We start from the raw sequence: 144,179 nt of genomic DNA on the forward strand, positions 1-144,179 counted from the left end.
AACTCTTAAGAAATGCTGTTGCGGTGTCTGTGCCTTTTGCGCAGACAGTGAAAAATCAAAATGATGAAAGCTCAGCTTCAATGATGTTTCTGGGTTACCCAAAAAGTGTGTGTGCACTAAAATGAGAGCTTAGCTGGAACTTTTTTTCTTTCTCCCATTGGTTGTAGTAATAGCTTAATACTAATACTGTCTTAGTAGTAGTTTTATTACAGTGGAGATGAGTGTCCCAGACTGCTAGATGTACATATATTTTCAGAGCATTTCTTACTAAAAGTTTAGCATTTCTTCAAGCTAGGGAACAATTTCATTCTTAAATTAGTATGTAATTATTTCTATTTTTCCAAAAGCTGCTTTTTTGTCAAAGTATTTTAATTTCTGGGCTGCCTGTTTCAATCAAGATAAAGCTTAATTCCACAAGCAAAGATTGCTTAAAACCTTTGTAACTCATCTATAAAACTAGCAATACCTCTTATCCTTGTTGTATTTGCAGCTCATAACCTTTACCCTGGGAGTCCTCTGTGTGTGTGGCGAGGGGAGTTGGTCTGCTGTTAGTCATGGCACATATTTTTCTTCTGCAAATGTAAGAGCAAGCAGAATGTAGAGACTGTGACCCAAGAAGAGGCAGAATATACAGACTGTTGCAATATACAAAGCAGTTCAGCAAATGACAGACTGATGGTGAATATGCAGAAATTTCCCCCTTGGGAGTGGAAGGTGTGACATATGTCATGATTAAAGAGACTTGACACGTGGAGAATAGATGGAATCTCTGGGAGGTTGCATCCATGAGTGGGTAGAATTTTATGCCTTGCCAATCTTAATTTAATTAGGTGCAGACTGTTAAAATGTTGGTGTTCAAGTCATGGAGTCATCAATGGCTATTAGCCTGGATGGGTAGGAACAGTGACCCTAGCCTCTGTTTGTCAAAAGGTGAGACTGGGTGATAAGGGAGGTATCATTTTCTGATTACTTGTTCTGTCCCTTCCTTTGGGACACTTGGTGTTGGCTACTGTTGGAAGACAGGATACTAGGATAGGTGGACCTTTTGTCTGTTGCTTCATCTGTACTCTCTGAACTTCTGAAAGCTGCAATACCAAGGTGGGAAATCTCATGAGAATCTGCTTTCTTGTGAGATTCCTGGTGTTTTGTCTCAGGGTAGAAAGTCCATGCCACCCTTCACAAAGCAAGATTATGTTTTGGCTACACATCCGTGAAGAAGAGGAAGAATGGGATCTTTACTCTGGCATGCAGGAATAAGTCCATGCTGCATGTCTACTTAATACCTCTCAGGAAAAGTGGGTAATAAGCAGAGCCTTATTTCCACCTTGTCTACTTGTTTGCCATTGCAGCTCAGTTGGCAGGGGGTGGGAGTGTTATAATTTGGTACCTGGCATCTACCAGGATTAAATTACTGACCCCCCCACCGCCTGATAATAAGGAGGTATCAGGGGAAGATTTATAATTCAGAGTTGTATCTGAGTGACAAAGTCTCTTGGGGCTGCTTCTAGAGTGGCAGTGTTCAAATGCCCCTTCTTGCTTAGAGCTGTGCCTAAAATTATAATCTAGCTCACAGTATTGAGAGAGTTCTGGTTCCACTCCCAACGAAACACAGCAGTGCCACTTCACATGAAACTGAAAGAAAACATGGGAAAAAGCTAAAGCAATACACTAAAATCTCGAGTTACACAGGGGTTGCATTCCTGCAACCCTCATGTAACTCTCATTTTCGTGTAGGATTCTTCATAAGGGAAGAGTTATTTAATTTAAGATAATAGTATAAAAATGGCTTTCCACTCAGTACTCATTACCCATAGGATAGGCATCCCCACTAAAGATAACCCTGTTGTAAATGTGAATACTTAGATCCTAAGGGACCAAGTAATATGTGACTTAAGAACATACTAATGGAAATATGGTTTCTGGCCTTTCCCTTTCTTACAAATTTGAACTTTAATTTGAACTTTCTCTGTACCTATTGTAGAGGACATGGAGCAGTATTTGTTTATAGATTAGATAGAGCCACCCTCCTTACCCTATAGAAAAATCCATGGCAGAGGCTCAAGAGAAAAAAAAACTGTGCTTCCCCTTCCCAAAGGATGGAATGCTGGGATTCCCAAAATCTTTTGGAAGTCAGAGCTTCCTCTTGACCATTGAAGTTCTCCATCTTCTTGTCCACTTAAAAGTTTAGCTGGACAAACTCAGAGAATAAACAATCATGAGGGTCCCTTATGACCCTAAAAGTCTAACCATCTGCACATTGCTCTGGCTGGGTAAAGTCTTCAAATTATGATTTAAAGATTTTCTTACTGAGAATCCACCATTCACCCTAGTAATTCTTTTCTACCACACAACCCTATCAATCAGTTCAGTTCTTTCTGCCCATCATCCTTCCTCAAGCATATGTAGGAACCTTACTTTCGGCAGAGAGGGGTAAGATACAATAGCCCTCTGAAAGACCAGCATCAATGCTATTCAAGCAGGGACAGGTGACAGAGCTTATATCTGGACATCTTTGAAAGAGTCAGAGATCAAGTGAGAGAAATCTGTTGGCTTGAAGCACTTAACAGGGTTTTTCTCTGTGCAGGCACATGGTAGTCACCAAGCAGTGAGGATGGCGTGACATTAAATATCTTCAAAATTTGAGATAATGTAAAACTGTTAACATTGTAGTTGATCCTATAGTAATTAATACAACACCTAAGGCTTTTTAGTTTTTTAAATCTGCTCTTTTTGGTTTTTTGACACCCATTGCTTAGCGCAACAACTATCCCTTATGCAGATGTGAGTGAGAGATTGATTCACTGATGGAGAAAATTAGTTTCTAGCTATAGGTTCCAGAGAGAAGCTCTGGAATGCAGAGAGAAAAGAGCAAAAACCAGCTAGAGGAAACTGGTGTACAAATTTAGTACGTAACTTCCTGAATCTGTGTTTTTAGTTGCTTCATGCATGAGTTGGAGTTTATGGTAGTCCCCATCAGTGCCCACTGTGTAATTCCAAAGAATCCTTTTGTAAGAAGATAGCATATAAAGGCTTGTATATATTCCTTGGGTAAGTAGTGTTGGCTAGAATGAGCCCTAAGTTTTGTGGGCTTTGTGTAAGAGATGCAGGACTTATCATGGCCTTCTGTAATTAGCACACTGGATATTGCAGTTGGGTGGAATCAGGGATGCTAATTATCATGGGATGCTGGGTAAGTTTTAAAAATTGAGGGAGGGACTCAACATACTTCAATGTGGAGTGATCAGAATGGTTTTGTAGGATAGAAAGGAGGCAGATGATTTGAAAACTGCCAAGGTGATTGGTACCACAGAAGTTTCCGTCATGTGGCTGAAGTGGTGTGAAGTAGGCTGAGTATATGGTATAAAAGGTTGCTGACAAAGTGATAGGAATAGTGTAACATAGGTAGATAGTAAGCAAGTGGGAGTGTCTGGCAACCTGTGCTTAGCACACATGTAGCTCTGACCTTAACTGAGATACAAGGTTGGAGAGCAATTTTTTTCCACTGCAAAGAATTATAAACAGCTTTTCTTTGATGGTATACCATCAAATATAGACTGTCAGAACACTCATTTTAAAGAAATAGCTATTCACTGTGAAAAGCTAAATATTTGTTTTAAAAGCGTTTATTCTGAATTTATGCTGCACAATATACTATATGTAGTATAACATGTCCAGTGTCTGAAAATTTTCAGCATATGATTAGTCTAAACATCAGAACACCAATATTTCTTTTGTGAAAAAAAAACATCAATGCTGTAACTTCACATGTTTTCTTAGGTGTAGTTGGGCAGCTACCCCACTCCAGCTGGAAGGGATTAAAGCAGGCTAGAGGGGGCCTGTGCAGAGCCCTGGCCAATCAGGAAAAGGCTTCTAGGGAGTGAATCAGAGGACATCTTGCTGTGGCAGCCCTGTTTACTAGGAGCTGCTCAGAAGAGCAGAGGGCAGCTGGGTCATGACTGGAGACGGTGCTGGACTCTTTCTCTGATAGGAAGCACCACTGGTGGAGCAGTGCTGGGAAGGCTCAGGGGAGCAGACAGAGAGAGCAGCTCTGGCCTGATTCCTGCCAGGATGTAGACCTTGGCACAAGGGCCAGGAAGGTGCAAGGTCACAGGGGAAGTGGCCCAGGGAATGAGAGAAAGTAGAGGGGAGTGAAGGATGGCAGGAAACGGCTGCCACCATACTGTCTCTGATCAGGACCCAGATTAGTGGGTGGGCCTGAATCCCCCACTTCCCTCTTGCACTGCATCTAGTCACCAGTGGAGCATAGCCCCTACAGACTGCAGCTTGCCTCTTGAGGTTCTTGGCTGCAGTTGATTACAATGTCAGGAGTGAGACTGAGGACTGTTGATACCCCCAGAAGGAGATGAGAGACTGGAGTAGTGGACACTGCCCTCTGGCATTGTCCCGAAGAGGATATCAGTCCTGGGAGCAATGCAAGTCCAGAGCTAACAGGTGGGGATGGGTGAAACAGTGACCAGATGAAGGCTCCCTGCAGAGTGTCAGAGGTAATTCCCCAACTCACCAGCAGGAAGAGCTGTGCTGGTGAGGCCAACCCCTTAGTGTTCATGAATTAGCTGAGGGTGCAAACCATCCCATTGTCCAGATCACTGTTTTAGGGGGAACTGTATAGTACTTCTCTTACTTCTGCTCTGTTGCTAATGCTGACCCTGCCTTCAGAGCTGGGCAGCTGGAGAAGAGAGACTGCTGGTAGAGACCTCAGCTCTGAAGACAAAAGTAAGAATGACATGGCATGGTACTGCCACCCTTCTTTGCTGCTGCTGGCACTATGTTGCCTTCAGAGGTGGGCATTTGGCCTGCATTCTTCAGCTGCTCAGCTCTGAAGTATGGGTGGCAGTACCTTGACCTTCACCCTTAAAATAATCTTATGATCCTTCAGCAACTTCCTTTGGGCTCAGGGCACCCAATTTGAGAAACACTAGTCTGTGGAAATCTGAGTAAGATGGGGTAAAAGCAGTGCTTTTTCTGATGGTATGTGTCGGTATGGCATACCACCACCTTGTTTCAGAGAAGGTCCTGGGAGCCAGCGCTCCTGCTGCCCCATGACAGCATGGGGCCAGGGGCTGGAGCAGGAGCTACCACTGCCCCTGCCTCCTGGCATCCCCAGCTGTGGGGACCCCATGGCTGCGGGGAAAGGTGAGGAGCTGTATTGGCATGTTGTTGTTTTTTTTTAACCAAGAAAAAGCACTGGGTAAAAACAAAACCAGATTTCCATGGGGGAGACCAGATTTTGCAATCTCCAATGCATTTTTCACAGTTCTGAATTTGGTAGGGCCCTAGTTATGGCATGTTGTTTAGTAATCAAAGCCTTATTTTGTTGCAATGAGATCCATGCAGGCATTCAGCTGCACAAAGCCCCTTTATGGGTACAGTTGGGTTGCCTTCCTTACCTTGATTTTAAAATATTAAATACTGATAGACAGATACTGCCTGTGGAGTGTCCATACAGTGCCTAGCACAGTGGTGTGCTGATCTGTGTTTGGAGTCCTACACACAGCTCCAATAGTAATAAATATTTAATAACCTGAAGCTCTTTGCAGAACTCGGGCTGTAATTTTCAAACTGCCTAAAATCACACACAGTTCTGTAAGTACAGACATAGTCAGTGCGGTTTTGTTTGGTTACTTTTGGCTAATGGTATTCTGAAGATTCGTGGACACAATATATTTAATGGGATATTTGAATCGATGTTCGCGAGAGAATGTGACTTAGAAATGGCATACATCCATGTAGTGGTGCAAGGTATTCAACAGAATTTCTAAGACATGTAAGTTCCAAGGAAGACAGCAATCATTGCAAATGCTTTGGAAATTGACACTTATTGCTGGGACTGAATAATGCTTTTTGCTCTCCATGTGGGCCTCTCATTGATTCAAAGGTGAGAAATGACTTCTCTAACAGAGTGCCACTTTCATTATGCCACAGAGATTTGATGGGTAAACCTGAAATTGAGATTTCAGCAAGTTCACTGTTAAAGCTGGCTGGTGATCACACTAGAAAAGGAGAAACATGGCTTTATCATGACAACAAACAAATAAAAAGCCACCAAACAAAAGTAGGTGTTTTTTTTCCTTTTTTAAAGGACATCAGAACATTGTATTAACCAATATTATGTTATTTGCCAGGGGAGTTTGTAAGAAAAAACAAACAAGCCCTGTTTGGGTCTGGGATAAATTACAAAAATAATAGATGTATAGGAAAAATATTAAAAAATAGTGTGTAGCGAGGTGCTGTGGCCTCCCCCAGACTCAGAGGTCGGGGAGGCTGCTCAGAGGCCCTGGTGGGCAGGCCCTGAGCCGGAACACCAGTGCCCCGCCCCTCAGAGGGTGGTGCCTAGGGCCAGAAGGGCCAGTGGCGGGGCTCAAGGCCCATTAAATGCTGGACCGCCATGCCGGGAGGAGGCCACTGACCAGGCTCCTGGGCAACAGGGGCGGGGGACCTGCCGCCGCCTAGCCTGTCGGCAAGAGATACCCCCCCAGCTGCCCAGACCAGCCTGGGCAGCCACAAGTAAGGATGCCACAGGGATACTACCCAGACTTCCTGGACCTACCAGGGTCCTCACGCTGGTGGAGGGCCCCCTTCCCCGAGGCACGGCCACGACCAGAAAGACTGCCCGGTGCTGGCTACCTGTGGGCCCCAGAGGCACAAGATCCCAGAGTTTGTCCGGACGCCCGCAGCACAGAGGCCTCCGACCGCCTAGAGCCCACAATCCTGCCACCGCCGGACTACCCCAATGACATCGAGATGTCTGACTGGCTGGAGCCACGGAGGGCAGATTACCTGGACAAGACCTGCCCGCTGGGACTGGCAGACCAGGCCAACTGGGACACCGCGCCTATGGAGTTAGAGGTAGGAAGCAGCCCGGGGGATGCTCCCCCTGAGCCAATGGTGGTGTGTTGCGGTGTGGATCCCCACTGCCAAGCTCAGGTGTGAGCGACCCACAGGGCCCCCGGACTGGGTTTCAGTGGAGTGGGGGGGTCTGCGACCCCCTGTCCCCTCCCTGGCAGGGTAATCCCTCGCCTCTCTAAAGCCAACCCCGGTTAGGGGAAGCATTGTGACTACTGCCCCGCCCTGAACTAAGGGCTGGGCATCCCAAACTGTGTTTAACTGCTGCCCTGGCCCAAACTGAGGGCTGGGCCGCCAAGCCGCTGCTTGACTGCTGCCCCGCCCTGAACTGAGGGCTGGGCTTTCAAACTGTGCGTTTGAGTTTGGCCTCACCCTGAACTGAGGGCTGGGCCCCCGAACTGTGCACTTACCTGCAGCCCCACTCTGAAGCAAGGGCTGGGCATCTAAACTGCTTGCGAAACCACTGCCCTGCCCCAAGCTGAGGGCCAGGGCCTGTAAGCCTCTGTTTGGCTGCTGCCCGGCCCTGGACTGAGGGCTGGGCTTCCTAAAACAGCTTGTGTGACTGCTGCCCTGCCCTGAGCGAAGGGTGGGCCTCTCACTGTTTGGCTGACAGCGGCCCCACCCTGGACTGCAGGCAGGGCTCTCCAGCTGCTGGCCGACCGCCAGCCAGCCCTTAAAGGGGACAAAGCCCTGGGCCAGCTAGACCCAGAGGGCAAGATGTGTTGGCCCGCGCCACCCAGAGGGAGCACTGCTATTCCCCAGGGCCTTACATAATGGCTCAGATTATTTAGGGAAAATATCCTTTTTTCAATTAAATGGCTTAAAATCAGTGCATAATGTTTAGGAAACAGCTCAAAACCATTAAAAAAACTCTTACTCCATGTCACTGGATAGAAACAGGCAAATTGTTAGAAAAATTCCTCTTTGTATACAAGATTAATGAGATCCGAGACAGTGATGGGAGTCTGGTTTTGTGCAAGTATAGCTTTGCACAGCTACTCTTAAACCAGCATAAACAGCTATAAGAGGGTCCTCCCAGGAAAGTCAGATACTCCAGTGGTTGTACTGTGGCAGCTCCATGTCCCAGGAGTTTCCACTTATGTATGAAAGATTACATCCAGGGAAATGGGGTGTGGTGCAGGTGTCATTCTGCCTTGATGATACTCTTAATTCCCTTGGGCTTCTCTAAGCCTGACACATGTTGGTCCATGATCAACAGAATAAAAGAAGCTCATCTTTGCATCTTTGTCATTTTTGCATTTAGTTTCTTTCTGAATTGTGGTAAATACTTCTTTGATACATGTGGCTTAATGTGCAAAAACCCATGGAAGAGCGAGTCCATCTTAGTAGTAGGTTAGCCAGGTGGCAAAGGCTATAGGTTTTTTTGTTTATTTGATTTTGTGTTTAAACCCCCAACACCATGATTTGCCATATGCACCTCAGCTGTGATAAATAGACAGCCTTATTCCTGGCCTATAGCATTAAATATTTTATTGGGGAAGCAGAAATGTATACTATATTTTTGTCAGAGCACTGGCCAGACCTACTGGTCTGAGTGTCACTTATCTGGTTAATTATTGCTGTAACTGTCATATTTTTAAGAGTTGCTTTTTTTCCTTGACTTGACTAGCTCTACAGATCATTCAATAATATTCAAATAATTCATTCAACAATAGTTTTCATCAATGGTTCAGTAGGTTGTTTGTGAGGAAACAGTTTCATTAACTGAATATATTTACAAGATGCCTAATCTGTCTGGGCAGCAAATTGAATCCTTTACCATACTAAACTGGGAAATGGAATAACCTGGCTCTCACTGACAGGTAAAATACCACCCAATCAAGGAGGCAGTGTTACACTATTAGAAAGCTCGATACAGTAGCACTCTAATCTACCCAACTACCAGTGGGTTTCCAGACTCCAATATGTACAGGTATAAAAAACTGGCTAATAAGGAAAAGTCTCTGAGCAATCCTATAATTATCACAGGGGTTGCATAGTTAGTCAGGTATGGAATTGTTTGTTATGAGCAAAATGTATGCCTCCCAATAAAGTAATAATGTTAGTAGGGGAGAAGAAAAATCTTGTTGCTTCCCCACTACTCTTGTTATCCACTTCACTTTTTATGTAATGTTTAAAAAACCTTTTGTATATAGAAACCCCAGGTGAAATAGGTATTTGCCTAGACTATCAAAAGTAGATGCACATGGACAATACCCACAGTACCAATTGGATGCCTCTGTTGTTCTAGCCACAGAGTGATACAGTGACTAATGATTGGCTCAAGATTACTATTAAGTCAGTGAGCATTATCTGTAAATAAGTGTACCCATTTTCAATGCAGGAGATATTACAGGCATACTGAAGGGCTTGCTTGTCAGTCATTTACTTTTTATTTATCAAGAGAAAATAGACATGAAGCAATTGTTTTGTGCCTTGGAGTTTTAGTTCTTTTTACTAGGAGGACAGTGGTTAGATTATCTTAATAGCTGTTTTAGCAATTTTTGCATTTACTCAAGTAAGGGACATATGAATTACAGTCCTAGAGTAATGATTCTTCATGGTTAAGTTCCAGTGTTCCTCAAATGCATCACCACACGTCCTTATTTTTTTAAATTTCAATTTTTCAGATTCATAGCATTGACTAACTGCAGTTAATAGAAAATGTGAGATGTCTTCCAGATGAAGACTGAAATCATGGTCCCATTGAAGTTAATGGTTGTTTTGCCATAAATTTCAGTGGGGCCAAGATTTTACCCAGATTAGAGGAAACTATAGCTGGTCACTGATTTAGGATCAATTAGAAAGCATCTAGTAGGAATCTTTGATACTGAAGCATGATGATAGGCTGTGGACTAAGTCATGGGTCTCAGATTGAACCTGTAGACCCCTGGGGGTCAGTCAGGATACTCCAAGAGATCTGAATCATGTCTAGGGCTCCTGGCGCTGCTGATCAACTTCTCCCCTGCTCTCCCAGTGCCTCCTGCATCCTGCAGGACTGCTGTTCAGTGACATACAGGAGATGCTGGCAGAGCAGGGATTGGGAGCACTGGGGACGGGGTCGGAAGAGGGGGTCAGAGGTAGAGTGGGGGCATGAAGAGGTGGGGCCTTTGGGCTGAGCAAGGGGGTTGGCATCTCCAGAGAAAATTAGAAGCCAGCTTGTGAGTCTGCAAAAAAGGTGAAATCAAAATGGAGGTCTTCAGACGAAGAAAGTTTGAGAACTTCTGGACTAAGTAATGATTCAACTTATCTATACCACAGTAAAGTTATACTTTGCAGTATGTAAATGTAGTTACACTGTGGGTATAGATGTATTATTATTTTATACTGTAATGATATTATATCTAGAATATTAACTACATGACAGAATTATTTACTTCCCTCTTAATTTAGTAATTAATACATTTTATACCTTAACCTGCCCAACACAGGATTTTATATTAGGTAAATTATGTGGGTTGGCATTACAGTTGTAACTGTTGTGTTATTTCTGTTATTGTATTAAATGGGTGACGAAAGACACTTATCTCTAACGTTTTCAGCATCATAATGTTTTCGTCATTATCTCTAATCTCTATCTCTAATGATTTCAGCATCATACTATCCTTATTATATATTACCTTTTTCATATTGGCTGCGTCTACACGTGCACGCTACTTCGAAGTAGCGGCAGTAACTTCGAAATAGCGCCCGTCACGTCTACACGTGTTGGGCGCTATTTCGAAGTTGAAATCGACGTTGGGCGGCGAGACGTCGAAGTCGCTAACCCCATGAGCGGATGGGAATAGCGCCCTACTTCGACGTTCAACATCGAAGTAGGGACGTGTAGACGATCCGCGTCCCGCAACATCGAAATAGCGGGGTCCTCCATGGCGGCCATCAGCTGGGGGGTTGAGAGATACTCTCTCTCCAGCCCTTGCGGGGCTCTGTGGTCACCGTGGGCAGCAGCCCTTAGCCCAGGGCTTCTGGCTGCTGCTGCTGCAGCTGGGGGTCCGTGCTGCATATACAGGGTCTGCAACTAGTTGTTGGCTCTGTGTATCTTGCACTGTTTAATGAAAGTGTGTCTGGGAGGGGCCCTTTAAGGGAGCGACTTGCTGTTGAGTCCGCCCTGTGACCCTGTCTGCAGCTGTGCCTGGCTCCCTTATTTCGATGTGTGCTACTTTGCCGTGTAGACGTTCCCTCGCTGTGCCTATTTCGATGTTGGGCTGAGCAACGTCGAAGTTGAACATCGACGTTGCCAGCCCTGGAGGACGTGTAGACGTTATTCATCGAAATAGACTATTTCGATGTCGCAACATCGAAATAAGCTATTTCGAAGTTGGGTGCACGTGTAGACGTAGCCATTGTGTCTAGCCAAATGATGCAACGTCCTTTTCTGCCTCCTCCTTTACCTGCCCCTAGTTTTCTCCAGTTTTGGTTTTTGAGGGGAGAGAGACTCTTCCTGCATTTGCATTCTTACGGTTATCCCAAAACACCTTTCTACTGGAGTCCATGTGATGTAGTGCATTGAGCACAGGGAATCAGCACCTTCTAACACATACTCTGGCTTTTGCTGTGTGGCCTTCTAAAAGCCATTTAACTGCTATGAACCTCAGTTTTCCTTTCTTGACTAAGCTCTGGATGGAATGATTTATGAGGTTTGTCTTGCTTTGAACAAGGGGTTGGATTAGGTGGCCTTGTGAGGTCTCTTCCAACCCTAATCTTTTGTAATCTGAAAAAGTGGAATAACTGACTACTTCACAGGTACTTTGTGCAAATTAATATTGTACACTGCTTCTAAGACATATTCTGCTTTAAAAGAACTAAGTATCATTATTGGGGAGCAGAAGGAGCTTGAGTATATCATAGTTCAGCATGTTTCATTATAGTTTTCTTTTGGCTCCATGAATTGGAGCAACAACTTGAATCCCAAATAAATATTTGTTGCTTGTGGATGCTTTAATCAAATGTGTGTGTGCGCTGTCTGGCTTATATAAATTGATGTATCTCTTGGAATGTAAAGAAAAATCTTCTGTCATCAAAGACTTCGATATTTGGGCCCAATCCTAAATCAGATTCATTTGATCTGATCATAACAGTACAATAGTCTACATGAAGAAACTTTCAGTTTTTATAGGGGATGGAAAAATACGTTCACATTACTTCTCCATTGAATGCATTTGTACATTATAAACTGCTGCTCAGATTATGTAATAGGCAGCAAAATTTCAATGGAACTTGTAGAATTCTTTCACTAATGGACCGTCTGCTTCAAAAGATATATTCATCAGTATAAGAATGCAAGAGAATAGATTACATCTTAACCTTCCACTGGGTTGTATATAATTGTGTGGCTTTTCCCCATGTGTTATAGCTCTATTTTTTCTGCAGCAGTGACCAGAAGCTGACATCATATAAAGTGTTATTGCTTGAATGCATCTGCTGTTGAGGCTCATACTTTTTAGCGTTGGAGATCCTAGTTTCAGTTCCTGTTTCTAGCCCAGGATGACAGTGCTTTCACAAGCCTCAGGTCATTTTTAAAATCTGAAAGGAGGGAACTCACATATCACCCTGCCATGTCTCCAGCCACCAATCATAATTTCAAATTACACTGGTTGAAGCCTGTGTTGCATTAATGTATTCAAAATAAATTTACTTACAATGTTTAAGCAGTTCCAAAAGGAAACAGAAGTTTTTATCAAGTCTGATTGCTTCCCATTGAGCCAGAGTGCAATAATATGTCAAGGACTTCTTTTTTTAACTTACCCCATATGGCCAAATTCTTTCATTACTGTCAAAAGGATGAACTGTTTGACTCACCAAAGGGACATGAGCTGAACTAACCTTTTATTTTTTCCTGTTTTGTTTTGGTTTTGGTTTTTTCCTATTTGAGAGGACGGTAATATATTATGAGTGATAGCTATAGATTACTCAGGTCATTGAGTGCTCCATACTAAAAAGAGACTTTTTGCAGACACACATTCTATAGCTAATTATCTGGTTATCAGCCATAATCAGGTGTTTAGAGATGCATAATTGAATGGCCATCTTCATTTAGGTGTGTGCAAGAAATTAAAATAACAAAATAAAAATCAAGTTGAACCCCTGTGCCCAGAATTTTTATGGCCAGATCTTCCACTCCAATGCCACTGATTTCAGTAGACTTACACCAGTTCACACCATCTGAGGATCTAGTTATAAGTACAAAAAATAAGGTTGCTATCTAAAGTTAGGCAGCATAAGAATTTTCTTGCTTTTCCATTATGGTTAAAAGTCATTTTGCCTTATAGCAGCCATGTAACCTGGCCTTCACATTTGGATATTTTTGTACAGAATTTTATTCTTTGTATCCTGAGATTTTTTTAATCAACTTCTAATGTCACTGACTGCTCCCTCCCACCTATTTGTTCTAGCAGATCTATCAATCCTCAAATGTCTTTTTCCTCTGAAGTCTTAGTTAATTGAAAATGTCAGATATTATATTTGATGGTACTTTCTCCCACATTCTAATGCTTATTCTTACAGCAGTAGTTCTAGAAAGGAACTTTATCACTGATCTAGGCATAAAGTGAGAGATGCTCAGCTGGTGTAAATCAGTGTTAAAATCAGTGGATCTCCCTCAGCTAACACCAGTTAGTGATCTGGCCCACTGTCTTTATATGTTTAGTATCATATAGGAGAAGACGACAGTGTTTTTGAATGGATATGGATAATGCATCCTCCTTTTTGAACAGATATTAATGCATCAATTTTTGTTTTGAGACTTTTTTAATTTTCATATATACATATATATATATTGCAACTTTATTAGTGAAATTCTTATGTACAAATAGTGAATGCCATGAAATTTCCATGAACTTAAAAAAAAAACAAAAAACTAAGGCACGAAAATTACCATTTCAGTGATGCTGGTGCTAATTTCAGAGAAGAGAGTAGCATTTTGCATCTCATTAAGAAATGAACATTTGGTATCTGTTTCACAACTGTATACAGTGATAGAACTGTAGCACCTCTATATTGACAGGCATTTTAACTAACATCACAACAAACATCAAGGAAACAAAAACATCATGGAAAAACTGTTAGTACTTTCTTAGCCATTTATTGAAGAAAGAGCCATAACACTTAGTGGAAAGATGGGTTCCAAAGTTCCATTTTCTCCTAAGCATTGAGAAGTTTGGAGGCCCATAGATACATGAGCTGAAAGCTAATGTAGTCAGTCTTGTGTTGTAGCTGAGTTGCGTACCTTTAATTTTTGATTAATTGCAAAATGTGTCATTAGGAAAAATTAATGAATTAAAGTATCATAAGTCTAAAATGTGTATTTTATTGATAGACTGTGGAGGAAAGTTGCAATTCTGGGTAGTACAGAGAAACAACAGTACACTCATCCCTTGCTCTACGAGCACAATTAGTTCCCAAATTTCTGCTCATAGGCAAAAACTCATAACAGCGACATTAAATTTCCATTAAAGTACATGTAAAATTCTTCAATTCATTCCAAGTGCTTGTAACTTGACATAAACTAGTCAAGTTTAGGTACTTTTCTGATGTATTTGAATAGTTTGGCACTAGAAATAGGATATAGTGTATGGATGTAGAGTAGGGATTCCCAATCTACGGGTCGGGACCCAAACATGGGTGCCATTAGATTTGTTAAAGGTTACCAGCTGTTAAAGAAGCCATATGCAGTTTCTTAACACTGCTGCCTCAGGCAGATATCTATCAACACAGGTGGCTGCTGGAGATGGCGGCTATCTCTATCATTAGGGATAGCAATTACCTTGTGCCTAGGTGCTGGAACTTTAACATTTTAGTTAATTGGCTTTTAATGACTGTTACCTGCTGAGAGCAGGAGGGCTGGGGGAGCTACCCAGCGTAGCAGCCCCGGCGAAGAGACTGCGGGAAGGAGGAGGTGGAGTAGCTAAGGAGTGTCTGGGTCCGTTTAGGTATACAGGGGGGTTCTAAGACTGGGGGAAATTTGGGGGCTGTTGGCAGCGGGGTGTAAGGCTGGGGGCTGTTTGGGGCTGCAGGGAGGGTCTAAGGCTGGGTGTGGTGTGGGGCTGCTGGGGGCGTGTTAAGCGGGGGGCAGTTTGGAGCTGCTCAGTGGTGTAAGCCTGGAGGCCGTGTGGGGCTGTAGGGGGAGTCTAAGCCTGAGGGCAGTTTGGGGCTGCTGAGGGGCTGTAAGGCTAGGGGCAGTTTGAGACCTTGAGGGGGGGTTAAAACCTGGCTCAGGGTGAAGTCTGCAGGACAGGCGGGGGGCACTAATACAGTAAACACTTGAGTTACCCAGGGGTTGTTCCTGCAACCCCTGTATAACCTGAATTTTCCTGTAAGGGGAGGGGAGCCAGGAGCCATCAGGGCTGGTCAGTTTCCTAGCTTCCAGAGTGGCAGGAGCTAGGAACCAGGGGCAGGCTGGTTCTAGTCTCCCTATGGCTTGTGGAACCAGGAAACTGATCAGCTCATGGCTGGTCAGTTTCACCTTCCCACCAGCACAGGGGAGGGAACCAGGCTAAGAGCCTTCTCCCTCTCTTCCCCCAGCTGCAGGGCTGTCAGACAGCTGCATGTCTGACGGAAGGGAGGGAGAAGGCTCCAGCCACAGGGCTGTAGGTCTCCCCAAGCCTTGGCCAGGGATCCCGTGCCTGGCTCATATAAGCGGAGGAAGTTCATTTATTTAGTGAACAAAGGTTGGTATGTGTGTCCCTCATTTTAGCAAGTATTCATCAGTACATGTTAAACGAGGGATGAGCATATATCAAACTTAATGTGCTAAAAGCTTTCAGGCCAATTTGTCCTATGTGTAATCCTTTTGAAGTCATATACTGTATAGTTGTATATTTGTATACTGACTGTATACTTGGTGTCTTTTCTGCAGTATTATTTAAACTGCAGCACAAACATGAATAAATTGTTTTAGGGTAATGATAAATCCTGAAGGCTTATGAGAGCGGATAGAATTTTTTCTCAGAGGCAATCGGAGGTGACAGTGCTACATCACTTTCTTTCATAGTCCCTCCTGGATTCCTCTCTGCAGGGTTTGGACACCTTAAGTGGGGATGGGGCAGAGTGGACATAGGTGTGGAAAGAGCGGCCACATTGTCTCTGATTCTTCTCTACACCAAATACATAAGATAATAAGTCAGCAATAATTTCTGGATGTTATTATTCTAATGGAGTGTTTTGTTCATCAGTTTATGGTTAAAATTGGTTTATATTATACAACAAAACATTTTTTTAGGAATTAGTTTGGAAAATTAAAGATAACAATTACAGACAATTGTATTTAAAAGTTGAAACGTTAAAATTACTGACAGGAGTCCAACCTGTGTCAGATGGTGGGCAACAAAATAGGTGAAGAAGTTCAATAATAGAATCATAGAACTTGAATGGACCTAGATAGTCCTATCATAGGCTACGTCTACACGTGAACGCTACGTCAAAGTAGCCTATTTCGATGTAGCGACACGTCTACACGTCCTCCAGGGCTGGTGCCGTCGACGTTCAGCGTCGACGTTGGGCAGCACCACATCGAAGTAGGCACTGCGAGGGAACGTCTACACGCCAAAGTAGCACACATCGAAATAAGGGTGACAGGAACAGCTGCAGACAGGGTCACAGGGTGGACTAGCGCTTCGGGGGCAACAGCTAGCCGCTCCCTTAAAGGGCCCCTCCCAGACACACGCAGCCTGCACAGCACGCGATCTGCAGAGCCATAGGCACGCACACCTCGAGTGACGCAGTCATGGACCCCCAGCAGCAGCAGCAGCAGCAGTAGACAGAGGTCCACCCAGCCGCCCCTGTAGGAGCAGTGCTCGCCCTGCTCAATGCCATGCAGGAGGCAGCTGATCACATCCTAGCCACAGAGGAGGAGCTGCCTGCAGGGGAGGAGGAAGCAACCCCCAACCCTGCAGCACCCCGCCCCTCCCTGCCTCACACGCCGCCGGCTGTGGAGCTACCCCACGAGCACCGACTGGTGGGAGCGGCTGGTGCTCGGAGAGTGGGACGACGACCGCTGGCTCCAGAACTTTCGCATGAGCTGGCAGACATTTCTGGAGCTATGCCAGTGGCTCACCCCCGCACTGAGGCACCAGGACACCTTCGTGCAGCATGCCCCCAGTGTGGAGAAATGGGTCGGCATCGCTCTCTGGAAGCTGGCCACTCCAGACAGCTACCGATCCGTGGGCCAGCAGTTTGGCATCAGCAAGGCCACCCTGGGCTGTCCTCATGGAGGTAAGAGGACCCACGGGGAGGGGGAGCCCTGGCAGGGGAGGGCCACACACACCCTGCACACCCCTCACTGGTGCTCTCCCATGTGCTTCCCCTGCAGGTCGTCTGCGCCATCAACGCCATGCTCCTCCACAGGCTCGTGAGACTTGGGGACCCGGATGCCGCCATCACAGGCTTTGCCACCCTGGGCTTCCCCAATTGCTTCGGGGCTCTGGATGGGACCCACATCCCCATCCACGCCCTGGAGCACAGTGGAGTACGCTAGCTAAACAGGAAGGGCTACCACTCAGTAGTCCTCCAGGCCTTGGTGGACAGCCGGGGCCGCTTCCTGGACATATATGTGGGCTGGCCTGGCAGCACCCACGACACCCGGGTATTCTGGAACTTGGGCCTGTGCCGCCGGCTGGAGGCAGGGACCTACATCCCCCAGCGGGAGATCCCTGTTGGGGACACCACCATGCCCCTCTGCGTCATCGCAGACGCGGCATACCCCCTCCGGCCCTGGCTCATGCACCGTTACACGGGCCACCTGTCAGCCAGCCAGGAGCGCTTCAACATGCACCTGAACCACGCGTGCCAGGTGGTGGAGCGCACATTTGGCCGCCTCAAGGGGTGCTGGAGGTGTCTCCTCACCCGCCTTGATGCGGGCCCCACCAACATCCCCCAGATTGTGGGCACGTGCAGCGCCCTCCACAACCTCATCGAGAGCAAGGGGAAGGCCTTCTTTCAGGGCTGGGCTGTGGAGGCCGGCAGGGCCGATGTGCAGCCACCCACTGCCCCCAGTCGCCAGGTGGACCCCGAAGGGACCCGGGTCCTGTAGGCCCTGTGGGCCCAGTTCGACAAGGCCGTGGAGTGAACACTGGCAGGCCCCCCACTGTACCCCCCCATGCTCCACAACACTCCCTGCCCCTACGCCCACACCACAGAGCACCCAACAGCGAACCCCCCCACTTTTCTTGTAAATAAAAACAGACATGTTTTTCGGGAAACCAGAATATATATGTTGAACTCTTATTATTATATCATAACTATGTACAGCCAAAATAAATAGTATATATATACGTATTATAAGATGAAAGGAAAAAAAAGGGGAAGACAAGGAAGATGAGAACTATTTACATGGGGGGGCAGGTATCATCATAACATAACAGAACAGGGGTCTAATACAAACTATTTACAAAAGATAGGTGAAGGGGATATATACAAAGGGGAGGGCCACGTCCTGGGCCCCACACCCCCTAATGTCTAGCGCTGGGGGTGGGCGGCCACGAGCCGCGCCTCGGCCGCAGCCCACACTGGGGCTGGCTGGGGGCCAGGTGGACCGGGAGATAAGGCCGGCGGGTGTCAGCTGGCCCTAGGTCCCCCTCAGTGGAAGGGCCCTTGGTGGCGGACGGCGGTGTGACAGTGGGTGGAGCAGTGGGTGGAGCGGTGGGTGGAGCAGGCAGGACGGGCAGAGTGGCAGCTGGCACGGCATGGGGGGCCAGGTAGTCTGCGATGCGCTCAAATGTGCGCATAAAGGCCCCCCATGCCTCCTGGCGCCAGGCCAGTGCCCGCTCCTGTAGTTGAAGGCGCTGCTCCTCCACCCGCAGGTGCTGCTAGGAGACCTCCAGCTGCCGACGAAGGATGGCCAGCAGCTGGGGGTCCGTCGCCATCCTCGGATTGTGCTGGCTCCGCCATTGTCCCTGCCTTGGGGCCGGTCAGTGCTCCGCCGAGGGGCTGGCCTGGAGTGTTGGCCCCAGTGGGCTCTCCAGGACCACTGACACCTCGCTGGCACTCTCCAGTCCTTCCAATGGTGCAGCTGCAGAACACGGAGGGGAGGAAGAGTGGAGACAGCCATTAGTGTGGGCCCCGAGCCGTGGCCCTTGTCCCCACACCCCTCTGCTGCTGGTTCCCCATCCCTGTCCCCGGGAGATGCTGCTGCTGCTGCTGCTGATGGGTGTCCCACCCCCTCCCCCCGGGGGACCCTAGGTTCCGCTCCCCCCATCCCCAGGGATGGGGCATGGCACTGTCGTGCTGGGGGGGCAGGGGCTGATGCACTCTTCTAAGGGACATGCCACTGCTGTCCTTGGGGCCATGGTCATCTGGGCATGTGGAGGGCCCTGGTCATATCTGTTACCCCCGCCTCTCAACCCCGGGGGTGTGTGCCGGCGGGGTACATACCTGATGGTCCACTCCCATGGTCGGGGGACACCCGGTGGGCAGACGCCCTGCTGGAGCTCCGGTACGGGATGTGGATCCGGAGCCCCGCGTTGCTGGAGGAGGACTCCCCCTCCTCTTCCTCCGGTGCCCCAGGGGTGGGCTCCTGGGGGGGCCCCTGGGGTGTGGGGCTTACCTCCGGGGTGGACTCCGCCTCCGGGGCCTGCTGGGGCTCGTCGGCCGAGGTATCAAGAGTGGCCAGAGGGGAGGAGGTGTGCCGGGGGCCCAGGATGTCCCTGAGCTCCCTGTAAAAGGGGCAAGTGATGGGGGTGGCCCCAGATCGGCTGGCTGCATCCCGGGCCTGGGCATAACCCTGCCGCAGCTCCTTCGCCTTATTCCTGACGTGGTCAGGAGTACAGGCAGGGTGACCCTGGGCGCCAGGCCCTCGACCAGCCAAGTGAACGCATCCACGTTCCGCCTTTTGCTCCCCATTACCTGGAACACCTCCTCCTCACTCCAGAGCCCCAGCAGGTCCCGAAGCTCGGCCTCCATCCAGGAGGGGCCCCGCTGCCGCTTCCCAGCCTGGCTGCCGGTCTGGGAGCCCTGGCTCCCCTTGGGGGGGGTGCCCTGGGGGTGCTTAGGGGGCTGGGAAGCAGCCATCGCAGCAGTGGGGGGGTTGGTGTGGCTGCTCAGAGACGTGCAGGCTGGCCGCGTGGCTGGGCTGCCTCCTGCACGCTCTCTCAGCTTCCTGCACAGGAAGGCAGGGGGCAGGGACCTTTAAGGGGCCGCTGCACACGGCGACCATCGAGCTCAGGGTCTGGAGAGAGCGTCTCTCAACCCCTCAGCTGATGGCCGCCATGGCGGACCCCGCTATTTCGATGTTGCGGGATGCGCAATGGCTACACGTTCCCTACTTTGACGTTGAATGTCGAAGTAGGGTGCTATTCCCATCTCCTGATGGGGATAGCGACTTCGACGTCTTGCCGCCTTACGTCGATGTCAACTTCGAAATAGCGCTCGCCACGTGTAGCTGTGACGGGCGCTATTTCGAAGTAGCCGGCACGTGTAGACGCGGCTATAGAGTGATAGAAGAAAAACATATCTATTATGTTTATTCTCCAGCTCTAAGCATAACTTACTCTGTATCTTGTCCAAAACCATGTCCCGATCATCAGTGAAAGGATTTGACAAGGCACAAGTTTATCCTTAAATAAAGGATTTTCTAGTTGTGTATTTATTTGATGGACTTTCACAACTTAGTGTAGCAAAACATGGGTACAGAAGAGGAGAGAAAATGCGGGGAGTAGCATTATAGTACCACGACAAAATCATTATTTCATTAATGGTGTGGAATGTGAATTCTTCCATACATAGTCATATTGTGATATTGCCTTGTGTGTATGTTTATTGCTTGTTTATTAGAGGCCTCTCTATTTGGTTAGCTAATCCCTTTTCGTACTCTCTAAGAGGGCAAAAACAACAAAGAAGTCCTGTGGCACTTTATAGACTGACAGATATTTTGGAGCATACGCTTTCGTGGGCAAAGACCTGCTTCATCAGATGCCCACATGAAAGCTTATGCTCCAAAATATCTGTTAGTCTGTAAGGTGCCACAGGACTTCTTGTTGTTTTTGCAGATTTAGACTCACACAACTATCTCTCTGATATGTATCTAGGATTAGAAAGTTCAAAATATATCTATGTGGTTCAATAGAACTCCCGTTGGTTTTTCATGAGGGCTTAAGCTTGCAAATACTGAGGTGCTTTTGAAAATCCCAGCTAAGTTTGGCACTTCAGGTTCAGATTTCAAAAGTTTTGCATCACGTAACACGCAAATAGAGAAACAATCATTCCAGCCTATGTTATATGCAGGCAACGATAGGTAAGGGCTAGGTCCTTATTCTCTATGTGCAGCATCAGAAGCAAGAAGTCGTGTGTCTTATCGTTTGTGGAAGCTATATTAATAAAATCAAGGCATGTTTGACTTAACAGGATATGAAATGCTATTTATGTAATGTAACCTAAAGTAACGATCATAATAATACATTTATTTATAAAAGTAGCTTTGATGAAAGCTATGATCTGATTGCTTGAAACAGTTCTAAGTCCCCATCATTATCTTCCAATTAATTTATTCTAAAAACTCTTGAGAAACCATATGCTGTCATTCCACACCCAAACTTCTGTGCCAGTAGAGTACTAGTGGGCTTTTTGAAGCACCCCCATCACCAACATCCAGTAGGAGAAGGAAGAAAAGAAGATTCTTGGAAAAGCAGTCAATTGTGGGATCCTGTTCACTTCATTTTAGTTTGTGGGAAGAGAGGATGACTTTGCACTCTTGGTAATTTTGCACAGATTGGGAGATAGTCTTGTAGGGAGCTCACACCGCAGGCAGATTCGTTTTATTTTATGATTAATTTTCTGCACACATACCACTTTTTATAATCAATAGGATATAATTTATTTAGTGTTATCAGTGAAAGTCCTTACCAGTTTATGCTGCATTTATCTAAGCAAACTGCATCTATAAACAGGTTATCCCTTCCTTCTTTACCCTTAAGGTGACTAGTTGAGTCATGATTAGCTCATTAACTTCTTGATCTGGCTATCCATACTTCAGGCAGTTATCTTGCAATAGTCAGATGCATTTTAACATGTTCTACAGAATGGAGTCTGAAACTTCTGCTTTTATTCTGGTTCTGCTGTTACTCTCAGTGACACTGGAAATACATTTTAAAATTACTGAAGTGGGCTCAAGTTACAGTGAGAGTGCACAAATGAGCTTCATTTTAAATGACTGTCAGTAGAAGTACTAGAAGTCAAGTTTGGAGAGAGGCATGTGTCATAATAGCTGTGTCTACACGTGCACGCTACTTCGAAGTAGCGGCACTAACTTCGAAATAGCGCCCGTCGCGGCTACACGCGTCGGGCGCTATTTCGAAGTTAACTTCGACATTAGGCGGCGAGACGTCGAAGTCGCTAACCTCATGAGGGGATCGGAATAGCGCCCTACTTCGACGTTGAACGTCGAAGTAGGGACCGTGTAGACGATCCGCGTCCCTCAACGTCGAAATTGCCGGGTCCTCCATGGCGGCCATCAGCTGGGGGGTTGAGAGATGCTCTCTCTCCAGCCCCTGCGGGGCTCTATGGTCACCGTGGGCAGCAGCCCTTAGCCCAGGGCTTCTGGCTGCTGCTGCGGCAGCTGGGGATCCATGCTGCAGGCACAGGGTCTGCAACCAGTTGTCGGCTCTGTGGATCTTGTGGTGTTTAGTGCAACTGTGTCTGGGAGGGGCCCTTTAAGGGAGCGGCTTGCTGTTGAATCCGCCCTGTGATCCTGTCTGCAGCTGTGCCTGGCACCCTTATTTCGATGTGTGCTACTTTGGCGTGTAGACGTTCCCTCGCAACGCCTATTTCGATGTGGTGCCGCGCAACGTCGAAGTTGAACATCGACGTTGCCAGCCCTGGAGGACGTGTAGACGTTATTCATCGAAATAGCCTATTTTGATGTTGCTACATCGAAATAAGCTATTTCGATGTTGGCTTCACGTGTAGACGTAGCCAATGAGAGCAAATCATACAATTTCCATTGTGTTTTGTCACAGCTGTGCCATATCAGTGCAACCAAAGCAGTTTTTTTGTACGTAATACAACAATTAATCACCTTGTGGTTTAGATGATCTAGCGTGTACATGATTTAAATGAGCTACTTGGAAAAGGAAGGCATTGTGTATTGTTCCAGGATATTTAGTTACACTTCTGCCATTATATAGCTGACATTGGAAATGAGGAATATTCAGTATTTGTGCTGTGAAAATCTTCTGTATTTAGTACATTCTTTCATTCCGTGAAGATGCTGCGTCTGTAAATGTGTATCTATAAATTCAGTAGCTCCAGGATGTAGTGAGTGTAATTGTACATGTTTATTTTCTTACATTCAGTTCTTGCAATATCAGCAGGAAGGGAAAATATGATAAAAACAAAGCACTTGCTTCTTTACAGGCTTAGTGCCTGATCCAAGCCTACTGAACACAATAAAAAATATTTTTATTGAGTTCAATGGGCTTTGGATTAGACTCTTTGTTTAGTATTGTCACCTGAGATATAAATGATATTAACATGCACACTCAAAATAACCCTGTTATGAGACCATACATATATCAAGGAAGCTCTCCTCTATGAATTGTAATGAGGAATATGTCTCTCATCCTTCATGCGAAACCTCTATAACCAGCATCAGACTGTGCTCTGTCTGTTCTGATTCTTATTTCTGTATGTTCTATATTTACCAGCCTAGTGTGTAAGGCTTTAAACTAGGTTCAAAAAGGGCAGCTGGAGGTAGGTGACAAAAGCTGAAAAAAATCTAAGACATAAAGAAATTCAGGACAGCTGACAGTTTCTCAAGGACACTATTAAAGGCCTTCTACTGCAATGCAAAGAAAATGTAGGAAGAGTAATAAGAGTCCAATATGGTTCAACTGAGCATTATAATGACCTGAAAACCAGATAAAGAATCCTATCAAAATTGGAGAAACAGACAAATTGCTAAGGAGGAGTACAGAAGAATTGCAGAAGCATATGGGTAAAAAAATCAGAAAAGTTAAGGTATAAATGAGTTAAATTTGCCAAGAGACACAGAAGGCAGTACGAAGAGGTTTTTTAAATACATTAGGCTCTAGAGAAAAATGAAGGAAAGTGAAGGTCTTCTACTTAGCAGGGAAGAAGAGCCAATAATTTATGACATCAAAGAGACTGAGTTGTCTGTTGCTTATTTTGTTCTGTCTTCACTAAAAAGGTTAATGATGACCAGGTAATTAACACAATTGATAGTTGTAAAAAGTGCTGTAATGAAAGCCCAAAAGAGAGAATTATCTTTGAGAAGTCATGGAGGACAATTTATACCCCGGAGGACTGGAGAAGGGGAAATATAGTGCCTATCTTTTAAAATGGAGAATAAAGAGGACCCAGGGAATTATAAACCAGTTAGCTTAAGATACTGGAAAAATATTAAAATCAATTTGTATCCATAGAAGACAACAGGGTTATAAGAAAAAACAGCATAGATTTGTCATGATTCAGCAGGTGGAAGTACTGCTGAAAAGGATCTGGGAGCTGCAGTGGATAATAAATAGTCATCAAAGTGATACAGTTTCAAAAGAGGTCAGCGTCATTCTCGGGTGTATTAACAGGAATGTTTATGTGTAAGACATAGGAGATAATTGTCCAGTTCTGTTTGGCAGTAGTGAGGCCTCAGGTGGAATACTGGGTCCAGTTCTGGGTAATACACAGAAGAAAAGATGTGGATATATTGTACAGTCCAGAAGAGAGCAACAATAATGACAATAAAGCTTAGAAAAGTTGGCCTGTGAGCAATGTTCCCTCTAATCTTTTCCATCTATGTATGGATTTCTCTATCCACAAGTGGAATAATTCTTATGTCTATTGAGGCATGTGCAAATGTGCACCACCCATCGAAACACAAAACCTAGCAGTGGCTGCTCAGCTAATCTGCGAGGTACATTTGAATTTCTCCTGAGCAGTTGCACAAGTGTACAGCTTACAGGGAACACAGGCAAGATTAAAGAAAACAGGCATCTTTAGACTTAAGTAAAGAAGATAAAAACCTTATTAAGTCTTGAAATATGTGAAGAGGTGATATAAAGAGTACAGTGATCAATTTTTCTTCTTCGAGTGATTGTTCATGTGCATTCTAATGTAGGTAAGCACACACGTGCATGCTCAGTTGCCAGAAAAATTTTCCTCTAGGTGGTAGCCGTCAGGTCAGAGTGGTGCCCCCTGGAGTGATGCTGATATAGCACCCAATATAGGCACTGCCCACCCTGCCCTCAGCTCCATTCTTTCTTGCTGCCACGTTGGCTGCTGGAACTCCCTGTGCTTGTGAAAACAATCTCTCTTAGTTAGTTGGTAGTGTGAAGTCATTATCTGTAAATAGCTCTAATTAGAGCAAAAAAGCAGTCCAGTAGCACTTTAAAGACTAACAGAATAATTTATTAGGTGATGAGCTCTCATGGGACAGACCCACTTCTTCAGATCTTAGCCATACCAGAACAGACTAATTAGGTGTTAATAGTTTCATTGTTGATCATTGGGCCCCAAGTAGGGGGGTTGGTCCCCCTCCTTGAGGTGCCAGGACATGCAGAGGTCACCAGGCTTCAACGTCTCTGTCAACTGTGGGAAGCGCGTGCTGCTGCCTTATCTGTAAGGCTGTAAAGCTGAGGGCCTTGAAGGATAGAGCTCAGTGCCTCATGGCACTGTTAATGGAGGGGGCTCTTCAACCTGTCTGTGGGGCTGAGCATGTCTTCTTCGATGCAGAGTGCACTGACACCGAGGTTGGCCATGGCGCCAACAGAGGGGAAGGGAACCCAGCACCATAGTCAAGGGACAGAAGCTCATCCTTCTTGGAGACATAAGTCTCAGTCCCCGGTGCCTCACAAAAAGCAAAGGCACAACTCGCCATTCTACTGTGGCTTTCAACCGCAGGGAGAATTCCCAGGCAGTGTCAGAGGAGGTACGCCAAAGGTAGGCCCTAGATGGTTGGGCTTCAGTGCCAGTCCAGAGGTCCAGCCCTCACTCTCTGCAGCTGCCTTCGACACCACAAGCATTCTGGGTGGCAAAGAGCCTCTTTCAGATCATGGCACCTTTCTCTCTGCCGAGAAGAAACACGTCCCAAAGGCAGGTGACTAGTTGTGCTCCTTTGCGGGTCAAGCCCTCCATGCTGGTTCCCACACCTACACCTACGGCTTGCTGGTGACCACGCACACCTATATTGTAATTGACATGAATAACACATCTCGAAGAACACCAGTTACGGAAGTAAGTAGCTGTCGTTTCTCCATGTCCACTGAAAGGTATGGTAAAGAAGTAAGTAAAGCTTAATCTGCAGTGAGAGAGATTAGCTATTAAGAAAAAACATTCTAACTAGAAAGCTAGTTAAACTCTAGAATAGTTTTCCAAGGAAAGTTGTGTAATCTGCATCAGGTGAGGTTTTTAAAAACGGTTGGGCAAACGCTGTCTGGGATGGCCTAGATTTACTTGGTCCTGCTTCAGCACAGATGGCTGGACTTAATGACTTCCGTTCTCAGGATCCTTTCCAGCCCTACATTTCTATAGCTATGTCTAGATTGCCAAGAATTATCGGTAATAGATATACAAATTGCACAAAGTATATGCGTCTCTTCTGCTGACAGTTCTGTCCAAAGAGGCTTTCTCAACATTTGGCCCATCCACAAGGGATCAAATGTCAGAAAACCCCCCACTGCTGACACATCCATTCTTGGCAGTAATATGGGTCACAGTGGCTGCGTCTACACGTGCACGCTACTTCGAAGTAGCGGCGCCAACTTCAAAATAGCGCCCGTCATGGCTACACGTGTTGGGCGCTATTTCGAAGTTGAAAGCGATGTTAGGCGGCGAGATGTCGAAGTCGCTAACCCCGTGAGGGGATGGGAATAGCGCCCTACTTTGAAGTTGAACATCGAAGCAGGGCACGTGTAGCCGATCCGCGTCCCGCAACATCGAAATAGCGGGGTCCGCCATGGCGGCCATCAGCTGAGGGGTTGAGAGACACTCTCTCTCCAGCCCCTGCGGGGCTCTATGGTCACCGTGTGCAGCAGCCCTTAGCCCAGGGCTTCTGGCTGCTGCTGCGGCAGCTGGGGATCCATGCTGCACACACAGGGTCTGCAACCAGTTGTCGGCTCTGTGGATCTTGTGTTGTTTAGTGCAACTGTGTCTGGGAGGGGCCCTTTAAGGGAGCGGCTTGCTGTTGAGTCCGCCCTGTGACCCTGTCTGCAGCTGTTCCTGGCACCCTTATTTTGATGTGTGCTACTTTGGCGTGTAGACGTTCCCTCGCAGCGCCTATTTTGATGTGGTGCTACCCAACGTCGAAGCTGACGTTGACGTTGCCAGCCCTGGAGGACGTGTAGATGTTATTCATCGAAATAGACTATTCTGATGTCGCTACATCGAAATAAGCTATTTCGATGTAGCGTGCACGTGTAGACGTAGCCAGTATCACTAATACTTTATGGCTGTGTCTACACTAGCAAGTTCTTTCGAAAAAATTTTTTGAAAGAAAGGGGCTCTTTCTAAAGAGCCTGTAGTGCATTTACACACAAAAAACATTATTTCAAAAGTAAATCAAAAGAATGCAGCGTTCCTTTCAAACTCGCTATTCCTTTCCCATATCAGGAAGAGTGCCCCGTTTTGAAATCTTCTTTCAAAAGAAAATGTATGTAGACACTCTGCAGGCCCTTTTGTTCAAAAGAGCAGTCCTCATAGGGCCTGATTATTCGGTCCATGGCCTGTTCTTTCGAAAGAGTGGGAACTGTGTGGACATTCTCTTTTAAAAGAGCAGACAGCTTCTTTTGATCTGCTTTTTTGTGCGTGGATGCACTTTTTCAAAAGAAGTTCTTTTGGAGGAGATCTTTTAGAAGGGCTTCTTTTGAAAGATCTCTGTAGTGTAGATGTACCCAATATGGCTGACTATGGAAATACTAACTTAAGGATTTATTGTACATTACCAGTTCTTGATAGTGAAAATATTTAATCCTGATTCTTCCTTGCTTTTTAAAATAAATTAATCATGGAAATTTATTGTCTTACAATTAGTATCATTTTCATGTGAAAACTCATCATTAGAATGTGCAGTTTTGACACTTATCCAATGTAATTATGGTGTGCAATAATGTATCTTATAATTTCTATATTAGAAGATACAAAATATAATAGGCATGCTTGGTTAAAACCTGGATATCTTACCCAGTTTGTAGTAGCAAGGCAGATAGATACACTAGGGATTATAAGTGGTTCTGAGAAGTAAATCTCGAGCTGTGGCCTGGAAAGTAGCTTTCCTTCCTTAATGCTGATTGTAAGTTTTGTTGTTAATAAGTAGACATAAAGGACTCTGAAGAAAGTCCTACCATTTGTTCTTAGCTAGAAGCAGATGCCCAGCTGTGCCAACTAACTCAGTTGGTACAGACCTCAGCTAGCCCTTTTCTATACTCAGGAACAAGTATTGGTGCAACTACACCTGTTAATGGTTACCAGTTGCTGAATTAGGGCTATTCATGATTGTAGACAAAGCCTAGGCACTGGTTCTCAAATTATTCTCTCTTGCACCCCACCCACTCTCAGATCTAATTACTGATACTGTCTGTGCAGCATCAAGAGATCTTGGTTACATGAAAAAATAATTTTCGTAACATATTAAAGGAAACTGAATGAAAGCAACCTTATGGCAACACGATGGAGAAGGCTGCGCATATTTTTTTCCTTCATTTTGTGTCTGTTTTGTTTATTTTCTCCCCCTGGGTATAAGTCTTTATGTTTATTAGCATTGAATCTACCATTGTTTGCTGCTGTCCTGACTGTTCTACAACTCTGGGGTTCTAGCTTGTATTTTTGGTGTTCTTCCAATTCTGGTGTGAATGTTATTGCGTTTACATCAAAGACACAGGTGGCAAAAAAAATGCCATGAAGCACAGTGTGTAGAAAGAGCTTGACTTCTTTGAGAATAGTGGTCAAAATGCCTGTTATAAAAATAAATCTGTATTATGCTATAGCTAGAAGGAGACATCACTTTAGTGATAAATGTTAATATAATGTGCCAGAGCAGATCTATCACCCCTTTACAAGTGCTTTCCTACGGCTCATAGTTTAAGAACCACTAATGTGGGCATCTATTCTGACCACACTTGTTTCATTTGAAAAAAAAAGTGTGTAAGAAAATGTAACTTATCTGAAAATTAGTGTTAAAAATGTACTATTCTGTGTGATTGTTTTGTTGCCCAGTTTAATTTTAAAGCAGTTTTACAGGCAATCTATATGGGTTATTATAGGAAAATGCCAGCAATTTTAGGGGCCTGAGGAATAATGGCATAATATAGTATTCTGTAATAAAAATGTTCTCAGTTGCACTGAAATTTAAAGGGTCTGTGTATAGAATTTGCAGTAGACCATGCACTGTACTTCTTGAAGACCATACAGTGTGAAATGCTATAATATATGCAAATCCTTATTCCTGAGCTACCTTTGAGGAGGCTCACCTTGAATACAAAATGTTAATGAATAGATAAACAGCATACTACTGTGCATGCTAGACTTACTGTTCAGGATTTTGTTGCTTTTCACAGCAAGGAGCAAGCCACAGTAACCTCTATAAATGATTAGCATAATCATAAAGATCTTGTTTAAAAATTCACTTTGAATAAATGTACTGGAGGCTTTTTCCCTCTGAAGACATTGCCTGAAAGCTTCCATCCTATATTCTTTCTGATCTAAATTTGTTTGAAAATGAACTTCATTCTTATGTACTAAGAGTGGGAGCAGTAAGAGTTTAATAATTGAATCGGGAAACATGTATGTGATTTAGCATGAATCACACTGGCTCATCTACACTAGCAAGTTCTTTCAAAAGATTTTTTGAAATAAGTGGGCGCTTTTAAAGGATCCCGCAGAGCGTCTACACACAAAAATGTTTTTTCAAAAGAAAATCGAAAGACTGTGGCACTCCGTTTTGAAAGCGCCCTTCCACTCCCTTTTCAGGAAGAGCACCTTCCTTTGAAAGAAAACATGCGTAGATGCTCCGCAGGCCATTTTTTTTTTTTTTTTGAAAGAGCAGGTCTCATGGCACCTGATATTTTTCGATCTGTGTCCTGTTCTTTCAAAAAAGCAGGGGCTTTGTGAATGCTCTCTTTCAAAAGAGCAGATCACTCTCTTGATCTGCTTTGTTGTGTGTGGATGCACTCTTTTGAAAAAGTTATTTCACAAGAGATCCTCCGGAAGGTTTTCATTCAAACGATCACTGTAATGTAGACATAGCGATTGTGTTTCTTCTTGGCACACCTTTCTAACTTAATGGTATTGAAGAGTCCCTGCTGTGGTGCAGATACAAATGATGCTTCTTAGAATAAAGTTCACTCGGTCTGTGAAGCATTTCAGTTATCATGGTCACTTTGTCCACAATTAAACCCACTTATGTTTTTGCATTGTGAGCCTTTCTTTTTGTTTTAATGTTTTCCTCTTGTGTCTTCTTGTACCTGTTAAAGAAGCTCAGATACTCTTACAGCACTGTAGGAGTGATGCAAATCTGCAGAATTGATTAAATATGTGGAAACAATTGAGCTGAAAACTGACTTCCTTCACTTCACATATATGGTAAATTAAGTGAGAAAATGTTGAAAGCTCTATTTCAAATAATAAAAGCTGAATCTCTCATCATGATGAGCTGCCTGTGATGGCAGTCTATAGACCAATGGTTATATTTTTGTTTCTTTGCCTTGATAACCATATGTGAAGGCACATATTGTCACAATTACAGAGAATTCCCTAGTGCCTTATTCTGCTGATAATCCATTCCTGGATGCCCAAGTGGAAAAGCCTAACAGATAAATTTTAATCTTGAATACACTAGTGATACAGGAAAATGTTCTGTGGGAGGGTGTATACCCCCTGGCGGCAGAGAAAAAGTTCATTGGAACTAGAGAGCAATTTAGTGCACTCTGTTGCATCTGGAGGACTGGGCAGGCCCTATTTGGGATGAACTGGAGCTGGGTGGCTAATAAAAGAAGGACTTCAGAGAGTAGAAGGGAGGCAGGAAGCCCAGAAAGCAAGAGTGAGTAGGCTTTGGAAGCCTCTCGTGTGATGGAAGTTCTGGTGAGTTGGGGGTGGAAAAGAAAGGACAGGAGCAGAGTGAGCTCCTGTGGTTACCCTTGACACGCTACAACAAACAGATATCACAGAAGAACATGAGGGGAAACAGATAAGGGGAAGAACTCTGGAAAGCTTTGCTCTGTGGAGGAGCAAGAAAGAACTCTGCAAAGGTTGGAAAGGCATGTGCAGCCTGAGGAGGAGTGAGCATGGAAAAGGGCTGGTGGAAAGGAACTAAAAACAGGGTAAGGAAGGAATAGGTCCAGGGAGGCAGCAAGGAGCCTGTGAGAGCAAACCATTGGTGCTTACTACAGGATCCTGGGTCTGGGACACAGAGAAGATAGAGAGCCTGATTTCCCTTATCATATACCAAGGAAGGTGGTGCGAAAGCCCATGGCCACAAGGGGTGTAACAGCCATTGAGCCAAGATCTAGGACAGAGACACGACATCATGAGGATTATTGTTCGTTGGGAGCATCTTGGAAGTAGGGCTGGGACTATAAGTGAGTCAGAAGAAGCAGACTACTGCAAGGTCAGAAAAGCTGTCAGCATAGGATGCCAGGGGAGGAGAGCCTGCTATGCCGTTCCCAACATCAGAGGGTGGACAAACCTGTGAGTCATTGTTTTACACTTTCCTGTTGAGGATAGTTCTTATGCATGAGTTAAGTCCCACTGAAGTCATTTACATGTAAGCACATACTTCAAGTTCAACATGGGCATAATATCATCCTGAATCAGGGCCTAAGTCCAAAGAAACACCATTGAGATCTGTGAAGTTGATATGAACTTTATACCCATAAAATTCAGATTAGATCCAGCCACAGCTCTACTTTTTTTAAATAAGGGGGATTCTGAGTCAAACATGAAAAAAATAGGCCCAGGAAGATAATGGTTGTGTATGTTATCTTGATAGAAGTAAAAGTTCAGAAATTAGTATTGGTTTCTTTTCTTTGATACATTATTTCTTTGCTAAATATTCTGTAAAACTGCATGTGTATACAGTTTCTAGATTTTGTCCTATACCTCTTTTAAATACCCATAACCATCCCTTCTCCAAATTGCAAGCATGTGTGTAGTGAAGTAGCACTAGTATAATCTAAGAAGCTACTTCTGCTTTATTGTTAACGATAATAGCCCTACGCTAAATGAAGCAATTCTGAGAGTGCTGGGTCACAAAAACCAGGAAGATTAATAAAGTAACCAAAGTCTTACCTCAATCTTTAGATTTTATTGCTGCTTTTAAGGTTCGACTTATATACAGGAATATTGTACTTGATTTTATTAGCCAAATAAAATGTATAACTTTGTCCCCTTCTCATTGTTTCATTTAACAGCTTTGTAAAAGGCAGAGTGGGGCCAAATCATCAATTGGTGTAAATCAGTGTACTCTTGTTAATTGATCTGTGGTGGTTTGTATCATCTGAGCTGAGAATATGCCCATATAGTATGTGATCTGAGATATAAATGTATGCAGTGCATTTCTAATATTTTGTGTATGAAAGGCACCTCTGTTTAGCATCATCATATTTTAGTAAAAGTAAGGATCAGTGGTCAGCCAAAAAGCATTGTCACATTCTAGGAGATTACTTACCATCTAAGAGCTGATTTGCTTCACTTTACACTATTGCAACTCCATTGACTTCTCTTGATTTTATACTGGAGTGCATGGGGAAGTGAATGAGGCCTATTGGGTGATACTGTAAGGCACAAAGCTAAATGTCAAATGATTTTAATCCCTCTTTTAGAGTCTCTTTCTAGTTGCTTACTTGCGTGAGCCTTTTGTTATGAAGATTGTTTTCATAAAGGTTGCAGTGTGCCTCATTGCTATGGTGTTTTCCTCCTGCCCTGGTTACAGCATGTGAAATTTCAAAATCTTCTGTCACTATTCTAGTCTCTTGTTTGTCCCTGTGGTTTATTCTCCCTTTACTCAGGAACATACACTATTGATCAGAAGCTGTATCTGTTGATTGAATATGGCAAGGCATGCTTAATGTGACCATATTACTTCATATTCTGAGCATATTATAATTCATATAGCAGAGTTAGGTGCATTCTTTACTCAGGCAACCGTCCACTACTCCACAAACTGCACTCAATAAGGTTTTCCTAGAAGAAGAATGAGATGAGTAGAGCAAGGTTCAGTTCTTGGATGGGAGACTTCCAAAGAAGAACAGGATGTTGTGAGAGGAGAGCTCCTGTGAAATGTGAGTGAGGAACTGCATGCTGCTTAGACGATAGGGGGAATGCAGATGCACAGTGGCCATGTGCGCCTGCACCTTCATCCTAATTCTAATGGATTTGCTCTGACTTGTCTCAATTCTGTGCTATGCAGGAGAGAGGAGCATATACCCCTTGTTGTTGGGAGTCAAGTGAGAAGCTGGTGAAAATTTTTCATTCAATATAGATTAGAACAATTGTCCCGTTAAACAACGTTCCCCTTTTTCTGAGGAGTTTAGAATTTGAGATCCATGGGAGACAGTAACATAGAAAAGACGGGACTTTTATGATACCTATATGTAGTAGTAACCTCTCAGTGAATGTTTTCTCAATGAACAATCCAACAGATTTCTTTAAATTAACTATGTAACAAAATAAGAAGTTGAAGAGAAGAGATTGAAATGGCAATGAAAAATATTCAGCTGACTTGGTACTACTCCTAGCATTGATGTCTTCTGTTCTGTATTTTGTGGGGTGTCAATTTCTTTCCTACTCCTAGGTACAGTATTGAAAACTAATCCATGTTCTCTTGCTCAGAGCCTTCATTTTCATTTACTTGACACTAAGAAGTTGGGATTCTTGCTCTACTTTCCACTCCATGACTGCATCTACCCTGCCCCTCCCTTTCGGAGGGGGCATGTAAATGCAGCGGAACCAAAATGCTAATGAGGCACTGATATGACTATTCAGTGCCTCATTTGCAGAATGGCAGCCACTCGCAACGTTGAATATGTTGCTTTTGAAATGCAAATTAGCTGTATATGGAGGGTTCCTTCAAAAAGAAGCTCCGCTTTCTAAAGCATACTTCTTCCTGAAAAAAAATTAGGAAGAAGGCTGCTTTCGAAAGCAGGACTTCCTTTTGAAGGAACCCCCTCTACACAGCTAGTTTGCATTTTGAAAGCAGCATTTTTGCCATGGTGAGTGGCTGCCATTATGCAAATGAGGCGCTAAACATTCATATCAGTGGCTTATTAGCATTTTTGATCCACTGTATTTACATGCCCCTTCTGCAAGGGAGGGGCAATGTAGACACAGCTTATATGTTAAATTAATGTAGATTGTAAGATGTTAGCAGATGTCAGTCACAAAGCTGGAGATGCATCACCCTACCCTCATATACAGTAAACCCTCGATTTTATGGACCCTGATTTAGCAGACTTCAGGAATAACAAATGTCCACCAGCCTGCTCCTCCCATTGTTCCCGAAGTCTGTTGGTGTCCATAAAACCCTAAATCCACCAGCACCCCTACCTCCCAAAAAAGTATGTAATGCAACTTATCAGACCTGCCAGAGCTACCATGTGCTCCTCCCACCAGGGGTGGGGCACGTATGGGGCATGTGTGTTAGTACTGTCTGCCCACGCTGTTGGTGGGAGGAGCATGTGGTGACTCCATCGATGGCGGTGGTGGCTCTTCCAGGTAACGACCATGTCTCCAGCTGCGGTAGGCCCTTCTGACATGGCTCGGTGGAGACTCCAGCCATGGCAGAGTCTCCAGCTGCAATGGGCTCGAAGCCATAGTGGTGCTCCAAGACACAGCAGAGACTGGAGTCTCCAGCTGTGGTGGAGTCTCCAGCTTTGGCTCTGGCAGGGCTCCGAGCATGGGTCCTTGTGTGGCAGCAGCTCTGCGGAGTCACCGGCATTTTTTGGGGCAGTGGAGACTGGGACTGGGGGAGCCTGGCGGGGGGCGGGGGGTGGGCGCGAGGGCAAATACAGAATAAACCCTTGGATCTAATGGACTTTCAGGTTAAATGAACACCCCTCCCCACCATTAGTCCATTAAATTGAGGGTTTACTGTATTATAATCAAATAGTATTCATGAAACCCAGAGAGAAGTATAGGGATGATACTGTAAGGCTGCATAACATGGCCACAGTGTAAGCCTCAAACATGTCCCAGTCCAGGGATCCTTTAGCAAATAGCAATGGTCTGACTGACTGATTCACTGAAGCAGGAGGCTTATCCTGCTTGGATATGAGGCAGGTGGCGGTTCCTATACTATTGGCTAAACTGGCACTGCTGTGATCAATGCAGCAATGTCGATTTAGCAAGTCTGGTGAAGACACACTACATTGATGGGAGAGTACTTTCCCATCAGTTTCTGTACTCCACCTCCCCATGAAGTGTAATGACACAATGGGGTGTCACCATGGAAAGTGGATATAGCTGTGCTGACTTTCAGTTATGTGAATAACATAACTGAAGTAGTGTAAATTACATCGAGCTATTCTGTGGTAGAACAGACCAGCCCTCAGATATAGGGTGTGGCTTGAACAATTCTTAGATGGGAAACCCTAAAGCAACCAAACCTGGGAAGAAGCCTGTTCCTTATTAACGCTACAGTAAGTGGGCTTTGTTTTAGAGCAGGTTTTGAGGTGTGACTGACTTGCACTTTTATCTCCAGTCATAAAGATCCCTACTAGATTGTCACTTCTCTAACTCTTGATAAACTTACAATATCAGAGTCTACACTCAATGTTTTCCAGCCACCAAAATTTTTAGTCTCAATTGTTTAATTGACTGTCCCCTCCTCCCATTCTGATTAGCAGTTTCTGCTAGCTAGATATGACCTTGCTTCTGAAAGCCTGTCTTCAAATTAGCCTTTAATAATGTGGTGTTCTATTTCATTACTTCAGGGGCACTGGATGCGCATAATATGGTTGCAATTAACTTGATCACATTCTGGGCAATATACATTCCTCAAATCCAGGGCGCCATACCTTGCACTGACGCTACTGGAAAGACACACATTGACTTTAAGGGGGATCAGACTTGGTAAATTCAGATTAAATAATAGATTTTGTGACTCAGCTGTGAGGATATTTTGCAAAATTGTCTATCTTGCTTCCATGTCTGCTGGCCCTCAGCTCTGTATGCGATAGCAGCATATCTCTTCACCTCTGTAAGGGAGTAAAGAGAAGCAGGTCCCTTCCTTACACCATTAAAGGGTGCCAGGAAAATGAGCAGAAGGTCTTCTCCTCTCACTTTGAGAAGGAAAAAAGAGGTGAGGGGCAGGAGTGCCAACCCCTGTTTTAGGGCTCCATCCTCCAAAGTACAGAGCAATTTGGTTTACAACTGTGAAACAGTTAAGCTTGTACTCAACTTTACGCATGTGAGTAGCCCCATTGAATTTAATACACAAAGTTCAATAAATACTCTCCTGGATCAGGCCAGAAAGCTCAGCACCTTGCAGAATGGAGACAAAGTGGGAGCAGAAGTTTTTTTTTTTTTCTTTCTTTCTTTCTTTGTATAATGGCTGCCATTGGGAGGAAGCTACGAGAGTTGGGGGAGAGGAATGGGAGCAAAACAAAAACCATTGGAAGCTACAGATCCTAGTCCTTTCCATGATAAAATAGCTCTATGTTTGTATTGTGGAAGTAGCTAGGAACCCAAGTCATGGGCAGTGACCCCAAACATATTGCATTAAAGGACAGTACTAAAAAAATCTAATGGCATTTATAACATGCCTGGAAGATGCTAATGAGGCGCATATGTAAATTTCTCATGCCTCATTTGCATATGGCCACATGATTTGGAGTCTGGACGAAGCTCCTCCGGAATCAAAATACACATGTAGACCCGTGGCCTGTGGGGATCTTCTGGAAGGAGACTCTCCTTCTGGAAACCCCATCTTCCTCAAAATTTTGAGGAAGAGGGCGCTTCTGGAAGGAAAGTTTCCTTCCAGGAGATCCCTGCAGGCCACACGTTTGCACGTGTATTCTGGAGTCTGGAAGAGCTTCTTCTGGACTCCAAATCATGTGGCCTGTAGCCAACCAGGCTCGGGTTCCCCAGAGACGAGGCTGCACCCAGAAGGCGAGTGCTATATTTGGTTTATTGAAAGTGCGTGACACCCGCGGCGGGAGCCCCGGAGACGCCGCAGTCACCCGTTGGGGAAAACCCAACGCGCCAGAGCTTCGCTCGGGGAGAGGCTCTGTAACAGGCCTCCTAACACTAAGTGATAAAGCTGAGCTCATTAACATAAGATTGCCTAAAATTGCCTATGCATTTCTTATCATATCTCTTGTGGCCTCCTGCCAGTGTAGCCTTGAAATCTTGGCAAGTGCGGCTTGTTCTGCAGCTGTTCCCATGGCAGTTAGTTTTGCAGCTTTCACCTTGCACAGACTGGTCTCCTGAGAATTCACAGAGGGGTCAATCTGCTCTCATGAGACCGTTACAAACTCTTCTCGCACCCTACACTCCTCCCTGTGACCCCTTTGTGAATGCTGAGGCTAGTAGGAATCAAGTGAGGTGGTTGATGCTCTTCTGGCAACACAGTGTGCACCTGTGGAACAGACTTGACAACAGCATATGAGAGCAGTGAAAGCAAAGTTAAAAGTAATGGTTCCTGGGAGAAGGGTGTGTGGAACAGTAAGTGTGGGGGCTCCCAAGCGCATGCACTGCTGTAAGTAGTGTTTCCACTTGAAGTGGGTAGCTGCTTGGGCCATGCCCATATGTGCATGCTCAGAGGTATCCGTGACCCACCCCATCCCTTGCTGACACTCAGACAGAGAACAATTAGACAGGAAGGCAGATGGGAATTATGGTCTAATCCAGAAAGTTTCAACCAGTTACCTCTACCCACACCAGCTTGGCTAGGAGGACGGGACAGAAGGGCCCAGCCTAACCTTGGAGCTTCCTCGCACGCGATGGCTTCCACTCCGAGGAATTACAAGCAAGACACTCAGTTCCACCCTCCCAGCACCCGGGACGACAAGGTTGTCAGGGACTCAAATCCCAGCAAGCCTCATCCCGTTACAGGGTGTGATGATAAAACCAGAACCAGAACTTCCAGATTCCTTATCCAAGTAGGAGTTCACCCTATCGCAGCATGAACCCCAGGGGCTGCGGCGAAGGTAGGAGTGGACGTCGCTGTCATCAAAACGGACTGGTCCCCATCGGAAGATGTTGCTCTTGTCCCACCAATCATTCAGGTTCAGAGGGACAAACTCAATTCCCAATCTGGTAGAGGAGTTCAGCAGGGTACACATCCAGCAATCCGTGGCACCAGCGGTGGAGACGATGGACTGGATGGCATTCCTGAGGGGATGCTTAGGTGTGGCAGAGGTCAGCGAGGTAGTCAGGAAGATGACAAGGAGTTGAGGTGCCATGCTGTCATCTGGGTTGAAGGTAGCTGTACCGGCATCATGCCTGCCACCTACTGCAACTCCGGACAGTCCGCTGGGGCCGCCCAACAGGCCACCATCCATGCTACCGGCCCTCATCGCTCCATTGAGGGCTATCCTGGTATGCGCTGCAGGGACAGCGCTGGCTTCCCTGCCTCCCCCGCTTTCGACCAAAAAGGCATTGTACCTGGAGAACCCTGCTCGCTGCGCCAATTGTAGCCAACCAGGCTCGGGTTCCCCAGAGACGAGGCTGCACCCATAAGGCGAGTGCTATATTTGGTTTATTGAAAGCGCGTGACACCCATGGCGGGAGCCCCGGAGACACCGCAGTCACCCGGGGGGGAAAACCCGACGCGCCAGAGCTTCGCTTGGGGAGAGGCTCTGTAACAGGCCTCCTAACACTAGCTGATAAAGCTGAGCTCATTAACATAAGATTGCCTAAAATTGCCTATGCATTTCTTATCACTATCTCTTGTGGCCTACTGCCAGCGTAGCCTTGAAATCATGGCAAGTGCGGCTTGTTCTGCAGCTGTTCCCATGGCAGTTAGTTTTGCAGCTTTCACCTTGCACAGACTGGTCTGTTTAGATTCTCCTGAGGATTCACAGAGGGGTCGATCTGCTCTCATGAGACCGTTACAAACTCTTCTCGCACCCTACATGGCCGTATGCTAATGAGCTGCCGAAAATTTACATGCGTGCCTCATTAGCATCTTCTGGGCTGCTCATTACCATTCCCCTTCTTCTGGAAGGGGCATGTGTAGAAATAGCCTATGTGAAAAGTTTGAGATAAAATGAGAACAAGTCCAAACCTTTGCCTAGGGCTGAACTGCTATAGTTTAGCTCTGGCAATTCCACAGTCTGTGCCACTACACTATTCCCTATCATGTCTCCCCAAATCTATTTTTATGATTCACAAAAGCAAGATGAAGGTCATTGTTTTCCTGTTCCAATATATCTTTGAGGTGAGGCAACCACATCTGTACATATTATTTATGATTTGAGCATACTGTAGATTTATATAGAGGCAATATGATATTTTCTGTCTTATCCATCCCTTTCTTAATGATTTTCAAGAATCTGTTCATTTTTTCAATGTTGCTGCACACTGAGGCTACATCTGCACTACGGAGATCTTTCGAAAGAAGCCCTTCTGGAAGATCTGTTCCGAAAGAACCTCTTTCAAAAGAGTGAGTCCACACACAAAAAAGTGGATCAAGAGAGTGATCTGCTCTTTCCGAAGAGACCATTCACACAGCCCCCACTCTTTTGAAAGAATGGGTCAGGATCGAAAAATCATGTGCCATGATTCCTCTTTTGAAAGAAGGACACTGCGGGGTGTCTACACGTATTTTCCTTCTAAAGAAGCTTTCAAAAGAAGGTGCTCTTCCTGAAATGGGAGTGGAAGAGTGCTTTCATAAGGAGTGCCACAGTCTTTCGATTTACTTATGAAAGAACATTTTTGCGTGTAGATACTCTGTGGGATCTTTCGAAAGAGCCTCCTTCTTTCTAAAAATATTTTGAAAGAACTTTCTAGTGTAGACATAGCCTGCGTGATTGTTTTCAGACTTATCACAATAACTCCAAGATCATTTTCTTGAGTGGTAATAGTTAATATAGACCCAATCATTTTATGTATATAGATGGGTTTATGTTTTCCTATGTGCTTTTCTTTGCATTTATCAATATTGAATTTCATTTGCCATTTTGTTGCCCATTCACCCAGATCCTTCTGAAGTTCTTTGCAGTCTCTTTGGGACTTATTATGTTGAGTAGTTTTGAATCATCTGCATATTTTGCCACCTCACTGTTTACTCTTTTTTCCTGATCACTCATGAATATCTTGGATAGGTCCAAGTACAGATCATTATTTATGTCTCTCCATTCTGAAAACTGACCTCTATCTTTTTAACTAGTTACTAATCCAGGAGAGGATCTTCCCTCTTATCCCAAGACAGTTTGCTTTGGTCAGGGACCTTGCCAAAGGCTTTCCAAAAATTAAGTACAGTATATCCACTGTCTAGAAAACAATATAGAAGACTATCTACATGGGTGAGATGTCTTCAATCCTTTCCTTTCCTTCTAACTTTGCTAACAAGAATGCCCATTAATGACAACAGTGGTGGTGCTTTTTGTGATGTGAATTCTTCTCTACTAGAAATTGTACTGAGACCTGCTTTGTCATATGCCAATATATGTCATATCTGACATCAAATAGGTCCTGGCTTTTTAACAACTATCATCCTTGGCCTCATCAGAGCCACTGACCTAGGAGTGAATGTCTGCATTTTCCACTTTAGTCTTCTGAAATATGCAGTCCTGTTAACCCTAATATGTCAATTTAAAAATCACTATTCAGAGATACATTTTAAGCAGAGCTTGAGAAAAATGTAATATGACAAACAAAATAGATTAATACAAGAGCTTTAGAAGAAAATTCAAAGCAATGTGTCATGGCTATTTCTGTATATTATGAACATCACTCTTAATGGTTTTTGCTTCTTTGTGTATTTCTAAAATGTTCAATTTTCACACAAAATACTTTGCTTGTACTATTAGTTCTTCAAACATAGGTTCTGATTCAGCATAGTCACATGAGTTATGGGTTGGTGTCACTCCATTAGAAACTGGTGCAATGAATGAATTGTGTTCAATGAAATATGTACATATTTAGCTTTCTAATTAAAAAATAACTTCAAAAGTTGCATGGCTTTAAATCTTTCACTGCCCAAATGTGCCAAAGAAGTGTACTTAAATTGACAAATGTTTGTATTTTACATATGGGTTAACCGGTGAAAAATACATTTGAACACACTTTTCAAAGGCAAACTATAATTCTATCTCCTAATTTGTTTAAATTATGCTATATTTAGAGAGTTATCCTAAATCTTGTTTTCCTTAAAGCAAATATGTGGGGCTTGAATTTACTGTTTAAATCAGCAGTGGCTTTGTAGTGGAATTACAACTCATGTGAAATCATCAGACTTTTGTATTTACTTGCTAATCTAACAGTGATTCAGAATTGAGGATTTCTGATTGTTGATATTCATCTTTTCAAACATTATACACAGACAGAAGTACCAATACAAGTGCAGTGCTATTGATTTAACAAAAGCTTGATGTTTTCAACATTCTTTGTACTAGCTTGTCAGGATACAATATCTCAAATTAACCATGTGCTATTTCATTACAGACTGAAAAAGAATGTGGTTTTTATTGCAAATATCGCTCTTTGACACAACATAATGCAGCAACTGTTTATGACATGGCAAAGTTTTAGAAATGTATTAGGCTACAGTAATTATTCTTTTATTTGCTTCTTGCAATAAATACAGCAATACAATAAGGTAGGTGTTCTCAAACTTCATTGCACTGGGATCCCCTTATGACAACAAAAACTACTACATGATCTCAGGAAGTGGGACAGAAGCATGAACTCACATAAGCCCCTGCTCCCCTCCTCCCTGTATGGGAGCCAGAGCCTAAAGGCTTCAGCCTCAGGACTGTAACCTGAACTCTGCTTCCCAGGTCTGAAGGCTTCAGGTTTAGGCTTCTTCATTGTTCTTAGGAGGTAAGTATTATTGCCGATCTTCCAGTATTGGCCTAGAGTCTCCAGGAATTAAAGATTAATTTTTAATTAAAGAATATGTCATGTGATGAAATCTTCCAGGAACATATGCAACCAAAACTGGCAACCTAAGCAGCTGGGTTCAGACTTCAGCCTTGGGTCTCAGCAAGCCTAAATCACTTCAGGTAACTCATGGTTTGAGAACTTCTGCAATAAGGCAATGTAATGTACTTAGCGTAAGTAAAATAACAGGAACTACCAAGAGATGTTCTGACAACATCTGAACTTCCATGCCTAGTTTTGTTATGCTGAAAGAATGATCTTTCAGGTCCCTTGGTACTGTATTTAACATCAGATAGATTCAGATGCAGGTTAGCTTGACACTAAGGCTACATCTACACTAGACCCTTCTTTTCAAAAGGGGCATGGTAATGAGCAAGGTTGGAAGATGCTAATAAGGTGCTGCCATGAATATGCAGTGCCTCATTAGCATAATAGTGCCCACGGTGATTTGAAAGTGCTGCTTTCGAATCGTGCGCCTCCCATGTAGATGGGCCTTTTGAAAGGACCTCACCCCATCTTTGAAAGCCCCTTATTGCTAAAACTAAATAGGAATAAGGGGCTTTCAAAGATTGGGGGGGGTCCTCTTCAAAGGACCCCGTCTACATGGCTGGTGTACAATTCAAAAACAGCACTTTTGAATTGCTGTGGCCACAATTATGCTAATGAGGTGCTGTATATTCATGGCAGTGCCTCATTAGCATCTTTTGACCTCGTTCATTATCATACCCCTTTCAAAAGGAACGAGGTAGTGTGGACACAGCTTAAGTGAACAGTCTAGCTGGATACCCCATAAGTATACATTTTCCCACCCTGCCATGTTTAACCATGACATTCTAAATTCAAGGAAAATCAATTTTGTCAATCTCTAGGGTTATCTACTTGAATCCTATTTTACCTGTATACTGTACTTTACTATACAAACAATGTCCAACAATAAACCCACGTTCCATTTTTATTACTCTTGGTGTCAATGGGTTTCTTCTCTGCACTGTATTTTATTAAAAGCCATAACTTTCGTAGGTCTCCGTGCTCCATACATTTGTAAAGCAGAGTCCAAGTTGCAGTGCTAGGAAAACCATGGCTGGAGTCTGAACAAAAATAAAGAAATTTACTGTAAGCATTTAAAAATGTACCATTTCACTCTATGAGGAACCACTGGCAGCCCAGGTGAACTTGTCTCCACTTTCCTTCCTTAGAGACTTGTTTCTGCCATTGTTAAAAAAAAATACAACCCAAATTTTGGAGGGGAAAATACAGCTCCATAGCCACGATCTTCTGCAGTTTAACAGTGGCAAATCTTGTTACCTACCAAGGTATCTACCCTGTGAAAATCTTAAATTTGACAGCTGTCAGGGTACCAATTGAGAAAATGGAGGTGAAGGAGAGGCCCAAAAATTCCACATACCCAGCTCTCCCCTGCAGGAGGTGCATTGGTGGCGGCAGCCTCCTGCCAGGGCTAAGTCAACTTGAGAAGCCCCAGGGTAAAGTTGTGTTACAAGGCTATCTGCTAGCGGTTGTCCCGATGCAGAGGGGTTTATAGCCTCTCTAGGGAGGCTGGAAGGAGGCAGGAGGAAAGGTGTGGGATTGGAGGAATGGGGGAGAGCATTAAGGGCCCCTAGAGAGGATGTAAGATGGAAGGCAGAAATGAATGGACGATAACCAGGTGCACATAAGAGGAGGAAGGAACTAGCAGTGCTGTGAGCTGGAGGCCTGCAGGGACACAGCAGCAGCTGGGGAGTGAGAAAAACAAGCAGCAGTAAAGGTTGACGGAGGGTAGGAGCCATGGAGGGAGGGCTGATGGAAGAGGAGAGGAAGCAATCAGTGGCCACCTGTGAGGCCCACAAGAGGCACCAGCGTGGAGGAGTGAGGCAAGGAAGTATGCGTGAGGAGGCGCTAGAGCGCGGAAGCTGTAGTGCCTGCTGGGGAGAGCAGCATATGTAGAGCACGGGAGAGGACAGCGGTGAGAGTGGCTGTGGGAGGATGGAAGAGGGCAGGAGCAGTGGCTGGGGTGCAGGATGCTGGCAGGGCAGCCCGCCGCCCACCAGCGCTGCCCGGATGCGGCGGAATGGCCACGCGGTAGAGGTCGCCCTGCTGGAGGAGGGCTTGTAGCCTCTCTCGGGCGTGCTGCGGGCGGGGGCCGCACAGAGTCTCTCCTGCCAGCTCAGCCGCGGGCTGAAGGCGCGCGAAGAGGCGGACGCAGCCTCCCGGTCTCTGACGCGGCTGGTGCGGGGGCGGGAGGGGCCGGCGGCGGCGGCGGCGGCTGCTGAGCGCTGGGGTTTCTCCCGTTGACTCAGCCCTGGCGGGAGACGGCTGCCGCCCGTGCACCTCCTGCACCGGAGAGCCGGCTCCGGGCACTGCTCCCTCCAGCCGGCGCCTGCTGCTCCGCTCGTTCCCGTCGGGCTTCTCGCCGACTGCCGCCTTTGTGCTGCTCCCCGCCCGCCCACGTCCAGGCGCGGGGGACCGGCGGCCGTGTGAGCGGTGGGGACAGGTTGGCGGGAGCCGCCCCGCGCATCTCCTCGCCTGCCATGACTGCACCTGTGCGCGAATGAAGCCGCTGCGTTGAGGCGGACCGGCAGCGACTCGCCCCGGGGACCTGGGCAGCTTCTTGCGAAGAGGAGCGCCCCGCCTGCCCCGGTGGAGGTCGGCTGGTGCACCCCCCACTGACAGGTACTGCGGGGAGGGACGGCCCGGCCTGCGCGTCAGCTCCCGCCTGCGCTGCCCAGGGATTTATCGCATGAAGATTTCTGCTCCTTTTCCCGGCTCGGGGTTGCTGCTCGGTCTGCGGGGCGGGGACGGAGACAGGCTCCAGCAGCCAGAGCCGCCCTCGCGCCACTCTTCCCGGCCTCGTGTGGAGATACCCAGCGGCTCCAGCGAAGGGCATTCACATCATGGTCTAGCGGGGACTCGCCACCAAACCTCCCCCTCCCCTCCCCTTGCCTCCGCCCCCGCAACTGCGGACCCCGCACCTCAGGAATAACCATTCCGGCGGCTTATCGCCGGGCAGCGGAGGCGGATGGACCTGTGAGTATGAGCTGCGGTGAGGAGCGGGCAGCGGCTGGGCCCCCCTTGCAGAGGCCGAGGGGCGCGGGCACCACCGACATGCAGCAGCGGCGCGCACCGCTCCTGTCTCCCGCCTGGGCAGCGGGGAAAGTGGAGGGAGCAGCTCCCTGTGGCTGCGCTGCTGGCCGGGTGGGCGGCCGGCGGCCAGGGCGGTGGGGGGGACGGGAAGCGGTTTCCTGGGGGGGCGATGGGAGCAGATGCAGTTACGGCAAAGAAGACTGGCTGTGGGCCTCTTCCGCGCGCCCCAGGAGCGCTTCCCTGCTCTGCCCCAAAGGCATGTGCCGCGGGAGCCAACGGAGGAGACCATGCTGCGCCCAGCGGGGCTGCCTCGCGTGGGCTAGATACGGAAAGGGAATGCTGGGCAGTCCCTTGCGGCGGGGGGCGGGAGTCAATGGAAGCTCGTCCCTGGCCGCAGTCACCGCTGACACTTGTGGAGAGGGAAATTTGCTGCTGCTCTCTATGCCGCTGTTCTTCCGACCCTGCGTGATCGTGACTGTGTGGGAAATAGGGAGAGGGGGAGAGAGAGAGAGAGAGAGAGTGTGTGTGTGTGTGAAAAAATAAATATTTCAGGCATACAAGGTCCATTTTCAGTGATTTCAAATTGCATGTATCCCAACTGCCTTTTTGTTCCTTGTGTAAAAGCGGATGATCTCTCCCTAGGATTTCGCTGCTGCTCTCTCTTCTGTTCCCATCTTTAGCCAGAGGACAGGGCATTTATTTTAGCACTATACCAGAATAGGGTGGGAGGAGAAAAAAAGGAAAAAAAATGACAGCACAATAAGGTTATTTTTTTAATAAGGAAATTGTCATACAGTGATGATTGCATATGCAATGTCAGAAACCTCAAGGGGTCAGAAGTGCTATTTCAAAGAGAGCCTTTTTTTGTAGTTACTGTGTTGTGAAAACGTAGAGGGGTTAAATATAAAATTGCCTCTGACATTACTTCATTGCAAACAAGTCAAAATATTGGAAATATTTGTCACTCACCAGTATCTCACCTCATTCTGTCAATTAAATCATTTTCTGAAACCAGAGCAACATGATTCTTGCTTCAGGTACATCTTCTATAGGAACATCAGTAAAGAGGTTGATCTATAATCCCACATCACTTCACAATTTCTTCTTAATGAGCACTCTGACTTAATGCCCAAAATGTGGTTAGGTCTGTGCAAGATTTAAGTAAATATACTGGAAGAAGGAAGGTGACCTAGGGCTAACATATCAGTGTAAGTTCACTAGGCCAGTTATATTTCTGGTGTAACTGGGGGAAATACATTTTGATTCAGAGAACACTGGAAGACTATGGATGAATTTGTCCCATGATTTAGTTCAACATACACCTGTGTAAGATCAGAATAATCCCTGAAAGGCTTATAACATTTCCATAGGTCATTACCATAAACCTTAATAATTGTTTCATTTTTCTCAGTGTTCGTATTAAGGAAGTGAGGGTAAAGGGCTATCAAAGCCAACTTTCTGGACCTCATACATTACTAAGTATATTAAAATGAAAGTAAAACACTTGGTACCTCAAGAAGCAAAGGCATTAGGAGTTACTTTCTTTCTGACCAAGGCTATGAATAGTCATTGTACATGTCTTTTCCTCCCCTATTGTACGTTTAAAAAGGGTGAGTGTATAGGGAAAAGTGTTTTTTTGTTTTTTTTTTTGTGGAGATAGTGTTTTCATTGCCACTACCTCTGGACCTTCTGAAATAAGATATTAAGCGTAGCAATCCTGGAAAGGTTTGTACCCTGTCCAATTTTTATACAGTATCTTAACTCCTGCTGAACTATGTCTACACTTGCATTCCTCTTTCAAAAGAGGAATGCAGATGAGGGAAATCAAAAATGCAAATGAGGCACTGATTTACATTTCTTGTGTTCATTTTGCATAATCTTTTTGGAAGTGATTTTTTTGAAAGAAAAAAAAGTGTAGATGGGGCTTTTTTGAAAATAAACCCCATCTTCGAAAGAGCCCTTCTTTCTATTTTGTTTCAGGAAGAAGGGTTCTTTCGTAGATGGGGTTTATTTTCAAAAGAGCCCTGTCTACAGTGCTTTTTTCTTTTGAAGGAATCTCTTCCGAAGGAGGTTATGCAAATGAAGCACAAGATATGTAAATCAGTGCATCATTTGCATGTTTGATTCCCTCATTTGCATTCCTTTTTGAAAGAAGAATGCAAGTGTGGACACAGCCCTAATGATTAGAAACAAATTGTGAAACAGTCATTTTGAAATACAAAGACTGCCATCTTTCTAGAAAGATGGGCTTCATGTATTCCCCATGTGCCTTGACTCCCCACCTCTCTGTTCTAAAGCAATGGTAATTTTTGAACGATAATCAGTTTGGGGAAGTGTGGTGTGTTAGGGATATATGTTCACTGAAACACGTGGTTTTCTTTTAATTCCAGGAGGTTGAGAACAAGTATGCACCATATCTTGTTGCTATTAAAACCAGTATCAAAACTCCACTGATTTCAGTGGAAGCAGATTAGAGGGCCTACATGTTGGTTCAATGGGTCTGGCTATCCTCCTCCTAATACTAGCATAAAATCATTGGCTTCAATGGTGGGGGGACTCCTATTTTTACCCTAGGGTAAGTGAAAGCAGAATCAGACTTTTATTATATTTTAAGGAATAATCAGGTTGAGGGTTTTTTTTGTTTGGTTTTGTTGTTTTTTTTTCTGTGAGACAGGACTATTGAAAAGCTACAGTAACAGTGAAAGTGTTGTTTTAAAGTTTCCTGAGGTGAGGGAGATAGGTGGTTTTTCTTGGGAATTTTAACATGCCTGTTCCCACGGCAAAATGCTTAATTTTTTATCTTATGACTTTCAGTTAAAAAAAGCTTTACTCAGTTTTGTTCCTGTTTTTAATCTGAGTTGTTCTGGGTAGTTTTATTATGCAGAAGGTTGAAATTAGAAGTATAAATTGCATTTTCATGTTAACATTACATGATCAGACAAGGAAAACAACTTGCTAGCTACCTGAGTGTTGGCTTTATGCATCTATTCATCTGGAATTCAGCAAGAGATGTATACTCACCATGGCAACCCCTACATCAAATGTTTAAACATGTACTGCATCAGAAATAACAGCACCTTCTTAAAGAAATACAAACTCTAACCTATCAAATTTTAATATGTGTATCAATGACTTTAAAGGAATAAAAAGTCTTAAAAACTGATCTGTTTTCTCAAATTTTAAGCTTAATTTTCTTATAAATGAATTTTGATTTCATTCTAGTTTTTTAATTTTCTTTTGGTGAAAAGGAAAGGGGAAAGTAGGGAAATAGGTTTTTTTTTTTTTATGTGATTCCAACAAAAGGAAGCTACTTTGTTTTCAACACCTCTTGTATGTTAAGATCTGAATGAATTTGAATTGATGACCATGTAATCAAGAATTTTGATATGCACAAAGAGGGTTCTTTTTCAAATTGTAAAAAGCATGGAAATGTCCTTTTAGATCTATATATAAGCTTTTATTCTTTGCAGATACTTGTATGCAAAACTTGAAGGGAGTGGGGCATATTTTATTTTTTAAACTATGCAAACATCCATTGTTAAGTGTGCAACATCTTAGATGGTTTGTGCAAGGGTGTCTTTTTTAAACCAGGCGAAGTCTTAAATTAAATTTAGTGTGCGTGAATTTTCATTCAGGTCTCCTTACTGGAATAATTTATTTAATCCATTGATGTTTATGGTAACTTCTTAGAAAAGATAGGCACACAATTTGTGAATCATTATATAACAAATAATGAGTAATAGAGCTCATTATTTTCAAACCGAATGTTTTGCTTGTAGAGGACATAACTATTTTAAGTATGTTAAAATAATTAATATGTGTTATATATGGTTCTTATTCCATCAGAAGATATTGCTGATGTTTGAGCAAAAGTAATAAGTAACCTAGTGACTCGTTGGCCCCTGTGAACATATAACAACTAACTATTTAAGAACACCTATTAATATACTAATCTTCATATCAATGGGACCTTTATAAGAAGTGTGACATTTCTGTGTATGTTCGCTTGAAAGTCTCCATTTCTGTTAAACCACAATCTCAGTTTAGCTGGAAATTAACAGACCTTCAAGTGCCTTATCTGCCCGGGTGGTGGGGAGGGAGAGGGAAGGAAGAGAGAAACAGCACACATAGATGCTAAAGAGAGGGAAAATACTTGGCTGAAAGAAGGTACTGCAATAAATTGATTATAATAATCAGGGCTCAACCTATATGCCTGAGTGGCTGTATGAATGCACAGGTAAAGTGATCATCTCTATTTCCATCAAGCTGGCAGAAGTAGCCTATTTTACTGTGCAGCAAGGGCTCATAGGGTGTTGATGACCACAGGTCTTCTGTCATACACCCTGTCTTGATCTTCCCCTTTTCCCTTTGCTGCACCAGTGTAAACTCCACACCACACAGAAGACAAACATACTTTGCATGGCTTCTCCGTGTCTCATACCAGCACGACACGGAGGCATTTAATGTACCAGTAGTTCTCCCCAGGGGCACATGTACCCTGGGGGTACTCAGAGCTCTTCCAGAGGGCATATTAGCTCCAGGTTTCTCAGTCTTTTTCATGAATAAAAAATTGGACTTATTTCAGGTTCATCTGTTTTTATTTAGCCTTTTTGCACAATCGTAAGTATGATGGCAAGTTTATTGTCTGTAGGGAATTTCTTCCAACCAATCAGTTGTGATTAAGTTGTTTAAACAAATGTGTTGCAATGGTAGAGAGAAATTCTGTGTGTCTGAAAATTATAAATACTGGGTGCACTTATAATTTTTTTAAAAGGGGTACTTTGTTAAAAAAAAGTTTGAGAAACATTGTAGTATGTGATAGATCAGTGATGGGCAACTGTGCAAAGTGAGTGGGCAGCATGGGTGGCTCTCCTTCATCTCAGTGGGCCATAGCAGCCTGTAGCCCACTGGAGTTCCACTTGCAGCACCAAGGCTCCCCCACAATGCTCCTCTCATGCACCAGGGCAATGGAGCCCTGCACTTACCTGCTCCTTCCCATACCTCCTAGCACTTTTGAAGTGTGTGAATTGCCTGATTCATGGTCCGTCCCCACTCCTCCCCTCTCTCCCAGAGCTGGAACCCCATGAACAACTGATTTGCAGCATTCCAGCTCTGGGAGGGAAGAAGGAGGAGTGTGGATGGAGCATGACTCAGGAAATTTGCACACTCTCTGAAAGTATTGGGAGGGAGGGAGGGACAGGAGCAAGGAAGTGTGGGGCTCTGGCACCCCAATGTGTGAGAGGCGCATGGGGGAGCACATAGGGGGTCTGCAGGCTGCAGGTGGAGCCCCAGTGGGACGCAGGGTGCCCACCACTGCTATTGATAAAACTTATACATGAATTCAAATTAAAACTAAATTTAAGACTTTTCACAATTTAAAAAAGACACATGTACACAAACCATCCACGATGTTGCGTACTTAAGAACAGATGTTTCATTTTTTAAAATAAACTAAATAAATAAAATCCAAGTTTTACATGCCAAGTGTTGGGAGAGGGTGAAAATTCTCTGGGTCACTGGAGTCTGCCATGTTAATAATAATTATAATTTTACTTTTAAGTAAAACAATTTATTAAGCCAGTAGACCATCAAAGCTACAAACCATGATGATCTGTTTTCTAAATATATAGGAGGCTTTTAATATGCACATTTGTAGCCTTGTACATTGTAACAGACTTTGAGGTATAGAAGCATTGTAAATGACACTTTAAAAGTAGGATTAATTTTAGTTTATTTGGCTCTTTTAAGTCCAAACTTAGGCATTTAGGTATTGTATTAAGGTCTGCTTAAAGATTTTTGTAAGGGTGTTTTATACCATTAGTTTTTGTCCACTAGACCACCATTGATTTCAGTTGGAGGGGAGTGCACGTATAGATTTAAGGTACTTAGTAGCTCTTCATTTACAATATATTGGAATGATACACCAGATCAGCTCCTTTAAAAAAATCCTTCAGAACAGTCAGTGTGTAAAAATTGCATTTTCTGCTTATGCAGTAGCTTCTGATATCTGAAAATCCATAGTGTTTTTAGTGTGGATGTTGGACACACATGTATTTGAGTATCATCAAACTGTGTGAGCAAAGTTTAAAAATAGAAGTAAAGTGATCAGAAAGAATAAGGTAGAGGAGGAATGAATAGAAAGCTGTGAATTAGACAGACTGCAATTATGTATATGAGGACTCTTGATATTGAGGAGGAGCCACCATAACTGCATGAGCAACTTTTATAAATAAGAACAAAATTATGACTGAAAAAACCAATAGATTTTTACATGGCTGTTGAAGTAAACTTCTAGGGTAAGGCATTTTAATACTGGAGGGATCAAGCCATGAAGAAGGGAGTATCATAAGCAAAAGATTTTGTTTTTTTACTACACCCAAGAAGCACATTTTCTGTGTTCCAATTATTGCAATACCTTGACTGAACTGAGCTAAGGATGTTATTGTGTGAATGCATGGAGACTGGGGAAGAAGGCTACTTCAGCATTTTGATGCAAAGGAGAAGGTTAGAGATAGGATAGCACATATAAAATATGTCAGGGAGAAAGCATTTTCTTTCAAGGGAGAGAAGAGCAACGAGTGAATGCCGAGAAATAACTGACTCTTGTTTTGAAGATTTACTAAAGAAATATGATTGATGTAAAGTGCTAATTATTTCACTAAGGTACTTAAATTGTAAAGGGTGCTCATAAAATCTAAGTTTCATATCAGAAGGTATGTTATGGAATGCAAATAGATAATTCTGGCCTCGACCACTGCAAATGTATACATTGGTGTTTTGAAAGTGCATTTTAAATGCAAGTTCACAACTTGGAAACACAAAGACAAATCTGACATAATACATTCCACACAGTTACATTGATGTAAATTCTGAGTAACTCCATTGACTTTGTAGCAGTTACTCTGCCTTGTAACTTCAGCTCATGGAGTTGAGGTTTTTCCCACAGAGGCACAAGTCAAAAGCTGAAGATACAATTTAACTTAGAACTTGTGTTAACTTTGATCTATCTGTATTTCAGCTTCAGCCGATCTGTTAAAATTTTACTTAAGTACATGTCTTTTTCCTATGACTGTACTTAATTTTATTTGAATTTTGCTGAATTCAGATAGCATATTTGAAATTTTGAAGTGTGGTATCCCACAAAATATTATTAAAGAATATTATTTAACCAAGTATTATGTAAAAATACCAAAACTCTAGTACGTCAGTTTAATTAAACTGTATTGTGGGATAAATTACTGTGGTATGTTAGCAAATAGAAGCTCCGGTGATAAGTATAGGCTACTGTTTTTCAAAGTGCCAAATGGGACTGCTTATAAGAGAGCAACTGCTTAAAGAATTTATGTTCTAAATCATGGGTGTCCAACCTTTTGGCTTGCCTGGACCGCATTGAGTGAAGAGGAATTGTCTTGGGCCGCATATAAAATATATGATATAGTTAATGTATATAAATCACATAATAATGTTAAAAGTTTATGATCTTGTGGGGCCACATTACTAGCTGTCCAGGGCCGCATGTGGCCCACGGGCTGCGGGTTGGACACGCGTGTTCTAAATAGATGAAACAGAGAGAGGTAGAAGGGATGTGGTTATCCCCCTTAGGAAGATGAATTGAACCATAGTTTAAAGATCTGATCTGAATGCTGTTGAAATTGTTGGGATTCTGTTGACTTCAGTGTACTTTGGTTGAGTCCCTTACATGACTTGCTTGAAGTGATGTAGGAAATGTCTGACAGAGACAGGAACTGTACCCAGATCTCCAGTTCAGTGCTTTAGCCCCATGATCAATTTCTGTTTGAACAAAATTGCTCTTTCTCTCTCTGCCTGTAGTCTTTGATTCAAATTAAAGCCCTGCAAATCTGCATATATCTGCTTTGTGCCCATGGGTATTTGCATGCACACATGTGGATGCAGATATCCACAGCTCATTTTCCAGTATATGGATGCAGATATGAATTTCACAAATTTGCAGATACCTGCTTTATAGCTGCAGGTATCCTCATCCTTGGATGTGGGTGCAGATAACTGTGGTTCATTTTTGCCAATACAGATGCAGATGTGGTTATGAATTTTGTGTCCGTACAGAGCTCTAGTTCAAACATAGTTCTTTAGGACGCTCACTGTAGTTGACCTCCAGAATTCTTTCTTCTACTTACCTCATCTTAGTTTCAATTTTAAAAAAGTCAGGCTCCAAGTATTATGAATTCTAGATCTTGCCTGACCCCATCTTTTCTGTTTTTGTTTTCTGTGTATGTTTGTTTACTTTAAAATGCAATTCTTCAGGAAGGGACTGTTTTCATTTATGTGAAACATGTTACAAACATTTATTGATCTACTTAATAATTAAATAACAATAAAAGAAGGGTTTGACAGGTACAGAATTATGATATAGGGAGACAGCTATAGGTACCTGCCCAATTACAAAGACAGTCTTGGAGGCTGGAGTTTTAGAAAGTACTAATTGCTTAAATTAAGAATAATGGAGAGGAAGAAAGTTGCCTTTTTACTACATGGTGAGCCCTTTCCGTATTGTAGTTGGCATGAAATCTGCTGATGTATTGTGGTAGGTGACAGAATTTTGTTTGTCACTTTGTATTTAATTTTGACTCTGTGCCTGATCATCTTCATTGTTCCTGTGATGTGCATTTCCACTCATTGGGCATAATCAAACGGTAACTTTCATTACAATAAAAATGATTAAATTTGAAAAGAAGCTGAGGACCAAATTGGTGGTTTTCAACAGTTTTCTAATCTGTGAGGTGTTTTTTGCTTAATGAATGGTTTTTATTCATGCCAGCATTTCAGCCTAATGTTCTAAGGCTTGTGGGTGTTAGGGAACAGAACATATTTCTATGTCTGTGAATATGATCCCACACATTTTAAAAAAATTGGAAACATATTCACAGTTCTCATACGGTAAGAGATTCTTTTTCTCGTAACTATGAATGTTGTCTACTGCAGCTATTTTGCAGTTTAATCTTCCTGTTGTGTTGTGTGCACTATGTTTGTTTCGAATCAGATGTGAAATGCTATTTTTATTTTTATTTTTTGCTGTGGAAAATAGCTTACAATATGACCTACTTAATCATATATATTGTAGGGGCTACTATCACTGGGAGTCATGAGGCTCAGATACCAATAGGCATAGCCACCTAAATTGACACCACTAAGGGAGTCTTATAACTACCAATTCGTCTTGAATTGTGACTCTTCTCTACTATTTTCCTTCTAGCTTGGAGGTAGGTACCCCTCCTGGTGTTCAGCCTCTTTGACATTTCAAAACTGTTGTCTCTTGACCATACAGCCAATTGAGCACTCTAAGACAAGCTTAGATTTTAGTACATCTTGATACAGTGAACATATTGCAAAACATGTTGCCTTGTGTAATACCAGAAGCTTTGTTGTCATGTCAGACAGTATGTCTGGTGAAGTAAATGACTGATATGTGAGAGAGACAAGGTGGGTGAGGTTGTATCTTTTATTGGACCGACCAGTGTTTTGCGATGATATGTAGTAAGCACTAGCTCAAGGGAGACATATTTGACTACAAGAATATGAAGAATATGTGACCAAAGATGAAGTGTTCTTATGGGTCAGCCTGGGGAAATAATCAAGAGTAAAGAGTTGAGATTAAGAAAAGAAAAAATTAGGTTGTGTATCAGGAAAAGGATCCTGATGTTGAGATATGCTGAAATAGTCTTCAGAAATATGGCTGAGTCTCTATTTCTGAGACATTATAACTAGAACATAGACAAAACATCTGAACTGCAGCTGATGCACTAAATGATCTGATACTACAGTGATTTTTACTTCTTAGTTCTGTGGCTTTATAACCTCTAATATGTCATGTGAAAACACATTTTAATTATAAAGATAGACTTCAGTCTTGACCTCCCATCCTTGAGGGAGAATCCCAGTGATTAACTCTGATTTCAACTCTAAAAACACTTCCATCTTGTACAAGGAGGAATGTACTCTATTGCATTCCAAATGTGTAGCTGATACCTCGTCTAGTCTATGACACTTGCAGGTGATGCCTGGATGATGATATTGAAAACTGATGGAAGTTTACTGTGTTGTCAGAACTCTTGAGAGGGAGGTTGCACTGCTGGGGAATGGCAAGGAGACCATTGCTCTCAATAGCATCCTTCCCTGGGGTTTAGTTGTGTATGTAAGTGAAAGTTAATGATGTCTTCTGTTACACATCAGCATCTTTTGAGAGGAGAGTTAGCACAGATGTAATTGGAAATGTTGATATTGTGTTCTACTGAGGGACTGAACAGTACTTACAAGGGGCAATAAGCAAGGCTGAATCTAAAATTCCTTCTGGATCCACTTGATTTACTTGGTTTGAAAGCCAAAACCTATGTCTCCCAAGTGGTCTCCAAACTACTTTCCTTCCTCCTCCACACCCCCATCTCTCTTTTTCTGCCCTACATATAGGAAAGCATTTTGTTCCCCCCAAGTTCACCCAGTAAAATTTCTTGGACCTCTGTGGGCCTCAAGTATTCCTGACAGAATTCTCATGATCATTATGCTATCATCACAGAATCCAGTCTGATTTACATAACGAACACAGTTATAGAACCATAAAAATGCACGGTAGTGGTTCATACCTCTCCCCACAGCATGCTGAGGCAAAACCAAGTAACTCTAGACCATCCCTTACAAGTATTAGTCTCGTGTTGAGTAGGTGGGGACAGTTACTTCCAGTGTTTTATATATAAGACACTTCTGTTATTATGCCCTAGCATATTAGCCTTTTTCACTGCTGGATTACATTATTGGTTCATGTTCAGTTTGATATCCACTATAATTCCCAGATCCTTTCCTGTAGTATGGCTATCTAGCCAGCTATTCCCCATTTTGCATTCATGTATTTGCATTTTTTTCTTCCAAAATATAATACTTTGCATTTTATTGAATTTTGCCCTGTAGATTTCAGAGCAATTTTCTAATTTATCAAGAGCCTTTTGAATTCTAATTCTGTCTTCCAAAGTGCTTGCAACCCCTGCAGGTTTGATGTCACTTGAAAAAATTCTTATACTCTGCTCCATTATTAAAATAATTAATGAAAATGTTGAATAATTCTAGAAATGGAACAGACCCCCGCAGATCCCTGTTATATGCATTCTCCCTGTTTGTGAACCTTTCTTACATCTGACAGATAACACACAAGGACAAATTCTGTTTCTCTCTGCCTTGGGCACAGCTCTTTCTCACTTACATGACAGCATATTGCTTCTTGGAATGAGACTGAGTATAAACAAAGAGATATTATATGTATATAAAGGTATGGATTTGCTGTTTTCTGAATTTTCTAAATCTGTATGTATACCATGGAAAGGAGTTACTTTCGGAACTCTACTAGTTTATCTTCAGTTTGTGATTAGTATTAATGTTTTTCCGAGCTTTGTTCCTTTTTTAAAATAATTACCATCTAGTTTAATTAGATTTTAATTTGCGTAATAAAGCAATATTCTTTAGATTATTGTTTAAGTATAAAGGAGACTAACCAGGCCAGAGAAAGAAATATCCCCAGAAGACTTCTCGCTTGTAATATTTTTCACTTGTTGTATTAATATACTCCCAATTAGGAAGTAGTGATCTAATGCAGCAGTAGCCATATCCATCTCCACTATTTCTCAAAGGAACAAGCCAAGAAAGTTTCAGTACTGAATTTTAAATGCCGACATGTCTAATGATAGTATGTATTGTATGCTGAAGAGCTATGCATTTCATTTATGCATGACATGCTAGAGTGTAGTTTTGTTGTGTATATATAGCCATATATATGCTGTATATAACAAACTAGTTCATAAATGTCATGCACTGAGCAATGTGTGTGATTCAGAATCACAGCCAGGATGAAGGTAGACTTCATAAGAATTTCATGGACTTCTGACAAAGTAGACACTTCATTACTGTGCCATTTTAATGTTAGCACTATTTGTCACTTTTAAATAAGGAAGTAGTATGTACTCAGTAAGGAGGATTTTTTGTTTTGTGTCAAGAAATGCATGTGGTTTTGTTCTTTTTCTGGGATTACACTTAACATTACAGTAAGTTTTATAACTACTGAAAGATTTTCCTGGCAAAGCCATGTTTAATTTTCCTGTGGGAAAGAAATAAGTCATGCTGATAAATATATGTATATATTTGATACAAAAAATATAAAAATGTCAAAAGGCTTGCCTTGCTAGGTCATGGAGCTTCAAAATCTGTGATCAAGAAGCCTGTTTGGAATAAACGTTTCCATGCATGTTCCTAAGCAAATTAGAATGACACGTACCTCTTTTAAAAATAGATATTTATACATTGCTGTTAAATGATTATTTATAATAGTGATAATGTTTAAACTTTTACAAGTTTAAAAATTAGTCATGGGACTGTCTCTCAGAAGTGGAGGACTGTGACCATGCTGCAATCATGTGTGCTACTGTTATGAGGACTGGTTTAAACTTAAGTAGGTGCAATACAAACTGTTGTCCTATATTCAGGCTTTGTCCACTATGGATCTTAATATTTAGAAACACTCTGTCTCTCTCTTCTGCATCCCTCTGAATTTCTTGATTTTAATTTTACATAGCTACAATTTTGGTGGAGAAAATAAACAAAAACAATTCACTGTACAACTCACGTCTCCCCATTTTTTATTTGCAGTTTAACTTCATTTACATCAGATGTCACTGAAAATAGCTATATGCCTAGGAAAACATTTAATTAGTGCTATTCTTCCTGTTCATGTCTCTGTTAACAGTTTAAAGGGCTGATCAGTTCATAGTGTTAGGGTCTGCTTAAAACAAAAATAGTCCATTGACACAAATGAAAATCCTTCCACTAATTTCACTGAGCATTGGAGCAGGTCCTGGATGGCATTAAATGTCATATTTAAGATCCCTAATCAGATAACACTTTGACGTGTATTTAGACTACATTCATTAATACAGTTGTTCTCGGACTTTTTTATATCGTGGATTGTTTTTTCAATGAGAGGTTCTTTTGTGACCAAGTCCCCTCCCAACTCCAGTCCCACATCTGTGCCATGTCAACTGTATTAATTTGATAATTGAGAAAATAATTTTAGGATAATATGGAGGCGTGATGAAAATAGACATCTTTTGCAGTGATGAGTCTAGCAGTTTGCTTACATACTAACATTTCGTATCATGGGGTTGAGAATTTGATGTTTATTAGGATTCTCACTTCCCGCAGTTTGCACTATTCTCTTCTCTCTAGCTGATTTTGTAATTTTATTCTAGCCTCCCATGTGATACTGCTGTTCCAATTTAAGTATCATCAGCAAGTCTATTCAAAGCAGTGTGTGTGTGTGTGTGTGTATATATATATATTTTGTTATGAAGGACATAAAGCAAATGCAAAGGGCACAGATGATTTTGTTCTTTAGAGTGTGGAGATCAGAAATTACTCTGGAAATACCAATGGAATCCCAGACTGAGGTATAGGTATCAGGAAGCTACACTTTATTCATAGGTGCTGCAGTATTCTGCCATGGATCCCTGGGAAGTGCTTCACAGAACACCAGTAGCCTATGTAGCACAGTAGGAGAAGACTTGACTAGTATGTAGTTATTGAGGGTACAATCCTGGACATGGAGTAGACCAGGTAAAAGTGGGTTCTTCTATTGGGGTCAGAGTATTTATTCCCAACCTGTTTTGGGGCCTATGGAACTGGTCCAGGTTTTTCTTGTAAGTCACAGAGTGGGTGAAAGACATATGAAATGGTCTGTTTCTTGTCCTACGCGCCATTTTGAACCAGTGGCAAAAATAAAATATTAATTCTGTTTGAAAAGTATTCCTGCTCCATACAGGGAATTCTGGGATTTACAAGTACAGACATGCACATTTTGAGCCTGCTTCTATTCCCACTGACATTAATGGCAATTTGGTCAGTGACTCCATCGGGTGCAAGATTATACATTCAAAAATAAAACCACTACCAACACACACAGTTTCTAACTCCCTTTAACCCTGTTTTTAAATAAACATTTTTTAAAAAAATGTATATTAACCTTTTGGTAAAGGGACAAGGATAGATCTCACCACAGCTGCTGAACACATTTTGCTTAGATACAATAGCAAATAAAATTGCAGGAAATGCCAACAGGACTTGAAACTGATGCAACTCACATCTTAATAATTAAAACATACACACAAACCCTGGTTAAATCCACTGGTGTGATAGGGAGACAAAAGAACAACAGGAAAACCAATTAGGAGTGAAAATAATGATTGCTAGATCTGGTTGCCAATATTTGAGTGTCCCGTTTTACTCTTTGATAGAAAAGTGTCAGAAGACTAGAGAAGCCTCTGCAGTCTCTGTAAGTCTATGTCTAGATTTCATGGATTTGTCCACAGAAGTTTTTGTGGGAAAATATCTTCCAACAAAACTTCTGTCGACAGATGGCAGCCAAACTAGCAAGTGGATCACAAGAGTGATCTGATCTGTTGACAGAGAGCGACCAGACTGTCTGGCCACACTATTGGCAAAACAACCAGTAGGAAGCAGAACAGACAGAAGGCCCCCTGGAACATCCAGACTGGCTTTCTGTCAACAGATCTCTACTGACAGAGGCATTATTCCTCATGTGGAGTGGGGTACAGTTGTCAACAAGTGTTGCATTCTGTTGACTTACTGTTGACAGAACGCACTTGGGAATCTGGATGCTCCGTGGGTTTTGGCAGCAAAATGGCCATTTTGACAACAAATCCTGCTAGTGTAGACATAGTCAAAGAGGGAGAGTCGGAGTCTTAGGCCCTAACATGGGCAGCTTCTATTGACAAAATTGGGCTTTTGTTGACAAAACTTGCCAAGTGTCTACACAGTTTAAGTGCTCTGTTGAGAGTCTGTCAGCAAAACTCAGGTATTCAGTGGGCAGCATTATCCCTGTTCCCAATCAGGTATAGGGCCTCCGTCAACAGTGTTTTGTCAACGGAGTGCCTGTGTAAACACTACTGTCAAAAGAGAGGGCTTTTGGTTCCCTGGGCAGCCTTGTTTGCAGAGCTTCCGGTCAGCCGTTCTGTTGAGAGAGGGTAAGGCAGTCTGGCTGCTCTCTGTCAACAGAATGGATTGCTCTGTTGATCTGCTTTTGTGTGAAGATGCTATCTGTTGACAGAAGTTTTGCCAGGGTTTCTCTGTTGACAGTGACCTCTGTCAACAAAGCTGCCTGTGTAGATGTTGCATTAGAGGGAAAGGTAAGTTCATGTGGACTTAGCTCAGTAACAGAGGTAGCCGTGTTAGTCTGTATTCTAACAAAACAAACCAGCAGTCATGTTGCACTTTAAAGACTAACAGAATAATTTATTAGGTGATGAGCTTTCATGGGACAGACCCACTTCTTCAGATATAGAGACACAGCATTTCTCTGTACTGGAAATGCCATATCTCCAGATCTAAAGAAGTGGGTCAGCCCCACAAAAGCTCATCACCTAATAAATTATTTTGTTAGTCTTCAAAGCAACACGACTGCTGGTTTGTTTTGTTGGAATGAGCTCAGTGTTCTTTCTGACTCTGGAAGCCGAGCCATTCTGGGTTATCTGTGCACTCTTCTTTACCTCCAGGTTTTCATATGCAGGTAGCAATAGCTTATTCTCTCTTCCACCCACCAAGATGGCCCACTTTTCATCTTTATATGTCTAACAATTATTTTGCTGTAAGATTTTTTTTTTTTGGGTAAGAAGTCAGACTGAGAAGCAACTGAGAATTTTTTCTGCACTCCCTGTCATGCCAGCCTTGACTATTTTGAGTACAGCTGTTTGAAAATCAGTTTTTCAAATAAAATTTGATTTAAAAATACAATTTTCTATCTATTATCCTAAGGATTGGTCAGGTCAGTGATTTTCCCCTGCATGTCCCTCAGAATTTTGCCAAAAGAGATTTTATTTGGCTTTTTATATTTTGATATTTCTTCTCCAAGTGGAACTGGCATCTGCCCTGTATTTTCCTTCCAAAGTCATTGATCCAACTCTTCCGCAAAAATTCAAAATGTAACCCAAGTCAAAAATTCCTCTCTCATCTGTGGTGAAGAATTTTCTTTCATATTTCTTCCCCTGCAAGTAGAAGGATTGACCCCACTTTTCTATCAGGGTCCTAACTTCCCTCCCAAGCTACAGAAGCACTTCCTTTCAGCTTTTGGTCAAATTTGATCTGTCATGAGAATTCCTAAAATGTAGAAAATCTGCATCAAAATTCTACTGTAATGGCAAGGCAGTTTTTGATAACTGATGTTCAAAACATTCTATCAGGCCATGGGAGGCTCCATTTACTGAAGTCTCCAGTTCACTACAAAAAAAGGATTAGACACATTCATGTTCAGTAAGCAAGAAGGACAAATCAGAAAAAGGTAATCAAGATGAGCAAATCAGAGAGTCAGCTCTCGTCCCCTATTACCACTCCTCTACTTAAGATACATTGATGACATCTTTATGATTTGGACCCATGGTACAGAGGCTCTAGCGCATTTGCTCTGATCCAACTGACAGAGACCAAAAACTACAAGAACTTTACCAAATATTCATAAACCTGAATTACCCACCAGGAGAAGTAAAAAAACAAATCGACAGGGCCAGACGCATACCCAGAAACCAGCTACTCCAAGATCAGCCCAAAAAAGCCAAGAACAGAACACCACTGGTCATCACTTACAGCCCCCAACTCAGACCACTGCAACGAATTATTAAAGACCTACAACCTATTCTTAATCAGGATGCTACACTCCAGAAGGCCCTGGGTGACATGCCTGTTCTCTCCTACAGATAACCTCCCAACCTCATGACTTTGCTAGCCTTTAAAGTGCTACTTGACTGTGTTTTGCACAGAATCATCTGTTCTGGTAGGATACTTACTAACAGACCCCAGGAACACCAGTCCTGGCACCTTTCCCTGCAACAAAGCCAGCTTTGTCCACATATCTTCTCTGGAAATACCATCACTGGACCTAACCAGGTTACTCACAGAATCACGGACACTTTCTCATGCTCCTCTACTAACATCATATATGCCATCATGTGCCAACAATGCCCAGATTGGACAGACTTCTAACTCCCTTAGACAAAGGGTCAACGGGCACAAAACAAACATCAAAACACTCCAGATCCACAAACCAGTTAGTCAGCATTTTAATGGAATGGGGCATTCTGTCAGTGACCTCAAGGTATGTGTGTTACTGAAAAGAAAATATTGCTCCTTTGTGGAAAGGGAAGTGGACGAACTGACATTTATATTCAAATTCGGAACATTCTCCATACCTAACTCAATCTAATTCTTATCTTCCCCCCCCCCACCCTTCCACTCTCTGATTTGCTCACCTTGATTATCTTTTTCTGATTTGTCCTCCTTGCTTACTGTTTTTGGTTCTCTGTGTCTTAAATATTGAGTCTGTTCTGGTCTGGATATGGTCTGAGGAAGTGGGTCTGTCCCATGAAAGCTCACCTAATAAACTACTTTGCTAGTCGTTAAAGTGCTACTTGACTGCTTTTTGTTTTGATAGTATGTAGACTAGCACGGCTTACTCTCTGTTACTATTCATGTTCACATGGTCAGTCTGAGCTAAATGCTACAGTCAAATTATTTGGCATTGTCTTGATGTGCTTAGTTTTTTACAGCAACAAGGATTTATTTGCAAATAGAAATTTAGAGTTCTCTTATGGAAGCAGAATTTGGATACTCAGCGAAGCACATTTGCTCTGTTGTAACTTCTATTTCATTCACTTAGCAGTAAAGACAGCTTTCCTAAATGTGCTACGTTCATAGGGAATTCCAAGCCTGTTTGACTCAGTATGTAACAAGTATATTTAATCAGTTTAGTTGAGAAGGCAAAGACTCTTCAGTCATCTTCCTGTCCCTTTATAATGTAATTTCTAGTGTGTTGTCTGTCTAATTTTAAATTATACAAATATGGGGCTTCTACCCTCTGCTTGGGGAACCTGTTCAACAGGATGCCAGTTGTTTCCCTCTATGCATACTGCTCTCAATATTCATCCTTCCAGTGAATAAATGTTTTTGTGCCACCTTAAATTCTTTCTCCTTGATGATGTTTTACATGTTTCATATATTTGTTGAATGCATCCTCCCTTTTAGTTTTTCTCTTAGGTGTGTTATGTATGTTAAATTCTTCAAATTTCTCTTATGTCAGTTATTTTAAAGACAAAGTTGTTACATCTACTAACCACAAAATACTTGAAAAAGTAAAAAAGGGAGTTTCACAGAGATCAAGAAATAATTTTGTATTGATTTTTATCCAACTTTTTCAGTCACAGAAAGAAAGAGCACTTTTAATTCTTCTGATTCCAAGAAAGCACAGAACATTTATTTTAATAATTCGGCAGAATTTCTTAGGTTATGTGTTCTAATTAATTATGGCAACCTCAATATAAATATGGTTCAGAGCTACAGATTTTGGATCCCAACTTTTTTTTTTCAGTATGTTAAGTTTCGATATAGGAGGGGTTCAGGATAATTTCTATTTATTGAATTGATTCAGGATCATATCTATTTTATAGGGATCGTTACAGCACATAGTTCCAGTAGGAAATAGGAATCATGGAAGAGAACAAGAGCAACAGTAGGAATAGTCAAGGTTGAAGTTTACACGGGCATAGGACTGTCAGTATGTCCGTCAGTATGTTGTCAAGTCTGTCAGTGTGTTATCAAGAGCCAGATCTGCCTGCATAGATGTTTGATCTTTAGCAAATACCTCATTTAGGAGATCCACACTTCATTTCATAGTTTGATAATTTCACTTAGCTCTCTGTCTCTGTGGGTGTTCGGTGTACTTTCAACATGGCTTTGAGAAATGCTTCTGGAAATGTGGTGTGAGTGGCTTTTTTTTCCCCCTCCTGAATTTCTGCTAATTCCCTTGTCTCAGTCCACTAGCTGTGGTAGAATTAGTTCAATGGCTTTTACATCAGAGTTAATAAATTGGGAAAAACCCTCAAAGCCACTAATGTTAAGAAAACACATTCTAATTAAGAATTTTGTTAGTAATAAATACTTATACTACAATATAACATCTCTTTTTAAGAAACTTTTTAATGCACAGGAAAGATAAAGCATAGCCTAACTAAAGACTAGATAAATCTCAATCTATAGTAACTGAGGTGAGTGATAGCTCAGTGGTATGATCCTTAGTTTGCTAAACCTAGGCTTGTGAGCTCAATCCTTGAGGGGAGCCATTTAGGGATGTAGGCAAAATGGTGGGGGGGGGGAGAAAAGGCTGGTGCCTGGCCCTGCTAAGAGGGCAGGAGATTGATCTCAGTGACTTCCCAAGGTCTCTTCCAGCTCTATGAGATGCATATGTTAGCCCAAATTTTGCCTTTTAAAAAATCTTCCTCTATTCATATGACTTGTTTTTATGTCTTTTGAGACCAGACATTTTCTAGGTACTGGTGAAATCCACATTAGTATTCAGAGTAGCAATCTATGTAGTCATTCTCAATTGTAAAACAACACACACTCACTCGTAAAATTGAATTCACATTAATGGAGATTGACAATTAGTCTTGTATGGCAGCTCTCAGTTTCTAGCAGCAAGCAATATAATCAGTATAAGAGTTAAACATCTTTTTAAAAACTTTCAGTACATTGTGATCTGGGGGATCTAAGCCCCCTCCACGCCCCCTGGGTTCTCCAGTTCTATCTGAGAGATAAGGATGCCACGCAGTAGACTAGTGTGTGTAAGTTTGGAACATGGTGTTGAGGGTGGTAAGTGCTTGCACAAAGTGTGGAAGCTAATGAACACATTGGAGAAATCATAGAACCTAATTGTCTTGTGCAGACTGTCAACATAAAAGTTCCCTGTTCCAATTTTGTATCTTGTGTCCCCATGATCTTTACTGGCAAAACAATTGCTCATTCTTCTTCAAATAGTGTCCTATGGGTGCTCCGTTATGTATGCTCTTGTGTCCTTATGCTAGTGACCAGAGAACTTTTGCAGTGCTGTCAGTTCTTCCCACACTTATGGTGTCTCCCCTCACCTTCATGCACGGCCATGAGGCTAACCAGCATTATGCAAACAAAGCCCCTTGGTTCCGTCTCAGCCATGTAGGCCAGAGATGAAGGTATTAACAGCCTGTTCATTGGATTGTTAACTCTACTAGAATTCAAACAGCTAGTTAGTCCCTTTCTTAATCTTAGAGTTCCTTTATTTCTTCTGCAAAAAGAAAAATCTTTCGCCCTTGCATGGAGATTGCCCCAGTGTGGAGTGTGCTCTATTCATCAGGGCGTAAGGGGTGCCTCACATGCAAAGAGGCCCTATCAGTGGTAGACAGACATTCCCACTGCATCTGTTGTTTTGGGCAATGTTACATTTCCCCAAAGTGTGGTTTCTCACAGCAATTAAAGTCCAGCTCTCAGAAAGAGAGAATTGAGACTACACCTCTTCCTTATGGAGATAGCTCTCTATTTGTCTCCGGACACGCACCAAGTACCATACAAGTAGTGTGAACATTCCGCATAGCTCTTAACATCTAAGAACTGTGAGCCGAAGAAGGCAACTGTGAACCCCTCATGTAAGATTTATAAAAGAGAGCTGTAAGTCTCCAGAGTGAGCCCCAGACTAGCCAAAATACATCTCTGGTATGTTTAGTATTGTCAATACAGATGGCACCAAAGCCATCCAGACTGGTATCCAGAGCTCATGAGGCTCTGGTGTGGTATGTATCATTTATGTGCCTAAAGACCTGGTGGACACTGGCTCTGAAGGAGGGTACCAACAGGCAAAGACAAGGACAGGATCCTGAAGGGATTGTTGATTCGAAGCACTATTCTGGAGGGAGAGGAGGAATGTAGCAGTCTATGGTGGGTGCTGCACCACCTCCAGCAAGATGTTGCCAGTAAGGGATTTGCATTGGCAGTGCCCAAGGCATGCCATCTTGCCTCCAAGCACTTGATATGGCCAAGATTACTGACCCCTGTGTGACATCAACCAACCCTCATGACTGTCATAGGTGCAAAATGATGAGTTCAGATATGCAAAGGACCTTGCAATATCTGAAATGCCAGAGTATACCTCGAACACTGGAATCTCCACTGGTACCATGTCACACATCTCCATTTTCTAGCAGAGAATCAGATAGTAAAATTATCTCCCAGTATTTCTCCTGTACTCCGTGTAGAGCTCATTATCAACTCAGACCCCCTCAGTCATACCCTTCATCTGTTCCTTTACCATTGTGGTATGAGCAACCATGGTCGTGGTCTCAACCACTGGGATCCTTTCTGCTGTCCTATTAGGATCCCTAGTGCCATACAGACTCCACCCCCACTCCAAATATCCAGCATGGCCCATCATGAGCCTTTGAGGCATGCTCCTTCAGTGACAGTATCTAGAGTCTCTGAATCTCCCAAAGAGATTATGGAGAAACAAGAGATTGTATTTGAGGAGGCAGTCTCAACAAAGACCGACCTCTCTTCTTCCTTTCCAGATGGGACAGTGATGCTCATTCCACCATCTCTAGCCGATGACTTTAGGCTATTTCAGCATTTGGTTAAATGGGTGGCAGACGCATTGCAGATACAACTTGAGGAGGTAGAAGACACCCACCATGAACTCTTACATTCCCCCTCTCCCTCCAGAATTGCGCTTCTCATCCACAAGGCCCTTCAGGATTCAACCAAGCTTGTATGGCAAACTCTGGCATCTGTCAAGCATACTTATAAACGGGCCAATAAAAATACTACATCCTGGTTAAAAATACAATTTTTCTCTTTTTCTTTCCCATCCATAATTTCACTGTAGTGGATGAAGTGAACTCCCATGGGTGTCAACACTGGGGCTACATCTACACTAGGGGAAAACTTTGAAATGGCCATGCTAATGGCCCAATTGGAGAATACTAATGAGGTGCTGAAATGAATAGAGTATATGAATATAAATGCACAGATATTGATAATATAATTTATTCCCATGTAAACCAGTCACTTAAAAACATATGCTTCCCTAAAGTTCAATTTTCTAGTGGTAGCTGTTTGCTTTTCCCACTATGGTTCTTGCATGTGACTAGATTATAATTACCAGTGCTCTTATAACACATATGATACTAATATTGAATGAAAAATAATTTATTGACATAAATACTGCAGCCATTTAAAGTTGCAAATACTTTGTTTAGTGAAGTACATTGAGATGAATACAATAGGAATAGTGCTACAGATCTGCATGAAATTTGACGCATCTCTTTTACAAAATGCTAGATCTTACAAACAAATCTGAAAAAATACAAGGAATGATTGTGCTATGGCACTGGGGTCAGTCTACTTCTGTGTAATGTGATGTCTTCATACGTGTTAACTATTGGATCTCCTAAATCTTGAGCCAATCTGAAAATATAACATGCAGAATCAATGGACTCTGTAATAAAATGTAGGCAGACTTTTATCGCCACAGATATGCTAATCTAAAGGCCTTCTTTAAAATGAACAAAGAACAATAGCTTGACAGTGATAAAGCAAGTGATATTCCTAGGTAAAGTCCTACAAAATCTATAACTGAATTATTTTCTAAGATTTTCATACTTGTGTTTAAAATGAATAATGGTGAAAGCAAGAGAAAACTCTTTGCTTGTCATGCAGCATTCAAATTTAAAGTTGTTGAATATGCAGAAGCAAGCAATAATTGCACTGCTGTTTGTGAATTCGGTGTCAATGAGAAGCAGGTCAGAGAATGGTGAAAAAAAAACCAACATAACAGACATGCCAAGAAGCAGGAAAAAAATGTCTAACAAGGTCTGCTTTGTTTGCTGGGCTAGAAAAAGATCTCAGTGATTGGGTTGTTGAATGGTTATCTTGTCCCTGGAACTGGAATTCATCTGCCTGCTCTGCAAATGCCGAAATATGACAAATACAAGGCAGTAAAGCTATCAGTGTTTGTTGCATTAACAGGTTGGTGTACTGCCACGGTCTCTGTCTTCATCAGCGAACAAAGATAGCACAAAAGCTACCAAGAGATATGGAAGAAAAATTTAATTTTTCCAAAGGTGTTTTTTTAAATAAAACGTTAAAAGAAATATGCATGTGGGCTAACTACTATGGCCCCTTTTCATCTCAAGAGATGGTGGTTAGCAGTGGCAGTGAGGATCTATGGGCAGTGTTTGAGTTGGCAGGTTCTCTCATGGCTTCTTCATCCAATATTGGATTTGCAAGGTATATTGCAATGACCCCATGTCAGTCTCTTGAGTCTGAGAGTTTTTCCTTCTAAGACAAAGTTCTTTTGCATGGCTTGCACATATAAGCTGTATCTACACGTGCACGCTACTTCGAAGTAGCGGCACTAACTTCGAAATAGCGCCCGTCACGGCTACAGGCGTCGGGCGCTATTTCGAAGTTAACTTCGACGTTAGGCGGCGAGACGTCGAAGTCGCTAACCCCATGAGGGGATAGGAATAGCGCCCTACTTCGACGTTCAACGTCGAAGTAGGGACCGTGTAGTCGTTGCGCGTCCTGCAACGTCGAAATTGCAGGGTCCTCCATGGCAGCCATCAGCTGAGGGGTCGAGAGACGCTCTCTCCAGCCCCTCAGCTCAATGGTGGCCGCATGGAGCGGCCCCTTAAAGGTCCCCTCCCCCTCCCTTCCTGTGCAGGAAGCTGAGGGAACGTGCAGGCGGCAGCCCAGACACGCGGCCAGCCTGCACGTCCCTCAGCCATCCAAACCAGCCACCCCACCTGCGATGGCTGCCCGGCAGCCCCCCCAGCGCCCCCAGGGGACCCCCCCCCAAGGGGAGCCAGGGCAGTCAGCCCAGCCAGGCGGGCAGCCAGGCTGGCAAGTGGCAGCGGGGCCCCTCCTGGATGGAGGCCGAGCTGCGGGACCTGCTGGGGCTCTGGAGCGAGGAGGAGGTGCTCCAGGTCATGGGGAGCAAGAGGCGGAACGCGAATGCATTCACTCGGCTGGCCGATGGCCTGGCTGCCCACGGTCACCCTGCCCGCACTCCTGATCACGTCAGGAGTAAGGTGAAGGAGCTGCGGCAGGGTTACTCCTGGGCCTGGGATGAGGCCGGCCGATCTGGGGCCACCCCCGTCACTTGCCCCTTTTACGGGGAGCTCAGGGACATCCTGGGCCCCCCGGCACACCTCTTCCCCTCCGGCCACCCTTGATACTTCGGCCGACGAGCCCCAGCAGGCCCTGCAGACGGAGTCCGCCCCGGAGGTAAGCCCCGCACCCCGGGGGCCCCCCCCCGGAGCCCACCCCCGGGACATCGCGGCAGGAGGAGGAGGAGGAGGGGGGCTCCTCCTCCGCAGAATCCGGGCTGCAGATCCTCCTCCTGCCATCCCGGAGCAGCAGCCGGGCCTCCGCCCCCCGGGGATCTCCGGACCGTGGGAGTGGACCGACAGGTATGTACCCCCCTCTGGTGTACACCCCTGGGCTTGAGGGTTGCGGGGTAATAGATATGTGTCCAGGGCCCCCCACATGCTCACATGGCCATGGCCCCAAGGACAGCAGGGCCATGTCCCTCACAGCAGTGCATCAGCCCCTGCCCCCGCCACCCCGCACGACAGTGCCATGCCCCATCCCCGGGGCAGGGGAGAGCGGAACCTCGAGGGGCCCCCAGGAGGAGGGGGTGGGACACCCCGCAGCAGCAGCAGCAGCAGCAGCAGCATGTGATGGAGTGGGGGGAGTGCAAAAGGGAGACTCAGGCTAGATATGAGCAACAAGAGCCGAATAGCTCCCAGGGGCAAAGGGTGATCGTGGGGCTACAGCTGGCAGGTGACACCTCTGCCCTGAACAAAGAGGAGGGAGGAGCCAAGCTGGCTTGGAATTGGGGGGGGGAGGGCGGGGGCCACAGGTAGAGGCTAGGGGAAGGGAGAGCTGGAAGGCAGCCAGCCTGAGGAGGGGGAAAGCTGCATCCCAGAGGGGCACCCCTTGGGGTCTTCTCCCCAGGACGGGTTGGAAGGACTGTCTCTTCCGACAGCTGGTGCTGTCACTCCTGGGAGAAACTGGGCATCTGTGGCCTAAGAAAACTCTCCTGCTGTCAGACCCTGCCGAGTGAAGTGAGAGTCGCTCCCACCAGGGGACGGGGTGCAGTGCAGGGGACCCCTGAACCCCATCCATCACAGCAGCATCTCCCGGGGACGGGGATGGGGAACCTGAAGCACAGGGCTGGGGGGACAAAGGCCACGGCTCGGGGCCCACACTAACGCCTGTCTCCATTCTTCTTCCCTGCCTCCTCTCCTGTGTCCCGCACCTGCACCATCAGAAGGACCGGAAGAGAGCGCCGGCGAGGCATCAGTGGTCCCGGAGAGCCCTCCGGGACCATCGCTCCAGGCAAGCCCCTCGGCCGAGGACCAACCGGCCCCACGGCGGGCTAGACGGCGGACCCCGCACCACCACCAGCCGACGGCGACGGACCCCCAGCTGCTGGCCATCCACCGTCGGCAGCTGGAGGTCATGGAGCAGCACCTGCAGCTGCAGGAGCGGGCGCTGGCCTGGCGCCAAGAGGCATGGGGGGCCTACATGGAGACTTTCAACCGCCTGGTGGACTACCTGGCCTCCCATGCCGCGCCGGCCGCTGCAGCGCCCGACGTGCCTGCTCCACCCGCCGTACCACCAGCTGCTCCGCCCGTTGCCGTCCCGTCCGCCGTCGCCCCGCCACCTACCGCCGAGGGCCGGAGCGCTGAGGGACCCCTGGAGCCAGCTGAGACTCGCTGGGCATATCTTCCGGTCCGGCCCGCCCCCAGCCAGCCCCGGACAGGGCTGCGGCCGCGGTGGGGCTCCTGGCCGCCCACGCCCAGTGCCGGACTTTAGGGGCGAGGGGCCCAGGACGTGGCCCCCCCTTGTATATAGTTTGAACTTATTATTTTGTGCCCCCCGTTTGCCCCGTCCCCCCCATGTAAATAGTTCTCCCCTTTATCCTCCCTGGTTTCCTTTTTATTACTGAGCACACTTTTTTCTTACTATTGTTTTATTTGTACATATTACTTTGGTTCCACACGTTGTATATAGTTTGTTCTTGTTTTATATATTTATAGTTAAAAAAAAAAATTCTCAAAGAAAAAGCAGTTTAAGTTCAGCCACAAGTGCGTGCTGTCATTTGTCCAGGAAAAGTGGGAGGGGGGTGCGGTTGGGTGCTCCATGGTGTGGGCGTTGGGGCAGGAGTGTGGTGGAGGAAGGGGCAGGCAGTGCGGGGCCTGGCAGAGTTCACCTCGCGGCCTCATCATAGAAGTGGGCCTGCAGGGCCTCCCGGACCCGGGTCCCTTCGGGGTCCACCTGCCGACTGGGGGCAGCGGGTGGCTGCACGTCGGCCCTGCCGGCCTCCACAGCCCAGCCCTGGAAAAAGGCTTCCCCCTTGCTCTCCACCAAATTGTGCAGGGCGCAGCAGGCACCCACAATCAGGGGGATGTTGTTGGGGCCCGCATCCAGGCGGGTCAGGAGACATCTTCAGTGTCCTTTCAGGCGGCCAAATGAGCGCTCCACCACCTGGCGCGCATGGTTCAGGCGCTCGTTGAAGCGCTCCTGGCTAGCGGAGAGATGGCCCGTGTACGGGTGCATGAGCCAGGGCCAGAGGGGGTATGCCGCATCTGCGATGACGCAGAGGGGCATGGTGGTGTCCCCCAGAGGGATCTCCCGCTGGGGGATGTAGGTCCCCGCCTCCAGCCGGCGGCACAGGCCCGAGTTCTGGAAAACCCGGGCGTCGTGGGTGCTGCCAGGCCAGCCCACATAAATGTCCTGGAAACGTCCCCGGCTGTCCACCAATGCCTGGAGGACGACAGAATGGTAGCCCTTGCAATTCATGTATCGTCCTCCACTGTGATGCGGGGCGCAGATGGGGATGTGAGTCCCATCCAGAGCCCCGAAGCAGTTGGAGAAGCCCAGGGTGGCAAAGGCCGCGATGGTGGCATCTGGGTCCCCCAGCCTCACGAGCCTGTGCAGGAGCATGGCGTTGATGGCACGCACAACCTGCAGGGAAAGCACATGGGACAGCACCAATGAGGGGCGAACAGGGTGTGCGTGGCCCTGCCCTGCCCTCCTCTGCCCTGCCCTCCCTTCCCTCCCCCCGTGGGTTCTCTTACCTCCATGAGGACAGCCCCGACGATGGCCTTGCCGACACCAAACTGCTGCCCCACGGATCGGTAGCTGTCTGGAGTGGCCAGCTTCCAGACAGCGATGCCGACCCGTTTCTCCACTGTGAGGGCACGCCGCATGGCGGTGTCCTGGTGCCTGAGTGCAGGGGTGAGCCACTGGCACAGCTCCATAAATGTCTGCGAGCTCATCCTGAAGTTCCTGAGCCAGCGGTCGTCGTCCCACTCCCCAAGCACCAGCCGCTCCCACCAGTCGGTGCTGGTGGGGTAGCTCCACAGCCGCCGGCGGGGGTGGGGGCGGGGTGCTGCAGGGTTGGGGGTTGAGCTCTGCTGCCCTGGGGGCAGCTCCTCCTCCGGTGTAGCAAGGAGGTGCTCAGCTGCCTCCCACATGGCATGGAGCACAGGAGGGCTGGGTGGACCTCTGGCGGCGGCGGCGGCTGCTGCTGCTGCTGGGGGTCCATGCCTGCGTCGCCCGGGGTCTGTGTGCCTATGGCTCCTCAGACCGCGTGCTGTGCAGGCTGTGTGTGTCTGGGAGGGGCCCTTTAAGGGAGCGGCTAGCTGTTGCCCTGGAAGCGCTAGTCCGCCCTGTGACCCTGTCTGCAGCTGTGCCTGGCATCCCTATTTCGATGTGTGCTACTTTGGCGTGTAGACGTTCCCTCGCTGCGCCTATTTCGATGTTGGGCTGCGCAACGTCGAAGTTGAACAACGACGATGCCAGCCCTGGAGGACTTTGTAGACGTTATTCATCGAAATAGCCTATTTCGATGTCACTACATCTAAATAAGCTATTTCGATGTAGGCTTCACGTGTAGACGTAGCCATTCTGTCAAAGGATGATGTGCCCTGTCATAGCAATCGTCGCCAGGTATTTCAGTCTGATGAGGTAGATTCCCAGGATGTTGGATCAATGTTGAATTTTTTCATTGTCTTTTTGCATGCATCCTTGAATCTTAGCATTGGTCTTCCTCTTGTTCTCAACCCACATGACAGTTCACCAAAGAGGATTTTTATGGGAAGACATTTTTGCCCATTTTTCTCATGTGACCAAGCCATTGTAGTCTTCTGCTGTTGAGGATTGCTATGAGGCTGGGTGTGCCAGATCTTGACAGGACATCTGCATTTGAAACTTTATCTTGCCATTTGCTAGTCATAACTCTGCAGAAGCAGTGAAGATGGAAGCTGTTCAGTTTTTTCTGGTTCGAGTAGGTGGCCCATGCCTCAGAACCATATAGCAGGATACTCAATACACATGCCTGGTAGATTAGTGTCTTTGTTTTTACTGTCAGTTTAGGATTGTTCCATGCTTATTTCATAAGTCTGCCAAATCGTAGCTGCCCTCCTGATTCTGATGTTCAGTTCTTCATCCATGGATAGGCTTGAGGACACAGTAGATTCAAGGTAACAGAATTGTTGAACCACTTCAAATGGGCTGTTATCCAGAATGACATTGGATCACTAAGGTATACCTTGAGTGAATACAACAGTTTTCTTCATGCTTATGTCAAGGGAAAACAACTTGCAGGCCATGCATATAGAATCCATGAGTGATTGTAGCATGTCTTCATTATGAGCGACAAGAGCTGCATCATCTGTGGAGAGGAGTTCCCTGATGAGGACTTTCTTGACCTTAGTTTTGGCCTTGCGTCTTGCCAGATTGTAGAGCGACCCATCTAATCTTGTGTGGAGAAATACATCACTACGAGAATTCTGAAATGTGCAATTTAGTAGAACTGAGAAAAATATGCCAAATAGAGTAGGGGCAAGAACACACCCTTGTTTGACTCCACTCTTCATTGCAAATGGGTCTGATGTAGATCCATCATATTGCACTGTTGCTTTCATATTTTTGTGAAAGGGTGTTACGAGCTTGAGTAGAGTTGGTGGGCAGTCAATCTTGGTTAATACTCTGTATAGTCCTAATATACTAACTGTGTCAAATGCCTTTGTTAAGTGTAGAAATGCTGTGAATAATGGTTTTCCTTATTATCTGCATTTTTCTTATAGTTGGCAAAGTGAGAAAATTATGTCCATTGTTGACCTGCCAGCACTGAAGCCACATGTTTCTGGATAGACACAATCTGCAAGTTTTTGCAGGAGTTTGAGAATGGCATGAGCAAATGCTTCACCTGTGATGCTCAGTAACAAGATGCCGCTGTAGTTGTTGCAGGCACCCTTGTTGCCTTTGTTTTTATAGAGAGTGATGGTATTTGCATCCTTCGTGTCATGTGGGACATCTCCCGCTCTCAAACATTTTAGGCATAAATAATAGAGGAGGGGCAAGAGCACAGTCTTGTTTGCCTTCAGGACTTCAGCTGGGATTCTGTCATTTCCTGCTGCTTTTCCATTGGAGAGAGCATCAAGAGCTTGTGAAGTTCCTCCTCCATAGGCTCTGCATCTAGCTCAGACATATCTGGAAGAGTTGAGATGAGGTTATCAAGTTCAGGTTGTATTGTATGCGTGTGGGAATAAAGACTTGAATATTGTTCTATCCATCTGGACATCTGCAGCTTTTTTGTCTGCGATCACCTGTCCATTTAAATGTTTCAGTGGGGCATCTTTGGTACTGTTTGGTCCGAGTGCTTTCTTCAATCCATCATACATGGTTTTCAGGTCACCCAAACCAGATGCCTTTTGAATATTAAAACATAGATCAGCCCAATACTAGTTTGCACACCGCCTGGATTCTCTCTGAAGAACATACCTTGTGTGTTGAAACTGATCTCTTGTGTTTTGAGATGGGTTCTTGATGTTGTTCTGATGTGCCTTGTGTTTTTCTTCAAGAAGAAGCCTAAGAATGTCAGCATTTTCATTGATCCTGTCTTGGTTAGAGAATTTATGTGTTCCAAAGGTAGATTTGACACATTTGTATGTTGCATTTCTCAGAATGGACCATGTTTCGTCAATGGTTTGTTGGTCAGGTTTGCGTTTCATTTTGTGAGTGAGATCATCAGCAAAGACAGAGCATTTCAGTGCATCTCTGGTATTGAAGGTATTGATTTTTGGCTTATTGCATTCCTTTGTCATATAGAGTTCCTTTGGGACAATTTTCGCTCTGCTGATGATCAAAGAGTGATCAGTGTCACAATCAGCTCTGTGATACAGGCCTGTAAATTTGCCAGCATTGAGATGTTTCCTGCATACCAGTACAAGGTCAAGTTGATGTCAGTGACCAGATCTGGGGTGGTGCCATGAAACCTTGTGACACTCTTTCAAGTTAAAGAAAGTATTAGTGATGCAGAGCTGTTTCTGAGAGCTGAATTCGAGAAGGCTTTGACCATTTTCACTCATTTTCCCAATACTGTGGTAACTGAGGCAGATGGGCCAGGACTGATGGTTGCGTCTAACTCTTGCATTGAAGTTGCCAAGGATATACAGTTGTTAGCCAGTTGGAAAGGAGTCAATAACTTTCTGAAGATTATAATAAAAGCAATCATTGTCTTTGGTGCACGACACCAACGTGGGTGCATAAGCACTGATGATGTTGACGTATTCTGACTTGGTGCAAAGCTTCAAGGATATAATGCATTCTGATTCAGCCGTGGGCATATTGATAGATTTCAGCAGATTGTTCCGAACAGCATTCCTCTGAACTCAAGCCCTTCCAGAAGAAAGGCTTTCTTTCACTGACCCAGGATATGCCAGAGAGCAGTGATGTCGAAGTTTTGTTTGTGTAGCTGTTGATCTGTGACTGCTGTTTTGCTCATTGAGCCAGTGTTTGTAAGGTCATGGGCAGATTCAAGTCCTGGACACATGGTCTGCACATTCCAGCTACCAAGCCGGAGGCAAGTTGATTAATATTATTATTTCATTTTTTGGCTGGTACATCATTTACATCTACTTTTTGATTTTTGGTCTATCCCCATGCACCCACAATGAGGAAGGCAGATGTGGTAGGTCAGCACCTTATTGACCAGTGGAGCATGATGACTCCTCCCGCTGACAAAAGTGACGCGTGGCTTCCTCCTCTTCGCCAGTTGGGGAGGGCGTATGATCTGTAACTGCCATTTCCTGTGTTGTTTCCATGCTCTCAGCAAGGATGGAGTGTCCTCTCCATTTGGCACCCTCATACATGCTGCATTGCCTGGGCTAGTGTATGGAGCAAATGTGTTGCCCAAGTGGCACTATCCCTCTCTTGATCACCCCAGTTGAATCCAAAGTAAAGACGGAAGTCAGTACGCTTGGAACTGAGGTGACTGCAAGGAGATGCCGGAAGGCAGGTTTGGTGAATCCTCCCTGCTAACTGCTTTAGGGTCTCCACTCCGGATTTTCTGTTTGGGTTTACTCCCATAGCCTTTGGATCTCCCAAACCTACCCACAAGGCAGTGAGGAATTTTCTGACAGGGTTGCCTTCCCTGGTGTGAAGTAAGGAGCCATGCTCCCTTGGATGCCAGTGACCAAATCATGGTTCATACACCATTTGGATTAACCAAAATAATCCAGGGACCCAAGTATCCCAGACCCTCATCTCATGCAGAATGAGGGGGCAGAGGACACTCAGTCTGCCCACCTGCAGTCCTGGTTGGGGGTCTGCACTGCCCGCCCAGCGCCCATGGGCTGCTTGCAGTGCTGCTGCTGCTGTCCCTGATCAGGGGTCATGGAGGACCATGTGAGCAAGAAGAATTAGCACATGGCAAATGGCATGCAGGATCAAGCTGGCTCGATCCTCCCCGCCACAGCCTGGTCCCCTGTCGCTGAGCTTCCTGCCCCCTGCCCAACCCCCCATCCATCCTCTGGCCTGGCCAGCTCCCAACATCCACCAGCCTGAAGCTCCACCCGCATCCCCCAGCCTGGGCTGCTAAATGGGAAATACGAATGAAACCCAATGACCTTTGAATTGCCCAAAACCAGAATGGTAACTGGCATGGTGAAAAAAAAAAGTTTTAATTAAAGCCACTGGCCATAAAAAAATTTCATTTTATGATGGTTTTGTCATGTTTGGCCAATAGATCAAAGCTCCCTCCTGCTGTTATTTTTAACCTGTATAAAAACATGAAATTTCTTGAGAGGGTGATTGTATGTGCATTTGAAAAAGGATGGATGGATGAAAGTGGGAGTATTGAATGGCTGGCAAACATGTAGAATAAGAGACCAGGAGCACTTCTCAAGAAACCTGCTATGTTTGTCTGGGACAAATTCAGGGCGCACTAGAGAAATGTAGCCAAAAAATGAAAACTACTTTGGCTGTAATACCTGGAGCCTTAACTTCTGTTCTAAGCCACTTGATGACTGCCTGAACAAACTCTTTGAAGACAAGCTACACAAAATATGATCTTACTGGATGTGGTCATGTATGGCAGGGTGACAAAAGGTGGGAATCTTACAAAGCCCGAAATCAGTCTGGTCATCCAGTGGGTGAAGAATGTATGGGAGTTCATTCCGGTGGAAATGACAGAAAAATCATTTTGGAAATGCTGTATCAGCAGTGTGCTTGATAGGTCAGAAAACACCACCATATTTGTTGATTGCACTATGAAGGGTGATGCTAAGGAATCTGTCTGAAGATGACATTGCTGACATCTACAATGACAATGCAGGAGCAGCTATAACTGAAGCCAAGTTTAATGAGCTGTTTGGTGAATTGGAGACCTGAGTCAGACTGAAGTATTTTAAGACTTTTTAAATAAGTATATTGGAATATGAGAATTTAAAATCGGTAAACGGATATTTAAAACATTGTAATTTTGAAGGTATGTCAGTACAGATTTGTTCAGTTATTATAAACAGTTTTTCATTAGATTACATTAAAATAAATCTACTAAAACTTTTATGTGTTTCTTTTGACTCCAGATTTTAAAATACAGCAGGGTCAGTAAATGTTGTCTCCCAGCCTGTCAGGGTAAGCCACTGCTGTGCCTGGATGCTTTGTGTGCTTGGAGCCCTAGCAGGCATGGAGCTCGTCAGCTCCCAGTGGCTGCAGTTTGCTAGTCCTAGCCATTGGGAGCTGTGGAAAGCTGCATGGGCTGAGGAGAGTGCTGGGTGCCATGGCCAACCGCTCCCATTGGCTGGGATCGGCAAACTGCATCCACTGGGAGCTGGAGTCCATGCTGCCTATGCTCCAGGTACACACAACATCTGAGCATGCCAGCAACTTACCCTGACAGAGTGGGAGCCAAAATTTACTGACTCATTCATAAGCTGACCCTCACTCACTGTTTGATTCACCTTTTTCTAAACAAAAATTTTGGCTTATGAAACAGTATATATGTCAATTCTTTTGCCTTCTGTAGTAACAATATTCTGAAAATTAAGTTCTTATGCAGTCCTTTGTGTTTTTAAAGTTCTGGACACATTAATTATAGTCAGATGCAAAGCCCATTAAATCTTATTCAAAGACAAGATTGACTTGAATGGATCAGGCCCATAATGCTTAATTATACTAGTCTGTGTTCTGCTACTAAGGAGTAAACTGCACAGAAGTGAAATGAAAAACCTTTAAAATGCAGTCTACATTCTTATCTGAAATATCTAGAAATAATTCAGTGAGACAACAATTATAAAAAGATATTATAGAAGGCATGTTTGTAAGCACCTTCCCCTGTTTACAATAGCTATTCTGCAGAGTGTCATGCTCGGTTTGTTGAATCAGTATTTCAGCTATTTCCCCCTATGTTTGTTGAGGCCTCTGGTTGGATCAAATTAATTAAGTGACAGCATTAAATGATTTATTTATAGTAGTTAATTTATCTAAAGTAAATAAAGTTATACACGTATGACTACTGCTGTACAGGAAGAAGAGTAATTGTAACTTTGCACCAATAAACTGCACCCACACTAGCGCTTATGTAAGTGTAACACTCTGCCTAATAGGGAAGTATGTCTTTAAGAGATGTATTGGGAGTGGGGTAGGGGGAAGGACTGAGTTGTGTCTTTTTCATTGTTGCTAGGCAGATGCACAGTTAGCTCTGGCTGAGAAGTTTCTGTATTTGGGTGTGCTTGATGGGTTCTCTGTTGTGGGAGTTGGACTTCATGAGGCCAAGTAGTCATGGCAGCTATTTTGCAAAAAGGTATGCACAGTGTTTCCCCTAACTTGGAAGCATTTTGCAGCAGGTTAGTGGTATAGATAATCCTCCAACAAGGTAATGGATTTTTTTTTTAATAGAAAGAGGAATTTTACGGGGAGGGGAGTAATTTCTTTTATTTTAATTGTATACTTTAAATGTTTTCCTTTAGCAAAACTCTTTTGAATTGTCTCAACTAACATTCACCAACTTTTATTTAATGTGATAATGGGGAATGTCATTGATATTTCACTAGTCTCAGTTTTGTATTTTTATATCACAGTTTTTTTTAATTGAAATACTTAACTGAGTGGTTGGTTAATCTAGTTTGTTTACTCGCTATCAGGGACAGCCTCAGGGCAAGGAGCCAGGTCCGGGATCCCTGCTAGGGATGCAGGGATTAGCCTCAGTTAGGAGCCCTGCAGCAGGGAGACTGACTGTAGCATTGAGCCCCACCAGCAGCCCCACAGTCGCGGGGAGCCCAACAGTCCTGTGGCAGGGAGCCCTGCTAGCCATCCCCCAGATCCTATCCAGGGCTGGGGAAGCTGGCTAGGGCATGGAACCCTACTGGTACCTTTCTGCAGCCACAGGGATCCCATTTGGGGTGACAGAGCCCCACAGCTGAGGCTTGGGGTATCACCAGCAGACCTACAGCTGTGGAGCCTTGGCTGAGGCTGCGGGTGCCCTGCTGCAGACGCACAGGAGGGCACTGTGGGCAGCTGGCAGTTGCAGGGAGGCTGAGCAGGTTGGTGGCTGCCATGGGAGCAGGGAGACTCGCTTGGCCCGGGGCAGGGACCTTGAGCTGGCTGGTAACCACTGAGAGAAGCCCAAGCCAGCAGCCATGGTGGGTAGGCACCCTGCAGACCACCCCTCCGCCCGCTCTCCACTAGCAGTCCTAACCATGGCATGTGTGCTGGGAGTTACCAACTCCTGCATTACTCTATTTTGTGTTAAAACCATGTCTCTAAAGCTGTGTCTACATATGCCCAAAACGTCAAAATATGTGGCCCTCTTTTGAAAGAATGGGAGGGGCATCTACATGTGCAACACCTCCTTTTGAAAGAAAATCGCAAGCATGGGGTGCAGATGTCAAAATCTGAACCATGATCCCATATCAGGACGATTGTCCCCTTTCAAAAAACTAAATCGAAAGAGAGCACATGTAGAAGCTCCGCATCCTGTTATTTCAAAAGAGGGGTCCACCGTGGCATCGGTCAGCTGGAGCGAGCGGCCGCTACAGCTAGCAGCAGCAGGGCTCTATGATCCCTGCATATGGCCACCTTAAAGCAGCATGCATCCAGGAACCCCGTAGCAGGAAGCTGAGAGTGTGCTAGGAGCAACCCCAGCATAAGCTCCAGCAGCAGGCAACCATGACCAGCAGCCAGCCCCTGTGGGAGCCCCAGGGCTCCCCCTCCAAGCCCTTGCAGCGCACCTAGGGTTCTGGGGGGAGAAAAAATGGGTCCCCTCATGGACTGAGAGGGAGCTGAGGGTCATGGAAGGAGGAGGAGGTCCTCCATTAAATGAGTGTTAAGTGGCATTCGCCTACCTAGCCCAGGGCCTCCTCATAAGGGGCCACCCGGAGTGTGCAGCAGAGCAAGTATGCTCCAAAGTAAAGGATCTCCACCAGGGCTACGCCCAGGACCGGGACCAGGCTGGCTGCTCTGGTGCAGCCCCAGCTACCTGCCCCTACCACCGGGAGCTCCAGGGCATCCTGGGGCCTCGGACAGCTCCCCACCCCTGGTCCATAAGGCACCCGAAGGCCTGTGGACCCTGAAGGCCCACTCCAGAATGTTGCCGGCATGGTTGAGGTGCTGGTTGAATGCCTTCTGGGTGGGGTTGAGGTGTCCTGTGTATGGCTGGCCACAGGAGTCACGGCTGGAGTGGGTAGGCTGCATCTGCCACCATGCAGAACGGCATGGTGATGTCTCCCCACCGGGATCTGCTGCTGGGGGATGAATGTGCAAGCCCCCATGCACTGCCAGATCCTAGTGTTGCAGAAGACCCAGGCGTTGTGGGTGTGGCTGGCCCGGCCTATCTAGGTGTCCATGAACCAGCCCCTAGCGTCCACCAGGGCCTGGAGGATCAGTGAATGGTAATCCTTTCTGTTGACATACTGGCCAGCACTGTGTGCCAGGGCACAGACGAGAATGTGCATGCCATCCAATGCACTGAAGCAGTCTGGGAAGCCCAGATCCTCGAAGCCTGTGACAGTGGCATCTGGACCCCCCAGGCAGATGACCCTTTACAGCAGCATTGCGTTGATGGCTCTGATGACCTGCATGGGGGGGAAGGGGGACATGTACTCCCATGAGGGTGTGGTGCGCCATCTCCCTTTGGCCCTGGCCTGACCCCTCCTGGCCTGCCTCCTGTCTGCCTGGCCCCTGAAGCAAGGGGTTCCCCTCGCCTTGGCCCCCTCACCTGCCCGGGTGGGGCAGGTGACCAAGGCCTGCCTTACCTCCATAAGTATGGCCCCAGTGGTGGCCTTGCCCTCTCCAACTGTTGTCCCACAGCGGTAGGAGTTCGGGGTGGCCAGTTTCCAGATGGCGATCGCGACCCACTTCTCCAGGGTGAGAGCAGGCCTCATTTAGGTGTTCTGGTGGCAGAGCGTGGGGGCGAACTAATGGCAGATGTCGTCGAAGGTCTGCCTTGACTTGCGGAAGTTCCGCAGCCACCTCTCGTCATTCCACTCCTCCAGTGCCAGGCGCTCCCACCAGTTGGTCCTCCTGGGGTGGGTCCGGAGGTGCCGGGGCACCCTGAGGGGAACCCAGCAGTGTCCTGGGAAGGGGCACCCTGCGGCTCTGGGGGCACAGCACAGCCACTGGAGTAGACGCGGGGGTGGCTGTGGCGACAGGGCAGAGCACTGTGAGATCGGTCTCCATAATGACAGTGTCCTTAGCAAGGAGCAGCTGCTGGGACTCCATTTTGGGGCTCAGGTGAGCTCTGCTAGTCTGGGGTCAGCTGGGCAGCATTCAGCTCATGCGAGGTGGGGGTGGAGGGAGGGGCCCTTTAAGGGAGTGGCTACCTGCAGCCCCGGAAGGGCTTGTCAGCCCTGAGACCCCATGTGCGGCTTTTTGTGCCTCCTGTTTTTCAAAGGAGAGCTTGGAGCGGTGTGGATGCTCCCTTTCAAAAGACCGCAGCGGCCCTTTGAAAGGGCGGATTGACCTGTCAATCCGTTATTAGCATGCAGTCACTCCCTTTCAATGGCTGCTATTTCGACCCTCACATGTCGGTTTTCACCTGTTTGATGGAGTGCTCATGTGTAGACCCAGTTTAAGAGAATGTTTTGAAAAAGCCACACCCCTATCTAAAATAATTCTTCTGGTAAAACTTCGAGGTATAGACCAGGCTTTACAAACCTATATTTATGGCTCTACCAAATTCATGGTTCTTTTTGGTCAGTGTCTCAATCGTGGGATTTTAAAAATAGTAACTTCATGATTTCATATATTTAAATCTTAAATTTCATGTTGTGGTAATTGTAGGGGCTCTGACCTAAAAATGAGTTGTAGTGGTGGACTCTCACAGTTACTGTTTGGGTGGTGGTGGAGGCAGTGGGGAGGTGGGGAAGTGTTTGGGGTACTGCCTTCCTTACTTTTCAACTGCTGCAGGCAGTGGTGCTGCCTTTAGCGCTGAGTGGCTAGAAAGCGGGATCTGCTGACCAGGAGCCCAGCTGTAAGGGGAGAGACCCCGCCAGACCTACACTTTGATCTGTATTGTCCCAGAGTAGTGCATTTGTCACATGAGTTCATAAATCAGTATTTCTTTGATGTAGCTGGGACTTAATCTATGAATGGTTTAGAATATGAAGACCCAGGTTTATCTGGCGTTAGATGCTGACTGGGAGCCAGTGGTGGGACCAGAGCATGGGGGTGGTAGATTAATGGAAACCTGAAGCATGAAAAAGACTACCAGCTTGAGGCTGTTCACCAATATTGAACTCACGAGATTAACAATGGTGATTCTCCTATAGCACTTTACAGTGGCTTCTATTCAGGAAGATGATTAATCTGTACAAACATTTCAGATTATTCATGCTGTGTTCTGGACAGTTATTTCCCATTCTTTTTGTCAGTTCTGCTATTTCCTCTCTCCTTGCAGGTACACTTTTAAAGAAGTTTCTCTGCTCAGCTATAGTAAAGGTTGATAGTGAGTTTGTATAATGGCAGTACTTCTTTTATATACACAACTATTCATGTTTTAGTGCTGCATATTATCCTTCTTTGTACAGCAGCACAGTAGTAGCCATTTTGTGCTGGTTGCTGTTGATTGGCAAATTGTAAAAGATCTTGCATTATAAAACCTTGTTTTCATGCACTCGTAACCTGAAATATTCATGTAATTTTCCATGCTCTGTCTGATGCTAAATGTTTAACAGTAAAATCCCTTCAGCCGCTTTTCTTATTGTTGGGAGGAATATTATACCATATCTTTATGAGAACAGTTACAGAAAAAAGTAATTTATGGATGAGATTCACAGTTGGTATAAATTAGCTCTTTTTAATGACAGTGAAGTTTGAGGATCTGACCTTGTAACTTCAAACCTGGCATGGGTTTTGTGTGTTTGGAAGAAAAAAGGTAAAATCAATTTATAAGCAATTTAAAAAAAAACAACAATTTCAGACCCAAGTCAGTGGGCAACTGCTAAGACTTTTAGCACCATCTAAAGAAGCTTTCCTCGTGTATTCAGCATTGTGTAGTGCAACCAGCACTGGGTTGCCTGAGTGAGGTTTTTAAGATTCTTCTAACTTCAGTGCATATGCTTCTTGCCTGATCTGACGTAAAAAAAAAAAGGGGGGGGTCTGTTTCTGCTGTCAAAATCTGCATGAGGCAGAGAGACCTGAGGGACCAAAGTTCTGCCTTAAAATCAGACAGTGGAACTGACAGCCTCTGTGGGCCCCTAAGCAGTAGGCAAGGGGCAGTTCTGTGCTCCTGAAAGGCAGCTGGCCCTTGGTGCAATCTGGACCATGGCATACCTCCAGCCTTAGGGCTGCTCAGAGCATGTGGCCCAGTGCTCTGGTATAGTGCGCTGGTGGTGATTCAAATGGGCCCAGGGCTCTGGCCATTGCTACCTGGGCAGCGGCCATAGCTCTGAGTCTCTTTGAATCAGTGGGCCCTATGACAATTGCTACCATTTGTCCCCCAACGCACATCGGTGGGCCTTCAGACAGGCAAAACTTGTGTGTGTTTAAGTAATCTTGGGTCCTATAATCCTGCTCACATGCCCTAGGAGGAGAGGCTGAAGAATTTGAGTTTATGTAGTTTCCAGAAGAGAAGTGAGGGGCTATTTGATAGCAGCTTTCAACTTCCTGAAGCGGGGCTCTAAAGATGATGGAGAGGGACTGTTCTCAGTAGTAACAGATGGCAGAACAAGGAGTAATGGTCTCTAGTTACAGTGGGGGAGGTCTAGGTTGGATATTAGGAAAAACTGTTTCACTAGGAGGGTGGTGAAGCACTGAAATGCATTGCCTACAGAGGTGGTGCAATCTGCATCCGTAGAGGTTTTTAAGTACTGGCTCGACAAAGTCCTGGCTGAGCTGATTTAGTTAGGGTTGATCCTGCTTTAGGCAAGGGGCTGGACTTGATGATCTCCTGAGGTCCCTTCCAGCCCTAGGATTCTATGATTCTGTGCATTATATATAATATTATTTTTGTTGAGTGTGTCCATCTGTCCTGGCAAGGTTCTACCATGTTCCCCGAGCCCACCCCCTGCACTTTGCTGCCCTCAATCCCTTTATCCCAGCCAATGCGGGGCCCAGCCCCCTGACAGAACACCCTCCCCCCGCATTGTGCCATCCCCTCCCTCACCCAGTGTGGGACTTGGCCCAGCTCCCCGCCCTCAATTGGAGCCCAACCCCTTGCAGCGTGCCCGCCCAGCCCCTCCCCTGGCCAGCGTGGTGTTAGCCCGAGACAGATTAAATGATTTATGGTTATCAGAAGATGGGCTGCCTGCAAGTTCTATCTCCCATCTGCATCTGTTGAAAGGTAAGTATTTAGATTTTATGACACCTTAAGATAGAACAAAGATAACATTGAACTATAATACAGATATAATACAGAACTAGGACTCCCAAACTATATACACAAGCTTATATGGCTCGGATGTTAGCCAAAACAACGAAAATAAAAGAAATCCCCTTAAATTAATGGAATAGATAGTACCATCTCCTGGTGAGGGAACAGTCCAGGATACCGAAACACGGATGTTTCAGCCGCAACAGGAACAGTGGATGCGGGTAGGTCTCCTCCTCTTCTGGTCTTGCCTTCTATATTTGACGTGATGTTTTGCGTGTAGTGAGCCTGGAAAGAATGATCTGTTCTGCCCCTGACCAGCGTGGGACCTGACACAGTGCCCCCAGTGGCAGTAGAGCCCAACCCCTTGCACTGTGCCAGCCCAGCCCCTCCCCTGGCCCATGTGGGGCCCAGCCCACTCCCCAACCAAGCCCCTCCCCGGCCAGCAGGGAGGTTGGCCCAGCCCCCCCAACGGAATCCCCCACCCCACGCTATGCCAGTCCCAGCTCCTCCCCTGGCCAGCCTGGGGCCTGGCCCAGCCCTGCTGACAGAGGCTCCTCCCACCGTGGGGTCCTGGCCCAGCTCCCCAATGGAGCCCCCCCACACCAGTCCAGCCCCCACCCCTTCCCCATCCAGCGCAGGGTCTGACCCAGACCTCCCCCAGTGGAGCCTCCCACACAGCACTGTGCCAGCCCCACCCCTCCCTGGGCCATCGTAGGGCCAAGCCCCCAATGGAGTTACTCCCCCAGCCAGTGTGGAGCCCAGGCCATACACTTCAGATGTGTATTACAAGAAGTTTTTGTCTAGAACTTTATTCCAGCCCAACTTCTACTTGCAAGCAGTCTCCAATACTTTGCACCTTCTAAGGCTTCATTTAAAATAGAACGTATGGACCTGATCATCTTCCATCTGTAGGGGGGAAACTTGGGGATAAAATCTCATAAAATCTCAGGGGTCTTTTTTGGCATCTTTAGTCACATCTGCAACTCTATGAATAAATCATTGGAACTTCCTTAAAAATAAGAGATTACTCAATCCCAGCTCTGTCTTTGGAGCAGTGTGTCCAAAGAGTTGCTCCTTCTCCCTGTGAGTGAGATTTATGCATCTGAAGTATGAGAAAGATGAATGATGCTTGTGGCTTGGTGGCTGACAGAATGTCACCTTAATTTTTCATGTATACTAAATGTGGGCCAAATTCTTCACTGAGGGTTTAAATCAGCCTTGTCCTGAGACCTAATAATAGCACAGAATCATACTGTAGTTTGTGCTGCTCTAATTTGTAGCCTCATTTCATCTGGGATGGTGCCTAGATAAACTTGTAGCTGGCTCCCAGAGAAGTTGTGATTTATGAGCAAGATAATAAATAAATGAAGAAAATGATTAAATGAAGAAGATGGCATCCAGGAGCCAAGATAGTGGCCATCATGATGGTCAATTATGATTTGTTAATTCCTTTTTTACCCAAGATGTGACAAATTATTTTAATGGTTTCAGAGAGACTTACTAGGCACAGATGACATTCTACGATGGCCAGGAACAAGCATGGTCTATCAACAGATAGAATTATGTTTGCAAGCAGATACTAGGGTACTTAGTAAGTGCATACTGCTTTTAAACTTGTATGATTTTTTTTTCAAAAGAGCATTCTTAGAAAGCACAGCTTATGTGTGAATGCTTTTTTATTTTTGAATATCGCTTTTTACATTATAAGTGAAGCTTTATGGTTGGATGGGGCAGTGGCTCTTAACCATTTCAGACAACTTTACCCCTTTCAGAAGTCTGATTTGCTTTGCATACCTCCAGGTTTCATATCTGTTGAAAATGACTTGCTTACAAAATCAGACATAAAAATACAGAAGTATCAGAGCAACTATTACTGAAAAATTGCTTGCCTTCTCATTTTACAATATAAAATCATTTGGAATATAAATGTCTTTACATTTCAGTGTTTACATAGAGCAAGATAAACAAAGATGAAGCTTGCATTTGTACTGACTTTGCTAGTGCCTGTTGGAAAACTGGTCAAGTATCTAGATGTATTGATGAACCCCCTGAAAGACCTGTATACCTCCAGGATTTACACATAAGCCCTAACTGAAAACCAGATGTAAGGCAGTAGAGCAGGGACAATTTTGTAAACAGGCCTGGCTCAACACCCCAGCTGCAGTTGTTGTCACACACAGCATGCAGATTTGAATTTCCTCCAACTTTACATCTGATCCTTATGAAGAAAATGAACACTGCCAATCCAGTTCTGATGTACAACTTTGTACAAGAGGACTGTTTATTCCCCATTTTTGGAAACTGGGGAATACAGCACCTCAGCATACTGTTCTGAGTATAGAAATAAGTCAACTGTATACAACCTGGAAAGGTCCTTGAGTCACTCTTATTTTGGGTGGATTCCATCTGAATGGTTCCCAGAGGAATCAGAATTTCAAGTCTCCTCCCAACAGTCGGGCCTAGGCCAACATGAACTTCCCCAATCAGTTCTTCTGCCCCATGACCCAGATAGATTCTTGTATTGCTTCACACAGGAATCTTTGATCTCTTTCTTCTGGTGAAGCCCACAGCAGGAAGCCATTTACTATTAGTGCCGAGTCTGCCTCTTCATTTCTGCCCTGTAGTAACCCCTTCTATCCCCTTTTAAGGATTGTTCCTGCCTTCAGACCTGATCATGCTGCTTTGATTTTAAAAGTAAAATTGACACTGATTTCAGATGGATTATGAGGAACTTCTCACTTTCCTCATGTTTCCAAGGTTCTTATATCAACAATAAGAAGCAATTTTTCTATGATGTGCCACCACCTCTCCCATCAGAAGATGTACATCTCAGTATTTTGTATGTGGCTTGTCTTAACTTTCCGAGCTTGTCACAAGAAGTTACTTGGCACGCGAGTCCACATGGAAGGTTCCATGCTTAGTTTGACAGACAGCTTGGACACTGTAAAATCTGATGAATACCATGTTGCAATTTGTCTCCTATCGGCCTCTTGTTATTCAGCAGCATGTGATCAAATCTGTAATGAGGCTGCTTTGGGGGGATTGCATTATTTTTATTAAAGGGAAAAAGTAGATTTTTTTTGTTTGTGTCCTCAAGATCATTTGGGTAATTATTTTTCCAGTCTAGTTTTCATGGGGATCCAAACAGTTGAAAATCCTATGTGTTCCACAAAGAATACCGATTGCTGTGTCAATAATGTTATTTCCCAATAGTTGATCATTAGCATGACTGTAAGGGGGATGATAAAAGAGCAGTGTCCTGTTTGGTCTGCATGTGCGACACCACCTTTTACTGCACCAAAAACCAATACTTGCTTGTGTTTCCATCACTCTCCTTCATAGAAACTAGTATGGTTGTTTTCGATAGAGACCACAGCTTTGGGGCCAGAGATCCTGAATTTTATACCCAGTATCAACCAAGAGTTCTGTGTTAACACTTAAATTATTTTTTGTAATCATTACAATCCTTAACACTTAGACGCTGTAGCTCACTCCTTCTCCAAATCCTATTGTGACCCCTTTGATCTCTGTAGCCTCAGAACCTTACCCAACAGCTGTTTGCACAAATTTCAGTAGTGTCTACATAGGTGTGGTCATGCAATTTTTTTGTAAGCTTATTGCATAAATCTATAATGTATGATGTGCAGTGTCATGTAAATTCGTTTAGTCTTTGCCTATATATTTATTCTCCATTGTATATAATAACCCTTGAAATTTATAGATTAGTTACCATCTGTAAGAATCTTGTCCTTCTCCATTTCAGGAGAGCAAATACAACATTGTACCTTTTGCATAAACAATGATAATTTTAAAAACATTTAATTTAGAAAATTATGGCATTGAGGTGGAAAAGAAGTAACCAACTACGGTACAGGTTGAACCTCTCTAATCCGGAACTCTGATCTGACAACATCCATAATCTGGCATGATTTTAGTTAGCTGGATGACCTCTTATCATGGGTGGGGCCAAGTTTCACATGTTCCCATAAAGTTTGTTTCCAGCCACCAGTCCTGCCTCTCAGTCTTCTTTGCTATTATTTAGCTGTCATTTGTCCCTAACTGTCTTCTAAGAGACAAGTAAGCAAATGAGGTGTTGGCAATGCTGCTAAACGATGTTGACCTCTCGTGGTATGGCAAATTCTTTCATTTGACACTATTCAGGTCATGAGGGTGCCAGATTAGAGAGGTTCAACCTGTAGATCATAGTAATGTTAAAGTACAAGCAACTCAAAGCTCAAATTAAAGCTACTTGCCACAATATATTTGAAAACTGCTTTTTATTGTCAGCAGTTGGAAAATGATGCACATTTTTAAATATTAGAGCTTTTTGTTGTTTGTGATCCTGCTGTGAAAATATTTTAGCCTACTTAAGGATTTCCTTGTAAATACAGTGCCAAGGCTAGATTCAGTCTCAGTCCAGGGGCTGTGCCATCAGAGTGGAAAACAATCCAGAGAGGTAAAGAAGAGGGGCTGTGACTTGTCTCCTCTCTCCCAGTCCCCCACACAAAGGCTAGCAAGCCAGACAGGATGAAACATTCTGTGCCATCCCAGGGCATTGCTCAGTGAGGGTGCTCCTCTTGCAGGCTAGGGCCGTTGTAGTAGGTGCATGGTCTTTCCCCTTTCTGGAGCCTGGACCCCAATCCCCTGCCACAGATCACAACCCACTCCTTCATCCCAGCTCCCTCTCAAGCCCCTCATGCATCCGAGTCCCTTACTCCAAGTACTTTTCTGCACGCAACCTCAATCCCAAACCCCACATCTCCTCCAGAGAAAAGCATGGCTCTTGACCATTTACAAAAACCTTGAAGGGGCCCCCGTTAAAAATTATTGCCCACTCCAAAACTGTCATAGCCTGATTCCTCACTGGGAAATTAGAAGGTCAGGAAAAAGTAGTATATCTCATTTGCTTTTGTGATGCATAATCAAGGTGTTCCAACTACATTAAACCCTTGCTTTAACGGACTAATGGAGGTAAGGGGTATCTGTTAAACCCGAAAGGCTGTTTAAATATGAGGGTTTACATATGGCCACATGCTCCCCCAGCCCCCTGGCCCACCCCAAATAAATGCCAGTGACTCACCAGAGCTGCTGGACACACTGGAGCTGCCACCACCTTGAGAGCCGCCACACACTCCTCCCACCAGGGATGGGGTGCGTATGTGTGTGGCATATGAGTAGCACATGGTGGCTCCGGTGACTCTGGTGAGTCACCTTACGCACCTTCTTTGTGGGAGGAACTGGTGGATTTAGCAGACTTTGGGAACAGTTGGGGGGTAGAGGGGGGAGAGGCTGGCGGATGTCCATTGTTCCTGGGGTCTATAAACTCGAGGGTTTACTGTAATTCACCCAGGCTGTATTGCTTGTCAGTTTTTCGTATCCATTTTACGTGCCCTTTGTGCGTGCCTTTGAAAAGAGTACAAGCTCTTTGGGGCAGTGATGGCCTTCCTACAGGTTTGGAAATTATCTGATGCTTTTTGGGCACTATATCCATATAAACAAGTGACTAATTAGAAGTTACACATGTTCATTTCAATGTTTGCATTCATTTCACTGTTAGCGATTTAAAGCCAAATGTGCCATCCTTGTTCTTGGTATATCTTATACAGGGCTACATCTACACTTTGAGATAAATTCAAATTTAGGGCACTTAGCTCGATTTGTACCAAGTCACTGTCTTCACTCTAAATACCATTAGCTCGATTTAAGGAGCACTAATATCGACATAATGTTGAATCAAGTGGGTGTAGCATCAAGTTTGAATTTGACAGTATGTGGAAGTGCCATGTATTTCAATTGAATTCATTAGCCTCCAAAGGCTGACTGGTGTATGTGCATCTGGCTCCTGGCTCCCTGCCACTCACGGGAGCTGGGGAACTGACAAGCGCAGCAGCCTTGTCAGGTTCCCAGGTCCTGCAAGTGGTGGGGGGCTGGGAAGCTCACAGCACTTCTGCACCTGGCTCCCTGCCACTCCCAGGAGCTGGGAAACTGACCAGCACAGCACCTGGCTCCCTGCTGCACCTGGCTCCCAGCTCCTGCTATCCAGGTGCAGCAGCACTGGTCAGTTTCTCAGCTCCCCCAAGCTGCAGGGACCTGGAAACCAGGCAGCAAGGTGAGCGCTGCAAGTGGTGGGGGTGCAGGAGGGCCTGGGGGGAGGGCACAGAATGTGAGGCTCAGGGAACTGTGGGATAGGTTCCCACAGTGCACTGTTGCAGCAGTCGATGTTTGGTCACTCTAGTGTGGCAGCACTAACTCGACTTTGTGTGGGCTTTGTGGGAAGTGAGCATACTCAAAATTGAATTTATAAAATCCAGAGTTAGGAAATTGAATTTAATAAAATCAAGTGTATCTGGTAGTGTAGATGTAGCCCAGGTGTTTACATCCTGAATGCCTGAATAGTGTCTTATTCCATGAGTGTTCCCTGTGCAATACCACTGAAGTCAGATGGTATTGCACTGTACTGTTGTGGGTTCTTGTCTTCTTTTTGGAGCATGGTGAAATAGGCTTCACATCACAACATTACTGCCCCTCCAACAGAGTTCCAATGAGAAAGAAAACAGTTTGTTTTAAATGTTTTACTAGCGTGAATTGATTTAGAATGATCCATCATCTAAGACTATAGATTGGTTTATTTTGTTCTTTGGGATTAATTGCAATTTAGAGGAGATGTATTAGCAAATGTAATTGCTGCGGATTAGTAATGCATTTTGTAATGATGCCATGTTCCACAGAAGAAAAACTGAGCTATTATGTAATGCCCCATTAAATACTGTGATATCTCATAACTGCATAGTTAACATTGCAGTTTATCAGTAGGAACCATGCATTGGTTATCTGGTTGGTTGGTGGGATGTATGGGTCTTTCTCTCTCTTTTCAAAGACATTGGACTGTATTGCTTGGAGACTCCAATCAGTCAAGAGTACAAATACAAAAATATTCTCCTGACTATTTGATCCAGTATTTAAATGAATTCATTTGCTCTCTCTTACACCCCTGTTGCTTTCATTTTTTGGGATTGTGCATTGGCATTTTGCCGGCAAAGAATTTTTGCTGAAAAGTACACACATTTACAGAAACTTCGTATGTTAGTAGATACAATCAATTAGCATGTGAACTACTTTCACAGGAGGAATAACAGGCTAGTTAGAAGTGCCCACAGTGTACAACTCTTCTGAAAAAATGGAAAGCATTCAAATGAATGGTGTGGTGGTCTGCTTTGAGCCATCTGGAGCTGCAGATCTTTTTGTCAGCCCTGCTCCACTTATTGTAATGTGTGCTAAAGTGGCCTCCTAAAGCCTCCATTAAAACTAGCATTGTAGTGTGATGGATGCTGCACAGGCTCACAGACTCTGTCCTAAGGAGTTCATAGTCTAAATTGTCAAGACAGGCAAAAGATAGGAAAAAGGAAGTATTTTCTTCCCCATGCTACAGAGCGAGACTTGAGACACAGAGATTAAATTATTTACACAGCCTCATGGAAAGTTATAGAAGAACTGGGAATTGGTCCTAGATAACTTGAGTTTCAGTTTGGTGCTCTTGCTGCAAGATCATTATTTCTTCTTCTCTTTAGATGACTTGTGCCTTGCTCTCCTTATACCTGGATCCTTTCAATAAGGCTAGAATTATGCCTTTAATAGTCTGAATAATAAAATCTATTATATTTTACTTAGTATTTCTCTTTCAACATATTGCATCTAGTTAAAATCAAATTAGATTTTAATGAAGAACTATAGTGTCAAGTTCTGGGTTAGGCTATACTGGTATAATGCCAGAAATTTAGATGCAGTTATTCCAGATTCCAACAACATCCCTGAGATCAGAATCTGGCCCATATATTTTACTTTTTATATTTAAATAAGATGTATTTTTCACTAGGTGATTCTTACATATAAAGCTTTTACTCTACCTAATGTTAATTCACTGGACAGGGAAGGATGGAAGAAAATAGTGAGAGAGGCATTAGATACCAACGTGCGCTGAGCCCACGGTTATTGATGATGGTGAATATTAATTCACATACAGAAAATAAATAAAAACACTTTGAATAGACATAGGCACATGTGTTTTAGAATTTTTATTGTGATTTATTGTGGAGCCATTGGGCTAAATTAATTCTGGCTTCAATGGGTGCAGTTGGTGATGCAGTTAAGTGGAGTGGTGTGCTCTCTCAGTAGGGTAGGGCAGAAAATGGTCGTTAAAAGTACTTGTGTTTACTGTTTCTTTTTACATTGTTTTAAAGGCCGTGGCTACACTAGCACCCGCTTTAAAAAGGGGGATGCTAATGAGCCACTTCATCAGATGCTCATGAGGCTCTTCCATGCATATTCAGCACCTCTTTAGCAAAATGGCGGCTGTGCATGTTTTGAAAGTGCCACTTTCAAAACGCATGCCACCGGTGTAGACGGGGCCTTTCGAAAGGACCCCCTGGATTTCAAAATCCCCTTCTTCCCAAAACCAAATGGGAAGAAGGGGCTTTCGAAGTCCAGGGGTCCTTTTGAAAGGCCCCGTCTACACCAGCGGCGTGCGTTTCAAAAGCGGCACTTTCAAAATGAGTGCAGCTGCCATTATGCTAAAGAGGCGCTGAATATGCATGGCAGCACCTCATTAGCAGCTGCTCAAGTGACTCATTAGCATCCCCCTTTTAAAAGTGGGGGGTGGTAGTGTAGCCACAGCAAAATGTATTTAGAGAAAACAGATTGAGATGAATGGGAGCCAGGTCTGTTGTAGGTTGTGAAGACCTCCAGTTTAGCCAGCCTGTTAGACCACAGCAGAAAGCATGAATCTCCATACGAGTACTTGATTAAACAGCCATTACTAGCAGCCAGAGTATGTAAAAGACCCATATCTTCCATGGACTGAGCAGAGCAGGATGCATATTACACAGTGAGCATATTATACATGCATGTAAAGATACGTTTTTGAAAAGTGCCATTATGCAACAAAGGAAAAATGTGTGCAGCTGCCTCTGTTGGGTGAATTGTGTCCAAGATTCATCTCAGATGCTCCCCTATTCTTTTATTCAGTCTAGATTTGATTGTCATTTTAAAAAAGACCCAAAACCCTGGAAAGATGAGTTCTCTCAAATGATAGAAATGGGGTGAGGTTACTATCCTAGTTATATTGTGCCAAATGTGAAGATCCACCTCGTATAAGTGACAGGAGAGCAGACCCTGATTTTGTTGTAAATTGAATGTATGCTGTATGTTGTGGGTACCTGACACTTGAATAATAAAATATGACTAGCCTTTTAAATAGATAATGTTGTAAATATGGTATTTATCCTGTGGATACTTGTATGTATACTAGGCTTTACCATGAACTGATGACTGCTGTATTCTCTGCTGCAGGGTTCCTATAATCCCTGCCTAGGTGGTTTCTCATGGGGAATGTTGGAGGGAACTGCATAAAGTTGGAATATTTTACTGCAGCTCTAAATGAAACAAATATGTAACCTCTAATCAATTTGCTAATTGACGCATGTACAGTGAAGAAGTGGGTACAGCATATTCATGATGGATTTAATGGTCATTTTGTAAATGTCTGATAGTGGAATATTGTAACAAATTTGGAATGAATCATTTAGAATAGAGCAGCTGAATTTTGGTAAAGGCTTTTAATGGACCATAATTATTCATTATGAAGCATCTAGTTTTGTTTTTGTTTGTTTGTGTTTTTTAAAGAAGTTACCTCTGAAACTCCTCATAAATTTTGTTGATTTTTGCCATCATGTTTCCGTATTTTTTAAAAAAACAGCAACTTTCCTCATCTCTCTCACTTAAAAATATAAGAGAAAACTGACTAATTGAAAACATAGTGGAAACAAAATAACTATACGCAGTGTTGTCAAATACACGTAATAAAGAGGGAAACACTTCTTTTCTCTGCTATAATCAGAGGTGTCACTTCTAAAAATACTAGATAGAAAACTTCTGTAAGATTTGATTTTTAGTCATTGAATTTCTTTAAGAATCTCTTTTAAACGAATCCAAAATTTTTGCCTGCTGCTGTGCAACCATATTACACAGAGCTAAGAAGAAACGCTCCCAGGAAAGACATCCGGACAACAAGCATATTGGAGGGGAAACTCTTCTCCAGAGAAATGACACAGATAATAAGCCTTGGAATGGTATTTACATTTGTTGATTCGCTATCCTCTCAAATTAAGTAACTGTACTGCATCTATTCTAGTGTTACATTTAATGAAAAACCTGGAGTCCTCCGTAAACCACATGTCATGTTTTTGTTGCTTACAATCTGGCATTCAATGTGACCTTACTCAGTTTCCACTATTTTGAGGGTGAGGGAGGTTTTTTATGTTTTGTTTTGGTTTGTTTTACTTTTGAAATTTAATCTTCCAAAGTTACATTCAGCTGAAATTAGACTCTTTTTGTATGCTGATCAATGGAAATTATAAATACTGCCTGGGCTTGGTACTCTCTGCATCCTGTCCTCATTTAGAATGTTGCTAGAGCTAGCATCACTGGCATACACATCTCCTCTGAGACACCTGATTAACAGCTGGGAATTATAGTATTTGGAGTCACCGAGTTTAGGAAGAAATTATTTGAATACAGAGAGCTGCAGCAGTTATAAGTTTTCCATTTATTCCATCACACCAAACAACATAGAACCAACCAAAACCAGCTGGGCTAACCGCCTAATGATCTAATTCAGTTACTATGACAACAACAAGATCTATTGCTACAACAATCCAATATGTAATATATTCCTTCTTCCTTAATAAGAGCATCCCCTTAATAGAACAAACACTAAACTAGGGAATGAGGTAGGCTTTGTCAGTTCCTGGAAAAACCTGGGGATTATTTTCCCCATAACCATGTGTTAGCCTTAACTAAAGATCCAGCCATTGAGGAGGTTTTCGTTCTCTGGGTGGATTATGGCAGATGCATAGTGTTCTTGCACCAAAAGATGTTATGGGCTTAGGCCTGATCATAGACTCAGGACTCGAAGGATGAACAAGCGAGGCTGTCAGATCAGCCCACTCAGGGAGGGTTTTTGTGTTTGCTGCAGGTGATAATGGAAGAGAATCAGGAACTGGTGACTTCTGACTCAGTATCTCACCAGTAGTGGTGAGGTCAGGTAGCTCAACTTGATATGTGTCCTGAGGACAGGCATAACCTGTCAATAGCTGATCTCCATGCCACCACCAGATGAGAACCTCCGCAGTCCAGTCAGTCTAGGGAACAGGTACGGTTTGACTGATGATGGTGTCAGGGACCCATTTAGCTTAAGAAGCATAATTCCGAGCCAAAACTGGCTGTCCAGGACTAAAGGGGTTTGGTCTTTTGCCATGGGTGTACCCCAGATGACAACCTTGCAATTTATTTTGCACAATTTGTTGTGGTTCAGAAGGTTTCGGCGGATTAAAGCAAGGGTGCACCTGATGTCCTGTCATTAGGAAGGCTGGGGACACTGGTTGTCGTATGAGGTGTTTTTCTGTAGGATGGTAAGAAGGGGTCCAAGTACTTTTGAATGAGTAAATGCCCCTGGGCAATTTCAAAACTTGTTTCATGGCACAAAATTTTCAGTTAATCCATTGGTAGATAGATTATATGGTGCTAAATTGATGTGATAAATCCCATTTGCTTTCATAAAAATCCTAAACTCTTGAGGGAAAAAATGTGGACAGTTAGTGCTCGCAAGTTCTTTTGACAGACCAAAATGACTAACAATTCCATTCAGTTTTTGGATTGTACTCTCAGCAGTAGTGTACAGCATTATACAGACTTCTTGCCATTTAGTATGGGCATCTATCACCACCAAGGACATGCTTCCTTCAGATGGGCCAGCAAAATCAATATGAATATGCTGCCACAGTTTTTCAGGTGAGTACCATGGGTGTAGAGGTCCCAGCTAGGCTGAATGTCTCACAACCTGACATAATGTACAAATTCTTGCCTTCCCTTCAATGGTACAGTCCAACCCAGGCCACCAAAAATAGCTTTGTGCTGTGTACCATTCCACAGTGACTTGAAAGTAGCTGTTCTAGCATCTGTGATCTCAGTAATGTTGGGTTAATGATACATATTCCCCACAAGTACCCACAATGAGTTGACAACTCTGTCCTCCTAGACACGTAGGGAATAAGGTTGGGTGAGACCTGAGAGACCCGGAGATGTTCTGTGCATCACTAAATCCGTAACTTAGGATAGTACTGGGTCAACGTGAGTTCCTCTCTCAACTTAAGTAGCAGTGATGGGCAATGTTCTCTACCTGTTCAAAGTAGAACATTTCTTTCTGGCCAATATTTTGTTGTTTGACTGGCAAAGGCAGCCTTGAGAGACCATCTTCATTGGAATGCAGAGAGGATTGACAATATCTGATTTCATGCGTGTGTCCAGAAATCAACAGTGCCCGTGTTTGCATATGACTAGCAGCCAGTGATGGAATGCAGTGCACATTTAGCTTTGTTAAATGCAGCATCACAACCTTCCATGCACTTCCAGGCCTTGTTCTGATGAAATGTGAGATAAACTTTCCATAATATTTTAATAGTCCTAGAAATGAATAAAGTTGACTAACATTTTGAGAAGGTGGAGCCCCCGACAATGGTCTTAACATTTTCAGGCTCCTTGCAAAAGCCGGTAGCATCAATGAAGTGCCCCAAATATTCAACAGAGGGCTGAAAGAATGCACATTTGTGTCTGCAGACTTGCAGTCCATACTCTTCTGGTCTTTGTAGAGTAACCTGTAAGTTCTTAAGGTGATCCTCCTCATTCATACCAGTGAACAGGATGTCATCAAGATAGCACTGGATTCCTGGCAAACTACACAAGATCTGGTCCATAGCTCTCTGGAACAAAGCGAGGGCAGTTGTTATTCCAAAGGGTAAATGACAATAACTATAAAGCCCTTTATGAATCACAATAGTCAGCACCTCTTGGGACTTCTTACCGACGTGCACCTGTAAATATACTTGACTAAGATCAATCTTGCTGAAATTTTGTTACCCACCCAGGCCTGCAAAGAGGTGATTGATACAGGGAAGAGGGTATTTCTCTGCACCCACCATCAGATTAATAGTGACCTTAAAATCTTGGCAAATCTGAATGGAGCCTTCTTTCTTCAATATTGGAGCAATTAGAGTTACCCATGGGCTATGGGTAACTGGTATTAGGACTCAATTTTCAACTAGGTAGTCCAGGTCTGCTTCAACTTTTGGCCTGATTGCACATGGCACAGTTCTGGCTTTCAGATATTTTGGCTGACTGTCAGGTTTAATGTTCAGTTTCACAGTGATTTCCCTCATATTTCCCAGATCCTCTCCAAAAACACCAGGATCTTTCTTTAATATATCAGGTATCAATATATACCTGTTTCTTCTTTAGTCATCTGGTGCACTTCTGCCCAGTTTAGCTGGATCTTCCTAAGCCATGATGTACTCAATAAGGCTGAGCAATGACATTTCATCACAGACAGTGGTAATTCGGGAGTCCGTCCATTGAGCTCCAACTTAACATCTGTAGTGCCCAACAGGAGTACAGCTTCTTGTGTATAAGTCTTCAGAATTACCTTCATTTGCCATTTGTGGTAGGTGCTTTAGCTTTTTCTTATACACGGTGTGTGAGACTAGCAAAACTGCTGGACTGGTGTCCAGTTCCATGACTACAGGGTTGTGGTCCAGCAGCAGGGTTGCCCAGTATTTGTGTCAGTCCACTGCCAATGACAAAATGTGGTGTACTTCTTTGGATGGGGAGTCACCTTTGCTCTGTTTGTGGTATGCAGATTTTCCTTGTCCTCCAGACCACAGGCCTCTTTGTTTGCAGGCACACTCAATGTGTCCCTTTTTGTTCCACTGTTGACAAAGAAGGTACTTTCACCAGCATTCTGATGCATGCTGATGGACTTTACCACAGTGGTAGCATTCCTGGATCCCCACTATTTTCAGGGTAGGTTCTTAGGACACCTTATGCACCCTATGAAATGCACTTAGGTATTGTGCTTCCTGTGTGGCCAGTTCCATGGAGACTGCAATATCAACTGCCTTCTATAGGGTGAGCTTGGCCTCTGTTAATAGGTGCTCCCATATAGCTTCACTGTGTAGACCACAGACTAACTTGATATGTATGGCTTCATTTAATATCTCCTTAAATTCACAGTGTTCCACAAGCCTTCCCAAAGTTGCTAAAAATTGCACAGCTATTTCACTTTCTTTTTGGTGTCTTTTTAGAACCTTTACCTTTCTGCATAACAAATGATTTTGGAGCATAATGTGACCCCAGGATTTCCACAGTGTTGCTGGGATTTAGTCTCTGGATTAACAGGGGTCAGTAACATGTATTATCAGGAAGCAGGCCTTAGCCTTTACAACACTTGAGAATGCTGGCACATTTTTCTCTTAATGTTATCTGCAATAACAAAAAGCTCAAAACGCTCAGTATATACGTGCCATTGCACTATAGTCTCTTCAGAAGTTCCCAGCAGCCCCATAAGTGTGTCCATTGCTGCTGCACGTCCCTTCTTTCTCTCAGCCTCAGGGCTTCACTTCAGTCAGAACAAAGCAGACACTGGTTTTACTTTGCACTATCGGTGTAACAGTCAGATCTCACTACTCCCTTCCCCCTTTTCAGAACAGTGGAAAAGTTTGTTTTCTTACATGGATTCCTACTTCCGCTGCTGGAGGGAGCACAGGAGATCCTATCCTCATTACTGCTTTATTATATCATTAGAAGTCACTGAGTTGAGGAAGAAATCGCTTGAACACAGAGAGCTGTAGCAGTTGCAAGTTTTCAATTTATTCCATCATGTAGCACAACCTAGAACCAACCAAAACTGGCAAGGCTAATCCCATAAAGACCTAATTCAGTTACAGTGACAACCCAAAACACAACCCGAATGGCACAGAGAGCTGGGCTGAATGTATGCTGTGTTACTCTGATTTTCTATTCTCATTTTTCAGAGTGGTGTAACATCCCCAGCATAGCTGCTCCAGACAACAAGCCCAAACTCACCTTGCAAGTCAATGACTGAGCCAGGAACAGGACCTCTTGTTTGAACTCTGACCCATGCTTCTTCCCAGTGTAATGATTCATTTATAGCACAGAAGGAAAACAACTCAACCTGGAGCACATGTGGGTAAATTAGTTTTTTTAATTTAACAAAATAGAGCAAGAGTGATTTTTTTTTGGCTTTCCTCTTAAGAGACCTCCTAGGTTCAGCAGATCTCTTGGACCTAGTTCCATGTCTAAATGGCTACCCAAAGTCCTTGAGATTGTTATGAAACGATGAAGTATTACACTATTTCTTTTTGTGGAGATATGTAGAAAACTTTCTTTATAGAGTCTAATGCAAGCAGTGACCATTGTGATCTTTTCACCTGAGAAGAGAGAGAGGGAACTTGCCCAAAATAATTCTTAAAGCATGTCTATTTTTAGAAAAACTTCCAGTCTTGATTTTAAAACAGTCAATAATGGAGAGTCCATCCTGGCCCGTGATAAATTGTTCCTATGTTTAATTTCTGTACTGTTCACATTTGAAATAAGGTATAAATTTTTAATTTGTCTATCTTCAACATTCAGCCAGTAGATCATGTTATACCTTTTTCTGCTAGACTGCAGAATCTCTTATTAAATATTTGTTCCACCTGTAGATACATAGACTGTAATCAAGTCTCTTAAACCTCTCTTTGTTAAATTGAATAGATTGAGCTCTTTGAGTCTAGTGCTGTGAGACAGTAGTTCCCAGGCTTTTTAGCCTGATCTCCCTTAACTCCCTAGAGCTGGGGCTGGGAGCTGGGCTGTGGCTCAGCGAGGGGGATAAAGAGGCTGGCCCAGGCTCAAGATATATCTCTTCAGATGTTCCTTGGTGGACTGTTGGGGGCAAGTGCCACAAATTGAGGGTGTCTGTTACAAGAAACATTTTCAATTCCTTTACTTATTCTCCTGGCTCTTCTTTGAATCCTCTCTTGTTTATCAACATCTTTTTTTATATTGTGGACACCAGAACTGGACAAAGTACTCCAGCAGTGGCCTTGCCAGTACCAAATATAGAGGTAAAATAACATCTTTACTTCAGTCAAGGTTCCCCTGTTCATGTATCCCAGGATCATTTAGCTGTTTTGACCACAGCATCATGCTGAGGCTGTTGCTTTGCTGACTATTAACCGTGAACTCTAAATCTTGTTCAGAGTCACTGCTTCATGAGATAGAGCCCTCCATCCTGCTTGAATGGCCTACATTCCTTGGTCAGAGATGTGTGTATATTTAACTTTAGCCATATTAAAATGAATCTCTGCACCCAATTTACCAGGAGATCTAGATAGCTTACGTTCAGTCACGCATCTTCATTGTTTACCTTTCTTCCTGGTCACTGATAAAAATATTGACTCGTGTAGGGCCATTAACCGGCCTCTGCAATGCAAAGCCCTAGTGGAAATGCACCCTTTTGATGGTGATTCCCCAGGTACAATAACAGGCCTGTCATTTTTCCTTTTTTTCCATTTAATGTGTGTCTTACCATTTCCTAACTGGCAGTTAATATTAACTAGTTTTATGTACAATATTTGTTATATTGCATCTCTTTTTAAACTTTTATTCTTGCTGAATACCTTATTCCATCTTTTAATGTTTTCTAATTTCCAGTTCCTACACAGCTTTTTTTATTATCTTGCTTAAGCCAATTTACCTTAGTTGCATTGTTATTTAAAGTTGTCTTTTTACATGAACTTTACCATTTCAGTTTCATATATTATGCTTTTAATTTTTCCAGCTCATTCCTTGCATTCCTAGCTAGCTGATTACACCTTCCCTAAAAAGTTTTGGGTGAGCTCCTTCTAAATGAGTTACTAGGTTTTTCATTAAGTGTTCATAAGAATAAGTTTGTTGTTTTTCGTGATTGTAGCACCAGAAGAAACCAGGGTGGTAGTCTGACGTCCTGAATGTTACAGACCTTAGGACTTACTTGATTTAATTTCTCTTTGAATTAGAGCATATCTTTTAGAAAAACATCCGTTTGACTTTAGAATTTCCAGTGATGAAGAATCCACCAGAATTCTTGTAATAACGTTTGATAAGCTAAGTAAATTTCACCTTAAATCATTCTCATCACTCTTCTCTTTACCCTCTGCATTTATTAACATTCTTTTTTTGAAACGTATTCCAGACCTGGACAGTCTTCCAGCAGTGGTCACACTTCCATAAAATACAGAAGTAACCTTTCTAATCGTGCTAGAAATTCCCCTAATTATACATTCAAGAATAGTATTAGAATTTTTAGGTCACAGCATCTCACTGAAAGATCTTGTTGAGGTAATCAGTCACCATAAACCCCTAAGTTCTCTTCAGAATTACTGATTCTCAGACTAGAGTGCCTCCATATAGGTATGGCCTACCTTCTTTGGCTGTAGATGGAGACCTCACATTTTTGTTTTATTAACCTATGTATTGTTTGCTTGCATCCAGTTTGCAGATTGGGGGTGGAGGGATAGCTCAGTGGTTTGAGCATTGGCTTGCTAAACGCAGGATTGTGAGCCTAGTCCTTGAGGGGGCTATGTAGGGATCTGGAGTAAGTAGATTTTAAAGAAGAAGAAAAAACATCAGAGATGGTGATAGGTCCTGCTGTAAGGGTTGGGGACTGGACTTGATGACCTCTGAAGGTCCCTTCCAGTTCCATGAGATATGTATGTCTCCATATGTATATGTATATAAAATAATCTACATTCCTTTGTACCAGTGGCCCCTTCCCATCATTTTCATCTCCTCCCCTCTGTATGTCCTCTGCAAACTTTCTGAATAATGGTTTTGTGTTTTCCTCTAGGCAGCTGATAACAATATTAAACACCATAAGGCCAAAATCCTGTTTCTGTGGGACTCCACTGGAAATGCACTTGATAATTCCTTGTTTAGAGTTGCATTTTGAGACATGTCATTTAGCCAGATTTTAAGCCGTTTAATTTTTGCCACGTGGAACTTTTTTGCTTCTAGTTTCTTAATTAGAATACATAAACTTAGTCAAATCCCTTACAAGAGATCTACTGTATCAGCACTGTATCAGCGTTACAGTCATGGCGTACAGCCTCCTGTCCTGCTGGACGGCATCTGTAATAAAACTTGTGGTTCCTGGATAAGCTTTATCACCCACCTAAGGATCCACAACTCCTGTGGAAGAAGATGGCAATTAGTCATCATAATCATCATCATCAACTTCCATGGAAGAGGGTGGCAATGAGTCGTCGTCGTCGTCATCATCATCGTCATCATCATCATCTGTCAGTGAAACTTGAACTCTTAGTAAAAAGTTGTCACAGTTGATCTAGCTTCCATAAACCCAGGATTATTGTCATAGGATATATTATTTTGCTTTAATTCTTTAATAGTCACTTCCTTTATTAGCAGTTCGGTTATTGTGGGGAGAGTTCAGTGTCAGACCCATCCTGAATCATCCTATTTATTCTTTTAAAATATTGGTACAACTCTGATTATTTGTTCCAGTCTGGTTTGTAGGTGTCAGGAATACAGTATATCACAAAAGCTACCATCATACTTGCTAATTACCAGATGGTTGGCAAACTCAATAATGAGTCCAGACTCTGCAGGTTATGGCACTAAACATCTAGTGACAGCGCCTTCAGGAGAGGAATAAGGGACATTGGTAGAACAAAGGTAGGGAAGGATGATTGCACTGTCCTGCCTTGATAGTACCTGTTCAAGTAGACTCCAGGAGACATTTGCTCAGCTGTTGTAAATTGTCATTGACTCAATGGAGCTGTGACAACTTCCACCAGGATCCACTCATAGAACTGTTAGTGAGTCACTGTCTTAATCAATAGTCCATTAATTTCACTTTTAAAAGGTAAACTTCTCCTTAACAATTTGGTGAACAAAGTGGTGAATAACTTGTTTTGGTACACTCTTTCTTCATTGGAAGAGCTCTTTAGCTAACTTTCTAAACATCATTCAAATATGATGAAGCTAATCTTTGTAAATGGGAAGAGTGTGCATACCTATCATGCAATCAAATCAAAATTCCTTTTATCAGAAGTACAGGAAACCACTTAAAACGTATACTCCCTGGTACGCAGTTGTCTTCTATTTTTAGAACTTCAGATTCACTGCGAAAGGTTGCTTTTCTTACATTGATTTAGGGTGTTAGAGATCACTTTCAATACACCTACCAGCAATTAAAAAGATAGTATCTCAAGGGAGCATATAACATGTAATTTATTTACAAATTTAAAGTGTCAGTCATGCAGTGTGTCTATTTAAGAAAGCAGTGTGTAAAATCTGAGCAGTAAAGGAGTCAGTAATGATGATTGAGCTAGAATTTAGCTATTAATATATTTTGTCATAAACCTATTACATTCCAAATTATAAATGATCCAATTATGAATTGCAATGTAATGAACGGGCTTTTCTTTCCCTGTGTGTACAGCAGTCCTCAGCTGAATGAAAATTTATGCTTTCTCAAGTATTAATGGGTCTTCTTTTTTCTTGCTGAAGCTCTGGAACCATTCCCAGAATTACAAAATAACAAGATCTAAAAATGGAAAAGACAAACATTATTTAGTAATCACAAAACCATCTTACCTGATAATGCTGGACTGACCTAACATTCTTTTGCATCACCCAGTAAAAACCCAGACTTAGGTTTTCCAGTCTTGCTGCCTGACTCCCCATAGGTGGGAGATGGTGCAAAGTCAGAGGTCTGGGCTGGCGTCCTGGCATAATATAGTTTAAAGCTCCTCTATTTATGCTAACTATTCATTGTCCCAAGGGGTAATTCTAACATTTTGGGGTTACCAAGGCATACAGATGCCCTAGCCATGGTCCCTTTCCATGGGATGTTCCTCCTCTGCATGTGTCTGAGGGAGAGGAGATGGATGTGTTGATAGGGGCAGGCTCTCTGAGGTCCAGAGAAGCCCAGGTCACTTCCAGCTTTTGAGGTCCCTAGTCATAACAAAAAACTGTCTTTTACCAAATCACGTATTTTATTTGCTTAAATTCACAGCTCTAAGCTGAGAGAATGGCTACGTCTACACATGCCCCAAACTTTGAAATGGCCATGCAAATGGCCATTTCGAAGTTTACTAATGAAGCGCTGAAATGCATATTCAGCGCTTCATTAGCATGCGGGCTGCTGCGGCGCTTCAAAATTGACGCGCCTTGCCCCTGCACGGCGCGTCCAGATGGGGCTCCTTTTCGATAGGACCCCGCCTACTTCAAAGTCCCCTTATTCCCATGAGCTGATGGGAATAAGGGGACTTCGAAGTAGGCGGCGTCCTTTCGAAAAGGAGCCCCGTCCAGATGCGCCGCGCAGCGGCAAGGCGTGTCAATTTCGAAGTGCCGCGGCAGCCCGCATGCTAATGAAGCGCTGAATATGCATTTCAGCGCTTCATTAGTAAACTTCGAAATGGCCATTTGCATGGCCATTTCGAAGTTTGGGGCACGTGTAGACACGGCCAATGTGTCACATTTTGGTTCAATAGGAATGTTCATAAAAACAAGTTGCAAAACTTATCAAATGCCAAAAATTAACAAGTGTCTAAATTTGAGCCCCCCTTTGTGCTTGATGTCAAGGTCAAATGGCCCTCCTAGCCTCCCTTCTGGTCTTGGACAGAGCAGCAGTGCTCTGTCATGGGTCTGGCAGCTTGTGTTTGGCAAGGCAGGGGTTAACCTTTGCTTAGGCGAGTGGAAGGATCTGTTGCTGGATTTTCAGGGTCGCAGAGATGGAAATTAATTAATTCCTCTCAGTACACCATAAACCCAACCCTCTTACCATCGAAGCTAATAGGAGCTTCGTTGTTGATTTTTAGATAGTGGTAGCATTGGGCCCTATATGGGAGGGAGTGCTGTGGAGAACTGGGAGCAGTCTGACAGCAAGATCTCACTATGAGGAGGGCAGGTGATTTGAGGAGAAGTGGGGAGAGAGATGGGGGGTGGTGGGGAGTCTTCTTCCTCTTCTGAGCTTGGCTGCAGTGAGCCATTCTTTCCTTATTCCTTTAGTTTGGTCTCTGAAATAATGATGTCTGACACACAGCAGATGATCCTCCTAACCATGTGATCTTTCTGGGAGATAATCACTCCTGCGAATTCCCAGCCGCTCAGAGGAATTCTTACTCTTAAATGGGCCAAGGCTGTTACAGGTATGCTGTGTTATGTTTGTTGGCCCCAAGCATCCATGCACTCTGTAGTCAGTTGAGGTGCATGTTACAGAGGATGAGCTGCTGCTCTGTAGCAAGTCGCTGGGATCACGACTAGGTGGGACTACGTTGTGTGACTAGCACCCCAGTCTTTGATCGGAGGGATTTGAAGTATTGTTTCTTTTGCTGCTCAGTGCAGTCTCTTGGCTTATTGAATTTGTGCTAAGCAGCAGGCAGATCAATGGATTTTGCTTCTCCAAGGCTTTCCAAGAGGAGGAAAAAAAGCACGGGACACACTGAAGAGCTGAGGCCGTCTATCAAACACAAAGAAGCGATCTTTCTGACAGTGCTTCCAATCCAAGCAAATGGCATTGCTCCTCACGCAGCACTCTCTGCAAGCGGTGGCATTGTGAGTGATAGGCCACACCAGGATGCTGCTCGGCAGCAGCAGGGAAGTCATGGAGCAGGTCAGGATCAGAAACAGTCCTGCATTCAATGCTTGTGCTGGCTCTGTAAGGAGGCTGCTAAGGCTATGCAGGGTTTGTACCAGGGATTAAAGAGGGAAACCAGATAATCTCTGCCATAAAGAGCTTGTCTTTTGTGTTTGTACAGCACCTACCACAATGGGGACCAAGTCCATAAGTGGGGCTGTTAGGAGGTAATACACTGTGCCTGAAGCAGATGGTTCCTCAGGAGAGCAATATGTCCTCAGGGCACTACCAGCAGTCAAGGTACAGGAGGTGGTAATAAGAAAACACAGAGGAAGTAGTGTTGGCTATCTTAGCACCAATTAGTCCAACATTTCCTGACCACACAAGGCTGCTTATACTTTTCCAGAGGCTGATACAGGGTAAACTAGTGCCAAGGGAGCAGCAGGTACCACTCCCTCTAAAACTGAGGAGTAGAAGGGCAAAAGCGCGCTTGATCTTGATTTTCAGTATGAAGACAGACCATGAAAGCGGGGCCTCAGAATCCTTCTGACTTTTTAGGTTTTAAGCACAAAAAGAAAAGTTACCACAGGGATAATTGGCTTGTGGCGGCCAAGAATTCATAGCGATGTTGCTTTTTGATCCTTTGATGTCAGCTCTTCCTATCATTGTGAGGCAGAATTCGCCAAGCGTTAGATTGTTCACCGACGAATTCAAGGGACAGTGTCAGGTGGAGAGTTTGACTGGGTCAGTACACCTGTCAAACCATAACACAGCTGTCCTAAGGCAAGCTCAGGGAGAACAGAAACCTCTTTGGGTTTTAAGCAGGAAGTGTCATAAAAGTTACCTCTAAAATTTGTCTGCTCCTTCAGTTCTGGGGAAGGATGTTGTAGTCACAATTCTTGGATGGGATGAGTGCCCAGTGTGTTTGCTGGGGGAGAGGCAATGGCTTCCAATTCTATGATTCTAATCAATTCATTAATGTATTAGTTTACAGGCAAAATAATCCAACAGCAGGCAATATGCAGGATGAAAAATAGAGTAAAGCCTAAACATCGGTTCTATTATTTTTTGTCTTCTCTCTAAAATATCAGTTAATGTCCTGTTCAGCATTACCCACAAGGGCGCCAATCCTACAAATTCTTGAGCATGGGCATAAATTAGTGCATGTTAAGGGCATCATATACTTCTTTATATTGTTTTCAGTGAGATTACTCATGGTAAGAATTTTCAGGATCAGAGCGTAAAACATAGTCACTTCAGACAGAAGCAAGAGGATATTACTTGTAGGATTGTCAAACCCAGCACATGTACTCAGGACAAGGTGTATAGATGTTAAAAATTGAAAGAAAATTCCTGGATCCAGGGAAGGGATAATTATGTTCAACTTCATCATGGATTTGTTGAGTCCCCACAAATCTTGACTGGATCAAAGACACATGCCCCTTAATCTTAGGGATCAGGAAATAGTGAGAGTAGAACCCTTTGCCACTTGGTTCCTAAGGAACCTCCTCCATTGTGCCTGTGGTGAGGAGCACCTAAACCACCTAGACAGAGGGCTGGTTTATTGGTGGGGTGAGACAATCTGGACACAATGGTGTCAGTTCCTGCAAAAATATTCATGTTTTGGTAATGGTGGCTCGACCCTTGGATGGTGTGCCAAGAAGTCCCCTTCACCAACACCGTTGTCCTAGTTGATGGACACATCAGCTCTGTGTTGGGGCACACATTTGAGAGGCCTTCAGGCACAAGGGCCATGCTTGGAGAACAAGCTCTCTCCTCATTCAACATCAAGGAGCTCAGAGTGATATATTTAGCATCACAAACTTTTTGGGTATGGCTACAAGTTTAGCAAATGGCAGTGTGGTTGGACAACAAGTACATCAGTCATCATCCACCCCTTGGCTGTGACCTCTTCACATTAGTCTCAGTAATTTTCAGCTCTTGCAGGCTGGACAGAAACACTGCCTCATCTCATGTGATTTCAGCTTCCAGTGCTTTTTAGCTCTTAGCAGGCAGGGTAGAACCTTGTTCCTTCTGCTACAATTACGAACGAAGAGTCTCCTAATGAAGTCTATTTCACTCTATTCTTTGAACAATGGAGAGAACAGATCAAAGCAATCTAGGATGTGAAGCCTCCTGACCAGAATACCTGCCCCCACTCTTCTGACTATTGCCAGGCTCTGACAGTCAAGTCCCTGCTTAGCATCGTCCTTTCCACTAAGCGAGTACCTCTTCCTTTGGAGCAGGCACAGTCCTTCTTTTCTGTATTGCCACGATAATCACACATTGGTAACTGTGTTTTATGAACTACACATGCACTCATTACTAATGTAATGTGTGACCCAACATCAGCTAAGTTGATTACAATGAGTAAAACGCTGTTTCATCTGCTTAATACATAAAAAAGCTAAGCAAAGCAGGAGCCAACTTTGTTAGAAAACCCAGGGTCTCTTCCCCCTTTCAGCTAGCTGTCAGGGAAGTATTCATTCAGACTCTGCTTACAGATGTGTGTGCACAATGCCATATTAGTTGGGGGAAGCCATTTTTTTAAAAAAATGCCTAATTTTTTAAATCACTATTTATATAAGTGGCATTGGATATGTTATTCTTGAGCATTTAAAAATGTACTAGGCAGAAGCATTGGTAATATTGATGATGATGATGATTTAATATTTTTACTGTCTAGATTTATGGTATGGCCAGCCCCATTGAACTAAGTGGTTTACAATATTATAGTCAGTCACAGGTAGAGTTAGTACTATTAAATCCTAAGGCACAATTTAACCTTTTGCTGTTCCATGTAAGTATAGCTCTTTGATACTTTTACAATAAAATCAGTGTTTTGGTAATGCCAAGTTAGTGTCACTAACCTACATTATGCACACTTGTGTGTTTGCTGCCTCAATTAGGAATATTTTTCTGCAGTCAACTAAAAAGACTAGTTCTACAAGACAATGTAATCAGAACTCCTATTCATTTCAGTAGCATATGTTTTTGTTTACAGGACTAGAAACCTTGTTTATAGGTATAAAAGTTTAAAAAATAACCTGTTCAAGGTGAATGTTTTATTTTTCTTATTTAAAATAAAGAATAACCATGCAATTTAATCTTCACACTGTTTAATCAAAGATAATTACTGTTTCATAATTCACAATACAATATTATGAGTCAGCAACTGGTTTTGTTAATGGAATAGAGCTTTGATTGTTTTTTATTGCATTCAAACAACACTAAACTAAATATTCCTGAAGATATTTGCTAGTGGTGCATCTGGGATACAATCTTCTATGTATTATATCTGTGGAAAGTGCAATTTGTTTTATCCAGCTGCTGTATCCCAGTGACTTGCGAGCGGAACATTCCTTTCTGGCTTCTTTCATTAAAACAAACATCTCGTCCCATTCCTTGGGGTACTGCTTGGGGATCAGGCAATTACAATCAGCAGTGCTTTAAATGGCTGAGTAGGAAGGGACCTCACCAGTTCAGGTGACTAGGCCTCCCTTTGAGGAAGAGTGAACATGATGCATAGTGAAAATCCTTTGAGGAAAGGAGCAAGGAAGGCAGATAGCTTATAATTGCAGTGTAGACATACCCTGTAGAACAGCTGACTCAGCACTTTTCTGGCTCACAGGGTTGATGTCAAGGCAAAAGCTTCTGTGTGGTTACTGGTTCATCATCTTCTTTCGCGTTCAGTTTTTTAAACTGATTAAAGTGTAAACTAGGTACCTTGATTTATGCAAATTCTTTGATCACACAACACTTTGAACGAGGGGTTTGATGTGACAGGAAAGTATTGTCAGGCTGGAAGTTATCAGTGCTCCTTCAGTCAGTTGATTAAACATTGTATGCTTATTTGGTTATATACTGAAATGCAAAAGAATGCTAAAGGACCATTTACTTCTTCAAGTATTTGTTCATGCCGATTCCAATCAGTGTGTGTACACCGCATGCAGGAACCCAAAGAAACCTTTTTCCTTAGCAGTTCCTATCTGGTTGTCTAGGGAGCTCCTTGGAATGATGTCTTAATGGTACTCAATATAAGATCCTGCTGATCTGACCACCTCCTCACTTCTTTCTTCCTACTTGTAACAGTCATTACAATGGGTTGTTGTAGAAGCTCCATCATTGGAGAGATTTAAAAGTAGGTTAGACAAACATATTCAGGGGTCATTTAGATGGTGCTTGGTCCTGCTGTGAGGGCAGGGGATTGAACATGATGACCTCCTGAGGTCCCTTCCAGTTCCAGGATTCTGTGATTCCTTTCTCCTGGTCAGAAAGGATGACTTGCAGGGTATTTAGAGGCACTTTGCATTGCAAAATGATATATTTTAGCTACATAGATTCTACCATATCTTAATTATTACTGTTACCCAGGACTGGCTACATTAACCCAGTGATAGAATCATATTTGAATTTGCAGTATGGACATTCTTGCATGTATGTGGAGTCTTAGCCGTTATAACTTATAATCATAGTACTGTGTACCACAATCTTGTGATCATGCAAAGAAGATTTATATCTCATATTATTTCTCGTTTAGAGATATTCCTAATTGTCCGTGGCCATCTCTGTTTAATATTTACTCCCGGTTATTTCAGCATCATACAAAGCCACTTGGATTTTATCAAATAGTTTTGTTACTGTATGAATTTCTTTTATTGTGATGCCATTTCTCTCATTTTTTATATTGCTAATGGCCAATCAGGTGTATAATCACAGTAAATGTTCCTTTACCTCACTTTTCAAAGGAAAAACAGAAAAGTATGTCATTTTCATTTAGACACGATCAACTATTTAGAAAACCACGCTATTTTTGTTGTCAGGCTCATATCTCTGGTGCTTGTCTGTATTTAGGATTCTATCTATTACTGATTTGCAGATTCACCTGTCTGAAATTTCATCTCCCTGCCTTCCCTCCTCCTTTTCAGAAGATTGGGATTAAGTTTTCATCTCTCCATCTTCCCTTTCTTGAATCTGTGGCTAGACTTTAATTTGATGTGTAATCTCTTCTGTCTCATTCAGAATTCTACTGTGATTCCTCTCCCTCCCGCACCTTTAAGATCTGTTTTGGAGCAACTGTTATTGACAATGAAAAGATTTATCTCCAAAGGAGACTTGTTTTCATTTTTGACATTGCATTACTGATTTCTTTGGTGAATATTGAAAGAAAACACAGGGTTTGTCATCTAGTGTGTTGTGTACCACATTATGGTCTATTTTGTGTGGTCACATTCAGAAGTAAGGCATTCTGTTGCTAGTTTGCCTAGGCTATCTATACCCTTGGTTAGAGTACTGGAGTTACAGTGGGCTCCACAGAACTCCTGCCTCCTTAAGTGCTGGGGAATGGGTACAGCTGCCTAGGCAGATATGTGCTGCACTAAGATGAGACCTGATGCACTACATTCTGCTGAGGAGTGAGGAGGATGGGAGAGAGGCTGTGGCTCATTGAGCCATAATTTGTGTCCTTGGTCACGCAAGAGATGACAACACATCCATGCAATCCCCTTGCTCGGGGCAGATTAAACTGTTGATCTAGCCCATGGTAATTAAGTATTCCCTAGAGATCTAGTAGCTGCATTCAGCATCTCTCTTCTTCCCATTTTATTATTTTCATTTACAGTCTGGCAGTCATCTAATTTTTCTTAGGCTTCCCTTCTATGTTTCATGTGGTTTTCAGCTTTTCTTCATAATAAGATCCTATTTCACAACTTGTACTCTTTTAAATGTTTGGATAGCCTTTGCTTTTCTTCTTTGGCTGCATTTAAAACTCACTTAACAAACCTCAGTTGTCCACACTGACTTGTTCTGTACATTTTCCCGAATGCATCGCTCATTACATATATGTTTGAGAGTCTGTTTGTTGGTGCTACATTTGTTCAAGAACTCCTCTTAAACCTAAACCAAAAGAGCTATGACCACAGAATTTGGTATGTAGCTTTGTCTTACCCTAACTTTAACCAAGGCCGGGGTTTGACTGTGCTCAGAAAGTGAGAAACGCCAGAATGCCCAGAATTTCCCAGAACATGGAACGGGAGAGGGAAAAAGGAGGAGGACGATGAAAGGGAGGGGCTCAGACAGGAGGAAAGTGATATGAAGCATGGCCACTGGGCGCAGTTGCAGCACCAAAGAAGAGGCCAGCAGGGCTGGAGTTCTGCCATCTTGTCTGCCACAAAGACAGGAGTAATCATAGAATCCTTGGGCTGGAAGGGACCTCAGTTAGTCATCAAGTCCAACCCCCTGCCTAAAGCAGGATCAGCCCTAACTAAATAATTCCAGCCAGGACTTTGTCAAGCTGTGACTTAAAAATCTCTAGGGATGGGGATTCCACCATCTCCATAGGCAACACATTCCAGTGCTTCACCACTCTGCTGGTGAAATAGTTTTTGCTAATATATAACCTACACCTGCCCCTGTGTAACTTGAGACCATAGCTCCTTGTTCTGCCATCCATCACTACAGAGAACAGCCCCTCTCCATCTTTTTAGAGACCCCCTTCAGGAAGCTGAAGGCTGGTATAAAATTGCCCCTCACTTTACTGCAAATAAAAGCCCAGATCCCTCATCCTCTTCTCACAGGTCATGTGCTCCAGCCCCTAATCATTTTCATTGCCCTCCACTGAACCTGCTCCAATGCATCCACATCCTTTCTATACTCAGGGGCCCAGAACTGGATGCAGTACACCAGATGTGGCCTCACCAATGCCAAATAGAGGGGAATAATAATTTCTCTAGATCTGCTCAAAGTGCTTCTCCTAATGGACCCCGATATGCCATTAGCCTGCTTGGCTACAAGGGAACTGTGTTGACATATATCTAGCCTCTCATCCACTGTAATCCCTGGGTCCTTTTCTGCTGCACTGCTGCTTAACCATTCAGTCTCCTGCCTGTAACAGTGCTTGGGATTCTTCTGTCTCAAGTGCAGAACTCTGCACTTGTTCTTGTTGAACCTCATCAGTTTAATTTTGGCCCAATCTTCCAATTTATCTAGGTCACTCTAGGCCCTATCCTCACCCTCTAATGTATCTACCTGTTCCCCTAGCTTAGATGATAAACAATATCATCCATAGAACCAGTCCTGGGGGAGCCCCACTTGAAACCAACTGCCAACCAGACATTGAGCCATTGATCACTACCTGTTGGGCCTGACTGTAGCCAGCTTTGTATCCACCTTACAGTCCATGTATTGAATCCATATTTCCTTAATTTATGGGCAAGAATATTGTGGGTGACTGAATCAAAAGCTTTGCTAAAGTCAAAGTATATCACATCCATTGAATTCCCCGTGTCCTCAGAGCTAGTTACCTCATCATAGAAGCTAATCAGACTGGTAAATAGTTCCCCTTCCCCAAACCTAGAGACTGACCCTCATGGAGAGCCTACATGCAGCAGAGAGGGGTACTGGAGTGGGGACCAGGCCCCAGACAGTCTTCAGGCCTTGGGAGGCAGCTGGAGGGGGGGACAGGACCTGGAACCTGTTAGGGCTACTTTGCACCTTAATAAAATACAATGTCTGGGTCAGATCTGCATGCTGCAATGCAGTGTGGGTAGATTTGGGAATGTTTCATGAGAATTCATTTGATGTGCTTTGAAATTGCAAACTGCTAGGACAATGGATACTATTATTCTAACTGTTTTGACAACTGCATTGCACGCAACAATATTTAGCCAATAAATGATGAGATCTATAATTTTGTGGCAAGTTAAAGGCATATCACATGCTGCTGTAGAGTTGTTGCAAGCTAAAAGCTAGCAGTACCATGGTATGTGATAGGTGATATATCAAATAAGAATTTTACATGCCTGGCACTTCAGTGACATATGTACAGCATGTTAAACGCAGGCTTGTGAGTTCAGTCCTTGACGGGGGAGGGCATTTAGGGATCTGGGGCAAACAGATTAAAAAAAAATAGGGATGGTGCTTGGTCCTGCCGAAAGGGCAAGGGACTGGACTTAATGACCTCCCAAGGTCCCTTCCAGCTCTATGAGATATATATATATGCACCATCCCTATTTTTAAAATCTATTTATATGCTATGAAGTGCTACAGTTCCTACTTCTTCATTGTGAAACCTAATATATTGGCAGGGCATTTTTTCTGGCAGAACACACGAGAACCTTGTACGCCCTGAGTCTACCTGCTTCAAGAAACAGTCATTTAAGTTGTCAAGAAACTTCTTCTCTGCATCCCATCCTGAGGAGACACATACCCAGTCAAAGTGGGATAACTGAAATCTTCCATTACTGAGGATTATTTTTTATTCTTAACAGTCTGTAATTTCTTTGAGCATTTCATAGTCACTATCACCATCTTGGTCAGGGGGTTGGTAATATATCTGTAGTGCTGTATTCTCCTTATTAAAGGAGAGAATTACTATCCATGGAGATTCCATAATACAATTTGGTTCATTTGAGATTTTCATTTCATTCAATTCTGCACTTTCACATACAGTGCCACTTCGCCAGCATGACCTGTTCTGTCCTTTTATATTATATTTTGTACCTTGGTATTATTGTGTCCCATTGATTATTCCCATTCCATCATGTTTCTGAGATGCCTATGATATCAATATCCTCATTTAATACAAGGCATTCTTGTTCATCTATCATATTATTTAGATTTCTAGCATTTGTATATAAGCACTTCAAAAACTTGTCACTTTTTACTTGTGTGATACTACATGATGTAATTGAATGGGACCCCCTTCATTTGACTATTTCTCATCAGAGCCTACTCACACTTTATCATCTTCCATCCTCTCCCCTTACTAGGATTCAGAGCAGGAGTAAGCAACCCTGACATGCAGGCCAAAAGTGGCATGGGAGCCAATTTTCATCATCACATATGGTGGGAGTTCAGCCCCGCGCAGCCAACCTGTCGTAATCTGAACCTCGTACTGGCCCCGCACAACCAACCTGCCGTAGCCTGAACCCCCTGCCAGCCCCACACACCCAACCCGCTGTAGTCTGAACCCCTGCCAGCCCCACACACCCAACCTGTCATAGTTTGAACCCCTCACCAGCCGACACACCCAACCTACTGCACCCGTAACCCCCGCCACATGCACCACAGACCCACCTCATGACAGCCTTAATGTCCCCCGTCTGCCCAGTGGACCTAACCTGCCACCAGGTTTTTAACCTTCCCTCCTGCTCATGGCCCCAAACTACCCCCAGTCTTTAAACCTCACCACATGCTGCCATTCATTCGCCGAATTAGGATCACTTGGAATGAATTAGAGACTTTTATGTGTATTTTGATGGGAATTTAGTGTCCCTCTTATGAGTTTGCATCTACGAGCAGAAAGTTGGGAACCAATTGTGCACATATAGCAAGGGATGAATGTAAATGGTGTAATAAACTAGGTCGTGCTCACTCTGTAGCTGGGCATCTGCCTGTAGAGTACCTTCTCTTTTTAGTCTTGAAGCTCTTTCCGTTGTGGTTTTTTTTTTTAAATTGGTGGTAGTGATTTTAATTTTAAAGCAGTTTAAAGAATGTTAAGTGTATCTAGTCCCCTACCCCCTCTAAGTTCTCTGGCAAAACTCTCCTGTTAGCCACTTGTGTTCTCTAGTTCCTCTGGTCACATAGGAGTGGGCTTTTTAGAGCTCTGGCGTTTGTTACAGCAACGAAGGGTCCTGTGGCACCTTATAGACTAACAGAAATGTTTTGAGCATGAGCTTTCATGAGCACAGACTGGCCTTTGTTATTAATTATGCCACATCACTGGTCATGCAGTGATTCTACGATTATGAAATGCTGTAAGAGTGTATTAGATTTGGTGTCTGGATTCCTGTTGTACAAGCACAGTGCCTGTTTCTACTTCCACTCACTTCAATGGGAGCACTGGGACTGTGGCCTATGACTTCTTAAAAATAAAATTACTGGTATCAGGCATTGACCCCGAGTCTCCTGTTACTTGCATTAGGTCAGGCAATTTATGGTGGAGTTGAACCTGCAGGAGAAGAATTAGGCTCAGCTTTTATGTTTTTATTCTTTTAGTATGAAACTGTGCAAAGAAGCATAGTTATGTTTCTGTGCTTCAACACTTCCCAGTATTGAATCTTTCCAACCAAATAAAAATATTTAATTGAAAAACTGATGAGATTTGAAATATATATTCTATGTTATGTTTTTTGCAAACCCAGTTCTGATTTGCATGTTTTTTCCAAAAGCTTGGAACTTCCTAAAATAATTGAGGTCCAGATTCAGCATGCTTAGCAGAAGTCAGTGGGACAACTCACAGGGTTACTGGAATGTGAGGGCTGACATGGGGACATGCACCCATCACTTTTTACTTGTCTTAGGGGGGATCAGGGCATAGAGGAGTGAGCCTGGGGGAAGGAACAGAATAGGAGTAGGTTTGGGGTGCGGCAGCGCCATGGTTCTGGAACTCGTAACCCATTCATTTTTAGGGAGCTTCCAGTACTCCTGGTAAGGCATATACTGAATTGGGGCCAAAAGGGGAAAAATTATTTCTCTGAACATTGGTGAATGTTACTGTAGATTGTATTTGGACTTTTGTTGTTGAGAGAGAGAGAAAGTGTGGCAGGATTCTTTGTCTTGTGTTTATATGAACACAGACGTGGTGCTACTGGTACACATTCTTCAAACACTGCGTACATTTTGGTACACTGTACTACAGAATAGTAAAACAGAACTCAACTAGAAAGCTCAGCTAATTGGTATTTCTGATATCTCCCAAACGAATCTTCAGTCTAGCAACTGAACGAGTACACTGCCCGGCATGTTATGCTGTTGCATATTCTGCCCTCCACTTTTATGCAAAAGAGGCAGAAGACAAGTAAGCAAGCTGAAACCAGGGATTTAGTCAAAAAACAGCTTCCAGGGTGAGTCGTAAAGTCAGTACAGATTTATCCCAGTCTTCACCTTTTACATGGATAATTGATGTTGGTAATGGTGACCCTGAGGCACTGCAAGATCCTGAAGTGCCTTCTAAATCAAAGAAGTATTTAATTTTGTGCAGTGTAGTTTTAGTGACCTGTCCTATATTGTATAATGCCTATAGTGATATTCTGTGTCATAAGATAACTTACTGTATATACAATTTTACCTGTATACACCCAAGTTCTTCAGAAACAAACCACTCTGTAGCACAGTACTACTGCAGGATAGTTGAGTTACCTGTGTGCTATTTTATGCGTTATTCATTTCATTGTCTTCTAATTCTTTTAAAGTTGATATCCCAATGGTAAAGGTTATACCTCCCAGATAACCAGAATATTTGATTAATCAGCACCCTTCATTTTCACAATATGCTGGGTAACAGAGCTTGTACCATACTCAGGGCCATCCCAAGGGGAGAGGGCTGGGCCCAGGAAACACCCCCACCTGGCACTGCTTGCTCTTCTCCTTCCCCACTCCATCCCCAGCCTACACTCCTTCCCTCCTAGCTGGGCTGGGGATTATCTGGGGCAAGGTGCAGCCGTAATGGTGGGTGGTAGCAGCAGAGAGTTATCTGCTGTCACCCTTCCCCACACTCACACTCACCATGCAGCATGAGCAGCAGCCTTCTCCTGCGGCTGCTGCAGAGAAGTGGGTCTGAGTGGATGGGAGGGTTTGGCACAGCAGAGCAGGCTGCTGCTTACAGCGCCCGTGTGATGAGTGCAGGAGGAGGAAGGCAACCCCCTGCTGCTGCTGCTGCCACCGCCGCCACCACCACCACCACCAGAGTGCCATGCAGGTAATCCTCCCTGTCCCATCCATAGGACAGCTAGGCCCCCCCGAAAGTGTCTATGGTGTCTGCCCATATGGATGGAATGGCTCTTACTGTACTTGGAATTGATACCACTTCAAATCTGTCAACGCTCACTATTTTCTTTGTGTCACGATTCTCAACTTTTGCCTTACAACAATTTTGAGTTATAAACAAAAGAGAACTACTGCAATGGAAGGCATAATTTAGAGCTGGCATTCCAAACTGTACCACGATGTCTACACTAGAGAGTTTTGTCAACAAAACTACCCTTTTGTTGACAAAACTCACTGAGCATCCACACTAAAAATGCATTCTGTTGACTAACTCGACAGAACGTGGCACTTTTGGTGACAGCCTTTTGCCCCTCCTCCACAAGGCAGAACGCCTTTCTTGACAGAATCTGTTGACAAAAAAGTCATGTTGTTGCTCCAGGGGGTCCTCTGTCGACAGGCAGGGCTTCTGAGTCACCAGGTAGACCTGTCTGCTGTGCTTCCGGGCAGCCGTTCTGTTGAGAGAGTGGCTGGGCTGATCGCTTTTTCCATCCACTTTGCTGCCTGTCTCAGTCTGTTGAGAGATGCTTGGTTGCAAGATGTCTTCCAACAGTAACTAATGTCAACAAATGGCTGTTGTATAAACATAGCCTACATGTATTTCGAGTTCTGTATATTTCACTGGTATTATTCAATGCTTGGTCTCTTGCTCAAACTTAAAATAATAATTTGAGACAATCTTTTGCCACATGTCTGAGAATGGAGTTAGTGAAAAATGGATCATTGTGCTTGTGTGGAAACAAATTTCTTACCAGTTTTGAACCATTTTAGCATCTTGGAGGAGTTGAGAGGAGATGGGTTGTGTGATAAGTTGAAATTTGTCAAGGAGCTAGTTGTAATATCACAGTAGTACCTCTTGCTATCCTATTGAAATGTTGATCATATCCAAGTGCAGGAAATATGTATACATACACACAGCAGGAAAATCACCATTTGTGCATGCTTGTAACAGTCTCGGCCAGCGGCACATGTCCCTTCTGGGCGGCGTGGGCCTTTGCACCTTGCCCCAGTCTGGGTACAGCCGACCTTGGGGCCAGTGGTCATCTCCCTGGAGTCTTGTCTGCTTTAACGAGGCTCCCAGCCAGCAGTGTACACACCCAGGCCCTAGCTCAGGGTGGGGCAGCAACCACAGATCTCCAGAGGGTCCTGGCCTTTGCATCAGGGAAGGGCAGCTAGCAAACAGTTATTGAGCCTGGCCCTTGGTTCAGGGCAAGTTGGCAAGCAAACAGATAGCCACCGTAGCGGTGCGGCGCGGGAGAGGCAAGGGGCTGCCTCTCCAGGGGCAGGCTGGGGGGACACAGGCCCTTCCAATTCACTGCCTCCCAGCCCCGGGCCCTAGTGACAGCTCTCACCATGAGCTGGGTAGTGGGGATCCAGGCCGCAACACTACCACGGGCTCAGGTGGAGCATTCCCCGGGTCACTTCCACTTCCCCTCCTCCATCGGTGCTTGGTCCCACTCGGAGTGCTCCTCAAGCTCAGGAAGGCGGGTCTCCTCTGCTTAAGTAGCAGCTGGCAGGTTTGGCCAGTTGAGCATCTCCATGTTGTTTGGGTAATGTACACGGGGCAGGACTGTGGGCTCCAAGAGGTCTGAGACCTTGGCATTGTGGGAGGCAGGCAGGACTCCAGGCATGTGCCCATCTGAGTTCCCAGGATGGCTGGCCACCGGCAGGCTCTCTGATGAGGCCTTGGGGTGCAGGGCTCGCTGCAGGCCCAAAGGCCCTGGTAGGTCAGGAAAGTCTGAGTACCTGGCTAACAGCTGGCTTGGCTGCAGCCCTCCGGGTTGGTCAGGGTGGCTGGCCGGTGTCTCTCACCAGCCTGGTGGTCTGGCCGGGCCCCCCAGCTCTGGCTCCTAGGAGCCAGGTAAGAGGCCTCTGCCCCACTCAGAGGTCAGCCTTTTAATGAGCCTTGAGCCCTGCCTCGGGAACTTTCCAGCCCCAGGTGCTGCTCTGTGGGCAAGGCAGGGTACAGTTGTTCTGGGCCCACACACCAACGTCTCTGAGAGGCCTCCTTGACCTCTGAGTGAGGGGGAGGCCACTGCACCTTGCTACAATGCTCAATAGAATTCATTTTCTGAGTATTCCAACTGCATTGAGAAGCCCCACAGATGTGATCATTGAATGAAAAATTCTGGCATAATGTAATTATAGACACACAACGTGGTAAAATTAAAGTTGCACATGCAACTTTCCTTGACATTTCCTACCCTTTAAGTGTTTGACTTTGCAACGTACTTTTAACGTAGGATTATTTTGTATGGAATCTGATAAAAGCATTATCACAGGCTGTCATTTTGTCATGCAGTCTGGGGCATGGAATACAAAGATTGGTAGCCAAGAACAACGAGGTTGGCTTTTCAAAAGGCTTTCAAATAACGTTACTTTATATATAGGCATTCTTTAAAAGCCTTTTGAAGAGTAATTTTCCTCTGGAAGTGCTGTAGTGAGCAACAAGGCATTGTACCAGGAAGGGGACAGCATCTAGGGAAGACTTTTAAATGTTACTTTTCTTTTTACCCATTCTGTTCTGAAATATAGTACCAGACAAAAACATCCTTATGCTCATTGTATTTGCTTGAGATATATATTTACTTTTGTTGTTCATCTCTGGCTGCATGTGTAATGTGCTGTTGTCAGATGTTAGCTTGAAGAATCCTAAAGAGCAAATGAACAGCATCCTGGAGTTAGTTTCTGGGTTAGTTTTATATGGCTTTTTTAAAGCCCTTTCCATATCCCAGTGGCTGAATTGTCAAATATCTCTGCAGCTGGGCACCCCTTCCCATCCACATGTGTATCTCTTCTGTTCCCAAATGGGATGTAAGTTAAAAGCATCAATAAAGTTCATGTTAGATATAGCATTCTCTGGCCATGCTCTGTGTGATTTGCTTGTATCTAAGGAGAGTATATTTTGAAGGCTAAGATGACAGTGGTCCTTCTTGTTTGTAGCAGGAATTACTTCTGTGCCTTGAGCCTAGAGTTCATCAAAATTGGACATTCTGCTCCACAGGAGATACTTATATTTCAGCATTTGTTATCAACTGAGTCAGAACAAAACCAAAAAAGTCTATTATTTTCAATTTCCTGTGAAACAAAATTTGCATAAATAATACATTTGGGTCTGTCAGAATGCTCCATTTTGAAAGATTTCATTTAATTTTTGACTTTGTTTCTTTATTGTAATATGTGTTTCATAATGGAAGAGTTGTTTTGAAAGCAAAAAATTGAAAACATTACCCTGTATTCAAAGAGTTGTATGCAGTACAGATGTATCCATTTTGATCCCAGCATATGAGACAGAGAAGGGGGTAACCAATAAAAGATGACACCTTGTCTACCTTTTTACAGTGGTTTGTTCAGGTTTTTTTCCCTAAATGAAATTTAATTGAAATCAATATGGAAAGTTAATTATGATAAAATGGCATTTTTTTCACAAAATTTTACACTGGAAGATTTAAAACCAGCTATGTCTTTAAAACTTGCAAGTCAGAATTTTTGGAATTGTCTGTCCACCTATGGAATTCGCATGACTGAAAATTTAGGTAGTAGTAGCATATTACCAAAACAAAAAAGTTGCCAAGATGCTAACTGAAGAGGGTTGATTTTTTTTTTTCTAACTGAAACAATATTTTTAGGAACCATTTATTTTTTGTGGAAAGTTTTTAATTTTGGAAGTTCTCTGAATATTTTTTAATAGGGGAGGAAAGAAAACGAAAAGAGAGTTTTCTTTTTCAAAACTTAAAAAACAATTAATCTATTCCCTTTGCTAGCCTTGTTTTCTTCTCTTCCTTTCTCATGATTTTTAAGCCAGTCTCATGGTTTTTTTATTCTGGATTTTGGCAGTACTCCTCCTGCAATGATTTCCCTAACTCCCTGCATAATAATAAATATTTCATCTTCTCTCTTCTGAGTTGTCATGTAGTAGTTTGGGGTGGATGAATGCGAAAAGGATAGCACACTAGATTGTGAGCCTTTCAGAAGAGTGATAAAAGGATTGCTAATTGAACGATTGCACACTGGGTTTAAGATTTGGCTGTCAGCATTCCTATCTTTTTAGAAAATACTTTCCTTCAACCCACATTCCTGATCCTCCCCTCAAGATTGCTCGGTTATATTGAGTAATTTTAGTGAAACAGTGGTGCATATAACCTAACAGCTGGGCAGCTTCCTAGCATCAAACAGTATTATGGGGACTTCTTGTACAATGTAATTTTCAGCACAAATTCTGACCTAGTTTTACTTACGAGGCCTTTTATATACATGCTAATTAAAATTTACTTTTTCTCCTTTTTTTAAAGGAACGCACTACGTGAAAAAAATCTTGAGTCAAAATGATCACTACCTAGACGTCTGCAGCTACAGGAACTATTAGCAAGTAGATACTGCATTATTTTGCTCTTTATGAGAGTTTATTTAAAAATTAACAATATTCTTGCAATCAAATATGTTTAATTTTGAAATGGTGGTTGAGAGTGCTTGATGAATGTTGTTTTAACATTTGAACAGAGAAGAGAGAAAGCGATGATATATTTTAATAAATTGATAACATTTTAATGCTGTATAATATATGGAGTGTCTCTTTCTGTCCTGCAAGATGTTATGTTCTTTTTTCATGACACCCCTCTTCATTTTAACCTAAATTTTACTCTTCTTATTAAATCCACTCAAGTCATTGGAGCTATTCCATGTTTATGGCAGTATAACAGAGAGCAGAATTTATCCCTGTACCATTTACTGTTGCTCAGCTCAGATCTGGCAAGGCACCTTTTGTGGAAGAGAGTAATTAATACCTTTAAGTACATAATACCAACAGGGTCACCTCTGAAATGCCCACAAATGCTCATTTTGTGGTGATCTGTTACCTGGCTAGTAAACATGACATATGTTTTGAAAGGTTAAGTTTTAATGTCTCTGAGTAGACAAACAATACCAACATGTTAAAAGGGTTTGTTTTATTTTTATCATTACTTTGTGATATTTTTCAAGGAGGGATTAGTAGAGAATGTGTACCATTTGGATGAGGAGGAATAAGTGAGTTAGGAAACGACTACATTGCACAAAAAGCCAGAATATGTGACTGTCAGAAAAGCTTTTCAGTTATCTTTATTTCAATGTTTGGATTTATTTTTTGTACAATTGCTTTTTTTCTTTTTGAAATGTGACCTGTGAGCTGTGATGATTATCGAAGTGGCAGCATCAGTTTGTCTTTGTCTAGTTTCTAATTTTCAAAAATTTGAAGAATTTGCAAAATTAGTCCAAGGATGAATTTGAGCAAATAGGTGTAATTCAAATGCCCTCTAATCCAAACTGTTAAAACGTGATCTAATGAAATATGATCACATTTTGGACTCCAACATAAACACTTGATACAGTGGAAGCTGTTGTGGCAGATGACAAAATATGATACTGTATTTTTAGTATTAAAGTTGTTCAACACATCTTGTTTCACAAAGGGAATTCCTCTAGGGATCAACATCTATATAGGCTTGAAAAAGCAGAATACCTTTGGAAATATGCCTAGGCACATTTATATTTATACAGCAATTTTAATGACACTAGCAGCTATATAAAAACTCTGGGCCAATTTTCAACTAGTGTAAATGAGTTTGTCCTATTACAGTTAATGAAATTCTGCTGATTTTACACTAGTTTTATATCTGTGAAATGTAACTGAAACTGTGTAATCTATTCCCAGAGAGTTACTTAATGCTTTATTCATAAAACAGAAAGTTCCCCTCTTGCCACAGCTGGACTGTTTAGTTAGGCTCCATTAACAAGCCAAATGTCCCAACATTAAGGAAATTGCTGTCTGCAGCATCACACTTCATAAGTTAGGCCCGGCCCAGTGAACCTGACATCAGGGTAAAATTCATTCCCTGAATTCAGAAGAGTGAATGAGCAGCCCCTTGGATATAGCTAACTCCATTTTGTATCTCTGTGTAAATTATGTAGTGTCTGACCTTGTATTGCTCCTAGCAGAACTTTGACAGGCAGAGGTGACTGGTGTGGAAATTCGGGGGGAGAGGCAGATCATCTTTCAAACGATCACTATAGTGTAGATGCAGCCTTATTAGTGTAAATCAGCACAGATCCAGTTTAAACTCCCTTGAAATCATACCAGTTTATTTAAGTTGAGGAACTGGTCATTATTTCTATGCATTGACTGTACGTAGGCATTACTATTATTGCAACTTTTCCTGTTTCAAACTATCTGAAAGCAGACATCAGACTATTTTTGTCTTACTTTTCTCGTCTAAAAAGTAAAATTAAGTTTGAAAGTACTTTAACATCTGAGGATTATGGTACATGAAAATCGGTAAGAAATAAGAGGATATGCTCACATGGGCTGCTCACACTAATTGAATATGAATGATTGGCAGTTTTGAAATGGTCTAAATGATGTGCTGGAGGAGTTTAATTAATGGTCATTAATTGGCTAAGTAGTGTCAAGAAGTTTCCTGGAAAGGCACTCTTTCTGCATAAAGCATATTGGCTACATCTACACTAGCCAAAAGCTTCGAAATGGCCATGCAAATGGCCATTTCGAAGTTTACTAATGAAGCGCTGAAATACATATTCAGCGCCTCATTTGCATGCAGGCGGCCGCGGCACTTCAAAATTGACGTAGCTCGCCGCCGTGCAGCTCGTCCAGATGGGGCTTCTTTTCGAAAGGACCCCGTCTACTTCGAAGTCCCTTTATTCCCATCTGCTCATAAGAATAAGGGGACTTCGAAGTAGCCGGGGTCCTTTCGAAAAGGAGCCCCGTCTGAATGAGCCGTGTGGCAGCGAGCCGTGTCAATTTTGAAGTGCTGCGGCCGCCCACATGCTAATGAGGCGCTGAATATGTATTTCAGTGCTTCATTAGTAAACTTCGAAATGGCCATTTCGAAGTTTTTGGCTAGTGTAGACACAGCCTTTGTGTGGCATCATGGTCGGGGGGAAACGGGCAATCACAAATATATTTTAAGTTTAATGTAGAGTCAGAAAAATGTTTAACTTGTTCTTGTTGACATTGCCAAGTATGTAGTGTATTGTAGATTAAATCTCAAAGATTAGTCTCTGTGGCTGTATCTACACTAGAGAGTTTTGTTGACAGAAGGGGCCTTCTGTCGACATAACTCAGGGAACGTCTACACACACAAAGCATTCTGTTGATGGAGTCTCGACAGAACTCTGCATTTGTCTCGAAAGTGTTATCCATCAAAAATTTGAGAAATAACACATTGGTCAACAGAGTTCTGTTGACAGAAGTACAGTGTAGACACTTCTCTCGACAGAGGGGGCTGGCTTCTGGTGCACTGGGCAGCCCCGTTTGCAGAGCTTCTGATCAGCTGTTCTGTCAATGGATGGCAGGGACGGGTCTGGCTGCATTCTGTTGATAGATCAGATTGCTCTGTTGATCTGCTTTTGTGTGTTGATGCAGTCTGTCAACAGAGTTTCTGTTGATGCAACTCTGTTGACAGACATTACTGTGGACAGATGCTTCTATTGTAGAGAGAGTATATGTGTGATGTGCCAGTGTTTCTGAGTAGTGCAAGTACTTGTTCATTGTCACAATCAGAATACTCCTGTACACTTTTTGCTTTAAAAATGCACAATGAAAAACTTCTGGGGTCTGATCTCCCTGGTGCATTGTGCTGCAGTGTCTGTAGACCACAGGGTGAGACTTACGTTCCACCCAGGCTGTGATTCCAGCTGCTTTGCACTGCTGTGGCAGTATGAAGCAGATGGAAGGCTTGCATAGAGGGGTTACAAGTATTGTCCCTGACAGGAGCCAATGGAGCTCAGTCAAATTACATGAACTCAAGAAACCTCATCTCATGCCTTGTGAAAGCCAGTGAGTAACTCTTGATCCTTTACCAACCAGGACAGTTAATGCCCTCTTCAGAAAGAATGGTGTTGAAGGAACAGTAGAACAATCCCTTTAAGAAAATACTACAAAAGAGGAGGTAAATAGTCTGGTCCTTTTTGGTTTGAAGCTGTGCTTTTAGAACCTGTTCCAAATGCTGTGGTAGTTTATGAACAGGCTTTCTATTATCCCCTTAATTATGTAAGCGGTGCCTAGATATGACATTGATGGGCACGTTATAAATTAATAGACGTAGGCCAGGGTCAGCTTTTTTCAGCTTAAAAACAGAGCTGCCCAGAAAACCTTTGAAACAGCTTCCGAGAGGAAAAACGCCATTTAGCCAAAACCAACGTATTTTGTGTAATATCAGTTAATAATTTCCTGTAAAAAAAACAAACACACAAACTTATTTTTAAAAGAAAAAAATTAATTTACAAAAGTTTATTCAGAAAGATTTGAAATTGTTTCCAAATGAATTTTTCATTATTTTTACAATATTTCATGCCCACCAGTAGGAGTACTTCTGATATGGAAAAATGTTTCATGTTCTAGGCAGTATTATTGTGTGTTATTACCATGTCACAAGTATGATATGACAATATTCATTTATTTTTTATTTTTATATGAATTTTTAAAAATCACTATTGTAGATGCTGTTTACTATTGATTGGAACTTATCTTATTCTAAACATAAGGGTCTGTTCTTTCTGCCGTAATGAAATGTGTGTGCACTTTAAACAATAAAATAAAATAACAATCTTCTGTTTAGAAGAGTATCTGTTTTCAGTATCCCAGAAAAAATTATTCGAGGCTATCACAAAGATATTGGAAACAGCTATTCCTCTAATTAGTACACCAAGGCTTATCTTATTTTCTTTGGGTATGTCTACATTAACCCCTTCCTTTCAGAAGGGGCATAGTAACAAGCCACATCAACAGATGCTAATGAGGCACTTCCATGAATAAGCAGCACCTCATTACCATAATGCCAGCCCCATGCGGTTTGAAAGTGCTGCTTTTGAATCGTGCGCCACCCATGGAGATGGGGACCTTTCGAAAGGACCCCCCCGGTCTTTGAAATCCCTTCTTCCTAAAACCAAATAGGAAGAAGGGGCTTTCAAAGTCCAGGGGGTCCTTTCAAAAGGCCCATATCCACACAAGCAGCGTGCGATTCGAAAGCGGCACTTTCGAACTGCACGCGGCCAGCGTTATGCTAATGAGGTAGTACATATTCATGGAAGTGCCTCATTAGCATCTGCCAATGTGGCTCGTTACCATGCCCCTTCTGAAAAGAAGGGGCTAGTGTAGACGTGGCCTTTAGGACATTTTTTGACATGATATAATATCATTTTATGGGCTGTTGCTCTAAAATGTGAAAATGTTTTCTTAGAATTTCAAATTTCACTAGACAGTTTGAAAATATTTTGTTTTCATTCTAATTTGAAGCAAAAATAAATATTAGAATTATTATTTGTTATTTGTATTGTCATATGTAAACCACGATCTCATTATACTAGATAGATTTTTTGACAGATGGAACAGAAAAACCGGCGCCTGTCTCAAAGCATTATCCAGACACAGTGATATACTAGGAAACAGTGAGGTGGGGAAGGGAGAGAACATAGAGTGGTGTGAGGGTGGCAAAACCAGTAGATTATTTTTCTTTGTTGAGGGAGGGTGGGTAGTTTTGTGTAGGAGGGGTCAAATCCCCCCTCACACTTCTTGTCTGCAGATTAAATAAGCCCAATTCCCTCAGCCTCTTATATGTCACTTGCCGCAGTGCTGTAATCATTTTCATTGCCCTTCTCTGAACACACTGCAACTTGTCTACATCCTTTCTGTAGTGGGGTAAACAAGACATATGGAGCCTCACCAGTACCAAATACAGGGAAATAATTACTTCTTTCAGTCAGCTGGCAGTGCTCATATTGATGCAGCCAATGTGCTGTTAGCCTTCTTGGCAACAAGCACTCATATCCAGCTTCTTGTCCATTGTAATCTCCAGGTCTTTTTCTGCAGAACTGACACTTAGCCAGTCAGTCCCCAGTCTGTATCAGTGCATGGAATTTGTCCCTCCTAAGTGCAGTTCTTTTCACTTGTCCTTGTTAAACGTTATTGAATATCTTTTGGCCCAATCCTTTAATTTGTCTAGGTCACTATGGACCCTATTCTTACCCCCAGCTTAGTGTCCTCTGAACTAGCTGAGGGTTCAGGCCATCCCATCAGATCATTAATGAAGATGCCAAACAAAATAGGCCCCCAGGACAGACCTCTGGTATGTTCTGCTTGATACTGGTTGCCAACTAGATATTTTGCCATTGATTGCTGCCCATTGAGCCTGGTGATCTAGACAGCTTTCTATCCACTTTGTAGTCCATTCGTCCAATCTATTCTTTAACTTCCTGGCAAGAATAATGTGGGAAACCATGTCAAAAGCTAACGTCAAGGTGTATTATGTCCACCCTTTTCTCCATCTCCACACAGACAGTTATTTCATCATAGACAGCAGTCAGGTTTGTCAGACATTACTTGCCCTTTGTGAATCCATGTTGATTGTTCCTGATCATCTTCCTCATCTCCAAGTAGTTCAAAATGGATTGAGAACTTGCTCCATCATTTTTCAGGGGGTTGAGGTGAGTCTGACCAGTCTGTAGTTCCCCAGATTCTCTTCCTTCCCTTTTTTAAAAGAGATGGGAACTATATTTGCCTTTTTACAGTAAGCTAGGACTACCAGAAATCACCATGCATTTTTAAAGATAATGGTCAGTGGCTCTGCAATCACATCACCCAACTTCCTGAGCATCCTTGGATGCATGGCGTCCACCTCCATAGACTTGTGAGTGTCCATCTTTTTTAATGGTCCTTAACCTTTTCTTTCGCCCCGAGAGATGCTTATCTCGCTCTTAAATGTGTTGCTCAGTGCAGAAGTCTGGGAGTTGACAATGCCTCTGAAGACCCAGGCAAAAAACCAAAAATGTGTTCTTCAGCTTTTTCCACATCATCTATCATTAGGTTGCCTCCCCTTACAAGTTCCCTGGCTGTTTTCTTGTTGATAACATAATCTTGTTGTTACCTTTCACATCCCTTGCGAGGTGCAACTCCAACTGTGCTTTGACTTTCCTGCTTACACCTTTGCAAGTCATCTGTCCAAGTTTACACTTCTTGTAAGCTTCTTTTTTGTGTTTAAGTTCACCAAAGATTTCTTTTTTAAGCCAATAGGTCACTTATCCTATTTGGTATTCTTTCTGCACATCAAGGTGGTATGTTCCTGTGCCCTCAATAAGGTTCCTTTGAAATACAGCCAGGACGTCTTTCACCTTTTATATTAGTTCCCACGGTACTCCTGCCCGTCAGTTTCCTGAGGAAGTCAAAGTCTGCTTTTCTGAAGTCCAGGGTCTATATTCTGCTGCTCCCCTTTCATTCTTTTCCACATCTTGTCTATAGCATTTTTGACAGAGAAATGTAACCACTTACACAGCAAGTAAAACAATGCATGGGGGGTGCTTTTTATTTACAAATTTTATTGCAGTCTATAAAGCTATCTCTCTCTCTGTCTACACACACACACACACTCACTCTTAAAAGTGTATGATTACTTGCAAAGTTTGAGCCTATCAAATTTCAGAGTTTGAACAGTCCCTGATATTTTGATTTGGTTGTTTTGTGGTATTAATTTATGTATGGAACATCCTATGTATTATGCCAGTCTTGGATTCTGTTGACATATTGTTAGCTTATGAGATATAAAGCCAAACTTTTATAGTAACCATGCTTTCCAGTTTGTACTCCATTGCATACATGCAGTATTTGAGCTATTCAGATCCCCAGATTTTCATTCAAAATATCTGCACTATGAGATAAATTAAAATTTAAGGCAGTAAGCTTGATATTAAAATGTCACTGTCTTCACTGTAAATACCATTGGTTCAAACTAGGGAGCACTAATATCAATATCATAATGTTGTTGCTACCGGCTGGGTGTAGCATCAAATTCGAATTTAAAATTTCAAATAAACGCCAATGTGGAAGCGCCATATCTCAAAATCGAATTTACTAGCCTGCAAAAGTGTCTTGTATGGATCCCACAAAGCTATGCACTTACCTGTCAGATATGGGTGCTGGTCTCCAGGTGCACAAGAAGGAGGTCACAGGAAGCCTGCGAATTTAAATTCATCAGCACCCAGTCCTTGAAATGTAAAGGGCACACATAATGAAAATTTTCTTCTACCCATTGCATCACACCAGTAGCCATTGCATCAGTAACCATCTCCTTCAGTCATGAACACTCAGGATAGTGATCTGCGTAGTAGTTCTCAGGCTCACAATAGAGCTTCAGCATGGACCCATCAGGAGATTCTGGATCTTCTTGCATTTTGGGGAGATGAATCAGTGGCAAGCAGACTTTGGGTGTCCAAGAGAAACGTGAACATATATGATAAGATCTCACAGTTGATGACCACCAGAGGTTACTCCTGGGACTCTATGCAATGCAGGGTGAACGTGAAAGAACTCTGGCAGGCCTATCTCAGAACAACAGACCTGCTGCTCAACAGACCTGCCGCTATTATGAACAGCTGCATGTGCTTCTTTGGGGGGAACCCCACCACATTGCCTAGTATTAATTATGACAGTTGTGGAGGCCCTGGTCTGGAGTCCAGGGTGACCTGAAAGGAGCTGGAGGGCCAGGAGGAAGAGGCTAATGGAGAGGAGGATGGGAGCAATCAGCACGGGCCCGAGGAACTTCTTCCAACAGCCCGGATCTCTTTGCCCTAGAGCTGGAACTGATGACCTCTGCACTGTTCCACTCTATGCTGGTCGCCGAGCCTCCAGGACCGAGCTATTCTGGTGAGTATTTTTTTCTGAATGCTAGAAGCTGGTCATGGGTGGGTATAGGCATAGGCATGGGTACAGGTTTTCTATGCATCTGTACCCCTCAGAACAGTGTGTTAACATTTCTGGGGATGGAGCACTTATCCTTGTTGGAGCTCTCCTCAAATGCCTCATCCAGGCACTCTTGTATTCTTTGCACCAGGTTTTTGGGCAGATCTCACTTCTTGCAGCTTCCACGGTATCACACCTTGCTGCACTAGACAACCAGATAGCGATCTGGTGTCATGGTGCCACGTAGCATTTTGTCAAATTTTCCAGGCTTGTGGTCACACAGGATGAGCACCTATTCTTTGTTGATATCTGCTAGTTTTAAGAGGGTGATGTCTTCTTTGGCAACTTGAAGAAGCACGGGAATTTGGATTGGATTGTTTTGCAATGCTTCCTGCCCTTTTACATTTCCCTGGAGTGCATTGCCTTACTATGTGGCTGGCACATGCTCCATCTCCCCAACTCTGTGTGGGTGGCAGGCTCTCCGAGCCTTCTCCCTTCCCATTTCCCTTTTCCCAGGCATTTATTTTTTCAATTTACGGCAATCCCTCCTCACCCAGCCATCCATGCAGCTGGAATCAAACCCTTCCCCACCCTTCCCCCTCACCATACAGCTACTGGGCTCTGCAGTCTGGCTGTTTGAGGAGGATTGCTCCAGGAACGGTTGAAAAAAGTTTTTCCCCTGCTCCAGGACAATGGACTGCTTACCCTTCTTTGTAGCCCCCCTCCCTCTACCCCTGTAAAGCGGGTAATAGCTTACCATGTCCACGACAAAATGTTCTGGATAAATGGTGGTAAATGATGGCTTGTGCAATGCACAGCTTGAATGCCATCTTTAATAAGCCTTAAGGGATCTTGCAAAAAGAAACTTTCCCTGGTAGTAGAGACGCATTCCATTGGTAAGGGCTTAGGGTGAATTGTATCTCGGTTGTGACCTTTGCTTTCCAGCTGTCATGCCCAGCGTGAGAGGCAGGCTGAAGAAGTGCAAAAGGTGCAAGCAGCACAGTGGCATCACAGTACAGCACAGTGGTGGCAGAGTATGCTTGAATCCCAGAGAGAGCAAGTGGCAAAGCAGGTGGAAAATGCAGCCAAGCTTATAACAGCAGTGAGCTACCAGAGGTCCTGCGCTCCATGCTGGAGCTACAAGGGGGTCCCAGTGCAGCAGTTGGGAGTTCCCTGAAGACAGGTCACTCACCCCCATAGTTGTGGTCCGTGAAAGTGGGGAAGGAGGGAAAGGGTAGCCTATCGCTACAGCCCCAAGGACTACTGCAAAAGGCTATTCCACCAACCTTGACCACACTTCTTTTCCCTGCTGCTTAAACCTCTCTTCCACCCCAAAAAACCTTATTATTTTGAGCTCGGTGTGATTTTTCTTTTTTTTTTTACATGCATGAGTGGTGGGGTGCACAAAGCATTGCTGGGAACAGGCGGGTGTGGTGAGTGCTGATAGCACAGCTGCCTGCCACTATGCCAACATCTGCAGAGGACTCATGGCAGAGGCACCCAGGCTGGGCTGGGTAGGGCCAGTAGCACAGGTACCAGCTGCTATGCCAAGGTCCACAGAGGACTCATAGCAGAGGCACCCGGGCAGGGGTGGGGATGGCTGATAGTGCAGCTGCCCTTCTTTTAACAAAATAACTCCCCCTTCACATCCATTCTTCTGCCCGCAACTTAACTCTCTCGCTCCAAGTAAAAGCATTGGTGTAAGACACGGTCTGATTTATTAGTTCGCATTTGGTGGGGAACACAAATGAGTTTGGTGAGTGGGAATTGGTTGTTATTACAGCGGAAGAATACATCACCACCATATGCATGGCAGATCATTCGTGAAGCTATTTTTTAAAGCGTCCCTGATTACTGCTGCCTCCACATGTTTTTTGGTGAATGGCCATGTAGGTAGCTTTAAGTAAGCCCTGCCGATAGCCTCAGCCTCGATATTCCAGATGTTTAGGAAATTCACTTGTTTGGATTCTCAAATGTTGTGCAAAATAATGCACACTGTAATCACAGTGGGGACATTAGTTTCATAAAGGTCCAATTGGGTCAATAGGCATCTGAACCATGCTTTCAAAAGGCCAAAGGTGTATTCAACTGTCATTCTGCAGTTGGTGAGTCTTTGACTGAAGTTTTTCTTGCTGCAGTCCAGGACTCTTGTGTAGGGCTTCTTAAGCCAAGGGAGCAGAGGTTAAGCAAGGTCACCCAGAATTACAGTAGGCATCTCCATGTCGCCAATCTTGATTTTTTCCAGTCTGGGAAAAAAGTCCCATCCATGAGCTTTCTATACAGCCCAGAATTTCTGAAGATGTGCACTTCATGAACCTTCTCCAACCATCCCACATTTATGTTGCTGAAATGACCTTTGTGATCTACCAATGCCTGCAATACCAGGGAGAAGTACACCTTTCTGTTTATATACTCATAGGCAAGTGGGCCAGGCCATGATGGTGCTGTGCGTGCCACCTATTGCCCCACCACAGTTAGGAAACTCATTGGCCAGCAAAGCCATCCGCTGTGACCTCTTCATCTCCCAGGGTCACAGTCTTCCTGAAGAGATGTTGACAGATTGCATTAGCTACCTGCATCACCATGGTCTCCACTGTAGATCTGCCCACCCCAAATTGATTTGCCACTCACTGGTAACTGTTGAGCATTGCGAACTTACACAGAGTGATTGCCACTCGCTTCTGAACTGTTAAAGGCAACCTCATTCTTGTGTTGCTGCACTTCAGGGTGGGCACCAGCACATCACAAAGTTCCATAAAAGTGGAGTTGCACACGCAAAAGTTCTGCAGGCACTGCTCCTCATCCCGGGACTCCAAAACAGTGTGGTCCCAAGTGTGTGGTGGTTTCATGAGTCCAAAACCACTGCACCACTGTCAGCAGTGCATTCAGGGCAGCCAGCAGTTGTGTGCTCTTGGACCACAGTTGAAAGAGTTCCTCCTCAAAACCTTCATCATCATCATCATAGTCAACCATCATCTCACTTTGTAATTGACACAAAAATTGTACAACAGTCTGTAAAGTTGCTGTAACCATGTGTGCAATGGCTTGAAGCGTTTGAGGGTCCATAATTGCACTCGCACTGTGTCCCATTTGTTTTCAAGCGGTTACTGGGTGCTCTGAATTCTGGGACAGTACTTCACATTCTGGGATAGTGATGTCAAACATGCACAAGCAACTGGGGCTAAGCATGGGATAGGTACTCACAATGCATTGCTCATTAAGTCAAACCTGGATAAGGCAATGGAGATGTAGAAACTCAACATGGAGAAATGGAGGGTCAAATTTCCAGAAGGTTTGTGGACACCTTTATATTTGGATTCATAATATTGAGGTTAAGAAATCAAGTTTTTTAAAAGTTGATTTATCTCGTGGTGTAGCTGTATCCTGAGTGGATATGTGTAAATGCACAAGTTTGGAAGGTGGATTGCACTTGGGAATTACGGGTACACATTCAAAGTCTATGTAATATAATGAAGCGTAGAACTGTTTTGTGCATTTTTGTAGAACTGTTTTTTTGCCATAGGAGATCAGCTATAGCATTCTTCAGAGGATATCCCAACAAGCTGAACAAATTTCATACATTGGTTTGGTAAGCTGATTGTCCCTTTAAAAAGATAGGAAATAATTAAAGAAGTTTGAGGGAACAATTTGTTCCGTAAGTGACTTCTATTTTCTGTATCAGAATGGCATTTATAATAGTTGAGTTTAAATCCAGAAGACAGGTTCTTTGTTTGATAGGTTCCATCTTGTCTTTATTATAAAAGATAAGTGCATTGCAATTAAATTCTTTTATTATAATTCTATCAGTAATAGATGTTCATGAATCTTGCAGTTCTAGTTCAATAAATCCCACAGTGATTTTGGTCTATGGGAATTTTCAAACTTAATACACTTCTTTTTTTAGACGGCATTTGTACATATATCTGTGCTTCAACTCCTAACTAATCTGAACAAGAAATTAAAATAGCCCTGAATACAGAACAAAAGGTCTGATTCATCACTGTTTGCTGTAGTTTTGACATAGGTGTAACCATCAAAATCAGTGTCATGACATCAGTAACCCTGGAGAAAAGCCATGATAAATTAGGTCTAATAGGTGTTTATCCTTCTGGCTAAGACGTGAACATGAAGAAACATTCTTTGAAATTATAATAAACTGGGTTGAGATCTCAGATGAGATGCCATCATCGGTTGTCTATTCATCCACCTTGACCACAAGCACCATCACACTTTCTGACATGCAACTCTTATACATTAAATGTTTTCCACACAGTATTCTGTTACTTCCCAGATTATTCCTCAGGACCCACTTTTTTATGGTGCTTTCAGTAAATTGCTAATGGATAAAAGCCAGAAATGTGATCAGTTAGGATTACTAATACCATTCATTTTTTAATCAAAAGAAAAAAAGAGTTCTTATTCAAACCTGGCTGATTGTATACGTTTATAGACTACATAACCACATCCAAGAGTCAAGGTGAATGAGGTAATATCTTTTCCTGGACCAACCTCTGTTGGTTCAAGTTGCACACTTTCACATATCTCTCGTTCTCTCTAACAGACATTGACCCGATAAAAGACATTACCTTACCTGCTTGTGTTTCTTATACTAACAAGGGCTTTTTATCCTTCTTGGTTACTGTTGCCCTTATTTTCAATTTCCCATTCTCTCATTTTCTGTTATGCATACTTGATGCATCTTATTTTAAATTATATTTAACTGTATTTTTGTTCAGTACCTCTCACAATAGGTCCCCATTTTCACTGAGGTCTCTGATGCTGACGTAGTGCAAAAATAAGTCATCATAATTATGCCAGGTTCTATAGGACACTGTTGTCTTTACTGATTTCTATATGAACAACAGAATGGAAAGTTAAGGGAAGAAAATAACTTGTCTTCACTCATCTGAAACTGATGTCACAGCTGCCAACACTTCTGTTGATTCATTTATGTTCCCTTGTTCCTTCAAAAAATTTCGACAGCTCCTCCAGAGAGGATGACTGTACATGTAGGTTAAGCACGAAATCCCTGGGTGACATGCCTGTTCTCTGCTACAGACAACCTCCCAACCTTATGAGGATCCTTACTAAAAGCCACAGTCTATACCCCAGGAATACCAGTCCTGGAACCTTCTCTTGCAACAAAGCCTGCTGCCAGCTTTGTCCGCATATTTTCTCTGGAAATACCATCACTGGACCTAACCAGGTTGCTCACAGAATCACGGGCACTTTGTCATGCTCCTCTACTAACATCATATGTGCCAACAATGCCCAGATGCTTTGTATATTGGACAGACTTCTAACTCCCTTAGACAAAGGGTTAACGGGCACAAAACAGACATCAAAACCCTCCAGATCAACAAACCAGTTAGTCAACATTTTAATGAAATGGGGCATTCTATTAATGACCTGAAGGTATGTGTGTTACTGAAAAAGAACTTTCGCACCGTTCTTCAAAGGGAAGCAGCTGAGCTGGCTTTTGTATTCAAATTTGGCACATTAACACATGGTTTAAACCGGGACGGGAACTTTCTGAGTCACTGTAGGGGCTCGTGTGCATACTTGGCTTAATCTAATTCTTGACCTCCCCCCTCACCTCTCCACTCTCTGATTTGCTCACCTTGATTATCTTTTTCTGATTTGTCCTCCTTGCTTACTGTTTTTGGTTCTCTGTGCCTTAACTATTGAGTCTGTTCTGGTCTGGCTATGGTCTGAAGAAGTGGGTCTGTCCCATGAAAGCTCACCTAATAAACTATTTTGCTAGTCTTTAAAGTGCTACTTGAATGCTTTTTGTTTTGAAATCCTTTACGTTATTATAAATAAAGAAGAAATAAACCAGTGCTCCTAAGCAGAAACATTTTCCTTCTAAAATTCAGGGCAACAGTTTTTAAATTATGGAAAGACTCAGAAATTTTCATTTATACTAGTGGAAATCTTGAGTAGCTCTGTTAACTTCAGTGAAATTGGCAACTTGTCTGTAGATTGTGTGTCTTTACAACAGGGATATGGGATGCAGATTTAAAAGGAATAGTGGTGCTCTTTTTTTTTTAACTGCCTGAGTAGTTTTGCACATAGGATGGAGTAGTTAGACAATGAATAGACTGGAAAAAGGGAGTCTGCCACACTCAGAGTATAAGAAGTGCTGTCAGTCTCATCATATTAAAGCAGTTATATCACTTTCTTCTGATACAGAATCATAGGGCTGGAAGGGATCTCGGGAGGTCATCTAGTCCAGCCCCCTGCGTCAAGCAGGATCAACCCCATCTAAGTCATCACAGCGAGGATCTTCTCAAACGAGGACTTAAAAACCTCTACAGATGGAGAATCCACACCTCTCTAGGCAGCGCATTCCAGCTCTTCACCACCCTCCTGGTGAAGCAGTTTTTCCTAATAGCCAACCTACAGCTCTCCCTCTGTAACTTCACACCATTGTTCCTTATTCTGCTATCTGACACCACTGAGAACAGTTTCTCACTATCCTCTTTAGAGCTCCCCTTCAGGAAGTTGAAGACTGCTATTAAATCACCCCTTAGTCTTCTCTTCTGTAAACTAAACAAGCCCAAATCTCTCAGCCTCTCCTCATAGGTCATGTGCTACAGCCCCTGATTCAGTTTTGTTGCCTTCCACTGGACCTGCTCCAGCACATCCACATCCTTTTTATACTGGGGGGCCCAAAACTGGACATAATATTCCAGATGTGGCCTCACCAGCGCCAAATAGAGAGGAAAAACCATTTCTCTAGACCTGCTCGAAATGCTCCTCCTAATGTACCCTAATATATGCTTAGCCTTCTTGGCTACAAAGGCACACGGCGCATATCTAGCCTTTCATCCACCATAATCTCTGTGTCCCTTTCCGCTGTACTGCTGTTTAGCCAGTCGATCCCAGGCCTATGACAATGCTTGGGATTCTTCTGTCCCAAGTGCAGGACTCTACACTTCTCCTTGTTGAACTGCATTAGATTTCTTTTGGCCCAATTCTCCAATTTATCCACGTCACTCTGGATCCTATCTCTACCTTCCAATATATCTACCTCTCCTCCTAGCTTTCTGTTGTCCGCAGACTTACTGAGGTGCAATCCAGTCCCTCATCCACATAATTAATAAAGATGTCGAACAACATTGGCCCCAGAACCAAGCCTTGTGACACTGCTCTTGAAACTGACCACCATCCAGATATTGAGCCATTGACCACTACATGTTGGGGCCCGACCGTCAAGCCAGCTTTCTATCCATCTTATAGTCTTTTACTCCATGGATCCAGTCCATACTTCCTTAACTTATGGGCTAGAATGTTGTGGGAGACTGTATCAAAAGCTTTGCTGAAGTAAAGGTATATCACATCCACTGACTTTTTTGTTCATATGTTGAAGTATTTCTTATTGTCTTGTCCTCTAAAACACTAGTGAAAAATAATGTATTCATGTACTTCCTTAGAACTTGATTAGAAATGCCCATGCTATGGGCTAATCACCAACTTAGAGATACTTATGTCTTCCTCTTAATTAACTATAGGCAATGCATATAAAGTGCAGAATTTTCAAAATACAGAAATACCAGAGGAGTTGTTTTTTACTTGCTTTTATATTATTTGCATTTTGGGCAATTAAATCCAGTGTGTTGAAAAGAATCAATAAACATTTTAACTTTGTTCCTCTTCTCTTTGCTTCTTTACCTGACTGCCTGCAGAGCTTGATATGTGAGCAACAAAAATATTTTAAAATGAAACCAGAGGTCACGTTATTTTGAGCTTGGGTGTAAATCTAGAAGAATTCCAATAGTCAGTGAACTTACATCAGTATAAATGGAAGGGGAATTGAGGCCCAAGAATTTATCTGTTTCAGTTGTGAGGGTCAGATTGTCCTTGGTGCAGCTGAAGAGAGAAGGGAGCATAAAGGAGCATTCTGGGCCTCCATAATCCTGAGGCCAGTTCTGTGTTGGGCCAGTTCCTGGCTTAATTTAGAGCAGCCTTAGCCCAAGCTGTGACCTAATGCGCTAAATGACATATGCTGCAAACAGCTCCCAATGGCTGAGAGGGCAGTCTAGCTGTGTCCTAGACATGTGCCCTGCAGAAGGAGCTCACTGGGTGATAGCAAAATGAGACTCTATAATGATTCTAAACCACCTTAGTGTCAGGTTCCCTGCACTCAGCAGCAGACGGAGGAGGAGCCTTCAGACCACCTCAAACCTTCTGTTGGTAATTTGCTGATTTCTCATTGTGACAGAGGTGGGAGAGTATATGAAAACCCTCTGCCATCTGGAACTGATAGGATTATAGTACATTTTATATTCCTCTTAAATAAGCAAATTCTGACCATCTATTTATTTTAAGAGTTTATAAATGTCTAGTTTATTGGGTCATTCCTCAGTTCCATTGGGGCGAAGGTGTTTCTGCGCACAACAGGTTCCAGACAGTAAGACCTCATTTCCTTTCATAATGGCCCGGGTTTGCCTATGGCTGCTGAGACACATGGCAACATGCACATATGCTGTCTGCCATGTGAGTCTCCAAAGGCAACTTCTCCGGCAGTGGTTGACTATTGTCTATACCTCATCCAGAGATCATCTGGAGAAAGTTATCCCTATTCCACTGTGAGTACTTGCCATGATATAGTAGTGGACTGACCCTGGGACAGTCATAGAAGGGGACCTGTTTGACAGCCCATGCCTGTCAATGTTCAGTGTGTCTGATACTGGATGCTTCAGACCTTGGCTGGGGAAGGGTCTTGCTCTTTCTTCTGTCATGGTTCTCTGATGGGTTCAGTTAGAGATCCCCCTTGAGACAGTCACTTGAGGAGCTGAAAATACTACTGAGACTATCTGTCTGCCCTTTGGTGCACCACATCACCATGGTTTTCTTCCCTGTGCTTAAACATTTCACACTCAAGTTCTACAATGGAGAAGGCTGTTTGCACAGTGCCAGTTACTTGCTTAAGTGTGAGATGGGGACTGTACATGTGCAACCCAACCAGGCACTGCTACCACAAATCTCTGATTACATGTGCAGAGGCATTCAAACACCTAAAGTGGAGCACTCACATGGATACACATCTTGAAGAATCTCAGTTAGTGCACAGGGTGAGTAACACTCTCTTATCTCTTTCATAGCTTTATCACAATGGCCGTGTCTACACGTGCCCCAAACTTCGAAATGGCCACGCAAATGGCCATTTCGAAGTTTACTAATGAAGCGCTGAAATGCATATTCAGCGCTTCATTAGCATGCGGGCGGCAGCAGCACTTCGAAATTGATGCTCCTTGCTGCCGCGCGGCGCGTCCAGACGGGGCTCCTTTTCGAAAGGACGCCGCCTACTTCGAAGTCCCCTTATTCCCATGAGCTCATTTCAGCGCTTCATTAGTAAACTTCGAAATGGCCATGCCATTTCGAAGTTTGGGGCATGTGTAGACGTAGCCAATGGCTGACAGGATGAACGGCCTTCCAGGGTCCTCAGAGAGTATTTCAAATTAGGTTACACTTGGATGCATATTTGTTATGAGTTGGTGCAGGCTGTGTTTCCACTTGTTAGTGAAGGCTCCTTTGACTACCTATTTCTCTCCAATGGTACCACTTGGTAGTCACCTGCAATGGACATGAGCAAGTACTTGAAGAAGAAAAGACAGTTAAGTTATTGTAACTGGTGTTCTTCAAGAAGCGTTGCTCATGTCCATGCCATGACCTGCCCTACTTCCCTGCTGTCAGAGCTTCTGGAAAGAAGGCACTAAGTGTAGTGTGAGCCAGTGGCGCCCCTTGTACTAGTGCAGATGGTTCATATGTGTACCACTCCAGAAGGCACCAGAGTTCTAGCTGGTCTTCCGTGGATACCAGGAGGGGAAAAACTTCTGGCACTGGTGCATGTGGCATGCATGCACCCACATAATGGAACGGATGTCAGCAACACATCTCGAACACCAGTTACAAAAATGGTAACTCTTTTCCCAACTGTCTGGTGGGTGATCTCTGCTTCCTCCTGTAGAAGCAGCAAAATAGATTTCAGGGCATTGTTCCTCTTCTGTTATACCACCTGCTTCCCTTGATGAGAAGGAGAGATGGACTTCATTTCATGCAGTGTCCAGGTTTTATTTTTTCTTCATTCTGGCTGAAATTCAGAAGTTCTCAGTAGGTCTCTGATGTGGATTCAGTGGCAGTGGGTTCACTGGATTGTAAGCAGGCAATGTCAATACATTGTGATGCTGTGTTCACCTCCCATCCCTGTAGGAGTTGCACTCTTGTGTGTAAAATGAATTTCTCAAGATTTCAATTCTTTCCAATCTCGCAAACTGTGCAGACTCTATCAGAATTTTATTTAGCAATTCAGGTATTTTTATTTGAACATTACATACTTAGGAAATAACACCCAGAGCTTGGTATTGAATGCAGTCCCTGCAGTTCAGAACTGTGCCTTACAAAGTGAGAGATGATCTATATGTAGGACAAGCTTACTGTAGCTCCATATCGCACCAGCCGGGGGAGTGGGAGGGGAGAGGGCAAAGAAGGTAGTTGTCCCGGGGTCTGGTGATTCAAAAGAGACCAGGGCTGTCAGCTACCACCACTTCAGGAGAAGTGGTGGCTGGAGACCTGGGCTCTTTATATTGCCACCACAGCGATGTGAAGAATGATCCGGGTAGTTCTGAGGTCTGGCTATGGGGGGGCTGACATGGCATGCTCCAGATTGGAAGTAATACTGGGACCACACCCCTTCCAGAAGCATGAACACTCCTCCCCCACACAGATATCTTGTCCAGGGAAAGATGCGGAGAAATTGGGAGGGGTCCAGAAAAGAGCAAAAAGAATGATCGAAGGTCTAGAGATATGACCTATGAAGAAAGGCTGAAAGAATTGGCCTTGTTTAGTTTGGAGAAAAGAAGATTAAGGGGGGACATGATAGTGGTTTTCTGGTATCTAAAAGGGTGTCATAAGGAGGAGGGAGAAAACTTGATCTTCTTGGCCTCTGAGACTAGAACAAGAAGCAATGGGCTTACACTGCAGCAAGGGAGGTTTAGGTTGGACATTAGGAAAAATTTTCTAACTGTCAGGGTGGTCAAACACTGGAATAAATTGCCTAGGGAGGTTGTGGAATCTCCATCTCTGGAGCTATTTAAGAACAGGCTAGATAAATGTCTCTCAGGGATGGTCTAGACAGTACTTGGTCCTGCCATGAGGGTAGGGGGCTGGACTCGATGACCTCTCAAGGTCCCTTCCAGTCCTAGCATTCTATGATTCTATGATGCTGTGATTCTAAAGTTAGAGATATTCAACCTGTATTTGTAAAGACAGCTAACAGAGTTTTAGAGTGGAGTTTTGTTATTCTTAATCCAAACAGAATCTACCTGTATCTTCAACCTGTAGTGCATTCTCCTAAAGCTGGCAGATGCATGGAGATGTGAAGGAGATGGCTGGTTGGCCCTAGTTTGGGGAGTTTAAGTGGGGTCAAGGATAATATGGATTAATTAGGGCTTTAAACCCGTCTTAATCAATTTGCATTCCATCTCAATAGGTAATATTTTAGTAATATACCTGTGCCTGCTTAGGGATATGTATAGAGTCTCCCCCACCCTACCCCCACGCACTGCTAAACAATTTCTATTAGTCTGCTCTGTGTGTAGTTTTAGATTGTGTTTCCTTTGTTAGGCTTTATTCAGCCCTGGCTTCAGCCAGAGTATTGCCTACGTACTCCTAAAAGTGGCCTAGGGCTGGCAAGTCCGGTACTGGGCGGTGCTAGATGAACCTGGGATGTGGGCAAGGCATTCTGGGGATGTTTGTCCTCTCTGGGGGAATCCCTGGGGAAAGCATCTGTGAATTCCTTTCTGTTCATACGTGTGCAGAAATCCAGCATTTCTAGAGATTTGTCATCAGTGGGACTAAATGTATGGCAAGTTTCAAGTGTAATAGAAAGGCATTTGAACATCAGAATAGTTTCCAAACATGTTTGTCAGTGAAAAGAGATTTACTTATGGTCAGGTAAAGTATGAACAGGAGAAATATAAATGGGAAATTTCAGCACAAAGTCTGAATTTGGGTTGGAAGGTTATAGGAGCTTGAGAGGCTTATGATGGAGCTTCCTTACCCATAACTCTAGAGCCACAAACATGATACCGTGGATGAAAAGCTTTGCCTAGATTTAAAAAAACAAACAAAACCAACCCTTTTCAGAGAAAACCAGAATGTTTTACATTGTGAGTAGAAGTCAATGTGGGTAAGCAAAGAAATACGCTGAGAACCCATACATTATTTCCTGCTGACATGACCAGAAAGATGGCCCTGAAATGATTCCCATGGTGGAATGCAGTTGACAGGAAGGTCAACAGTTCATGTAAAGAGTACAAACAGCAGAAGTGTCTAAAATGCAAAATACAGACTTGGCTGTCAAACAGGTAGCTCTAACAGCTTCTGCACACTTATTACTACAGATAAATCATAATATTTTATTAATAATAAAGAATAATTGTAACTGGTTAGTATGTACTGTCTAAAGAGAACTGGGGTCCTTGATTAGATCAGTAGGTCAGCGTATCTCAGTAACTGTGAGGCTAGAAGTGGCCAAAACGCACATGAACTGAGTGATGCACAAAAACTACTCAATTAAAATAAAACAGATAAACAAAGCAAAATAGTCACAGCCATTAGGAGCCAGGAATGTACTCCTAGGGAATAGGCCTTTTGGCTTTGGGGAAGTTAAAGGGTTTTTTTAAAAGACTGTTTTTTTAACTTACAGCCACACGCTCAGCTTTATATGTGTGTAATGCCAGCAGACCTAGGTCACCAGCTCCTGGGATTGAACTTGCAATCATAGGGGCTAAAGCCCTGTGCTCTGTTGCATGAGCTAAAGGCTGGGTGGCTTTCAGCTGAGGCTGTAGAGCGGATACTTCACTCACCCTAGTATGAGGTCTGAGTGCCTCTGGGTAATACACGTGCACAGTCCATATCCCAAAGCAGGGGTCAGCAACCCCCAGCACAAGTGCCAAGAGTGGCACACGAGCTGATTTTCATTGGCACATGAGGTGGGAGTTCAACCCTGCCCCTCCTCCCCCATGTAGCTAGGACCTTGCTCAAAGCCATACCTCCTGTGGATTAACAAAAGACCATCTAATGCTACCAACCACCACCTAAATGGTAAAGCTCTGCATCTTTATTTATTTATTAATGACTCTGTTGTAAGTAGGAGTATTAGTGACTTTAAGTAGTATCACTGACACTCACACCATACATACAGG

The sequence above is a fragment of the Carettochelys insculpta genome, chromosome 9, assembly GCF_033958435.1.
Source record: "Carettochelys insculpta isolate YL-2023 chromosome 9, ASM3395843v1, whole genome shotgun sequence".
NCBI classification, from domain to species: Eukaryota; Metazoa; Chordata; order Testudines; family Carettochelyidae; genus Carettochelys; species Carettochelys insculpta.